The sequence below is a fragment of the Lepus europaeus genome, chromosome 12, assembly GCF_033115175.1.
Source record: "Lepus europaeus isolate LE1 chromosome 12, mLepTim1.pri, whole genome shotgun sequence".
NCBI classification, from domain to species: domain Eukaryota; kingdom Metazoa; phylum Chordata; class Mammalia; order Lagomorpha; family Leporidae; genus Lepus; species Lepus europaeus.
Genome location: NC_084838.1, coordinates 78,881,792 through 79,025,970, shown reverse-complemented (window position 1 = coordinate 79,025,970; position 144,179 = coordinate 78,881,792). Strand labels below are relative to the sequence as shown.

Sequence of the window (144,179 nt, the reverse complement as noted above, 5' to 3'; positions counted from 1 at the left end):
ACTTGGGCCATTTCTTACTGCTTTCCCAGGCCATAGCAGAGAGCTGGGTCAGAAGTGGAGCAGCCAGGACTGGAACCAGCGCCCATACGGGATGGCGGCACTTCAGGAGCTGGCTTTACCTGCTACACCACAGTGCCGGCCCCAGACACCTTTGTTATTACATTTAACAAAAACAGATGAAAACTTGAAGCCATGTGCATATTTTGGTGACATGAGCCATGTTTGCATGAGGCTTAGTGCGGGGAAGGGCTCTGCAGTTGGTCCAGGTTGGTAGGATCATATGAGCCTGCAAAACCACAGGTGCTAAAGATGTCTGGGAATGTGGGGGAGGAATTTTTTGCATTGAGAAGCCCTAGTAGGAGAATAGCAACGATTCAGGGATTTGGGAGCAAGGCCATGTGCCCTGCAGCAGAGAATCACATGGTTTTGAACAGTACTCCTGCCATGCTGCAGGGCCCTAAGAGAGACAAAGCCTGATAGTGGTCTGCAGGGGACAGTGCAATGAAGCTCTCATGACCTGGGCTGATCAACCAAATCATAAGGTAAGGAGGAAAGGTGGGGGCAGAAGCACGCCATAATAAAGCAAACGATTGAGTATAGGCAGGACCGGTGAGCCTAAGTAAGCTCCCTGGCCAGTAGCCCAGATGCCCACGATGCCTACCAGTGTCACTCCAGTGCCCACCCCTGTGCACACTTCTGGCTGGGTGGGGGAGGGAATTCTGTATGACCTATAAGGTTGCAGGAAAAGCCTGAGCTTGTTGCAGATGGGTTTACCTTGGCCTAGCTAATTGGCCAGGGGTCTGGAAGGAAATCTGGGGTAGAAACATAGATGTAGACCTAGAGGGCTGGGCACGAAGCAATCAAATGTTAACATCCTTCAGAAAGGACTCACAGAAGACTCACCACAAAGCAAGTGGATAGAAATGATCTGGCCAGTTGACTGACAGCCAGTGCCTGTCATCAGCCACCTCAGTGCTGACCTGACGGACACATGAATCAAGTGGCCGTGGCAGCAGGGATGGAAGTCATGCAGGGAAGAACACTGTGGATTCCTACTTGCTAAGACTGCCGCTGCAGTGCATGCAACTGCCTGCGCAAGAGACTGGGGAAGAAGTGGACCGCCTTGGGTCCCTTTCACTCTGGGAGTGCCAGAGGTTCAGCCACAGGAGCGGACACTTATTCGGGTATGGGTTTGCTTTTTCTGAATTCTGGGCCTCAGAACCACACTCTGAGGACTTACAAAGTATTGGTTTCTGGTTGGGCATTTAACCTAGCAGTTAGAACGTGTTCCACACAGGGGCACCTGGGTTCGATACCTGGTTCCAGCTCCTGACTACCTTTCTACTAAGGCAGACCCAGAGGGCAGGCAGTGCTTGGTCCCTTACCACCCGTGTGGCAGACCTGGATTGAGTTCCTAGCTCCCAGCTTCAGCACCTACAGCTCTTGTTGCATCTGGGGAAAAGGGAGTGAAGCTGGAAATGGGAGCACGTTTGCTTGCTCGCCTCTCTCAAATAAATTCAAACAAACAAAAAAGCAGGGGCAGGCGCTGTGGCTCACTTGGTTAATCCTCTGCCTGAGGCGCCGGCATCCCATGTGGGCACCGGGTTCTAGTCCCGGTTGCTCCTCTTCCAGTCCAGCTCTCTGCTGTGGCCCGGGAAGGCAGTGGAGGATGGCCCAAGTGCTTGGGCCCCTGCACCCGCATGGGGGACCAGGACAGGGCACGTGGCTCCTGGCTTCAGATGGGGGTAGCTCCAGCCATAGTGGCCATTGGAGGGGTGAACCAATGGAAGGAAGACCTTTTTCTCTGTCTCTCTCTCACTGTCTAACTCTGTCAAATTTTTAAAAAAAAAAAGCAAACATAAAATTTCCTGGCAAGGGATCCCATGTAACGTTGTGTCAGACCAGGGCCTACTTTGCAGCCAGAGATATGAGATACAGTCTGTGACCCCAGGCCACCAGAAGCCACCACCCTGTAGAAGCCACAGCTCTAGGGCCAGCTCCCAGGCAGCACTCTGAGGATGAGATTTCCACTGGGGCATCCTTGCCATGCACCTCTGCAGCGTAGGGTCTGCCTGATCACATGGTGGCAGGGCTGCTTGGACCGTGGCTCAGACTTGCTGCACAGCCCTTTCGTGCTCTGGGCCTCACTCCCCACTCAAAGCCGGCAGTCTCTGTGATACCCAGTATATGGGCCAAAATCATGCTTCCAGGGTGGAGTGTATTGCCTTCAGAACCCAGTGAGGCCCAGCAGGCATTGTGCTGGTATGGGGAAAACTAGGCAGGGACTTAGGTAGAAACAGATGAGCTGGAAATGCCAGCCCCACATTATAACTTTATCCCTTCACCTGTCAATCTAATAGACAAACCTTCCCCAGGACCAGAAAGGAGGACACACCATTATGGCCATATGGAAATTAAAATCCATGTGAAGATGCTATAAAAAATCCCAGAAAACTTTACACAGGCTAAGACCCCATCTTTTTAGTTTATTCAACCAAGGCACCATCCCTAACTCATAAAGGAAGCTGATAATGGTGTATAGGGGGGTGTCTTTTTTTGCCCTTGACCATGCTTGGGGATCTCTCTCTGGCCTTTTCTCTCTCTCTCTCTCTCCTCATAGGCAACTCACTGGTCCACTCGTGATGGGTATCTGTGTAGGCTGGCCCACACTCATGAATGCATGAATGTATGTTCGCTCTCTCTTTTAAATAAATCTAGCTCCCACTCATGCACAGCAAGGGTGCCTCTACTTTGAATTCTTATCTCAGTGTTGTCAAGAACCTGGAATAAAATTAAGATATCTTGGCCCATATGAGTGCCTTCCTCATGGTGGAAATGTAATAATTAATCACTTACTTTGGGTGGATACCCTAGCAGACCTCTTACTATTGGGCTGTTTGCAATTTTATGGATACCGTGAGTTCTAAACTTCTATATGGTTTCTCTCTTGCCTCTGGAATGTATGTATCTTAGCAAGGCCTGCAGTGTGCTAGCCGCTTCCTGCTCTTCCAGTCTAGCCCATACCATGTCCCCAGTGTGTTGGATTGATGTGATCTTCTGTGGGGGATCCAGATGGCCCTGATCCGTTTTTGGACTCTATTATGACAGAGAAATGAAAGTTAATATACCCTGGGGAACACTGGAAGTGTATATGACTATTACATGTGATTTCCAACTGTTTCAGGTCCTTCTTTCCTGAATAGGGGAGAAAAGAGCACATTTACAAAATCAGTGGCTGCATACTGTGTGCCTGAGGCCATATTAATCTTTTCAGTAAAGGTGTCAGATCTGGCCCTGCGGTTATGGCTAGTCTACTACTTAAGCTTGCTTAACTACTCCCTGTCATGCAGCCTTCCCTTTGCTCTCTTTCTCTAACTTGCTGTATTTTTCTGACTTGCTGTATTTTCCTTTGGGGCACTTATCACAATGTGAGATTATGTCATAAAAGTATTTGTTTGTTTATTGTCTCCCTCCCCCATGTCAATAAGAAAGTGAATGCCACATGACAGGCAATCTGTCTATTTTGTTCTTTGTTAGGTCTCCTGGAACAAGGCCTGGTATATACGGAAAATTCAGTATAGACTTACTGAATAAGTGAATACATCTTTAGTTTCTCAATTTTTCTTTGTAAGGAATCATGGACGCTTGTCCTCAATTTATCAATAGGGACTGTGGTGAATTATTTCTTCTGAAAGGCGTTGTTTTGACTGTAAGTGCTGTAGACAAGGAGGCAGCAAGGAGACACCGAGACTGCCAGCACTGCAGCTGCTCCACCCCCTTCCATCCCAAATCATCATGACTGCAGGCTCTACACACCCACTCCCCACCTGGCCCCTGAGCTTCCCTTCCCATCATGCACCAGACATCATGACACTCTAGATTCCAACATGCACGGTGCAGCCACACAGGCACCAGATGCCATGCTGGTCTAGAGATCACCACGTGCACTGCAGCCCTGCATTCCTACTCTCCTTCATCTATGTCTCCTTGAATTATTTCACACGTGGAGGCAAGAACGTGGGACAAGTCTGGTGGGAGGAGGGAGGGACACTCCCACAGCACAAGCATTAATCCCAGTGGTATAACTCCATGGTCAAATCCGCTGCTGAAACAGCTTCCTTCCCTGTTATCTTTAATGCCGTTTTGATCTAAGACACTAAAAAGAATTGCCTCCAGTTACATTTCAAATTCTGCCCAATGCAATTTTTCTGAAAAAAAATGAGAGGGAGGGAGGGAGGGTGGGAGGGAAGGAGAGAGAGAGGGAGAGAGAGAAAAGCCGGGAGTCAGGGGGTCAGGAACTCAATTCAGGTCTTCCAAGTGGTTGGCAGGGGCCCAGTGGCTTGAGCTATCACTGCGGTCTCCCAGGGTCTGCATTATCAGGAAGCTGGAGTCAGGAGTGGGACTGGGTATCAAATCTGGGCACTCTGACATGTGATGCGCACATCCTGAGCATTTCCCAAAGGCATCTTAACAGAGGGGCCAACTCCCTATTCCTGTCCAACACATTGTTCACATTGTTCTTGATGGCTAATATTCATTAATGAAAGTAAAAATGAAAATTATTTTTTTACTTCTTCCTGAAATGAAAATGACTATTTTTTTTGTTTGTTTCATGAATCAGTAATTAATAATAAACATTCACACTTACATTAAAAAAATCTCAGTAGGCCAACGCCATGGCTTAACAGGCTAATCCTCCGCCTTGAGATGCCGGCACACCGGGTTCTAGACCCGGTCGGGGCGCTGGATTCTATCCCAGTTGCCCCTCTTCCAGGCCAGCTCTCTGCTGTGGCCCGGGAAGGCAGTGGAGGATGGCCCAAGTGCTTGGGCCCTGCACCCGCATGGGAGACCAGGAGAAGCACCTGGCTCCTGGCTTCGGATCGGCACGTGCGCTGGCCGCAGCGGCCATTAGAGGGTGAACCAACGGCAAAAAGGAAGACCTTTCTCTCTGTTTCTCTCTCACTATCCACTCTGCCTGTCAAAAACAAACAAACAAACAAAAAACAGTAAAAGTCAATTCTAATTTTGTCTAGAAGCCATCACTAGTGATATTTATTGTATTTATCTCAGACTTTTTTTCCACCCCCATACACCTATACATACGTACTTTTAAGAAATGAGATTACTGGCTGGTGCCATGGCTCAATAGGCTAATCCTCCACCTGTGGCGCCGGCACACCGGGTTCTAGTCCCGGTCAGGGTGCCGGATTCTGTCCCGGTTGCCCCTCTTCCAGGCTAGCTCTCTGCTGTGGCCTGGGAGTGCAGTGGAGGATGGCCCAAGTGCTTGGGCCCTGCACCCACATGGGAGACCAGGAGAAGCACCTGGCTCCTGGCTTCAGATCATCGCGATGCACTGGCCGCGGCTGCAGCGCACTGGCCGCGGCGGCCATTGGAGGGTGAACCAATGGCAAAAGGAAGACCTTTCTCTTTGTCTCTCTCTCTCACTGTCCACTCTGCCTATCAAAAAAGAAAGAAAAGAAATGGAATTATTTTACATGCTATTTTAAAATTTGCTTTCCCATTTCACGTATGATTGGTATACTTCACAAAATGTTCATTTGTATCATTATTTAATGACTAGAAAAGCAATTGTATTAACTAAGTAATTTTTTAAAATGATTTATTTATTTATTTGAAAGGCAGAGTTACAGAGAGGCAGAGAGAGAGAGAGAGAGAGAGAGAGAGAGAAAGAAAGAAAGAAAGAAAGAAAAGAAAGGTTTTCCATCTGCTGGTTCACTCCCCAGATGGCTGCAACAGCCGGAGCTGGATCAATCCAAAGCCAGGAGCCAGGAGCTTCCTCCAGGTCTCCCATGCAGGTGCAGGGGCCCAAGGACTTGGGCCATCCTCTACTGCCTTCCCAGGCCATAGCATAGAGCTGGATCGAAAGTGGAGCAGCTGGGACTCAAACTGGTGCCCAATATGGGATACAGGTATTGCAGGCAGCAGCTTTACCCACTATGCCACAGTGCCATTCCCAACAAAGTAATTTTTAAAAGCAACCTCCCACTGAGGAATATTGAGATCAGTTCCTTTCCTGCATAATTGTAAACAACATTAGGTGAACATTTTTATGCACACAGCCACATGCACTTGTCTGAGTATTTCTGTAGGGTACAGCCCAGCCTTGGTGTCTCTTTTAAAAAAAACAAAAACAAAAACAAAAAATGTTGAATTAGTTGCTCCTTCTATTGAAAAATCAAATCTAGAAGATAATAATTTGTGTTTCCTTTTTGTATAAAAGATAAAGAAATATCTATGATATTTTTAAAATTTAAATTAAGCTAAATTAAACTTAAAAAAGAAACTCAAACTTTTAGAGATCACTAGAGATTTCTTTGGTAGTATGTCTCAAAACTAAATTATCATAGTTACTTTTGGCCTAGCTTATACTTGATATTGTTATGTAAATTTGTTTAATTCCACTCTTTGGCAGGGCCTGTCTGAATCTTCTAGAGAATTATGTTCCTTATGTAAACTTTAAAGATTAGCAGTTCAATTTAAGCAGATCAGACTTCAGAAATAATTCTGGTTATTCTTGGAGAGAAAAAAAAGGTTGAGTTGACCAAAACCCTTGGAATTATTGTTATTAATTTACCTGCCTAAATTATGGGGCCTTATCCAAAACAACTGGCCTGTGCTTCTCAAAGTCCACGTCATGATGATGGAGACAGGCTCAGGAACTGTTGCAGAGAAGGGGGAATCAGAGACGTGACAGCTAAATGGATTCTGAGTTCTACACTGGGAGAGAATTCTGTAAAGGATATTGTTCAGCCCATTGACAAAGCTTCATTATGCACTGTGTACTGACTTTCTAAGTTTGATAATTCTGTTGTAATTATGTAAAAAAAAAAAAAAGCCCCTGTTGCAGCAGATAAACACTGAAGCATTTAGGCATTAAAGAGGCTGATATCTGCCATTGCCATGTATTTCACATGGACCAGAAAAAAAGATGCAACTGAGCCCAGAAAGAGTTAGGGAAAGATAAGCAAATGTGGCCAAGCATTAACAACTGTTGAAAGGGTGAGGGGTATGCAGGAGTTCTCATACTATTCTTGCCATTCCTATGAATTTGAAGGGATTATTAAATGACAAGCAAAATAAATAAATAGAGAAAGAAAAAGGTCCCTTTAAGAGCATATTTTTTTAAATGGGATGGGGAGGGGTAAAGCTAAAGATGATTACAGCTGTAAAATATGAGTCAAAAGTGAGATCAGGACTTTCTTTCAATTTATGTTTCACATACACCAAATTTTGTATACACAGAAACAGATTTAAAGATAAAAATCCAATAAATAAAATATATGGAGGCATTCAATTGAGAAAGAATGAGTGACTTTTATTATGAAAATTTAACTTTCTTTCAGAGAGAGAGCAGTAAAATGTATACCCATACAGTCATAACCTACAGTTAACAGTGATCCACGTGGTGCCATATTTGCTTTCCTTGTTTTTATTATTAAGTCATTTTTATTTGAAAGGCAGAGAGACAGAGACAGACAGAGATTTTCTACCTGCTAGTTCACTCTCCAAATGTCCTCAACAGCCAGGACTGGGCTAGGCCAAAACTGGGAACCTGGAACTCAGGCTAGGTCACCCACATAGGTAGCAGTGACCCAAGTACTTGAGCCATCACCTGCTGCTTCATAGGGCGCACATTATCAGGAAGCTAGAATTGGAAGCAGAGCCCAGACTTGGATGTAGGAACTTTGATAAGGGGTGCGGATGTCCCAAGTGGCATCCTAACCATTGCAGCACACATCTGCCCCGCTGTAACTTTTTGCTACCATATTTTAAAAATTGTATTTATTTAGTTGAATGCAGAGCAACAAAAAGAGATCTTCTATCTGCTGGTTCACTGCCCAAATGATGGCAACAGCTAGGGTTGGGCCAGGCCTAAGCCAGGAGCCAGAAACTCTAATCAGGTTGCTCATGTGAATGGCAGGGTCCCAAGCACTTGAGCTACCATCTGCTGTCTCCCAGGATGTGCAGTAACAAGAAGCTGGATTACAAGCAGAAGCGAGACTGTATCCCAGGCACCCTGATGTGAGATGTGGGCACAGTGACTTAACTCCTGCTCCACAATGCCACCCTGCCACTCTATTTTTTTAAAATGTATGTATTTATTTGAAAGGCAGAGTTAGAGAGGCAGAGTTACAGAGAGGCAAAGAGAGAGAGAGCGAGCGAGAGCGAGAGAGAGAGGGAGAAGGAGAGAGGGAGAGAGAAAGAGAGAGGTCTTACATCCACTGGTTTACTCCTCAAATGACTGCAACAGGCAGAGCTGGGTCAATCCAAAGCCAGGAGCCAGGAGCTTCTTCCGGGTCTTCCATGCAGGTGCAGGGGCCCAAGGACTTGGGCCATCTTCTTTTGCTTTCCCAGGCCATAGCAGAGAGCCGAATTGGAAGTGAAGCACTCAGGACTCAAACTGGCGCCCATATAGGATGCCGTCACTGCGGGCAGTGGCTGTACCCACAATGCCATGGTACTGGCTCCCAGTGCCACTGTATTTTAAAGTACAGATGTCATGGCATTCCATTCCTAATACTTCAGTGGGAAACTCTAAAAATAAGAAAATGTTTCCTTTATAACTACATCACTGTTTATGTCAGATTTTTGTAACTACAGTGAAACACCTGAGAAAACTAACTTTATTAGAGAAAAATTTTGTTTAGCACATAGTTTGGGAGGTTCAAGTTCAGGGTCAGGAAGCCCCCTTGGTTTGTCCTCTGAGGAGAGTGGCGCATGGCGGTGGTGTAGAAGGATCATGCAGGGATCCAGGAAGCAGAGGGAGTGCCTGGGCCCAAGCCAGCCATTTACAGTCATCCCTCTCATGGAAATTATCTTCCAAGGGCACCCTCAGTGGACTAAGAACTTCCCAGGAGGCCCCCACCTAAATACCATAGTTAGATTGTTTCTACCCTCTTGGAGCCATTAACTTAGGACTTTGGGGTGTAAAGGCCTTCTTGAGTTTGGGAGCCATATCATATTGAAATCATAGGAACTACCATGACCATACCTACCAAGATGAACATTCATTCCCTAATGTCACCTAATTCCTAGCCCAAATATTCCCATCTGATTCCCTCCAAAATGTCATTTATTGATTTATTTACAACAAGATCTGGTCAAAGACCCTGTCTTACATTTGATTATTGCGTATCTTAAGTATCTTGTAATCTAGGACAGTTCCTTCTTGGCTCTGGACTTTACCTGTTTTCCTCTTGTGACAGGAGTAGGGGGCATTGACAGGGAGTTCAATAAGGCTGAGTCTTTATATAGAAAACAGGATTAATTATACAAAAAACATTTAATTTAAAAACTGAGGATGGGATCTGGCATTGTGGTGCAGTGGGCTGAGCCACCACTTGTGATGTCAGCATTGCATGTAGGAGTTTAGTTTGAATTCCTGCTGCTCCTCTCCCAACCCAGCTCCTTGATAATGGGCCTGGGAAGCCATCAGATGATGGCCTCAGGACCTGGATCCCTGCCGCCCAGATGGGAGAGCCAGATGGAATTCCTGGCTCCTGGCTTCAGCCTTGCCCACAGCTAGCTGTTGTAGCCATTTGGGGAATGAATCAAAGGCTGGGAGATCTCTGTGTTTCCTTCTCTTTCTCTGTGTCACCCTGCGTTTTGAATAAATAAATCAATTTCTTAAAAGATGATGTTTTTCTCTCTTAAAGACAAACTGAATTTTGGGGTGGGTGTTTTGGTGCAGCATGTTATGCTGCTGCCTGGAATGTCTGTATCCCATATGGAAGTGTCTGGTTAGAATCCCAGCTAATTTGCACTTCCAATCCATCTTCCTGATAGTGCACCTGGGAAGCAGCAGATAATGGCCCAGGAACGTGCTTCCCTGCCACCCATGTGGGAGCCTTGGTGGAGTTTGTGGTTTCCGTCTTTGGCCTGGCCTACCCTTAATTGTTGCAGGCATTTGGAAAGTGAACCAGCCAATGGAAGATCTCTCTCTCTCTCTCTCTCTCTGTGTCACTCCGCCTTCCAAATAAATAAATAAAATAAATATTTTAAAAAAGGAAGACAGTCCTGCTAGGACCTATTAATCCTCATGTTCCCCTTCTTCTCTCAAAATCAAAATCTCAGACCAAATCCATGGTACTGGCTTTTAAAATCAAAGCTGGAAATAGGTAGTGTGGCTGTCCCCCTCCCCCCTTGTCAATCTGAGACCCGTGTAGGCAGCTGCCAGAAGTAGCCCTGACAGGAAGTGTGCGGCAGCAGGCAGAGGATTGTGACGTCACGATGGTGTGTAACACCTTGGCACAAACAACCTGCTGTCCCACCTCCGCCCTTTCTCTGCTCTGTGCGTCAGTGCCCCTGGAGTACACGCCCAGAGAAACCGAGCTTCTGACACCGTGACTTCCTGTATAACACAAAATACAAAAAAAGGATGGAGGCATGGCCGTGCACCCTGTCATACTGGTGACATCTGGGGTCTGGCTTTAGGAAACTGCCCTGGTTGGCTGTCCTGCCTCGGAAAAGTGATGCTGCACTCTGCCTGAGCAACACCGTCTCTGAGTGATGTGCAGTCTCCCAGCCTGGAAGATTCTCGTACTTCGGCAGTACTGGGTGTGGGTATTTCCTGCTTCCTCTTCTAAACTGGTTTCTCCGTCTGGTTCACACCTTACAGAGATTCTGGGCCCAAGGGATCTTTGTGCTAGGAGGGCTGTTAAAGTCACTGAATCACCACCCACCTAACAGTAGAATGTGCTTCACAACATTGCTTCTACGCAGTTGGTGAAATGGTTAACAGCCAAGACTCTCAGGGTTGGAATGTATGGCACCAACTGGCTTTATAATCTTGTACAAGTTATTTAGCTGCTGCCTTAGTTATCTTTGTTGTAAAATGTGGTTAATAATACCTCGTTTCCACTGCTGTGTGGATAAGCAGAATTAATGTCTAACTCTAAAACACACACAACAGTGCTCGGCCCATCACAGGAAGCGTCATAAGAGTTTATGCATTGCTCATGGTACGTAGCTGTCAGGCTGTTCATTAACACCTCCAGGGATGGAGAACTGCCTAGCTCACAAGCAAGCCATTTAATCTTTGGTCAATACCATCTGCCAAAGGCAGCTGCTTATATTGTGTGGTTGAGGGGAAGAAAGAGAGTCCAGTGCCAAGAATATACTAGGTAATGTTTTGCTGTCCTATTATAACCTTGTGGAATTATTATCCTGATTTTATTGCTTAACATGTTGCCAAACCAGAGCATGGAGGATTTGGGAAACTTGTCCAAAATCAAACAAGGAGTAAATGGCTGGCTCAAGACTTGGACTTTGGCTTCTTGGGCTCCAATATCTTCAAGTCTTGGAAGACAGCTGCTATTTTCCTATGGAGGCTTTAGTTTCTCCCAGTGGTTGGCACATGGTAAGCCCCTAAGTAACAAGAATTGTCAGTTTCTACATTGTATGCTGTCCATGCCCATTTGTTTTAAAAATTTCTATGTATTTATCTTGTGTACTTGTAAGAGAGGGGCTGGGAGAGAGAGAGAGAGAGAGAGAGAGAGAGAGAGAGAGAGCGAGCGCCCATCTGCTGGTTCACCCCCCCAAATGTCCACCACAGCTAGGTCTGAGCGAGGAGCCAGGCCCCACATGTGGGTGGCAGGGACCCAAATACTGCTGCCCAGAGTGTGCAGCAGCAGGAGGCTGGCATTAGAAGCAGATGCAGGACTTGAACTCAGGTACTCTGACATGGGATGCAGGTGTCCCAAGCAGTGTCCTCACCACTGTGCCGAATGCCTGCCATCCATATCCTTTTGAATGATCCTGTGTGTGTGTGTGTGTGTGTGCTGAAGCTGGGTGCCTGCAGCATTCTCTCTACACTTGTATAAAATATCAGTTGGCTGTGTCCCTGAAAACTTGGATTCCACAGAGATGACAACTCAGCAAGTGGAGAAGCCTGTGACAATAGTCCCTTCTGAAGTACCTGTCTCCTGTAGTACAAGATATTTTATTGTCAGAATTTAGTCCTTTCCCAACTCAGGAAGAGATTTCTCTACTGCATTTCACTAAAATCATTTTTCTTATGGAGACTCAGACAAAATCATTAAATGCCAAGAGGAGGAATTTATTCGAAGCTTCCACCAGAGGCTCGGCTGCAGCTTCTTTTTTGCACATGGCAAAGACAAAGCACCCCTGAGACAGCCTGTTTCATTTTGGGTGGCTTTTATAATTTATTCATTCAGTCATTCATTTATTTGGCAAATATTGAATGAGAATTGAGATGTGTGTGTCATGTGTGGAGCTACGCCCTGAGATACAATGGGAAGTGACACCAGGATGTTATTGTGAGACTGAGCCTAATCTTCCACCTGTGGCTTGTACTGCTGCCCTCTGAAGCAACAGGGGAAAGGGTTCATCTCTGTCCTCACAGTCACTCTTTTTTTTTTTTTTTTTTTTTGACAGGCAGAGTGGACAGTGAGAGATACAGAGAGAAAGGTCTTCCTTTTGCTGTTGGTTCACCCCCCAATGGCCGCTGCTGCCGGCGCGCTGCTGCCAGCGCACCACGCTGATCTGAAGCCAGGAGCCAGGTGCTTCTCCTGGTCTCCCATGCGGGTGCAGGGCCCAAGCACTTGGGCCATCCTCCACTGCACTCCCGGGCCACAGCAGAGAGCTGGACAGGAAGAAGGGTAACCGGAACAGAATCCGGCGCCCCAACTGGGACCAGAACCCGGGGTGCCAGCGCTGCAGGCAGAGGATTAGCCTAGTGAGCCATGGCACCGGCCCACAGTCACTCTTCCAGTCATGTCTGTGACTAAGATTTTTTTTCCCCCAGGCTACCACTTTCTTCTTTTTCCTTTTAAATGAAGATTTATTTTATTTATTTAAAAGGCAGAGTGCCAGAGGGAGAGGTGGAGAGACAGAGAAAAAGAGATCTCCCATCTCTTAGTTCATTCCTCAAATACCTGCAACTGTGGGGTCTGGGCCAGGCCAAGGTAGGAGCCTAGAAATCCAGCCAGGTGTCTCCACGGATGGCAGGGGCCCAAGTACCTGGCCATCTTCTGTTGCTTTCTCAAGGAGCTGGGTCAGAAGTGGAGCAGCCAGGGCTCAACCTGGCACTCCAATATGGGAATATGGGTAATTGCCAAAGGTAGTTTAACCCACGGTGCCACAGTGTGGGCCCCAAGATAGTACTTTCTTTTCTTTTTTAAAAATGACTTATTTATTTTATTTGAAACACAGAATTGCATACAGGAGAGGGAGAGAGAGAGAGAGAGAGAGAGAGAGAATCTTCCATATGCTGGTTTACTCCCCAAATGGCTGCAATGGCCGTTGCTGGGCCAGACGAAAGCCAGGAGCCAGGAGCTTCTTCTGGGTCTCCCACAAGGGTCAGGGGCTCAAGCACTTGGGCCGTCTTCTGCTGCTCTCCCAAGCAAAGAACTGGATTAGAAGTGGAACAGCCGGAATTTGAGTAGGAGCCCATATGGGCTGCCGGCATCACAGTCAGGGTTTTACCTGCTACGCCACAATGCTGGCCACAGTGCTTGCTTTATTTTATTTTTTTTAAAGATTTATTTTATTTTTAATAAATCTTTTTCATTATTTTATTATTTTTTAAAGATTTATTTATTTATTTGAAGGGCAGAGTCACAGAAAGGCAGAGGCAGGAGAGAGAGAGAGAGAGAGAGAGAGAGAGAGAGTTAGTTCTTCCATCCCATTGGTTCAGTCCCCAGATGGCTAATGGCCAGAGCTTGCACTAATCTGAAGCTGGGAGCCAGGAGTTTCTTCCAGGTCTCCTACATGGGTGACTTGGGCCGTCTTCTACTGCTTTCCCAGGCCATAGCAGAGAGCTGGATCAGTAGTGGAGCAGCTGGGACTCAAACCGGCACCCCTATGGGATGCTAACACTGCAGATGGTGGATTTACCCACTATGCCACAGCGCCAGCCCCCAGTGCTTTCTTTAATACTGTAAATGACCTAAAGATGATGAGAGAAAGTGTGTTCTATTTACTTTCTCTGAAACTCAGTTTCCTCAGCTGTGAAATTGTCTGAGGATAATTATACTCAACAAGTGACTGAGAACTTCAGATATTATACTATGTGAAACTGTAAACAAAACTATGTAGTAGGGTTCCTAATAACACCAGATAACCATAGCTATATGTATACATGTGCTAGACACTCTTCTAAATGTGTAGCTAATTTGTAACAATTATCTGAGGTGTTATGTTGGTATTTCTTTTTTACATAATTGCTTATTTATTTTTCATCTACTTGAAAGGCAGAGAGAGAGAGAGAGAGAGAGAGAGAGAGAGAGCAAGCGCAATCTTCCTCTGCTGGTTCACTCCCCCAGGTACCCTAAACCAGCCAGGGCTGGGCCAGGCTAAAGACAGGGTCCATCCATGTCTCCCTAGTGAGTGGCAGGGGCCCAAGAACTTGAGCCATCATCTGTGGCTTCCCAGAATGCATTAACTAGGAGCCGGTTGGGAAGGAGGGCAGCTGGGACTTGAACTGGCACTCTGACATGGGTTGCCAGCGTCCCAAGCAGTAGCTTAACCCTCTGCACTGTTATGCCTGCCTGTTTGTCAGCTCTGTTATTGTAACAAAATACCTGAGATAGGTTTATATGCAGATGGTTTTGGAGCCTGGAGGGTAAGAGGCTTGCATTCATTCAGGTCGGTGAGGGCCCCCTCTTGGCTATGTTGCACTATGGTAGGTGGCAACGGTTGGGAGTGTGTGCGGGTGGTGGGCAAGGGATCACAACTGACACAGCAGCTAGAGACAGCTCGAGGGGGCCCAGCCTGGTCAGAACTGCCTTCGTCCCTTTTGAGGCGGTCGCCCTCCGTGACTGAAGGGCTTCCCAGTAATCCCCACCTCTTGAAGATCCCACCACCTCCCAACCCACCATCCTGGGGACCAAGTTTCAACCCCTGAACTTGAGTGAGGCCCTCAAACCACAGCCAAGCTGCAGCAGGTGGGCACTGTGATCATCCTCATGTTACAAACGAGCAAGGCAAGGCACAGGAAGGTTAAGTGACTTGTCCAAAGCCAGGCGGCTAGTAAGTGGCGGAGCTGAGGCTGAGTCCCAGACAGTGCAGCTCCAGCACATGGTGAGCGGTTGATTTTTTAACAGGAGGTACTGAAAGAGGGAGAAAAAATCAAATAGTGCAGAAGAGGGGTCCGGCGCTGTGGTGCAGTGGGTTAACACCCTGGCCTGAGGCACCGGCATCCCATATGGGCGCTGGTTCTAGTCCCAGCTGCTCCTCTTCCAATCCAGCTCTCTGCTATGGCCTGGGAAAGCAGTGGTGGATGGCCCAAGTCCTTGGGCCTCTGCACCCATGTGGGAGACCCAGAAGAAGTTCCTGGCTCCTGGCTTTGGATTGGTGCAGCTCTGGCCATTGCAGCCATTTGGGGAGTGAACCGGCAGATGGAAGACCTCTCTCTTTGTCTCTACCTCTTTCTGTAACTCTGTCTTTCAAATGAATAAAATAAATCTTTAAAAAAATTAGTGCAGAAGGTAAAGGGTAACTTGGACATTGAACTTGGAGTCTGATCTTCGACCTGGTATTATCTACTATTTTAAATATTGCCTTCCATTTGAAACTCAATGTCTCAAATTCAGTCTGTACATCTAACCTCAACAGGGGTGCCTTCTGCCCTGTTTGCAGCATCCAGTCTATTCAGCATCTTCCTCACAGGCTTTGGCTTTCTTTGTGCCTCACTGGGTAGTTCTTGGCAATAATTATCAGTATTGCTTTCTCAATTCATTATTCGTTTCTGTCGCTGGCTCAAGTTGCAGCTTACAAACATCTTTTTTCACTTAAGTGCTATTTTCTTGATATGTTTTGGTTTCTGGCTAGTTACTACTCTAAATCAGTCTGCTAAACAGGGAAAATATAGTTTCAATGGAAATCATGAGCAAAGGGACAATTTTCTTAATACATACACAGCTCTTACAAATCAATGAGTAAAAGAACAATAGACACATAGAAAAATGAGAGACTGATGTCAACAGTGAAGTTGTATTTTTGTATTTCTAGAAAATGCCCTTGATTATTTGTAGAGAAATATATGTTGAAGTTATGATATCACTATTTTCCTAAGGCAAAGATAGACATACGTCTATACCTGTGTTCATATTTATTTTTATATATCTGGTAATATATACTTATGATGAGGTGATAAAAAATGGTGTTTTATATATTATTATTTTAAAATTTTTTGTTGATTTACTTTGATCTATGTGATTTACTTTGACCTATGTGAAAGGTAGAAAGAGAGAGAGAGAGAGAAAGAGACAGAGATTGACTGATCTTCCATTTACTGATTTGCTCCCCAAAATGTATGCAACAGTCAAGGGTGGGTCAGGCCAAAGACAGGAGCTAGGAATTCAGCCCAAGTTTCCCACAGGGGTGGCAGGTGTCCAGGTGCCTGAGCCATCACTTGCTGCCTCCTAAATCAAAACTGGAGCTGGGACTCAAACACAGGCAGTCCACTGGGGGATGTGGGCATCACAAACAGCATCTTAACTGCTGCATCAAATGCTTGCCTCCTCACATTTGTTTGGAAAAACACATTGGCATAGCCTCTATGTGTGGTGGAATGAGAAGGTGGGAAGGTCATGAGAAAGTGAGAAGGTCATGCCAAGATGGCTGCTAACAACAGAAACTGGCAACAGGCCGTGACTGGATGGCTTTGGAAACCACATGACAACAGAGCCTGACTGACAACAGGTCGTGATTGGATGGCTTCAGAAACCACATGACAATAGAGCCTGACTGGCAACAGGTTGTGATTGGATGGCTTTGGAAACTGCCTGGCAACAGGCTGTGATTGGTTAGGGCACAGATTGTCCCTTGACCGGATTGGCTGCCTTGGTTATATAAGCAGCTATAGCAACTGAAATAAACGAGTCTGCAGGCTGCTTGCCTCGGGCCTGCTTTTCACCCAATTCCCGGGGTCTGTGTGGTGACTCTGCACCTCTTGCCCCCACCACGCTCCTCCTCTCAGAACAAATCCACCTCAACATCTATGGAAGACTGACAGTTATCTATCAAACCGTAAGTGTAGGCTGGTGCCGCAGCTCACTTGGCTAATCCTCTGCCTGTGGCACCAGCACCAGGGGTTCTAGTCCAGGATGGGGCGTCAGATTCTGTCCCTGTTGCTCCTCTTCCAGTCCAGCTCTTTGCTGTGGCCTGGGAAGGCAGTGGAGGATGGCCCAAGTGCCTGGGCCCTGCACCCGCATGGGAGACCAGGAGGAAGCACCTGAACTCCTGGCTTCAGATCGGCGCAGCCATTTGGAGGGTGAACCAATGGAAAAGGAAGACCTTTCTCTCTGTCTCTTTTTCTCTCACTGTCTAACTCTGCCTGTCAAAACAAAACAAAACAAAAAACTGTAAATGTAAATATCCTCTGTTTTGGTCAGATTTTCTCAACCTTAGTGCTAATTGACCTTCTGGGCCATAGTTCTTATTGCTGTGCACTGTAGGATATTTAGTTGCGTGAGTGGCCTCTAACCACTGGATACCAGTAGACTCCCTCCAGACAATCCAAATTGTCTCCAGATATGTCCAAATGTCCTATGGAGCATAAAAATCATCTCCATTTAAATATCTACTGGTTGAGATTTTTTGTTGCTGAAAACAACACCCCAAGTTTAGTGGCTTAAAATTAATTTATTCATGATTCTGAAATCTGGATTGGGCTCAGCTGGACATGTCCTCGCTGTTCCTGCCAGTGGTCCTCAAATGGCTATGTTTATTTGGTGGGTCAGATGTGGCTAAACTCGGCTGGGACATGGCGATGATGCCTGGGTTGCCTTCCCCTCTGCGGTGTCTCTGGTCCTGTTTCCGCACACTTGCCTCTCAGTAAGGGAGAGGTCGAAATACGAAGGCAGCACACACTCCATGTGACCTCCTCAGCAGAACAGGTGAGTTTTTCATGGCAATTCTTGGTTTCAAAAGACACAAGAATGAAAACAGATGAGTCTTAAAATGTTTGCTGATTTTCAACTCGTTGATTTGTCTAATTTCTGTATGAAGTACAGAACATGATTGGGCCTTTCTGACTTTTTTTTTGACTTGTGGTATCTGGACAAGAGCAGTTCAAGCAGAAATTGTGCAGGAATTTTTCAATTGGCCTCTCCTGGGTCCACAGTGTTTCCAGTTGGATTCCTTTAGCCTCAGGCCTTAACCTCCCCTGAGCCTGCCTTTTTCACCATCATAACTTAACTACCTTTTCACATTTCTGTTCCCGCATTGCCATCCTTCATATGTTGGCTTAGCTCCCAGTTCCTTGGAGCTGTACTTCTTATTATCTTAAATACTCCATTGCCTACCCAGCTCCAGCCCCTCATACAAGCACTACTGAGTCTTCGCTTTCATCAGTGTCTCACAGGTACATTGGGCCAAACAAGACCATGGCCAAATCCAGAGTCAACGTGGGAGGGGGCCTCACAAGAATGCAAACACTAGGAAATGTGCTTTGTTGAAGGCCATCAGTGTAGCCTATACCATACATTATTCATAATTTATTTCCTTTAGAGAATTTATGGAGTTTATCTGCATTATCATTTGCTTATTGGTTATCAGTTTCCTTTTATTAGGGACAAGAACCTGTACTATAGTGTAGGGGTTTTGCTGTTTTCTTCACCCTCCATGATCTATCAGTGTTTGGCACACAGGCCAATAATAAATATTTGAGCTCTGAATTTTATAAGCTGCATTTCATTCATCTCCTCTCTCAGGAAGGAATAAAATTCAGAAAATAATGCATGATTTTAGGATATTAATATTGTTTTAAACTAAAATCTATGTACAAAACCAGCTTTCTTGATTCTTATATAAATTCATTATTTAAAATCTTTCTATACACATCTGTATGTGCTCCATTTTTTAAAGATTTATTTATTTGAAAAACAGAGAGAGAGATCTTCCATGTGCTGTTTCAGTCCTCAAATGACTACAACATCTGGGGCTAGACCAGGCCAACATCAGAGGTCCGAAACTCCAGCCAGGTCTCCCACATGGGTGGTTTTGGCCCAAGGACTTATACCATCATCTGCTGTCACCTGGGATATGCATTAGCAAGAAGCTGGCTTTGAAGCAGGGCAGCTGGGGCTAAAGCTGGCACTCCAATGTGGGATGCCAGCAGGGGAGGCAGCAGCTTAACTTGCTGCACCACACTGTTGGCCCCAAGATACTCTATTTCTTTTGTATGCATGCAGCAAACATATATGATGGTGGTGGCAATGCTGCCTATATCTTAGATATGTTATAAGAAAAATCTTTATCCAAAATAAGTTACTAGGGCAACGTCATTCTTTTTTCTTTCCTTTTTAAAAAATTTTATTGAACTTATACACATTTCATGTATTTCATATATACAGATTTAGGAACATAGTGATACTTCATACCCACCCCTCCTTCCTGCCCATGCTCCAACCCTTCTTCCTCCTCCCTCTCCCACTCCCACTTTTAATTTTCACAAAGATCTACTTTCAGTTTATTTAATGATCATAAAATTAACCTTACACTAAGTAAAAGAGTTCAACAAATAGCATGAAGAAAAAAACAACTCTTCCTCAATGGAAGAGACAAGGGCTGTAAACAATCATTGAATATCAAAATGTCTGTTTCAATCTAATACATTACATTTTAGGTACTCTATTTTAGGTACTCAGATCAGGGAAAACATATAGTATCTGTCTTTTTGGGACTGGCTTATATCACTAAATATAATGGTTTCTAGTTCTATCCATTTTGTTGCACAAAATAGGATTTCATACTTTTAAAAATAATTATTGTATTTATTTGAAAGTCGAAGTTTTGTAGAGAGAGAAGAAGAAGCAGAGAGTGAGAGAGAGAGAGAGAGGTCTTCCATTCTGCTGGTTCACTCCCCAAATGACTGCAATGGCCAGAGCTCAGCTGATCCAAAGCCAGGAGCCAGGAACTTCTTCCAGGTCTCCCACATGGGTGCAGGGGCCCAAGGACTTGGGCCATCCTCTTCTGCTTTCTTAGACCATAGCAGAGAGCTGTATCAGAAGAGGAGCAGCCAGGACTTGAACTGGTGCCCATGTAGAATGCCAGCACTGCAGGCTGGGGCTTTAACCCGCTGCGCTTTAGCGCCAGCCCTGGATTTCACACTTTTTTAACAGTGAGTAGTACTTCATAGTGTATATATACACCATAATTTCTTTAGTCAACAGCTGATGGACATCTGGGTAGATTCCATATCTTATCTATTGTGAATTGTGCTGCAATGAACATGGGGCTACTGATAACTCTTTCATAGGCTGACTTCTTTTGGTTTGGGTAAATTCCCAGGAGTAGGATGCTTGGATCATATGCTAGATCTATTTTCAGATTTCTGAGGTATCTCCATACTGTTTTCCACAACAGTGGATTAGGGTACCTTTTCCCCCTCATCCTCCCCAGCATTTGTTGTTTGTTGATTTCTGTATGAGAGCCATTCTAACTGGAGTGAGGTGAAATCTCATTGCAGTTTTGATTTGTATTTCCCTGATGTCTACTGATCCTGAGCATTTTTTCACATTTATGTTGGCCATCTGAATTTCCTCTCTTGGAACATGCTGTTCAAGTCCTTTGTCTATTGCATAACTGGATTGCTTGTTTTGTTGTTGATGAGTTTTATGAGCTCTTTATAGATTCTGGATGCTAATCATTATCAGTTGTATCATTAGCAAAAATTTTTCCCATTCTGTTGGTTGCCTCTTCACTTAGCTGAGTGTTTCTTTTGCAGTACAGAAGCTTCTTATTTTGATGTAATCCCATTTGTCAATTTTGGCTTTGATTGTGCCTCTGGGGTCTTTTCCAAGAAGTCTTTGCCTATGCCAATGTCTGACCAATGTCATTCTAACAGAGTGACCATAGGTAGCTCATTTCCTTTCTCAGGGGCAGTGTCCTCAACTGTGAAGTGAGAATTGGGCAAAGTGCCCTTTTTAATGAAAATAATTCTTTGTTTTTTAAGTATTTGAGGGGAAAGAGAGAGAGATGCCATTTGCTGGTTTACTCCTCACATTCCTGCAACAGTCTGGGCTAAGTCTAGCCTTATGGCAAAATTTGGAACCAGGAACTCAATCCAGGTCTTCCACGTGAGTGGCAGGAACCCACATACTTGAACCATCACCTGCTTCCTTCCAGGATGTGTATCAGTCAGAACCTGGAGTCAGGAGCATGGGGCGGGTATGAATCTCAGGCTGTCTGACATGGCACATGGATATGTTATCAAGTAAGACAAATGCTCACGCAAGAAATATTCTTTCTAATTCTTGGGTTTAGATGCCAACAGCAAAGCAGAACCACTTGTATAAAGATTGCTGAATAGGCTTTAAAAGAAGGAAAATGCTAAAAATGTATACCTTAAAAAGGTTTTGTGAAAATTTTGCAGATGTCAGATGGGAATCAGAACAGGATATCACTTTTTTTTTTAGAGTAGAAAGTCATGTTTTTGCATGAGAAAAAAAAAGAAGTTTAAGGCCTACAGATCTCACAAAATTTAGAGATTTTAAAATAAAATAAATGTTTTCCTTTCTCTGAAAAGACTGAGTCAGAGTTTTAGCTAGATCGGAATTGCTTACATCATAATTTAAAGCAAGTGTCCAGAGAGTTGAACAGGAAACATGCAGCCTTCATAATGAGCCGATGAAGTACGAGAATGAAGTTTGTAGGATGGAAGGAAGCAAAGAAAGAAAAGACGGTTTTGTAGACCCGGAGCTGTACCCCAGTGGAGAAAGGTCACACTAACATTCTGTAATGTTATTATACCGGGCCAGCAGGGAGAAATTCCTCTAAGACGTTACAGTATGGTGAAGATGGCAAAGAGTCTATCAACACCCTCCAAACATTAGTCACCTCGAGGAGCCTTTCCACACCCACAGACCCACCAGGTGCAATAGGAACAGGTATGATGTAAAGAGGATCTGTTCAGACCCTCTAGAAAGAAACACTGAAGGAGTTAAATTCTGACAGCCTGGGGGAAAACAGAGGGAAGAGTGGGTAATAGGCAAGCAAGGGTTGAAAATGCAAAGCAGGAAGACGCACTGGCAGTGCTGGGCAGAGGTGCACAGCTGTGAGGGTACCTGGTCTCATCCTCTCTCTTAGTCATTCACTGAGCACATACACTCAGTAAACACTGTGCTAAGCCCTACGGATTTAGGAATGAATAAAGTTCTGTCTCGAATCTCTGAATCTTCAGGCACCCATTCTACCAGCCTTGGAAAAGTGGGCATGATGGGAACCATCCAGGGATGGGGGTGGAGGGTATGACCCATGAAATAATCACATCACATTGTGGTAGGAGTGTTAGCAGGTGTGTGAATGGGGCCGTCAGAGCTGAGTCCAGGTCAGGACCGACTGTGGCATGTGTCACAGGTGGGTGGCATTTGATAGAGTCCTCAGCAGATGGAATAGCAGGTGTGAGGAAGTGTGGGGCCACAGGGATGCAGGATCTGGAGAACTGGCATTTCAGAGAGACAGGAGCAAGGAAGCACGTGCAGCACTTTGAAAGGACCAGGCATGTTTGGGGGCGTGGCTGCTGTTTCTAACCATGAAAAAGAACGTGCCATCTTCTAGCTTGTGCTTACCGTACATGGAACCTGACATTCAGCCAGTCATGGAGGGATAAAGAAGAGATGACCAGAGGCACCACTAACGTAATTTGCTAAGCACATTTGAGATGTGCATCTGAGCCCTTACAGCACTGCTATAGTTAATTCTCACAATGACTCTGTGGCCTAAGTACTCTTATCACTCCCATGAAAAAAGGAAAACTCCAAGGCACAGAGAGGCTGGGCACCTCATATGAGGTTGCATAAGCTAGTGGGTTGTGACCCCTGCTTCTACCCCAGGCAAGCTGATGGAACGGCCTCCACTCTTAGCCAATATGCTATCCTTGGTGGAGGCTCAGTCACCACCAGGAAATTAAAATGAATCATGTGAGCACTGCACTGGCCCTGAGAGTTTCTCTCCTCATTTGGAAAGAGTAGCAGTTCCAGCGAGGTGACACATACTGTGTAAGTGACATGGCGATGAAGTGCCCAGATCTGCCTGCAAGGAGGGACTTGCTGAGCAGCTCCGAGCACTGCTGGCAGCTGGTCTTTCTGAGGACAGCCTCAGTGGCACAGTCACCTTGCCCAAGGGCAGGCCACCTGAAGGGTGGACCAGAACCAGTGAGTGATCTGGGGGTGTATGGAAAGGCTCAGACACTTAGGCCCAACAAGTCTGAAGTCCCTTACTGGCTCCAGAAGCTCCCGTGCGGTCAGTGGAGGTTGCCGGGTACACATCATAGCTCAGCTTCTCCCTGTTTCTCATCCTGCTTCCGGCCTCTCCTTCCACGCTGACCCCATGGGCATTCCCCAGTGCACATCCTGCTGTCTGTCTCACAGCCTGTTCCCCTGGGAACCCAGTCTATGACATCAATTCCAATAACCAGAGAAGTCTGTGTCCCTCTCACCTTGTCTGCCTCCTTCCTAATTCCCTTTCACATCAGTTTCCTTTTATTTCTCATCTTCCAGACAAATATCTAAAAACTCAAGTTTATAAAATTCACAAAGGTAGGCTCTACAAAGAATTTCCTGTTTGTGTTATTATTGTTAATAGGCTTTTTCGAAGAGCAGCTTTGGGTTCACAACAAAATGAGCCGAAGTTTCGGAAACATAGACTGCTCCACTGTCAACATCCATTTCCCTTGGTAATAGGTACAGTGTGGGAGTTAGGCCTCTGCAAGCAAACTCATTAACATAGTCCATATGAATGTAATTGCTGCTTTTCTCTAAATTTATTTATTTATTGGAAAGAGGGAGGCAGGCATGGGAGGAGGAGACAGAGATATATCTGTTCTCTCTAGGGCTGGCCAGATTGCAGCCAGGAGCCTGGAACTCAATCTAGGTCTCCCAAGAAGGGGCAGGTGCCTGGTCACTTCAGCCATCATCGTCTGCTGCCTCCTAAGTTTCGAGCCATCAGGAAGCTGGGTTGGCAGCAGGGCCCTGACTTGAGCCCAGGTGCTCGGATATAGCATCCAGACACTCCAAGGGATGACCTGGCCATTGCCCCAAACACCTGCCCCATAATAACTATTTGTATCATTTGAGTAGTTTGTAGACTTGATTCCATTAGGCTTTTGTGTGGCCTGGGAGCCATGTCGAAAATTGGAATAATTATTAGATAGATTTAATAGATAACATATCCTAACTTCAGGCAAAATGCCTGGAACTTAGTGAGGATCCAGAAATGGGCATCTATTTTATAGCAAATTGGCAAATGACTCAGAGTACACCACTTTCCTATGGTTGCTACAACACATTACCACAAACTTAGTAGTTTAATACAGTAAAAATTTATTCTCATACTTCTGGAGGCCAGAAGTCCAAACTAAGCTTTTTCTGCACCAAAGTCCAAGTTCCAGGGACTGAGGTTGTGGCACAGTGAGCTGAGCTGCCTCCTGCAGTGCTAACATTCCATATCAAAGTGCTGGTTTGAGGGCCGGCGCCATGGCTTAACAGGCTAATCCTCCGCCTTGCGGCGCCAGCACACCGGGTTCTAGTCCAGGTTGGGGCGCCAGATTCTATCCCGGTTGCCCCTTTTCCAGGCCAGCTCTCTGCTATGGCCTGGGAAGGCAGTGGAGGATGGCCCAAGTGCTTGGGCCCTGCACCCCATGGGAGACCAGGAGAAGCACCTGGCTCCTGGCTTCGGATCAGCGTGATGCGCCGTCCACAGCGGCCATTGGAGGGTGAACCAAGGGCAAAAAGGAAGACCCTTCTCTCTGTCTCTCTCTCTCACTATCCACTCTGCCTGTCAAAAAAAAAAAAAAAAAAGTGCTGGTTTGAGTTCTGGCGGTTCTCCTCCTTTCCTTTCTTTTTTTTTAATCGAGCTTCTGGGTAGAATCTTTTTTTGTTTCTTCCATCTTCCGATTACTGGTGTTTGCTTCTGATCTGATTCCTTGACTTGTAGCCACAGCACTCCAGTCCCTGCCTCCTTGGTAACACTGGCTTCTCCTAAAGTGTATGTGTTAAATCTCCCTCTGCCGTGTTCTCATCAGGCTACATGGAACTGCAGTTGGGGCCCGCCTTGATAGTCCAGAGCCATCTCCCCAACTCAAGATCCTTAATTTAATCACAACTGCAAAGCCCCTGTTGCTATATAAGGTGACAGTTACTGGTTCCAGGGATTAGAATTTGTTATCTTGGAGGAGACCTCACTGTACAGACAGCTCCTGTGCTGTCTGCATAAGGCATGGTCCTAAAAATTTCACCTCTGGACCACTAAAGTGGTTCTCAGTCACTTCTAGCTTGTTTGAAACCATATGCCTTAAAAATATATTTTATTTGAAGGGTGGAGAGAAGGTGATCCGGATCTTCCATCTGCTGGTTCCCTTCTCATATGCCCACAACAGCCTGTGTTGGGTGAAGCCAATCAGGTCTCCCATGTGGGTGGCAGGGACCCAGGTTGTCGGACCCTCGCCAGTGAGGGTCCAACGTAGTCACGACACGGTCACTGTTCATCGGTTCTCAAGGAACTTTTACTTGTGGGGGTAAAAGGAAAGTGGGGAGAGGAGAAAAGAAGAGGGGCCGCGGCCGCACCGGCTTGCCCAAATCCCAATGTTCCTTTATGCTGATATCGTCCAATCAGATGAAAGGGCGCGTATAGTCTCAGGTCGAAAGTTCATCTGTTTCACCTGGTTCTTCCTAGTTGTTTATGCAGAGTCCATTCTGTTTCATCTGTTTCACCTGGCTGTTTTCGTAGGCCTTGTGGTCCACCGATTGCTGCAAACTATGTAGATAAGGAGGTTCTCACAGGTGGCCAGCCTGCGGTTCCCCACACAGGTAATGGAGCCATCACCTGCTGCCTCCCAGGGTATATGGGCACAAAGCTGGATTAGAAGTGGGGGAGCCAGGACTCAATCAGGTGCAGAGAAATGGGTCGCCTGCATCACAAACATCGAATTAACCTGGCAACATGTTAATTACTATAATTACTCCCTTTCCTTTTCCCCTCTCCCAGAAGTTACAGTGGCACCCAAGGGCAGTTGGGTAAGGGTGCGGCAAGACCTCAGCGCGGGACCGCGTTGCTGTTCTGGAGGCCTCTTTCCATGGTTTTAATTAATGGGCGGATGCATCCTAGCACTGATCCCCAAAGGAACATGTCCCAGTCACCCCTGATTCAGGAGATGAGGCGACATCTGGAAATGCAATTTTTTTCCCAAGTGCCCTCAGAGGACTCTTAGCATAAGCCAAGAATTGGAAACACTGATCCCTTCGACAAAATCCTGAACCCAAAACCCTCCACACAGGGAATTCCCCTTCCCGCCAGCTCAGTGTGTCGTAGTATCACGAAACTTTTTACTCAAAGGGTGGAGAAAATAAGCAAAATAGAGCAACCCTTCAAACCGAGAAGTTCTATCAGTACAGTATTCACTGGACGAGTTTCCAACGGGAAAACGTCCAACTCCGAATTGAGCTGAGGATGTCGACGGCCTGGCTTGGGCAGCCCCGCAGCTGTCACTAGCTGGGGACTTCGTGGGTCTGACAGATCACACCTGCACCGTGTCCTCCGCGGGAGTCGAGGGGGCGGGGCGCCGGCGGGGCTCCTCCGGAGCGGGTGCGGGCATCGGCGGCGAGGTACCTCCGCGTTGGGGTGGGCTGGGGTGTGGCTTTCGGGACCGCCCCTGCAAGCGGCAGCCACTCAGAGCGGCGCGGTGAGGCGCGGGGGGTGGGGAGGGGGAGACGTAGGCATATTTATTCCGGCCTGAGCTCGGGGTGCTGGGGTCGCTTCAAGCCATCAGAGGAGCTGTCCTGAGTTTGAGAGCTGCTGGCTCTTCCTAGAGGGCTAGGAACTCAGCGCCTGCGGCTGGCCAGGTGGGGGCGACCGTGGTGCGGCGATCCGACGCTTAGACAATTGGTGGGAGTGTGGCAGTTCCTTTGGGGGCGATGGGGCGCGGAGTCAGGCTGAGCCCGCAACCCTGAGCCCGCAGGGTTCCGCTCAGCGGCGGGGTCCGACTCATCTATAGGGTGATGGGGACGCAGGATCTAGGTGCAGTCAGACCGAGGACGCGCGCCCTGAACCGGTCGGAGCCTGCAGCCGCAGCCCGGGGCGCTGCTTGGGGCCCCTGCGCGCCGGCCGTGCGCCCCGGCGCTGTCCCTGCGCGCGGCAGCGAGTGGCGCTGAGCGCCCCAGTCGGCCGCTCGCCCGCAGCCGGGGGACGGCGGGAGGAGCCCCGCGCGGCCACCGCCTCCTTGCCGCGGCAGGCTCCTCCTCTCTCCCCGCCTTCCCCGCCGTGGCCCGCGCTCCAGCCCAATCCGCAGCCCCGGGCCCCGCAGAGCCGGGCCGCTTGTCTGGCCGGCGGAGGCTGAGCGCGACCTTCGCGAGCCGCGGCGCCCGCCGACCGGGGACCAGCGCGACTCCCGCGACTCCGCTCGGCCGCGCGCCGCCGCCTCCCCGCTTTTGGCGAGGACGCTCGGGTCCGCGCCACCCCGAAGGGGAGGGAGCGGAGAAAGCCGAGCGGCTGCTCCCGGAGAGAGCGAGCCGAGGCCCCGGCTCGGGAGGCTCGGGGCTGGAGGAGGCGGAGGCGGAGGCGGAGGGAAGTGCGCGTCATCCCGGGAGAAGAGTTTCACCTCCAGGCGGAGGCTGCGGCTGCCAGTTGCTGAAAAGAGCAGCGGCGGCGCGCGCCGGGGCTCGCTGGGCTTCCTGGCCATGGAGAGGAGATCCGGACCCGGGGACGCCCGGAGCCCTGCTCTGTCCCGTCGCATCGCTGCGTAGGCACCTGAGTCCACCGACGCCGAGCGGGGGAGGGGAAGGTAAGGCGCGAGCGGGCCGCCCGCCCCCCGCCCCGCCTCCCCTGCCGCCCCGGGGGCGCTGCGCGGGGCTCGCGCACCTTCCCGGCTCCTGCAGGCCGGGCGCTGGGCGGCCGTCGGGCGTTTGGGCTGGAGGGGAAGAAATGCTCCCGGCCTCCCCCTTTGCCGGTCCCTTCTTTGGGTTGGAAGTAACCAGATCCCACCCCCACCCCACCCCCCCCCGGAGTCAGACCTTTCCCAAAGAAAGGATCCGTGCCACCCGAGTCTGGGTTTCTCTGCCCCTCTCGCTTTTTTATTTACCGTCATGGGGGAAGGGAACAATGGAGAGCTTTCAAAGTCGGTGCGAACAGCCTTCAACTTTCTGCGGAGGGTTGGGGTGGGGGAGCAAGCCCCACAGGAAGCGGCCGTCGGGGCAAGGTTGCTGGAATGTGCATTGTGGAGTCCGCGCTGCAGTGCGCGCGCGCGCGCGGCTTTGGGGGTGATCTTTGTCTCCTTCCGACTCCCCTGGCTGGGCAGCTTCCCCGCCCCCCACCTCCCTCGCTGTGAAAGGTAAGGCGAGGCTTCCAATTCGTCTGCAGCTTGCTTTCTAGCTAGGGAAGAGCGGCAGCGCCGGACCCGGCTGGCTCCCAGCTTTGCCCTGCAGAGTTCAGGGGTCCCAGCAAGTAAGGGGGGGCCTCTCTGGGTAGACCCAAAGCGCCGCAGTGAATGCGAGTTAACTCTACCCTTCGCAGTGAAACTAAGGTCCTGACTTCCCCGGGTGCGCTCTGCCGATGGTTGATGTGTGTCGCCAGACCTCGCCGTGGAGCGGAAACAGCTCACTTAAATTCTCGGTGTAAGGTTAGGAAAACACACTTTGACATATGTCTCCTTTCATCTGCCGTCGGGTTAACGATGGAGTGCCTGATGGTGTCGAGAGAGATGCGCTCCAGAGCCGCTCGCTCACCGCCTGCACTGGCTCTACTGTGACAGCGTGATGCGACGCTGCACGCTTGCACAGGTTCACGGTGTGCGGATGTAGTTTTGTGAGCTCTTTCCAGTGAAAAGTGAGAATTGAGAGACAGGGGGAGGGGCAGAGCACGCACCTGAGCTGAGGGAGACCTGGATTCTCGGGCAGCCAGCTCCGCGAACCTGTAACAAGAGACTGTCTTAAACACATACACACATAAGTAGTTGGCCTTGTGATTCTTTGCTTGATTGGATGTGACCCTGGAAGGGAGCCTGCTCTTTGCAGAATTGGTCTGGCTGTTGTACTCTGGCTGTGTGCCTTTCCTTTTAAGCTTGCATTTCTGGGCAGAGCGATGTGCAGTAGGTGCTTTTGCTGTTTACTAAACTTTGGGGAGCACCTTATGGGGCTTTCTGCTTTATCAGCCTGTGGGTGAGAGGTAAGCCCAGACAGATCCGTGTGTGTGTGTGTTTATGTTTGTGTACACACAGGGAGGCAGAAGTCTTACAACATGCTTGCTTGGATTGCCTGTGTCAAGGTTAATTGTTTGAGTAAAGTCTGCTTCCTAGATATAGCCTGCAACTTACAGCTTTTCAAAAGTGTCAGACTTTCAACAAGAAATCAGACTAGGGCAACACGGCAGATTCTAGTAGACCTAATCAAGCCTGCTCTCAAACTGCTTCATAGAAAATGAAAAGACAAACAAGGGGGCAGTGTAGTCTTGTTGGCCATTTCTTCCTTACATTATTCCTTTTCTTTCTTCTGCCTTCCTTTCTCTCTCTCTTTCTCTTAAATATTTATTTATTTATTTACTGGGAAGGCAGAATTAGAGAGAGAGAGGGAGAGACAGAAAGAGGTCTTCCGTTTGCTGGTTCACTCCCCAAATGGCCATAACTACTGGGACTGGCCAGGCCCAATTACTCCATCTGGGTTTCCCATGTGAGTGGCAGGGGCCAACTTCCTTGGGCCATCTTTCGCTGCTTTCCCAGATATATTAGCAGGGAGCCGGATCATATGTGGAGGAACCAGGACTCAAACCAGCGTCACAGGCAGCAGCTTAACCTGCTGTGTCACAATGCTGGCCCTGTGGACCATTTCTGTAGTTGAGACTGAACTACTTACCAGTTTTGTGCCTCTGTGCAAGTTTCTGGAGTTGAGAAAGATGAATTGCATTTCAAAAAGAGAAAACGGAATAACCACTATCAGTTTTACTGTTTGAAATTTGAAATACCCCCTGGTGTGTGAATATGTGCATTGTAAAGTGTGCTGCACTTTACAATGAGTATCACCATGCACCCACCCATCATCCGTCCAGTGAACACTTTTTAAAGATTTTATTTATTTATTTCTGAAATAGAGTTACAGAGAGAGGTAGAGACAGAGAGAGATCTTCCATCTGCTGGTTCACTCCCCAGATGGCCACAATGGCTAGAGCTGAGCTGATCAGAAGCCAGGAGTCAAGAGCTTCTTCTGGATCTCCCATGAGGGTGCAGGGGGCCAAGCACTTGGGCCATCTTCTACTGCTTTCCTAGGCCATAGCAGAAAGCTGGATCGGAAGTGGAACAGCCAGGTCTGGTACTGCAGGCAGTGGCTTAGCCTACTGTGCCACAGCACACAGACCCCGGTGAGCACTTATTAATCACCCATTGTGTGCCAGACCCAGCTGGAAGCAGTCCTGACAGCTGCGGTGTGGAGTATTCCTGATGGTTGGGAGAAGGAGTTGGATGGGGTAGTTGTGTGGTGGTTTCCAGCTGTAACAGCAAGATACAATCTCTGCTTCTGAAGAGATAAGCCTGGCGGAGGAGATGAGGAAATGAACAATTAGGCCCAGGAGGCATGTTTGGAAGGATTATTGTGTATAAGATGCTTGAAGAACATCATGGTGGTGGGCTTAAGGTAAGGGAACAGTTTTGTGAAAAATAAAATTTATTAAATCAGACACAATGGTGGGGATTGAAAGCTGGATTTTGAAATGTAAAGGTTGGAAGGCTTGAAGTCAGGCTTGGGTTTATAACAAAGGCCCTTACGATTGCTAACCATTTGCTGTAGAGAAAATCCTCTAGTCTTGCTCACGTCGTTATTTCATCCGTAAAATGAGTTTCAAACTGCTTTGTGGAATATTTTGAGGATGTGTATGTTAAATACTACGTAAGCTAGCTGTTTGGTATCAAAAGGAACTTTCAAAAATATGTGGGTTTTTTTTTTGAAAACTCTAGAGATAAATCACAGCTTGATCCAACTGGTCTCAACCACAGATTTCCATTTGATTGGCTCTTTTCCAGAATGTTCAGAATCCCAGCTTCAGAATGCAGTTAGCTATTGTCATGTGATATGCTTCCTTGGTCCAGGCTTGTCCCATCCCAGCCACTGGGAACCTCTATTTCATTTGCATTGTGAGCATTAGTTAGAGGGATGGGATGTCTGGCAACAGAGCATCAGTTAAGAGGGGCTTGTCTGGGTTTGTATTGTGATAACCGTACTCTCCCACCCTCCACGCCCAGCTGGCCTCTCTACTTTCCTCTGCCCTAAAAGATGACTGTGGAAAAGAAAAAAAGCCACACATCTGCATTTTTGAGACCATGAAAATCACTCTTACTAGGTTTCTACATTTGTAAAAGGGTGTAATTTTCGACTAGACTGCTATTAAAGGCTGTGCTCACAATAGCAGCAGCTGCTAGGTGAAACTTGAATCTGTAAGCAATACTTGATTGAGTTCTCTACTTGAAATGGACTTAAGCTCCTCTGACATTTTAATAAATTGCCTTTGATAGAAATCCAAACTCAGATATTTAAAACCATCCAGTTAAAAGTGACTTTTTTTTTTTTAGGAGAAGGGTTGATATGAACATCAATCAGTTTTCTGGACCATACTGCATGTGAAGATATTTCAGAAAGTTTATGGAAAAATAGAATTAAAAGATAAATTTACTTTGGTGCAACAATTTTTTTGAAATCTTTACATAGTTTCTTTTTTAAATAATATGCATTTTCGTGAGCCCCCTGGTATGCTGAATCTTAGCATGTGGTTCTGAGGGATTTTAAGGATTTTGCTTCCTTGCCTGCTTTTATTTTCATTTACTTGAAAGGCAGAGCAACACACACACACAGACCTTCCATTAGCTGGTTCACTCTTCAAATGTCTATGAGAACCAGGGCTGGGCCAGGCTGAAGTCAGGAACCCAGGACTCCATTTTGGTCTCCCACTTGGGGCAGGGGCTCACACACTTGAGCCGTCATCTCCTGCCTCCCAGGATGTATCAGCAGGAAGCTAGATCAGAGGTGGAATAGTTGGGACTGGAACCTTCTCTCTGATATGGGACATCTCAAGCAGCGACTTACCCCTGTGCCTTGATGCCCACCCCGAAAGGTTCTTAAAATTATTCAAATAAGGCAGTTGAGACCCAAAGATGGTAACAAATAGGCAAGGTCACATAGGAAATTGATGGCCCAGCAGGGACAAGGGTGATTTTGTTTCTAGACACTATCTCTCTCCCCCATAATTGTCATTTATTCCTGTTTGGCTCTGTTAGCAATTTAATTATCTTAATGTTTTTGTGGTCAAGAAATTTGCATTTGGGCTTAGAAATCCATTGCACTGAACTATCTTCTTTTAATTTCTTAGTACTTTCACATGATACGGTACATGTAGTGGAGTGATGTTACTTGTAATAAATTTTTGTCAAATAGGGAAGTGTAAAGCTTATGTTAGTTTTACTTGCATTTTCTATAAACAGGATGCAAATTTAAAATACTATAGATGTGTGCACTTTTTTTTTTTTCCAGAAAAGCAAGTTCCTGGAAATATTATTCAAATTTGTGTGGGAATCCTAAGAACATACTAGAAATCTGTTTGCATGTTCTTTCATTTTCCTGGTATGTGCTTTGAGAAGACTGTAATATTGGTTGACCTGAATTATATTTGGCAAGTACTTTATTACATTTCAAGGCACTGTGCTGATGTCTGTGAGCAGTACAAAGAAAAGCAAGGCTTATGGGCTGTATTATGATGTCTCTTTAAAAAAAGTGAAACAGACTGGGAAGCTGCGTATATATACCTTAAAACACAAAATTGCTACCTCTCAATAAGTCAGTCTTTGAGACAAATCAACTTTGACATTGTTATCATTGGACTGACTTTATAACCAGATTTATAAAGTGACAATTCTGTTACTTAGTGATGAGTGCTAAACCTCCCACATTGTTGTATCAGGGCTGCTCCCTAGGACTCTGAGCTTGCCTTTGGCAGTTTACACAATGCAAAGTTTGCCTAGGAGAGATTGTGCCCTTCTTTCTCTATTGTGTTTCTAAAATATGGCTTTCACACTGCACGGAGGGACCAGGAAGACGTTGCCTAGCCGAGTTGCAATTTAAGACCATCTGTGTGTTGTGTCCCCAGAAGAGGATTGTCCTGGTTGATAAAAATGTCTTACAACATAGGGAAAGCCACCATGAACCAGATGTCCTGGGCAGATCTCATTACTTAGTTGCCCTTAAAAGCAAAATCGTGACTGATTGGGGGTTTTTATTTAGTTATTGGTGTGCACTTTGGAGACTGTATGCCTTATGTAGTCATAATGGCCCTGCAAATTGTGACTCACTTTTCTGAAGAATGAGTAGTTTGCACATACAATGAAATTGGACAGTTAATGATTAACATTTTAGAGATTGGAAAGATTGAGTTTAGCACAAGGACAGATGTCTGATTCCTGTTTCAGGGGAATGACAAAAATGAGTCATTTTTTTTTTTTTTTAAGTTATGGTTAAAAAAAACCCATACCACCCAACATAACATTGTTTTTAGTACTGGTGTAACATCAACTTTATTTGATGTTTTAAGAAATACCATACTTCATCTATAAGAAAGATGTGTCTTTAGTTGCTCAAAAAGTACCTACGGTTTAAACATCTCATCTTCTGGCATATTTAAATATAAACACAGTGCTACTAATGTTGATTCGCTAACAGTTTGGAAGAAAATAAGATGTGTGTGAAGGTACAGCTCCGAAGACCAAGAGGCATTAATAATCGTTTCATCACGGTTATGACATCTTTTGATTAATGATAATTGCTGCCTTCCCTGGTGCCTTTGCTGATCTAAATGCTGTCTGCTTGCACCCTACGGCCACCCTTCCCATTGTAGCTGGCGGATACCTTTCCCCAGCTCTCTGGTTACTGTGCACTGTCGAAGCTTGGCTTTAACCATCAAGTATCCTATCACTTCTTGTTTCCTTTTTGTGTTTGTGGCCCTTGACCTCATCACATGGGCCCTGCTTGTCTGTCCTGCTGGCTGTGTTCTATCCCAGCGAAGTCTTGGAGAGTCCAGCAGCCACTGCTCCGGGGCGGCTGGGGAATTGCTTGTTCATTGGAGGCCCTGCCTCCGAACTCTTGATGAGCATTAAGGAAGTTTCTGAGGTGTCATAGGGCCCCTTTGAGCTAGGTTTCACATGCCTTAGGCAGAGGGGAAGTGGGGACTATGACTGTTTCATGTTTTGACCTGAACCTCACTCTCAGGTGACTGCCTGCTAACCTCCCAAAGAACACAAAAGACTTCCTGTGTCTGTTGTTCTCTCCACTGTGCTGATCATCGCTATCTGTCCTGTTGTGGCAGAGTTCAGTGCTGGGTTTTTGTTCACACACACGCATACACACAAAATGAGGAAACTTAGTAATGATCTGATGGAACACAGTCGGGTGAGTAAATGTGCCAACTCTCCTCCATTCACAGGGATTTAGTAAGCTCAAGTGACCACCTCAGATCCACCAGCTCAGTTTCTTGGTCTCTATATGCATTGTAATTAGTTGTTTATTCAGGTCACCTCCCTATCTCCCAGGTTCTGTACTTGGGGCTCTCTGGAGGTAGGGACTGCGTGTGTGTGTGTGTGTGTGTGTTATTTTGAATCACTGGATCCCCACTATCTAGCAAAATCCTTGTCTCATCAGAGATGCTCGAAACAGAACTGGTAACTGGTTCCTTGTTTGGCAGGACTATTCTCTCTGGTTAATTTTGCATTAAAAATAGGCTGTGAGTTATAGTTAAGAGAAATAGTACACTTGGGCTCTGATTCTGGCTCGGCTATTTACAGAAGCTTTACTTTGTCTTTTTTGTTTTTTGGACAGGCAGAGTGGATAGTGAGAGAGAGAGACAGAGAGAAAGGTCTTCCTTTTTGCCATTGGTTCACCCTCCAATGGCCGCCGCGGCCGGTGCATCGCGCTGATCCGAAGCCAGGAGCCAGGTGCTTCTCCTGGTCTCCCATGGGGTGCAGGGCCCAAGCACTTGGGCCATCCTCCACTGCCTTCCCGGGCCATAGCAGAGAGCTGGCCTGGAAGAGGGGCAACCGGGATAGAATCCGGCACCCCAACCGGGACTAGAACCCTGTGTGCCGGCGCGGCAAGGCGGAGGATTAGCCTGTTAAGCCACGGCACCGGCCAGAAGCTTTACTTTGATGCTGGACTGAGTATCCCAGGACCTTTCCAGCCTGATCATTTCTTATATATTACCCAGAATCTTTCTTGGTTTGAAAGGCAATTCAAAAAAGACTCTTTTCCATGTTGTCATTGCATCTTGATAATCAGTATATCCCTGGATCTTGAGCTGTTGGCAATTCTGTGCTTGTTTACCAAACATAGTGCTGCTGTCTTTTCTTTTTCCCACCTTCTGGCACTCTACAGCATAACTTCCTGAGCCCTTTCATGTATATTCAAGCTTTGTCCCTGGGGCTGTGGAGAAAATGCAGCCCAGAGGCAGCCCTGCATCTTCGCTGTAACCGTAATTAAGTCAGCCCCTCTCAGGTCAGGCTTCCCCTTTGGTTCTTTTCTCTGTAAGGTCAGCTGCACGGCTGATGACAGGCCTGCGCCCTGCATTGTGTGCTCTGCACAGCCATCCATCACTCCCAGGTTGGAGGCCCCTCTTGTGTCTTCCCAGCTGCTGGGAAACAAGGCTGTAGGGGAGTGGGGTAGACGAAGGAGCATTGTGAAGGAGGGGAGAAACGAGAACAGCTTTTCAACAGCAAGAATTCAGAGAGAAGGGCACGAGAGGAATCATAATAGCGAGAAAGGAAACAGTCAAGAGCAGAGAAGGACCCACGAGTAAAATGACCTCCTTGTCCCTAGATTGGACAACAGCCTTCCCGCGTTTACCTTCTAGTTCTGTCAGAGATAAAATTACAGTGGATTTACAGACGGAATTCATGAGTCAGGAATGGAGGCAGCCTGCATTCTACAAAACAGAGTGACAGCTCCCAGCGGGCAGTAGCGTAACAATGAGCAGTCTTGGGCAGGAACCAGAACTGGACCAAAGGGGGAAAAGGCTGACTGTTTAACATGGGGATAATTAACATGAGGTTAGTTCAGGGTTAGAAGCAGAGGGGACTTCCTTATTTCACTGACTCAAGTGGACTGGAATCATTTGTTTTCAGGAAAAAAAATGGGTGTGTTTGGGGATCTAGCTGCTTCCTTAAAGTTTTGCTTTGATTATGTGGCAGATAGCATGAGTGGCTCCATTTTGGCTTGGTCTGGTCCATGGCAGCTCCGTAGAAGAGACTCAGACCACAGCAATGGCCGTCTGTGATTGTGTTGAACTGCTCTGTACTTCTGTGTACCCAGAGGCCTATGCACCTTGCTCTTATTTATTTCTAATTTTAAAAATTTATATAAAGGGAACAAATTGCATATATTTGATACATATAGTTTTGAGAACATAATGATATTTCCCACCCTTTCCTCCATCCCTCCTCCCTAGTTTCTTAATTTTCTGTTAATTTTTGCAATGCCATTCTTTTTTTTTTAGTTTTTACTTTTGGTTGGGCAAGGGGTGTCAGATATTCTTCATTGCTACTACCCCTTTTCTCCCCTTGGTCTGTACATTTGTGTTTTTCCTCATTATGCTTCTTTTGTTAGTCTTAATGTTCTTTAGCCTTTTGGTCATTTCAGCCATCTTTTTTTTTTTTTTTTTAAGATTTATTTATTTACTTAAAAGGCAGAATGACAGAGAGAGGGACACAAATAACAATATCTTGCACTCACTGGTTTACTCTCAAAATACCCACAATACCCATAGCAGGGCTAGGCTGAAGTTAGGAGTTACTAACACCAGCCTTGTCTTTCACATGAGTGAGAAGGACCCACATACTTGGGCCCTCATCTGCTGCCTTCCCAGGTACATTAGCAGGAAGCTGGATTGGAAGTGGAATAGCTGGGACCAGAATTCGCCCTCTGATATGGGATGTGGGCATCACAGGCAGTGGCTTGTCTCACTGTTCCACCACACCTCCCCCTATCTTGACTTTAGGGTCAGACATTGCTTATAATGGACATGTTTACCAGAGTTGAAAAAAGATGGGGTTAGTTAGTGTATTTGATATCAGAAAAGTTATCCATGTGCCTTGTGTTCCTAGTACAAGTGACAATATAAGATTGAATTAAAATGTTTCTTGAAAGTGCTTATTTAAGTTTAAAATTGAAATGTACTTACTTGGTTTATTTGTTTTCAAGTAAATTTTATCTTTTTAGGACTATATATTTGAAATGTTCTTTATAATTTCTCTTTTTGTGGAAGGAAATAATGTGAAGAGTACATGGTCTTATGCTAGAAGTCTAGGGTATGTTGAAGTTTTTATGGAACAATGGTCTAACTTTTAGGAATACCATTCTTAAAATGCCTAAACTGGTTAAGTGGAGAAAGCAAGTAGGGGAATGTAATGAAAGCTTCCCAGTCTTCTTTCATATCATAGGGGGGGTGCTGTGGTTTGGGTATTTTATTTTGGGTGTCCCCAAAAGCTCCATGTGGTAAGATGTGGTCGCTGGGTTTGCGCTGTTTTGAGGTGGCGAAACCATTAGGAAGTTGAACCTAACGGGAGGGTCTTAGGTCAGTGAGTGCGTGTGTTTGGAAGATAGTTCTCGTCTGACCTTTTGGGTTCTTGCAAGAGAGTTGACGTAAAAGCTGTCTGTGCCTCCGGAGTTCCCCATGTGGTCTTTTGGTTGCATGCACTCTGCCACCCTCATCAGAGGCCAAATCAGTGGGGCTGCCTGAGCTTTAACTTGGACCCCGAAACTGTAAGCTAAGAAAACCTTTTCACTCTATTAATTCTCTAAAGGTTGGTTTTTCTCTTTGTTTGGTAGTACCAAAAAGCTGACTAACGCAGGGGAGTTTTATAATGACGGGTTAGGGCATTCTTGTTCTACCTCTAAATGTTGGCCTAGGTTCATTCAACTTCATAAAAGTGAACCAGGATCAATGTAATACATTAACCGCAAAGGTTCTTACTCCTTGGTGGCATGCAAGAGACTGTTAGAGGTGATTGTGACTCATACTGATTGTGAGAGTTGAGGGAGAAAGACCTACCGAGAAGTGCTAGGTAGCCGAGCCTGTGCCTTATGCAAACAGTGTGAAGTGAAGACATCACCCTGTGTGAGGTGTGAGGGTGTTCAGTTCTCTGAGGGTATGTTTACACCAGGTCAGGCTGATCTCTGCATGACAGTGGACTTAGCTCTTCCAAAGATCTGCTCTCTTCTAAATAACTATATGTGGAAACTTAGTATGTATGCAGAATTCTTTGCAATGGTTGTTTTAGAAAAACGTATTTATCCTGTGTACTCTGGGAATAGAATATAATACATTCCTCTAAACTACATATAAAAAGATCCCCTTCCATGAAACTCTTTGCTTCTACCTTTGTTTTTGAAATCTTTATAATATGTGTTTAAGTATATAGTCTTTGTAAGAATATTGATCACACAAATATTTATTTGACCATTTGGGAAACAAAAGGCCAAAAAATCAACTTTACTAAATTGATTTCTTATTGAATGATGTTGTGTGGTCAGGGCTTTTTAGCTCAACTTTTTATTATAAAACATAGTCTGAATCTAAAGTAGAACTAAATAAAACACCCTACCTCCTGCTTCCACCCAACAAAACACTCCTCACCCCCACCAAAACTAAAACCCCCAATCCTGAAAATCACCTTGATCTTGTTCTTTGTAGTGTCTCCTAAAAAATAGGATGTTGGCAATATGGAGCCATTAGTTGAAAATTCAAGGGAAGCAGGTGTTTTGGCCTTATAGTTATAATGCCAATTGGGATGTCCTCATTCCATATCAGGGTGCCTGGGTTTCAGTACTGGCTCTGTTCCCGATTCCAGCTTATTTTTGGTGCACACTCTGGCAGGCAGCATGTGATAGCTCAGGTGGCTGTGTCCCTGCTGCCCATATGGGAGACCAGGCATGAGTTCCTAGCTCCCAGGTTTGGCCTGGCTCTACCTAGCCTTTGCAGCCTTTTGGGCTGTGAACCGTCTTTGTGGCTCTCCAGTAAATTGGTGGTGGTAGTGGGAATGTGGAAAAACATTTCAAGGCAGTTGGGAACTGGTTAAAGATTTATTAGGCTGAGATACTAATAATTACAGTAAAACCTATTATTTGTTTTCATGATAATTCATACACACTCTTTTTTCTGTATATTTTGTTTTATGTTGTGCTGCATGTTTTTACTTGTTGGACATACTAGTCAATATGTTACATGATTCTTCCAAGATCTTAATGAGAGGAAAAGTTTTCTTAACCAGATTTTTGCCAGTTGAACCAAAACTGCTGGAAAACAAAGACTATCATCTGTACAGTTGACCCTTAGATTGGATATTGTTTCAAAAGTTAGGTTCTTGATCCAGTAGATAAATAAATAAATAGACTTGATTAGCTGATACCAGCTTTTTTGACTATCCTGTGAGTCTGGATTTTCCATTCAGAAAATAAGTTCTCGTAACAACTATAGTCTGGGTTTGAAAGAGCTTCAGTGAGTCAAAGGATTGCATTTTTATTGGATGTTCAGTGCATGTGTGTGACTTGAGGAAATGATGCTGTGGCCCTGGGGTAGTATCCTCAGCCACTGTATAAGTGGTAGGCATTTGAGATAGTGAGCTTACCTTGCGTATTAGTATCTCAACAGTAGAAAGAAGTTCAGAACCCAGTCCCTTGCCCCTTTATTCGTAAAGAGCCCTTGCTAGTATTGAGCTACTGCTGCTCTCTGAATAAAGACTTTGCATAAGATCACATCATTTCTTGTCTGTCAGCATTTAGGATGGAGTGGAATGTTTTTGTTTTTCCTGTATGTCCGCTACATTTTATAGTATGTGGTGAAAACTGCGTAGTTTGCTGCTCTTTCTTTAACTTTTAGAATTCCTACCTGCAGTTATTAATAATTCCTATTAGTTCCAATTAGATTTCATATACAGATTAAACTTTGTAAAAATTAATGCATTGACTGTTTTTGCTTGAAATAGTATTCTTAGTCTCCCAAATCAGAGAAAATGATATAGAGGAATTAGTCAATTTCCCAGAGCCATAAGCATGTTGGAGAAGGAATACATCAGAAATCTCAATGTGTGTGTGAGAGAGAGAAAGAGAAAAAAAATCTGTGCTTCAACAGATTCATTGGGGATATACTTACACAAAACGAAGCATGGCTAAATGAAAGAGGACCTAATTTTTAAAAATATTTATTTATTTATTTTGAAAGTCAGAGTTACACAGAGAGAGGAGAGGCAGAGAGAGAGAGGTCTTCCATCTGCTGGTTCATTCCCCAGTTGGCCATGACGGCCGGAGCTGCACCGATCCGAATCCAGGAGCCAGGAGCTTCCTCCGGGTCTTCCTCTGTGGGTGTAGGGGCCCAAGCACTTGGGCCATCTTCCACTGCTTTCCCAGGCCATAGCAGAGAGCTGGATTGGAAGTGGAGCAGCTGGGACTTGAACTGGTGCCCATATGGGATGCCAACACTGCAGACGGTGGCTTTACCCACTATGCCACAGCGCTGGCCCCAGGGGGACCTAATTTTTTCAGTCATTTGTTTTCTCCCCAATAGCTATACACACACTCACACTCCTAGCATTTATGCTGAATTTCTTTATAAGAATTTGTGGCTAAGTTCAGAAGTCAGTTATTGAGTACTTACTGTGTGTAAGGTTCTCTGAGATCAAGATAAATAATAGATCACCCCTGGTCTCGGGGCCAATCCGCCTATCCCAGAAGTCTTTGATGTTCCTGAGTCATCTTCCTTAGTTTTCAGGTTCTCTGTGAAGATTAACTCACTAAGTTAGAGGAGTGACTGACACAGGGTAAGGGACTCCATTGCCCCTATAGTTAACATAGTTCAGGTCTGAGTGCTAGCCTCTATCCTGAGAGCTTTGCAGGAATTCATAGGCCCAGAGGAAACAAAGAAATATCCCATCTAACCTTAGATCCCAGCAGATTGGAGCCCACCGTTATCATTCCAAAGGGCACACACCGGCCCCTGTTACTGACCAAAGGAAGGGCACTCCAACCAGAGGCCCACACACGAGCTAATAACACATTGCTCATCACCAACTTTTTTTTTTAAGATTTTTTTTTTTTTTTTTTTTTTGAAAGGCAGAGTTAGAGAAAGGGAGAGAGAGAGATACCTTCTATCCACTAGTTCACTCTGCAAATGGTCTCAACAGCCCGGGGCTGGGCTAGGCTGAAGCTAAGAGTCAGGAGTTTCTTCCAGGTCTCCCACATGAGTGCAGAGCCCCAAGCACTTGGGCAGTATTCCACTGCCTTCCCAGGTGCATTAGCAGGGAGCTGTATCAGAAGTGGAGCAGCTAAACTGGGGCCCATGTGGGATGCTGGCACTGCAGGCAGCAGCTTTACCCACTGTGCCATAGCACCAGCCCTTCATCACCAACTTCGAACTTTAAAGTTCACTGCCTTTAGTCTCTAAGGGAGTCCAGGAATTGAGTGTCAGCTGCCTGGCTCCTTGCTCTGTGCTCCTTTTCCTCCACCCCAGTGTCAGTGATTGGCTTGCTGTGTGTTGGGCATGTGGACCCAGTCAGGGGGGAAGTTCGATAACAGTCTGAAGAGGCTGATAGTCTATTGCAAGAGATGGACAAATACATGAATTAATTGACGCATGAGACAAAAAGGTGATCCTCTGTGAGTTTTAAACAGTATGAGGAAGAACAAACAGAACGGGACCTTCCCGGAATTCCGAGAAGATATTGCAGATGATGAGATAGTGCAGTGGCTGAAAATTTTAAATGAAAAATTTTCACATTTTAAGAAATCCTGCCCCCTTTTATAGGTTAAAAAAGGATCGCCTTTAATATATAAATGAAATTTCAGAATAATTGCTTTCTGTAATTACTTACTATGGTTTATTACCAGATAAATTAATTGAATGCTGTGTAGATCCCTTCCACCTTGAGCTACTGTTTGAGGTAATATACTTATTTTTCTTTCAAGAGAATAATTTAATTTAAAGTACAGTGATTTCTTTTTTTTAGACAAAAGTACTAGGTACTTTTTTTAAAGTTTTTTCCCTAGAATTTTTAATTTGTCTTTTAAATTAATACAGTGTTCTCATAGTCTTAGTAATTTCTTTAATTATCTACTTTAAACATTCACCTAAATTATCTGTGCAAATTTATAATTGCTTGCTTGATTATAACCAAGCCTTTTGGCCTACAACTTGCTGTGATCCACGAAATAGATACTTACAAAATAATTATCTTGAGGAACATCTGAATATGAAAAAAGAATGCTTCAAAAACTATGGCGTGCATTTCCAATTTCAGTATGAGTGAGTTGTATTATTTACCCAACCTGTATTATCTGTTTTGCTTGAGGAGCTATCTCAGGCTGTACTAGCCCTGAAAATGTATCATGAAATACTGATGTGCTCCTTCTTTATAATGTGCCTCCCCTCAGAAATACAATCCTTTAAGGATGCCATGTAATGCAAACAGTGTATTTAAAGTGAAATATTGGTCTGTAGTGAAATTATTGAAATGATGGCTAATGCTTGCCTTGAAGCACTGAAAGCAAGAGGAAATTCTCCCAGTCTTCCCTCTATTAGGTCCCTCCTTTATTTACAGGACTCTGAAATCCAACCGATGCTGCAAGTATCAACAGCCTTGTGGACTGAATAACCGTTGTGGAGATAGCCTGGGAATCTGACCATATTTCCTTTGCTAATTGCACTCTGCCTTCTATTTCAAACAAGTGCTTTAGAATTGAATTTAGGAATAACATTTCTTGAGGACACTGGAAATCTTTTGTCCCCTGTAGTTCTGAACATAAGCCTTTAAAGACAGCAAGATCTCAGAATTGGTTATTGAATGAGTGGAATACCACTTTCCTGTATGAAAAATTTAGATCTGTAAGTAGCAATCAATGCATTTTAAAGTAATTTATTCAAAATACTACACCTAAAATAAATCTATAAATATGATGAAATTCTAGAGCAATGTATTTGTATCTCTCATTGTTAAAAATCTTAGTTGAGAGAAATCTACTTAAAATATGATTAGTGTTTTATTCTAAGATGTGTTTCAGTAACATGTCATTTCTAAGGAAAAGAATGATTATAGTTCTGCTTATGCATTTGCATGTTTTCCATAAAGTAGGTCTAGAGGATTCTCTCTCTCTTTCTCCCTAAATTGCTTTACAGAGGGTTATATAGATAAAAAAGACCCATGATGATTTTTCATGTATTGTTTATTTTAGTTCGTGTGGCAGGTGCAATCTGTATTTTCATGTAAAGTTACCATTTTGTGAACGAGAAGACAATTATTCCCAGTGGGCCGGTTTCTTCGTTTAGCCAGTCTCACCACTTTTCATTTCTTTGTGGATACATCTGGTGACCCATTATCTCCTGCAAAGTGGCCCTCCAGCCGGTTAAGAAATAACAGCCTTTCTGGCCCTGAAACAAGGAAGTGTCAGCTGATTGCAGCCTGAGAAATGGAAGACTCCCCCTCTAGAGACTCCCCTCCTGATGAGCCTGGCTCTCAAGATTACCCACTTTCCTCCTTTCTTTGTTATTAGGAGTCCGGCCTGGTGTCTCTGTTTTACTCTGTCATTGGTTGCAGCAGCATGTATCTAGCCATTATTATGATTGGAAGCTTAGCACATGCAGCAATGTCCTCCATAGCATCTTTTCTCTTTGTCTTGGAGTTGAAGCTCCATCTGAATAATTTATTCAAAAGTCAAACCCCACAAACCAAATGTTTTTGACTGAAACATGGACTTGGAAAACATTTTTTCTTCCTTAAAAAAAGTTTTATTATTTGAAAGGCAGAGTTAGAGGGGGGAGGAAGGAGGGAGGGAGGGGGGGAGAGAGAGAGAGAGGGGGAGAGAGAGAGAGAGAGAGAGAGAGAGAGAGAGAATCTTTCATTTGCTTCCATCTTAACTCCCCACATGGCTTCCATTGCGGGAGCTTCTTCCAGGTGGTGGCTTAAGCTACTACACCACAACACTGGCCCTTCTGAGAAGGTTCTTTACCCCATGTAGAATCAGCATCAGTTCCTGAGCCCTTTCTATTTACTTTAATTTCCAGGTTGTTGGGGTCCTGGGGAGGCTTGTTTGTGGCTTCTCTGATGACCGTTTTGTGCTGAGTTTGTTGATAGTGGGAATAATTTGGAGGTGCTGTCAGGAATGACTTGAGTTGATTTTTCTGGCGGAAGGTGAGGGTGTATTGAATAAAGTCAGGTGACTCTGGTCTAAGTTGGTAAGGAAGGGAGGGGGTGGGAGAGGTTGACTGTCACGTTTCCAAAGCCATGGAGCACAATTGTTTTTGTCCACAGTCATTGTTGCTATGAGAACATGATTTGGTAGCTCTTGGTGGCTCCTTCCTCTTCCTTTGAAAATCAACATAGGAAGGTTCCATTCAAAACTTACTCTTTCATTGAAAAACTTATAAGGATCTACCATAAAGAAGATAAAAGATGAAAAAGGACTTCCCTGTGTGTGTGTGTGTGTGTGAGCGAGCTTCTTTTGGATAAGAAAGACTCGTGTATAGGCTGGTGGACTCCTGTGTGAAGGATTCCTGAGAAGATTAACCTGCCTTTGAGGCTCAGCACACTGGTAATTGCACACTTGCAAAATGCACCCTTTGAAGTTGTTGCCCTGCAGTTGTTTGGAAAGGCGCTGGCTGGTAAGAGCTTTAACTTGACTTTATATAGTCCAAAGCACCTGGGTTTTGAGCCCTGGTTCTTCACACTAGTTTTGTGACCCCTTGGGGGAGTTAACTTCCTGCTCCTCAGTTTTTCTCATGTATAAAATGGGGATGATGGTCCCTACTCATAGATTTGTTGTATTAAATAGATTAAATGAGTTAGTGGCATGTAGTGCTTATAGCTGATTTTTGAAATAGTTTTTATTGTGTTATTGGAATGTCAGATGAACTTTGAGGATTTAAAGAGATAGAGACTTTAAGCCGGCGCCGCGGCTCACTAGGCTAATCCTCCGCCTTGCGGCGCCGGCACACCGGGTTCTAGTCCCGGTCGGGGCACCGATCCTGTCCCGGTTGCCCCTCTTCCAGGCCAGCTCTCTGCTGTGGCCAGGGAGTGCAGTGGAGGATGGCCCAAGTCCTTGGGCCCTGCACCCCATGGGAGACCAGGAGAAGCACCTGGCTCCTGCCATCGGAACAGCGCGGTGCGCCGGCCACAGCGCGCCTACCGCGGCGGCCATTGGAGGGTGAACCAACGGCAAAAAGGAAGACCTTTCTCTCTGTCTCTCTCTCTCTACTGTCCACTCTGCCTGTCAAAAATTGAAGAAAAAAAAAAAAAGAGAGATAGAGACTTTAGACTTTCTCATTGAATGACTATATTGGGTCTATAGTTAAGTGGTAGTGCCAGTGGGAATACTGAACATTTCTTAGCCTGGGGATAAATCTAGTGGAGAAATTGAACATGCAAACAGGAATGCCCATCTGTTTGAACTTTTTAAGACTGCACTTTTATCCTCCTCTACACAGACTTTTAATTTGAGATTGAAGAACTTAGAATTATGATACCAGGATACTTCAAAAAGTTCACAGAAAATTAGAATTAAAATAAAAGTATTTTGGGTACAAAAAATTTTTGAAACCCACACATAGTTTTTTCATAGTATACATTTTTCATGAACATTTTGAAGATCTTTTTACTCAAAATGTGACCACCTGCTTCGGTGTCCTTAAAGTATGTTTTTAAAAAATGTAAAATCTGGGTTCTTTTGGCATTCTCTGAGCCAGAATCCCAGGGGCAAAGAGCCCAGGAATTTACATTTTTAACAAGCTTCCCTGGTGATTGTAACACACAGATTGCAAAAAGTTGGCTTAGAACAGTGGCTCTCAACCCAGATGCTCATTAGAATCCTTTTGGGGGGGAATTTAAAAGATGCTGATGTTTGGATTCTAAGCTTAGTGCTCCCGATTTAATTGTTTTGCAGTGTGGCACTGGGCATTAATGTATTAGAGGTGATTATAGTGTGCAGCCATGGTGAGAGGCAGTGGCATCAGAAGACAATTAGTGATGGGGATTGTTGACATTGTTTATGTCAGAAATGGAAGGCTGAGTTGATATTCATTCTTTCAAAAACTCATTGCAGTAGTTGCCAGGGGCTAGAGCAAACAGATGGGGAATTGTTGGGTATAGGGTTTTTGTCTGGGATGATGAAAAATTTCTGGAAATGGTTACTGGTGATGGTGGTGCAACTTTGTGCATATACGTTCTGTGCCATTGAACTTCAATGCAAATGGTGAGTTTTGCATTATGGATATTTTAACCATAATTTAAAAATACTGAAAAAAGCCATTACAGTGCATACATTCTGAAGCTTAATGTCTTTTTCTTTTCAGAGTGACAGGGTATCATGAATGCCGCTGGTTCCAGGGGCCACTCCCCTGCATTCCTACAGCCTCAGAATGGAAACAGCCATCGCTCACCTGGTTATGTTCCAGGGAAGGTTGTCCCCCTGCGTCCCCCGCCTCCTCCAAAGAGCCAAGCTTCAGCCAAATTTACCTCCGTCAGACAAGAAGCCCAGGCTACCTTTGCATTCTCACCGGAAGAACAGCAAAACCAGAGAGAAAGCCGAAAGCACAAGAGACACAAAAATACTTTCATTTGCTTTGCCGTTACTAGTTTCTCATTTTTTGTTGCACTTGCAGTCATTTTAGGAATATCCTCAAGATATGCTCCAGATGGTAAGTGTGTGTGCTTATGTGGATGTGTGCATACATAGAATAGATTCTTGGAGAAGAGAGAAAGGGAGGGAATAGGGCAATTTTTTAGAAAATTTGCTGTATTAAGTTGGCTCTAGCTAACTGTTAGATAATTAGTATGAGGTGTAACTTCTTGTGAATAAAAGCAATTGTTCATGGAATTCATGGGAAACCATAAAATTTAAGGATTGTTCTTCTTTTCCATTTACCATTCTGTTCCTACACTCTTGGATTATATCTTTTACAAATGCTTTTTAAAAACAATTTTTATTTATTTTCATTTATTTGAAAGGCAGACAGATGGACTTAGACAGGGAGAGTTCTTCCATTTGCTGGCTCCTTCCTCCAAATGCTTGCAACAGCCAGGGCTGGGCCAGGCCAAAGCCAAGAGTCCAGCGCTGAATCCCAGGGCTCCCAGGTGGGTGACCAGGACCCAAAAACTCGAGCTGACCTGCCCCTCTCAAGGTGTGTGTTAGCAGGAAACTGGATCGGAAGTAGAGCATGTGGGGGTCCCAAGTGCTGACATAACCACAGCACCACACTTCTGCAGATGCTTTTAAATATTTACTGAAGTCCTGAGGCAGCACAGTTTCATCCTTTGTAAGAGTAGGTATGATTTTTGGGTTACCAAAAGTTTGTTTTCTTTTGTTATAAGTGCTAGATTTGATTTTTTAAAAATTGACTGAAAAATGAGATTTGTGGTTTAAAATGGACTTGAAAGACAGTTTCAAATGAGAAACTTCAAATATTTTTGAGTAACTGTGTGTATCCCTGAAGGCAAACATCCATTAGGATGTATAAGTTCTTAAACATCAGTGCAAAAATTACTCATTATTTCATAATTAATTGTCATGTAGGGAGATTTGTATTTCTGAAATGGTCTTTGCTTCTCAGGTTGATAGCAATACTTTGAATGGTTTCAAAGAAGTTTGTTGCCAGTTAGCCTCAGTCTGATATCAACAAACATTCTCGGCCAGTGCCGCAGCTTACTTGGCTAATCCTCTGCCTGCGGCGCCGGCACCCCAGGTTCTAGTCCCGGTCGGGGTGCCGGATTCTGTCCCGGTTGCTCCTCTTCCAGGCCAGCTCTCTGCTATGGCCCGGGAAGGCAGTGGAGGATGGCCCAAGTGCTTGGGCCCTGCACCCGCATGGGAGACCAGGAGAAGCACCTGGCTACTGGCTTCTGATCAGCGCGGTGCGCCAGCCACAGCATGCTGGCCGCAGTGGCCATTGGGGGATGAACCAATGGAAAGGAAGACCTTTCTCTCTGTCTGTCTCTCTCACAGTCCACTCTGCCTGTCCAAAAAAAAAAAAAAAAAAACTCAAAAAACATTTTCCTCATAAAGGAACACCATCAGTCTAAAAATTAGAGGGCTCAGGGAAGTAGAATCAGACCCTAGCAATCTGTATTGGGCATCTTATTTGAGTTTTTAAAGATTTATTTATTTGTTTGAAAGAGTTACTTGGCTAGGCTGAAGCCAGGTGCCAGGAACTTATTCCAGGTCTCCCACATGTGTGGCAGGGGCCCAAACTTTTGGACCATCTTCTGCTACTGTTCCCAGGCCATCAGCAGGGAGCTGGGTTGGAAGTGGAGCAATCAGGATTTGAACTGGCTGGTGCCTGTATGGAATGCCGGCATTCCATATGGAATGGTGGCTTTACCTGCTATGCCACAGCATTCACCTCATCTGAATTTCTTACAAAGTATACAACAGATTTTTGTTAGAACAGATGCTACCTTAAATGAAATATGGTAGTTGAAAAGCATTTTACCACTTATTAGACTTACAAATATTGTTAAATTTTCATGGGTGCTTTAGATAATTCTTTTTAAAGATTTATTTATTTTCTTGAAAGGCAGAGTTACAGAGACGTAGAGGCAGAGAAAGAGAGGTCTTCCATCTGTTGGTTCACTCCCCAAATGGCTGCGACAGCCAGAGCTGCGGTGATCTGAAGCCAGGAGCCTGGAGCTTCTTCTGGGTCTCCCACGTGGGTGCAGAGGCTCAAGGACTTGGGCCATCTTCTGCTGCTTTCCCAGGCCATAGCAGAAAGCTGGATCGGAAATGGAGCAGCCAGGACTCGAACCCGTGCCCACGTGGGACACTGGCACTGCAGGTGGTAGTTTTACTCACTAGAGCACAGTGCAGCCCCACAGTAGGCATTTTGTAGATTTTTTTAAGATCCTGGAAGAGGTTGTGTAAGCACTTCCAGGAGAATAGACAGGAAGTACAAGATGTGTTTCTATCAACATCTTTGTTGTTCTAGCTGGTAGACCACATTATGAATTTGCGACATTGATTTGTATTGCAAGTAGTGTTGACTCTGTGGGCCCCTTTCCCAGCAGAATAACCAATTTCTCTGCTTCTGTTCTTATTTCCCATGTAATTTAGCAAGGGCATGGTAGTACTAAGGAGCAATCAGACTCAAAATCTGTGGCTTTCGTTGTTGTTTTCCTAGTCCATGAAAGGCATTGAGTTGCTGATGTGGTTCCTTGAATCAGCAGTTTTTAGTTTTACATTTTGGCAATGTAAGTGTAAATTATCAGTGGAAAGATCTGCTATGTTGAAATATTTCAGGGTCAGCCTCACTGTGGTTACTGCCATTACAGATGCACTTACTGGTCTACAGATGCATAGCCAAGAAGGTGAGGCTGGCTGAGCTGTTTTCTAGCACTTTCTGCAGACCATGCATTTTCTCATTAACTCTGCCTTCCTGGAAGGAAACAGAATTTTTGGTGGTGGTTCTAATGAGGCATATTCTCCTGAGGGATAATTAGAAACAATTAAGAGGAATTATGTAACTATGGTAATAGGCTCTGCATCTCAGAAGACTGGATCTCCTTTTCTGTAGCTGGATACAGTGCTTGTTACATGGGACATTGATTTGCTTCTTGTATAACATCATGGAGAATTCTTGCTAGATGTTTTATAGGAAGAAGGCGGTAGAAGAAAAGTTCAGGAAATCCTTAGTGTTGGGGGTGGCATCCTGTCGCAGGGTGTTAAATTACTGCTTGGGTTGCCCATTCCTGGGATCAAATTCCAACTCTACCTTCTGATCCACTTCCTGGGAGGAAGCAGATGATGGGCTAAGTACTTGAGTCCTTGCCACCCACATAGGAAACTTGGATGGAGCCTGACATTGTGGGCATGTGGGCATTTAGAGAGTGAACCAGTGAATGGAAGATCTAACTCTCTCTTTCTCTCTCTGCCTTTAAATAAAAAATGAATAAATAAACCTTTAAAAAATGAGAATAAACTTTAGTGTAATAAAAAAAATTTCAACGCATATAATAAATTTAGAAGATTCTTATTTCTTTGGAAGAAAAGTTTATGAATTATTTTCAGTATAATGGCAATAGGCATTGCTTTAACAAAAGAATTAAATATCAATGATTATGAAATTTGTGAAAAAAATTAGCCGCTTGAAACAGAAATGGCTAGACTGACTTTATTCGCAGTCACTAACACCTTAGAGAGAAAGTACAGGCCTAGGGCAACATAAGTGCTTGGAAATAGGAAGATGTTAGCATCTGTGTTAGGCGGTTACAAAATGAGGAGTCAGAATATTTTTTTTCTGTATAAAATAAGATCTTTGTGCCACAACCCATCTCCCTACTCTTTTCTTGTGTCATTCCACAGTATCCACTTCCTACCTTCACAAACGGTAATTAGTTAGTTCTTAAGATTATCTGGAAGTCTTGCTTATTTCTCCCTTTGCTTAGTTTGAATTACAGGCAATGCTTCGCTGTTCTAACTGAGCAGCCCAGTAGACTTGGATAGCGAGGGATTCTTGCATGACTCCTGTTCGTATCTTCCCTGCATGTCCCTCTGTTATTTACATATGAAGATCATTCAGAAAGCTTGTGGGAAAATGGAATGAAAAGATACTTGTTTCGGTGGAAAGAAATTTTGAAATCCATGCATACTTTTTTTGTCATATGCATTTTTCCATGGGCTTTTTGAATATTCCTTGTATTATTCATCCTTTGGATCTAAGTTAGTGTCACTGATTCCAGGAAGCTGCCTCACTTACTGCAGCTCCATTCTTCTTTTTTCTGATTCTTTTTACACGGTGGCTAGATTATAACCTCTGAGGGAATGTGAGTTCGTTTTATTCTTTGTAAATGTTATAATACCAAATACAGAGTGGACAACTTGATCTTCGAGAACTGCTTGGTCATTAGTGGGTCAAAACTGAAGGTATTATTTTTTCCCCCCTCCTCTTCTAAATTATGGCAGAAACTGTAAGTTTCATGTGTTGAATAGTTGTAGGAATGCAGACTACTTTCATGTTTCATTTTTATCTGTTCGAGTAGCAAATTCTCATTCTAGTAAAAGACTGTAGTAAGGATCCTCATGTAATAAATGGGGAACTTCCAGTCACCCAACTTGCTGAGTAGTCTTGGGTCTGGCTTCTCTGTCATTTCCTCATCTTTGAAAATGAGAAGTCATGGCTCAGGCTGCTCGGCTCCTGCAGTTTTGTTGGGAAGTCTCCATGGCTGGGATCGTGATGTGTCTCAGCTACTGCCTTGGAAAGCATTGCTGTTATCACCTACTTTGATTTGCTGTGCATACGAAGGAACTTGTGAAGACCAAATACACTTTTTAGCAATTTCCATTTTTTTGCCAATATGTTGTAAACATGTTTTCTTCCCTGAAACAGCTTTCCGGTGAGTGTCCAAGGACACTTCATCATTTTGCTTCTTACTATTGATTTCTTTCCAGAGCAGACGATTCCAGGGAACTCCATTTTCACTCGTGAAGTTTGACCTAAGCTACATGCTAGCAATTCAATTTTGTGGGGACACTTTTTTTTAAGTGTTGTGAAAGTAAAGGATTTGATTTTTCCCATGGGAGCAGAGGGAAGGTGAGAAGGGTAGGGATTTCCATCCTCATGGCAAGAGCTCAAAACATGTAAGTGCAGTGTTTGGATTTGGCTAACAGTATTCTGACATTTTGTTGGGTTGGAGGGGATATAAATGTTGCATTATTTTATAGAGAATTGTCCAGATCAAAACCCTCGTCTCAGGAACTGGGATCCAGGACAAGATTCTACAAAACACATTGTTGTTAAAGAGGGAGATATGTTCCGTCTGATCTCAGATGTCACGGTGAATTCTATAGTCATTCAGGATGGAGGTAGGTAATGGTCTCTGTTTATGGGAACTTCAAGGTTACTCTTCAGTGTGGAGGATAGTCAATGTTCCTTATACAGAAACTGTTCTTAGGTTGAATAGTCTTTAGTGTGTGGTATATTTTCTAACCATGGATATGAAAAATTCCCCCAAATCCAAGAAATGAAAAAAACCTTAGAAATTATTCAAGTTGAGACCCTTGATTTATGGAGAAGGAAACAACAGCTCCAGAGAGATGTTCTCTCATTCCTAAATTTCTATAACAACTTACGGAGAGTGAGGAGAGAGTTAACTTAGGTTAATATACAAGGGAATTTTGAAAAGTTCCTGGAAAATGGAATTAAATTTATTTTGGTATGAACAATTTTGGAATCGGGGCAGGGGGTGTCTTCAAAAAGTTCATGAAAAACATGTATTATGGAAAAATTATGCATAGATTTCAACATTTGTTCAACAATTAACTTTTTATATATAAAGTATTTTTTGAGAAATAGACATACACACAGAGACAGAGATAGCAAGCTCTTATCTACTAGTTAGCTCCTGAAATGCCCACGATAGTTGGGCCAGACCAAAGCTAGGATCTGTCTCTCCTGTGGGAGTCAAGGACATAACTACCTAAGTTATTACTTACTGCCCTTCTGGAGTGTGCCAAGCAGGCAACTAGAATTAGGAGCTGGGGCTGGGACTTGAAACGCTCCAATGCAGTTAGTCTGATATGGAATGTGGGCTCCTAACCAGCATCCTGATTTCTAGGTCACATGGCACCTCTGAAGTTTCTTTTAATTCTATTTTCTGAGAAGATTTTTGAAGTACTCTCATGTGTAAACACATGATTCAGAGGTGTAGACTGTCAGACATTTTTCTAGAAATGATTTACCTCTAAAGTGAATGAATTGAGATTCACACTCACAGGCATTTTTAGTATGTTGGAGATAGGAGCTCCTCATGTTTTTCCTTTACTATGTTTTGGAAGCCGGTTTAATTTTGGAGGCAGATAGTAAATTCTGTTTCCCAATTTAATTTTGTGGAAGTGTACTTTTGCCCCTCTACTTGTTTGTATCTCAGGAAGTTATTTCAGAAGTTGGCTTACGATCGTGTTGTTCCCTGCAGGACTTCTTGTCTTTGGGGATGATAAAGATGGATCCAGAAACATTACTTTGAGGACTCGTTACATCCTGATTCAGGATGGTGGGGCGCTTCATATTGGAGCAGAAAAATGCCGCTATAAATCCAAAGCGACAATTGCCTTGTATGGCAAGTCAGATGAAGGTGAAAATCTGCCAACATTTGGCAAAAAGTTCATCGGTGTGGAGGCTGGCGGGACACTGGAGCTCCATGGGGCACAGAAGACAACATGGACGTTGTTGGCGAGGACGCTGCATTCCTCGGGCTTGCCGTTTGGGTCCTACACCTTTGAGAAGGACTTTTCCCGGGGCCTCAATGTGAGGGTCATTGACCAAGACACAGCCAAAATTTTGGACAATGTGAAGTTTGATACCCATGAATACCACAATGAGAGTCGGCGACTTCAAGAATTCTTGAGATTGCAAGATCCAGGGCGGATTGTTGCCATAGCTGTTGGAGATTCAGCAGCCAAAAGCCTCTTACCAGGAACAATCCAGGTGATTCAGGACCGGTTGGGAAGTAAGCTGATCCAAGGACTGGGTTACAGGTAGGAGCCTTGTCTCTCCCTCCCAGCTCTGTCTCGTCTCGGAGTCTTTGTGAGAGGGGAGAATGAGGGAAGGAAAGCATTAAGACTCAAAGCTGATGGAGCTATCGGTGTTAGGTCTAGTTGCCTTTCGTGGGACTGGAGGACAGGATTTGGAGCATAAGAGCTCTTGGCTTCTGTTTGTGAAGTCCTTTGTGCACTGGAGTGTTGGGCTTGTGAAAATGTGGTGCTGTGATGTAGCAGGTAAAGCCACTGCCTGCAGTGCCAGCGTTTTATATGGGCGGAAGTTCAAGTCCCGGCTTTTCCACTTCTGATCCAGCTCACTGTTAATGCCCCTGAGAAAGCAGTGGACGATGGCCCAAGTCCTTGGGCCCCTGCACTCATGGGAGAAACACAGAAGATATTCCTGGCTCCTTGCTTCAACCTGGCTCAGTCCTGGCTGTTGTGGCCATTTGGGGAGTGAACCAGCAGATGGAAGATCTCTCTCTGCCTCTCTGTAACTCTGCCTTTCAAATAAATAAATAAATGTTAAAAAAAAAAAAAAAAAACCACGAAACACAATCAGGCAGTTGAAGGGCAATTTGCCTGTGCAGATAAGGAAACTCAGGCTACTTGAGGCAACCTGTGATTTTAACTGTTAGTGCAAGATTCCATGCCAAGGTGAAACACCTGTCTTAAAAATCCAAAAAGAGTGGCCGGCAGGTACCCTGTGGTGTAGCTGGTAAAGCCACTTGCCTGCAGTGCTGGCATCCCGTATGGGCAGCAGTTCGAGTCTCAGCTGTTCTGCCTCCTATCTAGCTCTCTGCTATGGCCTGGGAAAGCAGTAGAAGATGGCCCAAGTCCTTGGACCCCTGCACCTGTATGGGAGACCTGGAAGAAGCTCCTGGCTTTGGATTGGCTTGGCTTTGGCCATTGTGTCCATTTGGGGAGTAAACCAGTGGATGGAAGATTCTCTCTCTCTCTCTCTCTCTCTCTCTCTCTCTCTCTGCCTCTGCTTCTCTCTAACTCTGCCTTTCAAATAAATAGATAAATCTTTAAAAAAAAAGAAGTCCAAGAAGGTAGAACATGCGGTTTTTTCTTTTTTGAAACTCTAGAATGCTAATTTGAATCTACTTGTTTGGTTGGTGCAGGTCTATGGAGTCTTGGCAGAATTAAGGAAAGAAAAAGCTGGACAGCTTGGCAATTCATTCAGATAGTATAGAATTTATTTCTGTTATTTATGATTTTTGTGTCATATTGTAATTAACCATGATTTCCCAATGCAGTCATGTATCTAGGGAAAGTAGCTGGTTCAACATTTAATTCAAAGACCAGAAGTTTTATTTCTACTAAATGTTCTTAATGAAACTGAGATTATCTGCTGTGAGAAAGTAAGAGGACTTCAAAACCCACATGTTGAAATAGTCTAGTTACTTTTTCCTGTTGATGGTAGATTGTTGGAATGAAATACTATCTACACAAATTCAAAAGTAGGGTAAGAACACAAAAATTAGTGATGAAAAAAGGCCTGTAACATTTTAGAAATGTGTTTTATTCACCTAGGGAATAATTAGGAGATGCTAAGTATTGGATACCTATAAATGCTTTGATGAAATGACACTGTCTGAGTCATTTTGTTTATTTTTATTTATAATTTTTTTATTTATTTGAGACAGGAAGTTCCCATCTGCTGATTCACTCCCAAAGTGCCCATAAAGCCAAGAGCCAGCAATTCAAGTCAGTGGGCGGCATGGACCCCATTACTTGAGCAATCTTTACTGCCTTCTAGGGTTCTTGTTGGCATAAAGTGGGAGTTGGGAGCTGGCCATCGAATCCAGGTGCTCCGATATGAGATGTGAGCATCATATCCAGTGCCTGAACCACTAGGCTAAATGCTAGCTCATTTAATCTAGTGGCTAAAAAGAGTTAAGCAGGTGATGATCACACAGTGAGACTGCAGTTACAGGAGCCTAAGAAGAAAGAGCCATAACTTGTCCTAAGGAATCAGATCAAGTTTCCAAAGGCAGGAGACCTGCAGGAAGTTTAGGAGCGTGCTTTGTAGGACATGGAGAAGAGAGGCTTTCTAGAACAAGAGACTACCATGTGCAAAACCTCAGGGTGCATTTTTGTTTTTTCAAATCTGATACATACAGAGAATAGTGTATGTTGAGCTTAATGATTTGTCACAGCATGATCCCTGTGTGGCCACCACTCAGGTCAAGAAACAGAACATGGTCAGCAGTCCAGAAGCCCCCTGGATGCCCTTACTCAACACTAAGCACTCTGCTCCCCCACAGGTAACCACTTTGCCGAGTCTGGGGGATAACACCGAAGTTTCAAGTTGCCTGTTCTTGAGCTTCATGTGACTGGAAGCAGACAGTTTATGTCTGGCTTCTCTGCCAGAGTGATGTTACTGAGTGCCCTTTGTGCTGTGGAATGCTGAATCATTTTCATTGCTGTTCATTTTCTGTTGTATGACTGTACCCCGGCTTAGTAGTGGACATCTGAGTAGCTTTCCAGTCCAGACCTATTATAAGAAATGCTTGTCTCAATATTCCTTTATCCATCCCTTGATGCACAAAGGCAGATGTTTTTATTAATTTATAAACCTAGGAATGGAAATAGTTTTTTTTTTTTTCAAAGGGAAAGACATACTTAGTTTTATCATCCATTAATGCCGGGAATTACAGCTTCCATTATTTCATGCCGTTATTGTTTCTAGATATGCACGATCATTAGCTGTGAATACTTTGACCTTTTTTGGTTCCTTTCCCTGCTGGTTGCTAAATTCCTTTTCAGATATTGTCACTGATGTGACAGGAGTTGAGAGTGTGGTCTTTTGCCAACGTTCCATTGCATTGACATTATCTCCAGTGTACATAAACACATACCCCTTTGAAGATAATGTTCCAGTACATTGAAATTGCCCCTAAGTGGAGGAGGGGAGTAGGAGTGTTTTGGAGATAATGTCGATAGAACGGAGCATTGTTTTACAGTTGCTGAGGCAGTTCTGGTAAATAAAGGAAGCCTCTGATATTTCCCCTCTCCCTCCCTCTCACATAGGAGGTAATAAATTGAGATGGTGTTTATTTGATCCTTTCTCCTGTATTAAGGGATATGAATAGAGCCAGAAAGCATTGTTAGCCAAAAAGTAGCTAATCCACACAGGGGCGGCTCTGGAATTTATGAGGGTGTAAGCATGCCTTGGTTCACTTTTGTCTGTGAATATCCAGCCATCTGTCTGGCATAGATTACATTTAATTTTGGTGGTTTTTTTTTTTCCCCCGTAAAGTAGGATGTTGACATTTTTCTTTTCATGTTTTGAACCAGGAGCCTACAGGCAAATTCTTTGGCTTTTTTGTTATATTTCTTTTTCCTTGATTTAGGCTGCAAGCTTGGGCAAATCCTTTGGGACTTTTAGTATTACAAAAGCATAATGGTGTTTTTAAACATACTGCTTTCAGCGAATAGACGTGTAGTATGTAAAACCAAAAGCCTGCTGGACAGCAACTCTATAGCTTTAAGCATAAGAAATCTGTAACTGAGTGGTTCTCAATCTTCCCCCAACACCTGCAGAGTTCAATACCTCCTGTTTGGTCTGCTCCCAAAGCTTGGAACCCCCAGACCATCGCAGTGCTATCGAGGTTGATCATTTTCCTTCTAACTGCTGATCTCTAAGTACTGGTTCTCAAAAGTGTGGTCCCCTGGCCAGCAGCAGTAGCATCCTTTGGGAACTAGTTAGAAATGCAGATTCCCTGGTCCCACCACTGACATTCAGAGAGTGGGGCCGGCAGCCTGCTTTAACCCATCCTTTCCTCCCGGTCATTCTGATGCTTACACGTGATTTTCAGGTCTGACTACATATTCGTATTATCTGGGGGAAGTTGTTTATTTTTAATCTGTAGAAATATGTTTAAAAATTTATTTGAGGGGCCGGCGCTGTGGCTCACTTGGTTAATCTTCCACCTGTGACACCGGCATCCCATATGGGTGCTGGGTTCTAGTCCCGGTTGCTCCTCTTCCAGTCCAGCTCTCTGCTGTGGCCCGGGAAGGCAGTGGAGGATGGCCCAAGTGCCTGGGCCCTGCACCCACATGGGAGACCAGGAGGAAGCACCTGGCTCCTGGCTTCGGATTGGTGCAGCACGCCAGCCATAACGGCCATTTGGGGGGTGAACCAAAGGAAGGAAGACCTTTCTCTCTGTCTCTCTCTCTCTCTCACTGTCTATAACTCTGCCTGTCAAATAAATTAAAAAAAAAAAGTATTTGAAAAAGCAGAGAAATGAGACAGAGAGAGAGACAGAGAATGAACCATCAGCTGGTCCATGCCCCAAATGCCTGCAACAGCCAGGAATGGACCAGGCCAAAGCCAGGATCTGGAAACTCAATCTGAGTCTCCTCCATGGGTTTCAGGGACCCCAGTACTCGAGCCATCACCTGCAGCCTTCCAGGGTTCTCATTAGCAGTGAGCCAGAATTGGAAGTATGGCCACACACTCACGGGATGTATAGGTGTCACAGGCAATCTCTTCAATGCTGTGCCAAATGTCAGGCCATCAGCTGAGAACTTTAAAACCATAGTAATGCTGGGTCTAGCCTTTAGGGATTCTCATTGCTATCCTGTGGGTCTAGAGGGAGTACTTTGAAAAGGTCATGGAAAGTGGAATTAAAGGAATTTACTTTGATTCAAATTATTTATTTATTTGAAAGGTAGAGTTAGAAAGAAGGGGATATAGAGAAAAAAATCTTCTAGCCACTGCTTCACTCCTCAAATGATGACAACAGCTAGGACTAAGTCAGCCCAAAGCCAGGAGTGTGGAACTCCACCTGGGTCTTGCACAGGGGTGTGGGGGCCATCTTGCACTGCTTTCCAAAGCACATTAACGGAGAGCTGGATAAGAAGTGGAGCAGCCAGAACTTGAACTGGTGCTCATATGGGATGCTGGAAGTGGCTTAACCAGTGGTATCATAATGCTAGTCCCTTTTACAAAAATTTTTTTATTTTAAAGATTTTATTTATTCAAAAGGCAGAGGTACAGAGAGAGAGAGAGAGAGGAAGAGACAGAGAGAGAAATCTTCCATCCACTGGCTCACTCCCCAGATGGCAACAATGACAAGGGCTGGGCCAGACTGGAGCCAGAAGCCAGGAGCTTCTTCTGGGTCTTGCATGTGGGTGCAGGGGCCTAAGCACTTGGGCCGTCCTCTGCTGCTTTCCCAGGCACATTAGCAGGGAGCTGGACTGAAGTGGAATAGCCAGGACTTGAACTGGCATCCATATGAGTTGCCAGCATTGCAGGCAGTAGCTTTACCTGCTGTGCCACAGTGCTGGCCCCCAAACAATGTAAATTAATACATACAAGGGGTCTTCAGAAAGTCTGTGGAGAATGAGTATTATGAAACAGCTATGCATGGATTTCCAAAATAAACCTTTTAATTCCATTTTCCCACAAATTTTGATAGATTTTTGTAACAGAGAGGCTATAGTTTAAAGGAGAGCAGGTGATGGCCACTTTAAGTGGTTTTGTCAGAATGATATGTGAGTGAGATGGGTACATACTAAGGAAGGAAGTTGTGGAATACCTGAAGACACAGTCACTGGTGCTTCACCCGGTACAGCGCAGTACAGACCGTGTATTTCCTTCGATGACCTCAGTTATTTGAGGATTTGGAATTGCCACCATGTTTGGAAAAAGAGGCCTAGGATCAGCAGAAATGGAATATTTAAGCAGCACCCTGCTGTCACACTCGTGAGAGGGGTTTGGGTCAGAGCCTTGACCAGTAATCCAGTGCACATGCTGTTTTTCCTTCCAGGCAAGCTTGGGCTTTAGTTGGTGTCATTGATGGTGGAAGCACTTCTTGTAATGAATCTGTGCGAAACTATGAAAATCATAGCAGTGGTGGGAAGGCTCTTGCCCAGCGAGAGTTTTATACTGTGGATGGGCAGAAGTTCTCCGTGATGGCGTATAGCGAATGGATTGAAGGTAGGCAAGTATGGTTTATAATCTTGTAAGACACTGGTAAGTGTTGTGATTTTTCTTTTTTTTTTTTTAAAAAAGTCTCAATTCAAACAGTTGTCAGTCTGATCAGATTTCTCTGCCAGTGAGTTGAAACTTCTGTGTCTTATAGACTCAAGGGTCCTTTCTGGACTAGAGAGCCATTTCTTCTAGTTTAAACACCCCCACCTGGGCTTTGTTCTTGAGTCATAAGTGTGATTAGCTAATAGAAATGGATTTGTCTCCTTGATTTGATATCAAGTGACCTAACCAGTTGGGCTGCTATGCACTTCAGATGTGAAGAATATGAAGTTTTTAGCACACTACATATAGTAAGTACTCAATAAATATTAGCTGATTTTTAAAAAAATAATTTATTTATTTGAGAGGTAGAGTTACAGAGAGAAGGAGAGACAGAGAGAAAGGTCTTCCATCCACTGGTTCACTCCCCAAGTGGCTGCAATGGCCTGAACTGAGCCAATCTGAAGCCAGGAGCCAGATGCTTCTTCCTGGTCTCCCACGTGGGTGCAAGGACCCAAGTACTTGGGCCATCTTCTACTGCTTTCCCAGGCCTAAGCAGAGAGTTGGACCAGAAGAGGAGCAGCTGAGACATGAACTGGGGCTGATTTGGAATGCTGGCACAGCAGGCAGAAGCTTAGCCTAGTACCCCACAGTGCTGGCCCCAATATTAGTTTTATTTGAAAGTCAGAGAGAGACAGAGCTCTTCCATCCCCTAGTTCATTCCCCAAATGCCTATAACAGCCAGGGCTGGATCAGACTGAAGCCAGGAGCTGGGAACTCAATCCAAGTCTCCCACGTGGGTAGCAGAGACCCATACTTGAGCCATACTTTTCCGCCTTCCCAGGTGTGCATTAATGGGAAGCTGGATCACAATCAGAGGAGCCAGGACTCCAACCAAGCACCTTAATATGGGATATCGGTGTCCCAAGTTATATCTTAAACGCTATACCAAACACCTGTCCTAGTGTTAGCTATTTTAATGGTAATGTAAACATATCTTGGATTAAAAAAGATATTTTATATCCTTGTGACTAAACAGAGAAAGTCGTTTGTATAAAAACAAACCAACCAGTGGAGTTCCTGGTTTGCAAATGTTGCTTCCACGTGACCTTTTGGGTTTGGGAGTGAGCAAATGGTATTGTTTCTGGATGGAGAGTCTGGACCCCAGCTCCTGCTTTGTGCCTGGAGCATAACTGGCATTCCTAGCGCACCATGGTTGCCTCTGGCACATAGCCTTAGTGTAGAGAAGCAATCGTTGCCAGGAGTTTGGGCCTTCCAATAGAGTCGGTGGTCCTGCCTCCAGAGAGGTTCCAGGCAGAGAATTATTGACAGACGGGCAGTTCACGTTTCCTTTATGGGAAATGTTGTCTTCATTTCAGCGCTGCTGATGACTGCTCATTTCTGGGAGGGAGTCTGCTCCAGCTGTCTGTCATAGGCTGTTGCCTTGTGCCCAGTGTTCTCTATGACTCTTACTTTCTGGAAGGGGTGGACGTTCTCCAGGAAGCAGGGAGAATGAACTTACTTCCTTTCATCCTGCCAGTTTAGTAGTGCTAATGGGAAGTCATCTTAGGCAAGATTTTCTTATAAAGCCAAAAAAACAAACAAAAAAAGATGAGAGATTAGGGAATAGTACAAATCTTTCCCATCTAATCTTCAGACTTTTTAACAGAAAGAGACAAAATCAGTGATCTTTGAAACTTGTTTATCTAGTAGACATTTTTATTTTTAGAGCACTGTTGACTTTTTACATGAAAAAAGAAAACAGTGTGCTTTAGTTGTCTCCTTTAGGAGGATTATGCTTTTTTTGGTACAAACCTGAAGTTGGGGTAGTGCTTGTTGTTACTCAAGTGAGGTTTTTCATTGTCTTTGTTCTTTTTTTTTTTTTTAATCTATTTGAAAGAGTTAGAAAGAGAGGGAGAGACAGAGAGAGAGGAGTCTTCCATCTGCTGGCTTACTCCCCAAGTGGCCGCAATGCCAGGAAGCAGGAGCTTCCTCTGGATCTCCCACATATGTGCAGGGAGGGGCCCAAGCACTTGGGCCATCTTCCACTGCTTTTCCAGGCTGTTAGCAGCGAGCTGAGTCAGAAGTGGAGCAGCTGGGACTTGAACTGGCACCGGCTCAAATGGGATGCTGTTGCAGGCAGCGGTTTTTCCCGCTACGTCACATTGCTGGCTCCTATCTTGGTTCCTAACCTGCCTGTTTTAGTTCTTGGGAAGGCATTAAAAATAGAGATTAAAAAAATGGGCTCTGAAAATTGATATCATTCAGTTGTAGGCTCTACTATTTATTATTTTTAAAGTCTTATTTATTTGTAAGGCACAGACTACCTTTTTATCTTTTTTTTTTTTTTAGCTATTTTTCAAACTCTCTGAACTTTTGCCTTCTTCTAATAAATAATGAACTTTTCTCACAGTTGTTTTGATTAAAGGTTGTTATGCATATGAACTCCCAACCACTGTTAACCATTGTTACAATGGCTAGAGTTATTAATATTACTATTTGAATACAATTCTGTTATCAGCTTTAGGAACTTGTTGCCAAAAACATTAGAAAAAGTAAAGCCACGTATCTTTTGGTGTGTACTTTGCAGAAGTAGAGAAGCGGGATAGAGTCTAAAGAACAGAATCCAAGATTTGCTCAGGTCAGGTTTTATCAAGACCGAACAGATCTCTGTTATTCCTTGTTTCTTGCATGAATTCCCCTGCTTTTGAGTCCTCTAACGTAAGGAAATGTGTTTCTTCACTCATGTCTTTTTCCCTTAGAGTAAGCATCTTAAAAAGTAGTCCTAGGGTAGTATGCTGTTAATTAGCTAATTAAGGATTATGGAAAAGTGTAGATATTTATTAAACAAGTATCTTTGAAATGTGGCGTTTTCTTCAATAATGTTAAGAAGCAGCTTCTCTAATTCATATGTGTTTTCATAAAATCTGCTTTTAGCTCATGATATCTTCTACACATGTCATGAATATCATAGAGATGGGAAATGCTTCTATACTGGGCTGTGTCAAAAACCATGTGAATTATAGAGAAGTTGAGTCAGCTTTTCAGTTCCTGTCTGCCTAATTGAGAGCCCATTTTGAGCTTCAGAGCATATTAGGAGCAATCAGTCGTTAGCAGTCACTACATCCCATAATTTACATAGTCCCAGAAAAAGAACTTAGTTGGACTGAGGCCCCATCAGGTGACCTCAGGTCATAGTGCAGATCACACAGGTCCTGCTCATCCATTCAGCAGATATCTGTGTATCTGTGCACAGTAGTGAACACTGCTGGCTTCACTGATGTGACTCCTAGGGAAAGATAGGAATCATACCAGAAACAATAGCATGAAGAACAGAAGACAGGTTGCTTCCAGTAAGGATGTTTGGGAAGTCTTTAATGATTCCTCTGACAGTTGTAAACTAAGGTAGACAGTATCTTAGTTGGTAAATACGTGCATGACATTCTAGGTGAAGAAGAAAGCATGACTTTGCCTTCCCACCATGTAAGAACCAAGAGTGCAGGTGCCATTTATAAGAAAACAGGTCTTCACTGCACATGGACTTTGTTGGTGCCTGGATTTTTAGACTTCCCAGTCTTTGGAATTATGACAACTTTCTGTTGTTTTTGAGGAAAGAAAAAAGGAAAGAAGAAAGCATGAGCAAAGGCACAAAAGTAAGGGATTTCCTGAGACAGACTTTTGTTCTTAATGTTGAGGTTGCCTATGTCCTAGTTCTTGTCCTGTGTTTGGATCAAATTGCAGCACTCTGTATTTGTTACAGACTATTCTGAGCTTGGCCACAGAATGCTTGACTGTGATCTGTTCTTATAGAGTAAGATGGTTTGGGGACAGTAATAGTTTTAGCACTGAGTTGAAATGCACAAGAGATTTTGAAATGAGAATCTTTACTTAAAGTGATGTCTTGTTTCATCTTGAGTGGGGGTTCATGGGACTTTCTTCCCCTGAAAACAGGGATGTACATGTCAGTGATTTTATCATTCATATCTTCAGAGGGACTGGCACATGGTTAACATTTGTAAACATTTGCTGAATTGTATTGATCTTAAATTTTGATTTTTGAATCCATGAGAGGATTTTTTTTTAAAAAAGAAAAGTCCTGTTAATGCATCTTTTTTTCTGTTCTTTTTTGCTGCAGGTGTTTCTCTTTCAGGTTTCCGGGTAGAGGTTGTGGATGGAGTGAAGCTTCATCTGTTGGATGATGTTAGTAGCTGGAAACCTGGAGACCAGATTGTGGTAGCAAGCACAGACTATTCTATGTACCAGGCTGAAGAGTTCACCCTTCTCCCCTGTCCCGAGTGCAGTCGCTTTCAAGTCAAAGTGAAAGGTATCCGGTTGTTCCGAGTACTTTTTGGGGAGACATGGTGTTTTCAAGGGATAGGATTCTTGTCTTTTTTCCTCCCGTTCTTCACCACCATCATCATCTTAATCACTGTCGTTACCACCACTGCCATCACCATCGTGATCAACATTACTATCCCTCCCACCACCTCCACTAAGATCACCATCGTCTCCACCACCACTAACACCATCATCCATGCTGAAGATCTTAGAGGAGTTCATTGAACACTAGATTCCAGAGAAAAGTAGCTATTTAGCAGTATTATTGCCGTTAATGATAGGTAGCAGGCAAAGCAGTGTTTCTGTTCCTGAGTTTTCTTTAAAAAAAAAAAAAAAAAGATACAGTCTAGATGAATTGATTTCCCAAGGTCCTTTCCTGTTTCTTCCTTATTAATTTTCTATTGTTAGGAAATAATAAACTTAACTGTCAACTACATCTATTTTTAAAACAGAAGTCTTCTTTAACTAGGATTAAAAAATTCAATGATTTTTAAGTGTCTACTTGGTGGGCAAAAAGTAGATTTCACTAATTAAAATGAAACCAAATAGGTGTTTTCATAAGACTATATAAGGGTACTTCCATAAAGCTCCTGGAAAATGTGTATTATGAAGAAAGCTGTGCATGGAGTCTTAGCCTCCTGTTACATACTGTAATCTTGAATGATAATTTTTTGAAGGAGGGCAATACAAAAGAGATTCTTACTGTTGCTGTGTGTGGAAAGAGTTGCTGGCATTTACCAGATACTTACCCAGAGCCTGATGTAAGCAGATGCTTGGACATTGCTTCAGTTACGGGATTCCTTGTGTATTCCACTCATTATATTGCTGTCCTTGCTTCTGTACTTTCGTGGCATAAAATGATAGCACTTACAGTAACTGTTCACTAAGTGCCCACTTGTTTTTTTTTTTTTTTTAGTAATTTAGAGATTTGAAGTGTAAGGGAACATTTTCTGCTTTGGAAAACCTAGGATGCTTGGCTTACTTGACACTTTTTCTCTGATTATTCAGGGTTGTTCAGCATTGATTTTTCCTCCTTGCTGATACAGAGCATGAACAAAACAACAAAAACCTCAGCAAGAACAAAACCCCCCAGACGGACACCATCTGGCATTAATCCTTTTTTTTTTTTTTAATTCTCACTTTTGCTAACAATTCTGTATGATAATGAATTCCATGAACTTACAGCCCATGGTTTATTTGTCCTTTTTCTTCCTGACTTTATCTAACATGATCATCAGAGAAAAAGCTCATGCTTAAAGTGCTTCTAAATTTCCAGGAAAGATGGGAGTTTCAAGGAATGCTAAATAACATAAAATAAGAAGTGGGAAAGAAATGATGGTAATTTTTGTACTGTTAATGTCCAAATGCAGATGATTTTAGTGGAAGTACAAGCAATCTGACTGCATGTTAGAAACATTATCAAAACCATTTGATTTTTTTGGACTTGCAATTCATTTAGTTCTTCAAAGGCTGTGGGGAGAATAGAACAAGAATAAACGGACAGGAACTAGAGAGAAAGATTTTGGATTTTTAGACAGATTCCAGATCATTAGTGCTGGTTGAAGGAGGATTGAGCTACTTCAGGAAGAAGCAAATTCTCTGTCAGTCCTGGGTTCGAGAGTTGGCAGCACAGTTGGTGGTGAAGCTGTAGGCATGGGGTGGGTGGATGGACAAGATAATCAAGATAATCCCTTCAATTCCTGTTTTCTGGGATTCTAAGATATCAAAGAACAGATGATAAATTGTCACCAATGTCTTGGGGTTATAGAAAGAAAAGTATCTTTTTCAAGTAAGTTTCATGTTTCCTTTGTTCTAATAATCTTTTCCTGTTGCTCCTATCAATCAGAAATCCCTCAGTTCCTGCACATGGGTGAGATCATAGATGGTGTAGACATGAGAGCTGAGGTTGGAATTCTCACCCGAAATATTGTGATCCAAGGAGAGATGGAGGATTCATGTTACGCAGAAAACCAGTGCCAGTTCTTTGACTATGATACCTTTGGGGGACATGTCATGGTAGGTGAAAGGATTTGATGATTGCTTTGAAATCCTGGTTGCTAAATACAGGTTTTACTTCTTTAACATTTTATTTTATTTATTTGAAAGGCAGAGAGAGAGAGAGAGAGAGGAGAGAATGAATTCTTGCATCCTCTGGTTCACTCCCCAAAATGCCCACATCACCTGGGACTTGACCAGACTGAAGCTGGGAGCTAGAAATTATATGGGTCTCCTATGTTGGTGGTTGTGACCCAAGCACTTGAGCCATCAGCTGATGACTGCCAGAGTGAACATTAGCAGGAAGCAGGAATTGACAGTAGAGCTGGGATTCCAACCCATGTACTCTGATAGGGGATATGGAATACCCAAGCAGTGTCTTTAACTATTTACACCAAATGACCGTTCCTTAATACGTGATTGAGAAAAACTAAAGTTTTGGCATGAGATGTATATGGATATTAAAAATAAATCATATTTTATGTCTCTTTCAAATGATAAGGAGGTCTTATAAACTGAAAGAGAAAGTCATTTATTTACTTAGTTCAACAATTTAAGAGTTTTTCTGAGGCCAGTGCTGTGGCATAGCAGGTTAAGTGCTATGGCATCCCATATGGGCACCAGTTTGAGTCCCGGCTGTTCCACTTTTGATCTAGCTCTCTGCTTATGTGCCTGGGAAAGCAGCAGAAAATGGCCAAACTACTTGGGCCTCTTCCACCCATGTGGGAGACCTGGATGCAGTTCCTGGGTTCTGCTTGACCCCCCTGCAGCCTTTGCAGACATTAAGGGAGTGAACCAACGAATGGAAGATCTCTCCCTCTCTCTTTCTGTAACTGCCTTTCAAATAAAAAATAAAACTTTTTTTTAAAAAAATGAACTGTTTTATGAAGAATTATATCAATATATTGGGAAGAACCAGTTCTAGAAAACCAAAAAGACAAAACAAAACAACAGTCTAAGTGATCTTCATATCTATGCATGCAATTTCTGAATCAACTGATTCTTTTAAAAACATGATATTACTAAAGGGTAAGCAGTAGAAGTATGCTCATATAAAGTATGTTTCTGTGAAAATATATTTTTGTGTGCAGAATTTATGTGTAAAAATATGGAGCAGTTATGGAAGTCAGGATTCTGTATATAAATAGGTTGGGCTTCTGGTCTTGCATTTTGGGTACATGTGTTTTAAAATGATTTTTTTTTGTGCATTAGGTAGACTTTCATGCCTTTGTTTTTAGTAAAACGACTGAAAATCCATTTTTTAAAAATATTGAGTGTTCAAACTTCGAATTTTAGAAAAGAACTTAAAAATATCATGTGGTGAAGCATTGTGAGAAGATTTGGAAGAAAGTTCTATCACACTGTGATGGGAGTTATAGAAACGAAAGAGCAAGATGAAATTGAGCATGACTCGGGCCAGCGCTGTGGCGCAGAGGGTTAAAGTCCCAGACTGCAGCGCCAGCATCCCATATGGGCACCAGTTCAAGTTCTGGCTGCTCCACTTCTGATCCAGCTCCCTGCTAATGCACCTGAGAAAGCAGTGGAGGATGGCATAAGTCCTTGGGCCCTTGTACCCATGTGAGAGAGCTGGAAGAAACTCCTGGCTCCTGGCCTCCGATCAGCTCAGCTCTGGCCATTGTGGCCATTTGGGAAGTGAACCAGTGGATGGAAGGCCTCTTTCTCCCTCTGTTTCTACTTCTCTCTGTAACTCTTCCAAATCAATAAAATAAATCTTAAAAAAAAGAAATTTAGAATGACCAAAATATTTCAACAAATCAAGACAGGTGTGCAGAAGTCATTTTTTGCAGGTTTCCTGATAATGTTTACTTTTATTCCTAATTGGAGGCTATTTTTAGGACTCTGTAAAGCATTTGCTGTGTACAGAAGCATTTGCTAAATTATTAACTTGGGAATCCAGAAAAACAGGATGCAAAAAAAAGGGGGCATGTTTTAATCTGCACTTTCCTTCAGATATCTTCCCGTTAAAATATAAATTTTTGCTACTTTTTTTGTTCTGAAAAGTGTCAGCTTGAGTTTGATTACTCTGTCTTATAGATAAGGAAGAATTTTACTTCGGTCCACCTTTCCTACGTGGAATTGAAGCACATGGGTCAGCAGCAGCTGGGGCGGTATCCTCTCCACTTCCACCTGTGTGGAGATGTGGATTACAAAGGGGGCTACAGACCTGTGACGTTCGTGGACGGTCTGTCTATCCATCACAGCTTCTCCAGGTGCATCACTGTGCATGGGACCAATGGCTTGCTAGTAAGTAGCCTCCCCGTGCAATGATGCTCCTTACATCTCTTGACTTCTCAGTTTTGTAGGAGGAAACCCTTTGCCCACATGCCTTACTCTATCCTCCTGTGCCTGAGAATTCTGCTTTTCTTCAGAAGGAAGCTGCTTTTATATTCACTCAGATTAACCTTTTAGAGTAAATACAACTTGCTGTTCCACTTTGCTTGTTCTGCTAAAATTAAAAACTTCACTTTGCATATCTACTGAGCATGCTATACTAAATAGCACTTGTCCTGTAATTCACAGTTAATCTTGTTACCAGTGACATTGTCCACTTGTATTTCTGCAGATAAAAGACACCATTGGATTTGACACACTGGGTCATTGTTTCTTTCTGGAAGATGGTGTTGAACAGAGAAATACTCTGTTTCACAATCTGGGACTCCTCACCAAGCCGGGAACTCTCCTCCCCACTGATAGGAACAACTCCATGTGCACCAGCATGCGGGATAAAGTGTTTGGGAATTATGTCCCTGTACCTGCTACTGACTGTATGTGAGTAACTGGGCAGAGGGAAACACTCAGGTGCGATGATCAAGGCCGTTGACTTTCGGGGTAGGTGTTTTAGGGGAGGATTTTAGTGGGCAGGATTTCTCATGAAGAATGTTTAAATCACCTTGCAGGGCTGTGTCAACTTTCTGGATTGCTCATCCCAACAATAATCTGATTAATAATGCAGCTGCAGGCTCACAGGTAAATAGTATTCAAATGTTTGTAGATTGTGTGTGTGTGTGTGTGTATGTTATTCATGTTTATAAATGCTCTGATGTATGTGGATGTGATGTCGTGTGTGCCAAGGGATCCACGTATGACATTCCTCCTAGTACTGCTTGTTTAGTTCAGAGCAGGATGTGCTTGAGATGTCCATGAGTCTAGTAAGACAGATGCTAAATGGAGGAGAGAGGTGAGCTGATTTCAAGGTTATGTCTTCTCCAGGGTGCACTTTTAGTGTGTTATGTACAGTCTTTCTGGCTTCTTATAGTTACGTGTTGTCAAGTGATCATTTCAGTTTCTAGTGTTTGAGAACAAAGCCTTAGCTTTTCTTTATGGAAATGGATTATTGCATAGAATACTATGATAACCGTCACGCTGATTAAGGGGCACATCCTTTGGTTAAACACAGGATCATTTGCACTTGGGGATTTCATCTTTTACTTAAGCAGCCAACCCCAACTACATACCATGTAGTTGTGCTTGGATTGTTTAAGACAAGGGTCCGTGGGCCTAAAAAGGCCTGAGAAGTCATTTGGTGTGGCTCTGCCAAGGCAGTCATAGGTGGGCCTCAAAACTCAGTAAATCTACAGCAGGCTAGTTTTTAAGTTGATAAATTTTTTTTTTTTTTTTTTTGACAGGCAGAGTTAGACAGTGAGAGAGAGAGAGACAGAGAGAAAGGTCTTCCTTTCCATTGGTTCACCCCCCAAATGGCCACTACAGCTGGCGCGCTGCTCCAATCCGAAGCCAGGAGCCACTTCCTCTTGGTCTCCCATGCAGGTGCAGGGCCCAAGCACTTGGGCCATCCTCCACTGCCTTCCCAGGCCACAGCAGAGAGCTGGACTGGAAGAGGAGCAACCGGGACAGAATCCAGCGCCCTGACCGGGACTTGAACCTGGAGTGCCGGCGCCGCAGGCGGAGGATTAGCCTAGTGAGCCGCAGCGCCGGCCCCAGTTGATAATTTTGTATGGCCTGCAAATTATGTTGTAAATATCCAAATGGGTCTTGGAAGAAAAACAACAGGTTCCTCAGCCCTGTTAGTACACACACACACATGCATGTGCACGCACACACACAGACACGAAAATAATTTTTAAGATAACACATGATTTAATTTTGGATAGTAGACATGTTCCCCAGATAAATCTGAAGAAATTTACATTCATACTTGAGTGTAATTTAAAATTGCTAATTTATAATATAATTGAATCTTTTAAGACCTTACACTATTAAGGTAATAACTGTTAAAAACTAGAGTACAAAAATAAGGACATTGTAAGAGTAACTAAATATTAATATCTATATATCTAAGCTATTTCAAAATTTAAAAAGGAAAAATATGCCTAGCATTATTTCCTAGGACAAAGTGAAAGATTGGCTGAAGATGTATTTCTTTAAGATACCAGAATACAGACACTATTGGGTGTGAGTTGACCTCACAGTTGTGATATTTCTTAAACATATTCTTTTTATTTGAAGATTCTTACTTGACAGAGCAGAAACCTGGACACCTGATTATTTCAGGTTTTCATTCATTCATGTTCCATCAAATATTTGTTGAGTGGCGTTTGTGCTGAGTTTCTAGTTGGAAAGTGAGATTTTGGATAAACGTAGACAGGCTGCTGTGCAGTCTTCCTGGTCCCATCTTCTGATCTGTGTTACAAGTCAACAAAGATTCCTTGCTTGTTTAGAAGTCAGGTGCTGATGATTAAATTAAGCTGCGAAAAGTCCATGAGAAATGTCAGGTGAGGGTGCCAGAGAGCCTTAACAGGGTCATGTGGAGAAAAGAAAGCGTCTATGCTTCTCCCTCGTTTCATTCCCGCTTGCCCTGCTAGGACTGTGTCTCCTCGAGGCTGCTGATTCTGGCATTCTTCTTCCTTTCTTCTTATTTCCCTTGATCCTTTTCTGTTTAAAATCTCTTCCTCCTTGAGAGTCACTTGGCCTCTGCTAGTGGCCCCGGGGCAGCGTGCGGTGGGGTTTGTGCTGCTGCCTGTACAGTGTGCGGTAAGGGGGATACCAAGCAGCTCTTCACCAGGGCCGGGGTATTGGATGCAGTTAGACAATGTGGGTGATCCTTGTTCTGCATGTTTTCTCAGAGCTCCAGGAGTTCTCCGTGGGCAACCTCGGACAGACTTCTTGTCCCCTCCATGCGCATGGACCATGTTTATGTGAGGGGCCAATCCTAGGGGTGGCAGCTGGGCTTCCCAGCTTGTACTTCCACGTTTTGTGGAAGGGCTTTCTGTTCCCTCTGGTTTTGTGGCACTTGAGCCACTTGTCCCCAGGGATGCCCATCGCTTGTTGCTGGCTGCAGAGAGACTCCTTTCTTTGTTTTCTCTCTAGAAGAACGGTTCCAGTAAAGCTAATGTTTGGCGGGGGTTTTCCTTCCAAAGTAAATCAAATGATTTCTTCATTGTACCTTTCCACTGCCTTGGACAAAGCTCCCTTTGCTTGTGTTGACACCACTGTGTTTAGCAGGGAACAGCAGCTACCCTCCTACGCCCTCCCCAACTCCACTGCATCCTGGAAGGGTCTGCCCTGTGCCCTCAGTGTACAGGGAGAGGGTGTGGAACCTTCTTGCTGACCCTTTGATTCTGTGCTGAGTAGTCTGTTTCGTGTCCAAAAGAGTGAAGGTGGCCAACGTTTTAAAGAGTACTTCATTTTATTAAGATTCATTTGTAAACTTTTATCAAGGAAAAATGTTAAGCATTGCATTCATTTTGGGGTGTAGGTATATATGCTTTTCACAGTTCATCTCTCCTCTCTGCTCTGGAAGGGACTATTGGTTACAACCAGTAGAGCACTTATCTTTGTATTTTCCAGTGGACTGTGAGAGTAGTCTGACTGTATACCTGGCCCATAGTGGGCAGTAAATGAATGTGTGCTGTATATGGATGAGTGTTCTCCTTTTTTCCACACTGTGTTGAAGAGTCAACAACCTGTTTAATCAAAGTCTTGTACAGTGGTTTTTCGTACTGGGCTGATTTTAATTTAATGGTAAAGTAAAAAATTGTCACAGGAATTAAGGGCTGTTATATCCATTTTTATGTCTCCTTTTGAGTGTCAGAGAAATTTAAACTGTTCTGTTCCTTCCTGTTAATGGTCAGTAATAGTGACATTGAACAGACAGGGGCCAGACTAAGACAGCATCCTGATTCATGCATGTGGTGGTTTTTTTTTTTTTTTCCCTTTGGCAAAAATTTGCCTCGGGACAGGAAGGGCATTGGAGTTGTTTGAAAGAAGTCAGTGAGCTCTGCGTGTTGGCAGATGGCTGTTTAATAGGCATGACTCATCTATTGATCAGGTTTGGAGGTAAACAGAAGAAACCGTATTGCTTAAACGCAGTACTGTGCTGGTCACATGAAAGGCTGACTTGGTTTGAATTCGGCGCCACATTTTAAAGTAGATAGGGATAGGAAAGTTGTTTTGAAAGTATATTTTGCTACTAGCCAGTTATTTCTATCTTTTGTCCAATCCTGCATGCAAAATTAGATTTAGATTTTTTTCTTTTTGAAAAAAATGCATGAAATAATCACTTTGAGGGTGCTAGGTGTGTGGGCAACTTTTATAGTCAGTTCTGAAGCTGACACAACTCATGTTCAAAAGACTAGATGAACTCACACAGCAGCTAGATTTCTAAGGATGATTCATAGAGTGGCTTCATGAAACAGTGCTTTTAATGATTCTACTCTTTCAATTATAGGATGCTGGAATATGGTATTTATTTCACAAGGAACCTACTGGGGAATCGAGTGGATTACAGCTCTTCGCAAAACCAGAGCTCACTCCATTGGGTATATTTTATAACAACAGGGTCCATTCGAGCTTTAAGGTAGGTTCCTGAGCCTTAACAATCGGTGCATCTCACTTACAGTGGTCACGATGAGTATTGTGATTACGTCTTAGTCCAGTTTGTGCTGTTACACCACACACTGGGTAATTCATAGTGGACAGAGGTTCCTTTGGCTCATGGTTTTGGAGGCCGGGGAGTCTAAGATCCAGGGTTTGGCATGTAGCAAGGGCCTTCTTGTTGCATCATCCTGTATGCTGTGTCATCCCATGTCAGAAGGGTGAAGAGCGGGCTGCAGAGAGCAAGAGATCACACTTGCAGCCTGAAGCCTTTTATAATCTGCATGAACTCATTCATCAGGGTAGACTCCTCACAACCTAAACATCTTCCAATGGGGTCACTGTCGACTTGGGGATTAAGTTTCCAACACATCCTTTTTGGAGGACTCTTCACACAATAGTAGACTACAACTGAGCAATGTCAGGTTTTGGTAGAACTTGTCAGAGAAAGTAGTTTGTGATGAGAAATAGCAGACATCGGGGCCGGTGCTAAGGCTTAGCGGGTAAAGCCACCATCTGCAGTGCCTGCATCCCCCATCTCATATGGGTGCCAGTTTAAGTCCCGGCTGTTCCACTTCCAATCTGGCTCTCTGTGGTGGCCTGGGAAAGCAGTGGAAGATGGCCCAAGTGCTTGGGCCCCTGCACCCACGTGGGAGACCAGAAGAAGCTCCTGGCTCCTGGCTTCGGATCTGCCTGGCTCTGGCCATTGTGGCCATCTGGGGGGTGAACCAGCAGATGGAAGACCTCTCTCTCTCTCTGTCTGCCTCTGCTTCTCTGTGACTCTGCCTTTCAAATAAATAAATAAATCTTAAAAAAAAAAAAAGAGAGAGATAGCAGACACCTCCACTGTTCTGTTTCTGATGCCTATGCAGCTTTCCGCTTATATACAGGCACGCCCAGCATGTGTGCACACGTGTCTGAGCAGTTATACAGTGGACTCGATGCGCATGTCCTCATCTTGTCCCTGCTGCTTCCCTCTGCCCTCTCACCTTGCCAGTCTGCAGCATCTGGACATGTTTCTAGGGGTGTACACGTTCGCTGTTATGCTCTTGGGGGGTAGGAAACCCATTCTTTCTTCTCTGCAGTCACAGTGCTGGTAGAATGCCCTTTGAGACACTTAATACTAATAATGTTAATAGTGAAATATCGTTTAGGAATATTTTAACTAATTTTAAATGAGAGATCAAGTAACCTAAAGGCCATTTTAGAGGCTCCAGTTTCTATATTTGACACTAACTCCCCAGTTCCCTGGGGTTAAATACATTTGATTTGCTTTGTATACCCAGGGACTTTGATATTTTCATTATATATAATGCCTGGATTCTTCCTTTCTTTTTTAAAAATTTATTTATTTGAAATTTGTTTTTGACAGAGAGAGGGAGAGACAGATATCATCTATCTGCTGGTTTATTCCCCAAATGGCTACAGTAGTTGGGGCTGGGCCAGGCCAATGGCAGGAGCCAGGAATCCCACTGGGGTCTCCCAAGTGGGTGTGAGTGGTCGGAGTACTTGGGCCGGCTTCTGTTGCCTTCCCAGAGGCATTAGCAGGGAGCTGGATCAGAAGAGAACAAGCACTCTGATATGGGAGGCCACTGTCGCAAAGGGTGGCCTAACCTGCTGTTCACAGCAGCAGCTCGGTGCCTGGATTCTTTGCCCTGATGCGACTGGCATCAAGGTTCTCTTAATGCTTTCCATCTTTGGTACTCAGGGGAACCTTTAACACTTACGTGTGCTATGATTTAAAGAGCTTTGAAAGACTTGATGAAGACTTGAGAATGGAAAAACTTAACACAGCACGTGATTTTTGTGAGCAGAACAGTTGAAGAGGCTAGTTAACCACATAAAGAGGCATTTCACAGCAGAAATCCTCACTTTTTTTAGGATTGTCAGTGGCGTAAAATGCATTTTGTTCTAATTAATTTTTTAATGTCTTGTACCATGAAGACATGTAATAATCTACTCTGAATTGTAAGATTATTAAATCTAAATAATAGGCGTAGATAACTAGGTTTTAATTTGGAAATGACTGTGCAGGATAATACGTTAGAGCTAAAGAAAATTGAACTCTTGGAGCCTTTAAAAAGAAAGGCTCCCTCCTGGGATCACTCATAATCTGTGCATGCCTGTGTTGATGCACACACACACACACACGATCCCTTCAGTTGCTGATGCTTCTCAAACCTGTTCTAGTCCAGGTCCATCATGTTTATCTGACTGCCTTCTGAGTACCATTTGAATGTCTCATGGGCACATAAATAAAATGTACTCAAAACTATTTTTATAACTTATTTTTAGGCCCAGACCTATTCATGTATTCCTGTTTCAGTGAATGAAAACTGCTAGTTAGCTGGTTACCCAAGCCAAAAATATATGAACTTTCCTTGCTCCCTCTTCCCTCATGCCATGCCAGACATTTTATTATTAAATGATAATCCACTGTAGCTCATAAGGAATTCTCACTTTGTTTAATTTCCTGTTGCAACTGCCATAAGTCCAGGTAACCTTTATTTTCTTCTGGTTACTGAAACCACCTCCTGCCTCCTTCTTACCCCTCCACCCCTTGGCTCCTTTTCAATCCATGATCTGTCTCGTAGCTACTGTGTTTTCTCATTTCTTCCTAAAATCCAGTTTGTTATGATGCCTCTGTTACATTCCCGTCACCTTTACTCCGGTACTATGTCAGCCCTGTGTCTTTTGTTCCTCTTTATCCTTCTCCCTTACTTTTCCTCCCTCCGTACATCTAGTGTTTCATGCTTGGGGTCTGTGCTCCCTCTCAGTGCCGGACTATTCCCTGGAGTACTTTTCTCTGGTTTCTTCAGCTGCTTCCCACCCTTCTGCCTGCCCTGTGCCTCTAACCATCCTTTTGCTGGTGAATCCCTCCCCATCATTCAAGTGTAGGCTTTGGTCACTTCTTGTTAGGACATTCCTTGACTCCTCTCGCTCTCTCCCGGGAACAGAGCATCATGCTGCCAAAGCATCAGGTTTCCTTTCTCATAGGCTTCCAGTGCTGGGTTGTGATTGCCTACTTAATTGGGTGTCTTCCCATTAGTTGTTGTATTGGTAATGGCAAGGATCATGTTTCTCTGTTAATTGATGTAGAGCACTGGATGCCTACTACATAGTAGGCACTAAATAAGTATGTGTTGAATGACTGAGTGGGATTATAAAAACATCCAGGAAAATAGCTGTTTGTCTCAGTCCCTTTGCTTACTGTTTGTCTTCCTCCTACCCCCTTTTTGGGTAGATATGATAAACTAACAATTTTATGAATCATTATATCTGCATATACTCCTGGGTACTCCCATTCATTTCAGTGTATTATTGTATCTCCCAGGCTGGCTTATTTATTGACAAAGGTGTCAAAACAACCAACTCGAGTGCTGCTGACCCACGGGAATACCTGTGTTTGGATAACAGTGCAAGGTAAAACTGGCCCTTTACAGTCACACTCCAGCCATGTCTTGCCAAAGCAAAACTTTGTGAGTCAAAAACATTGTGCTGTTTTCTTGTTTTAGGTTGTTAGTTTAATTGTATATACTTACAGGCATAGTGTGATCATTGGGTACATGTTTTCAGCGCACACCGATTAAATTAGAGTAACCAATGTTTCCCTCTCCTTGTCACTATTTAACATTTGGAGCCTTCAAGCTCCTCTTTGCTGTTTGTTTGTAAAGTATACAGTAGCTTATTGTGAACAAGAGTCACCCCACCACAGTGCTGTGGACCACTAGGGATTGCCCTTCTTCCTATGTGTTGGGTATTGTGATCTTTCCCCTGATAACACATTTAAAAGAAGTTAGTTTTTTTGTGGTTTGTTTTTTGGTTCAACAAGCAGATATACACACACACACAGACACACTTCCATCATTGATTCACTCCCCAAATGCCTGCACACATCCAGTCCAGGTTGGGCTAAACACTGGAGCCCCGTACTCAATCCAGGTCTCCCACTTGGGTGGCAGAAACCCAAATACTTGTGCCATCACTACTACTTCCTGTGGTCTGCATTAGCAGGAAACTTGAGTCAGTAGCTGGAGCCAGGACTTGTACCCAGGCACTCTGATAAAAGATGTGACATCTTAAACGCAAAGCCAAATGCCCACCCCAGAAGAGCTTTAAAAAGTTTGTGGCAGGGTTTTTGAAAAACACTTAATCCACTGTTGCAGGTCCTGTGGCTGGGCTATCAGGTTTCTGAAAAGCTGAAGGAGTTAATGCTTTTCTCCTTTTTCACAGTTGTAAACTGATTTTAGAGAGTTCAGAAAGAGAAAGAGAGAGAAAGACATATAGGTTGAAAAGAGTTCCACATTTGGTGTGGACTATGATTCACTGAAAAAGAAGTCAAACCAAAATGTTTTCGTCTAATCTCTTGGAAACCAGAGCATATGGAATTTATTCTTAGTGGGCAAATGGAACATTGCTTTGAATCTCTTTCAGACGGGAAGATCCCAGATTTCTTGGTCAAGCTGTTTCTGGTTCAGTTGTTTGTAGCATCAGAGTCTCATCCCAGTTAGGCTCTGTGTTACTGTCCTTTACAACCACGTAATATAGTTGGGAAGTGTATCAGCTCGTCAGCTTAGTTTTCTTATATGTTATATGTGAGCCAAAATAAATAAATGTCTCGGATGGAGATAAAATTTTATAGAAAAGATGGCAATTTAAAGTCATATTCAGTAGTATGTGCATTCATGTTGTTTTCCTATATAAGTTGTTTGATCAGTTCATGGAGTTGAAAGGGTGCTTTGTAGACATTTAAGAAGCCAAGTCCTTTTGTTCATAAGAGAATAAAGAAGAAAACACACTGTAGGTTTGTTAGTCTGACCTAACTATGAGGCAGAATCCTTTGAACACTAAGGCATGAGGTCAATGGAAAACTAGGCACATATATTTGGTAAATTAATTATCAGTGTTCCTCAAAGCTTAAGGTGAGCCTGAAATATTTTAAAGCAACAGTCAGCATTTGAGAAACCCAGAAACTGGGTATTATTTAAATAAAGCGCAAGATACTGACTGCTTTACACCTGATGATCATATGAAAGGGGAAAATAAAGAAGGCAAACTTGACAATAAAAATGTAGATGGTAGCAAATTATGAACTAAGAAGTGAACATCAGCTGACAAATTATACTAGAAGGTTGTTATTGCCTTTTGAGTTTTAAAGAGTTTGTTATAATTGGTAAAACTAGTAATATGTATGTTGCTAAGTTAATATTGCCAGAAAAATCTTTAAACACAACAAAATTGGCTCTCTTCCCTGCCTTAAAAGATTACTGGTGCTGTGACTTAGCAGGTAAAAGCTGCCACCTGCAGTGCCAGCATCTCATATGGGCTCTGGCTTGAGTCCTGGCTGCTCCACTTCTGATCAAACTGCCTGCTGATGCACCTGTGAAAACAGTGGCAGATGGCCTAAGTGCTTGGGCACCTACACCCATGTGGGAGGCCAGGATGAAGATCCTGGCTCCTGGCTTTGGCTTGGCCCAGCCCTTGCCATTATGCCCATTTAGGAAGTAAACCAGGTGATGGAAGACCTCTCTCTCTCTGCCTCTCTTTCTTTGTAACTCTGGCTTTCAAATAAATAAATAAGTAAATCTTTTTAAAAAAGATTAGTTATGTGTGTATAAGATAATTTGTGTGTGTACATGTGTATATATATATATATATTTATAGAAGGGGTCTTTTAACAAGTTCATGGAAAATGCATATTTTGAAAAAGCTATTAATGGATTTCAAAAATTTTTCATATCACAATCAACTTAAAAATTCATTTTTCCATAAGCTTTTGAAGTACCCTTGTTTTTATATGTATGAATGGGAATGGATAAGTGAATATATTTAAGAATCCATTGGTGTTTTATTCAGGCTTGACATTACAACAGTTTACTTATCACAGCTTAAGCAGTTCCTCACTAGATTGTGTGTGTATGATATCATGATAATGGGAATCTTTCCCCCTTTCTTACCAGCTTATAAATGCATACTTATAAATGCATACTTGTCGGTAAGCAGTTGGACTCCATTTGGAAGTTATTGATCAAAAACTTGTTAAAGAAGAGTCACATGACCTTTGGTCCCTTGTATGTACATTAATTTTGTATGAACTAGTTATGGAATATACCCATATGTATTCATGCAGTTCAACCTGAGTAAAAATGATAAAACTTGTGTAAATGAGTCATAAAGCAGCCATGAATTAAACACCAGGCCCACGGGAGCAGAAGCTAGTTAGTCTTTCTTCAGAGAGGAAGTTGACTCAACAGTTAATCAGATGAGCCTTTCCTTGTGGCTGTAATGGGGAATTACAGGGATTCAAAGATGGGAAATTTTATCTCAAGAAACTCTAGATTGGACATTGGGAAATTTCATCTAAAAGAGGGCTGGAGCATTAACATTAACACTGAAAGCAGAGGATAATTAAGGGGGGTTTGGGAAGTATGCTGAAAGCTCATAGATGATGGTAAATTGGGAAAATTAAATTAGCTTTATTTTCCCAGGTGGGAAAGAAGACGGAAATGAATGGTATCAAAGCTAGCAGATGGCTACAGCAGAGTATGAGATGTTCCTTTATGGTATTTTTTGGCATCAGGGGTGGTGCTTCAATGGGGCAGAGAGACTTTGTTTTAGAACATCGTGCAGTTTCCTTTCCAGAATTCTTCCATCTGCTTGATATTATGTGATGACTGCAAAGCTGTTTGGCAGTAACTGCAATGCCAGAAGAGTGAAGTTGGCTTAGAGTCAGACTTTTTTACCCCTTAGGTCAGAACTAGTTAGGGCATAGGTCCTGGGTGATGCTTGTGTAATCCAAGGGTGGGTGTAACATCCTTTATCTCCGCTGCTCCCACCCTGGTCTACAGCACCACCATGTGCCTGAAACACATAAAGAGCCTCCATGCTGGTCTCCTCATGCTCATTCTCTACAGTGAGTCCTCCAAGTAGCATCTAGGGATCTGTTTAAAAGAGAAAAAACAAAAAATCCAATTGTATCACTTGCCTGATTGTATCACTGACCTGGTACTTGCCTGCCCCACTATCCTCTCTCCCCCCTCTCTCTTGCTTCTTACTCTTCAGCTACCTTGCTTCTTGCTCCTTAATGTGCATATTAGCAATGTGCATATTAGCAGGAAGCTGGAACCAGGAGGTTACTATGGAACCCAGGTACCCTAATATGGGATGCTCGACCAGGTGCCCACCCTCAGCTGTAGTCATTTTAAGGGCATATTTTCTGACTGTATGATTGAAGATCTCAACCAGCTGAATTTTTAAAAAGCTGTATAGGGGCCGGTGCTGTGGCGTACCGAGTTATGCCGCCACCTGCAGTGCCGGCATCCCATATGGGCGCCACTTCAAGACCCGGCTGCTCCACTTCCAATCTGGCTCTCCGCTATGGCCTGGGAAAGCAGCAGAAGATGGCCCCTGCACCCACATGGGAGATCCACAGGAGGCTCCCGGCTCCCGGCTTCAGATCGACACAGCTCCAGCTGTTGCGGCCAGTAGGGGAATGAACCAGCGGATGGAAGACCTCTCTCTCTCTCTCTCTCTCTCTGCCTTTCCTTCTTTCTCTGTGTAACTCTGACTTTCAAATAAATAAATAAATCTTTTTTAAAAAAAGAAGCTGTATGGTTTTTTCTCTTCCTCTAGCTTTCTAAGATCAAGATAGAAATGATCTTCATTGTTTTGTAAGCATTTATGTATTTATTTATGTAAAAGGCAGAGAGACTGAGATCTTAAATCTCCTGGTTCACTTGGCAAATGCCAACAGCAGCCAAGGCTGGGCTAGGCTAAAGCCAGGATCTAGGAACTCCATCCAGGTCTCCCATACTGAATGTCAAGGTTCTTGGGTCATCATCTTCTGCCTTCTTGGGATCAGCATTAGCAGGAAGCCATGGGGGAACTGAAGCTGGTACTTGATCCTAGGCACTCCAATAAGGGATGTTGGTGTCCCAAGTGATGGCTTAAACTGCTGCATTGGAATGCCAACCCTTTTATTATGCTTTTAAACGAGAAGCCTTAGGGAATTATTTATCTGAGTGCTTATAGTAGATAGTTTTGACACCAGTTTTTTTTTTTTTAACCTTTAAGGTCCTTGTAAGGGTTCTAAAGGGAAGAATAAGAAAAGGTAAAATTCTTTATGTTAAATAAGTGAATTACATGTAGCCTGTTTTAGGGGTGGACATCTGGCAGGGGTTAAGTTGCTGCGTGGGATGCCCACGTCCCATATCGGAGTGCCCCGTACCAGTCCTGGCCACTCTGCTTCCCTTCCAGCTTTCTGCAGATATGCACCCTGGGAGGAGCAGATGACGGTGCAGAGCACGGGTCCATCCCGTGCCATCCATGTTGGGAGGCCCCAGACGGAGTTCTAGGTCCCTGGCTTCATTCTGGCCCAGCACAGGCTGGTGCAGGCATTTGCAGATGTCTTTTCATATCTGCCTTTCAAATAAAATGAAGATAATTAAATAGAAGTAGAAAAAAAAATAGTAAGTCACTGTTAAAAATATATCCCAAATAATGACTTTCAGGGAAAAAATATCTTTAAATATAGTCTATTTTAAATATAGGTATTTTCAAGATCCTGAGCCCTATTTTTTTTATTTTTATTTTTTATTTATTTATTTTTTTTGACAGGCAGAGTGGACAGTGAGAGAGAGACAGAGAGAAAGGTCTTCCTTTTTGCCGTTGGTTCACCCTCCAATGGCCGCCACGGTAGCGCGCTGCGGCCGGCGCACCGTGCTGATCCGATGGCAGGAGCCAGGTGCTTCTCCTGGTCTCCCATGGGGTGCAGGGCCCAAGGACTTGGGCCATCCTCCACTGCACTCCCTGGCCATAGCAGAGAGCTGGCCTGGAAGAGGGGCAACTGGGACAGGATCGGTGCCCCGACCGGGACTAGAACCCGGTGTGCCGGCGCCGCAAGGCGGAGGATTAGCCTAGTGAGCCGCAGCGCCAGCCCCTATTTTGTCCATATTTATGACAATTAACTAAGACACAGCTCAGTACTTCAGTTCACACAGATGCATATTGAATATATGATTCATTTATTCAGTAAGTATATATTTGTATCCTATAGGTTAAGAATTTCTAAAGACATGCCATATTTTCTGGTCTGAAATTTTTTTGGAGATGGTTTTCATACTTATAAAGTTCTGCAGGTTCTTTTCCATAAACTGATTAAAAATAAACAAAAACAAAAACGAAGGCGCTGTGGCACAGTAGGTTAATCCCTATGGATGCCGGTTCTAGTCCTGGCTGCTCCTCTTCCAGTCCTGCTCTCTGCTATGGCCTGGGAAAGCAGTAGAAGATGGCCCAAGTCCTTGGACCCCTGCACCCGTGTGGGAGACCCAGAGGAAGCTCCTGGCTTCTGGCTTCAAATCGGCGCAGCTCCTGCCATTACGGCCATTTGGGGAGTGAATCAGTGGACAGAAGACTTTTCTCTCTTGGCCGGCGCCACAGCTTACTAGGTTGATCCTCCACCTGCGGCGCCAGTACCCTGGGTTCTAGTCCCAGTTGGGGCGCCGGATTCTGTCCTGGTTGCCCCTCTTCCAGTTCAGCTCTCTGCTGTGGCCCGGGAAAGCAGTGGAGGATGGCCCAAGTCCTTGGGCCCTGCACCCGCATGGGAGACCAGGAGGAAGCACCTGGCTCCTGGCTTCAGATCTGCGCAGTGCACCGGCTGTAGAGGCCATTTGGGGGGTGAACCAATGGAAAAGGAAGACCTTTCTCTCTGTCTCTCTCTCACACTGTCTAACTCTGCCTGTCAAAAACAAACAAAAACAAAAAACTTTTCTCTTTGTCTCTGCCTCTCACTGTCTATAACTCTACCTCTCAAATAAATAAAATAAAAAAGCTAATATGAAAACAGCTTTCTGGAAACTTGTGTATAAACAAATGTAATTTTTTCTTTGAATGTGACACGTAAATAAGTTATGTCTTAAGATTTCCTCATTTGTTTTGCTCAAATTTAAATCCTGCTTTCTGATGCTTAAACTTACAAATGGATAATTTCTGTTGCCTTCTTATCACTTTTTAAAAGAAAGAGCTCTGTGTTGTTTTAAACCATAGGTTTCGGCCTCATCAGGATGCAGACCCTGAGAAGCCACGTGTTGCGGCTGTGATTGACAGGCTTATTGCTTTTAAAAATAACGACAATGGAGCTTGGGTGCGAGGAGGAGACATTGTTGTTCAGAATTCGGCGTGAGTATTCTCCATGAAGTGACTATCTGATGACACTGATGTATTTGTTTTTAAGGATTAAAAAAAAAAAAAAAAAAAAGCGCAGCAGAATGAAAGCACAGTGGTGGTTTCTGGAATCCTGTTATTATGAGTAGACAGGACAAGCTCTGAGGAAGTGCACTGCAGTTAGCTGCCTGCAAATGTTTAGAATTGTCTCATTCTGGTGCTTTTACTGGAACTGAATTTGTCTGGTGACATGGAGTATTTTTTTGATTGAGATTGAACAGAGACATGGAATTTAGCGTTATTTAACAAACACGGTCTGTGTCGGAGAGCTAAGTAAAGAGTTTGAAACTACCTAGATTTTTTTTTTCCCCTTGCTCTTGGAAACACCTTAAAGTGTTTCTGATGCCCTGCCCTAGCCATTCCAAACAAAAGCTGTACCATTCCACTGAAATAAATCTGTTGCCTTGTGTCTCAACATGACTTCAAAGGGGAAGCATCTCACTTTTTCCACCTGTCTAATTTGGGAAGAGGCCTGATGCATGTCAAGCTAAGATTTAGGGTTCAACAAGTCTAGAAAAAAATATTTTTCTGGCTCTGACCTTTAGCTTCCTGGCATTTTTGCCATCATGTATGACTTGCATCATTCAAGCAATGGATATGAAGTTGAATCTGTAGAAATGGCTTGAGTGTCGTGTTGAAAAGTTTTGAGAACACCATGATATAATTTTTAAAATAGCTATAAAACACGACTATAGCATATGCTTGTATGATGCTTGCTGTGTGCCCGTCACTTTGAAATACTTGAAATTATTCAATATGTTTGATGTTCTCAGGAATTCTCTGAGGAAACTTATGTGATTATTGCAACTTCCCATTGAGAAAGCTGAGGGAGAGAAAGGGCAGTTAGCCCGAGGCCACAGTGAGTAATTGGCAAACCCGGGACTAGAACCTGTACCCACACTGTGAAGCTCCTGCTGCTAGTTGTTTCTTTGATAGTGAAACCTGTGTGTGGCCTTGGAGGGAGTAGGCACTGGGAGCTCCCAGATTTCTTGCTAGTTAAATATTGAGAGACTTACCTCTTGTTACAAGGTGTGGTGAATTGAAATATCCCCTTATTCTCTTTTCTTGTACAGATTTGCAGATAATGGAATAGGACTGACCTTTGCCAGGTTTGTAATTGCTTAAAAGTGTTTATTTGATTTGAAGCTGTAAGGCAAAATAATCTTGACTCTTTTGGAGTGGGGGAAATAACAGGAATTTTCTTTATTAACGTTAAAAAAATGAGCATCCTCTTCACGATACCACTAGAGGGCCAAGAATACATGTTTATTGATTACTTGACTAGATCACAAGGTAGTAGGGAGTTGGCTGGAATTCCACAGAGGGGTAGACCTGTCATAAGTTTTGTGAAGAAGAAACCACTGGAGATGTAGACTAAAGTTCTTAAAATAAGAGGAAGAGTATGGAAGAAGGGAGAAAATTTAAAAACAGTGTTACTTTTCTTAGAACCTGCTTCAATTTAGCAATGGTCTTATGCTAAAGTTGTAGGTTACATTCACTTGGGGACAAGTTAAACTTCCCTGGTGCTAATGGTTGTTCTCATTTTAACAGTGATGGAAGTTTCCCAAGTGATGAGGGCTCCAGCCAGGAGGTGTCTGAATCGCTCTTTGTTGGGGAGAGCAGGAATTACGGCTTTCAGGGCGGTCAGAACAAGTATATGGGCATTGGAGGAATAGACCAGAAGCCTCGGACATTACCTAGGAACAGGTAAGTGTGGCTTGTGCAGGACAGGGTTAAATGTATGCCATGAAGGAAAACTAACCCTCTGGGATGTTTCAGTAATAGTTTTCGATGGATTGGCTTCCACTGTGACTCTACCTATCTTAATGTTATTCTGACCCCTGTTATTATTCTTTTCTGTGTGTTACACTCTTGGAGTTTTGGAATACTAATTAGTAAACATTTCATAGATTTCAATGTCAATGCTGTGTACACAGTTTATAACATAGAAACTTCTCTTATAACATAGAAACCTCTCTTTTTTTTTTCTCACTCCTTATATAAGACCTTATATAAGTCAGTGATTTTTTTTTCTTCCCCTTTCTTTCTTGAGCTGTACAAAGTTGCCAAACCATAAACTATGACATTAGGTCAGTTTTCCCTCGAGTTGTGATGTTGGTTTTCAGAAATAGCCACTGGAAAAGGAAATGACTTACTGAAAAGAGTCCTAGAAAATGAGGGTTGATTGATTCCAAAGCAGACTCCAAACTGAAGCTTGCAGTGTTGCAGGCTCAAGGCGGCCGGCCTCCGTTCCGTCATCTTCATCACAGACTCATTAAGGGGTACTGAGCCTGAGGCAGGAAATAGGAACTAACGAACCTGTACCTCCGTTCTCAGGACGGTTTGCTGTAGTCCTCATTTGACTTGCGAGAAGACGAGGTAGTGAACCGCTAACTAGTGTTCTAAAGGCATGGGAGTGAGCCTTTGCTGTGATGCACAAGCATCATCAAGTCCAGGAAAGGATGCTGTCTCTGACGTTCAGCAGAACAAGGCGGGGCAGGCAGGCTGTTAGCCGTAGGTGGGGTTGGAGGGAAGCCCCGAAGGGCTGTATGAAGTTCTGCCAGGGAGTTCCCGTGCTTGTCTTCTCTTCTCTGTGCTTGTCAGTGTGGAATATCAAGCATCGTTTTATGCTGCACTCTGTAGAACTCCTGTCTGTCAGGCCATGCAAGGCACTGGGAAAGAACTTGATGGATCTGTAATAGCTAGCATTTATTAAGTGTTTATTTGTGTATCAGCTTCTGTTCTAAAAGCACAGAGAGGCAGGTACTGTCAACTCTCTGTTTTACAAGTAAGTAACCTACTAAGGGGAACAGAGGTGGAATTCAGACTCAATTTGGCTTCAGTGCTGTGTCCTTCACAATTAGGTTGTTGCTGTCTCTTCTGACGTGTAGGATTTTTTTTTTGGCTTTATCAAGCTGTGTTGGTTAGGGTTTGTGCTAAAGTATGATGTTGGTCAAGTCAATTCTATTCTTTTTATTTACAGAGACCTCCAGTTTTTTTTTCCTTAAAGATTTATTTATTTATTTGAAAGTCAGAGTTACATAGAGTGAGAAGGAGAGGCAGAGAGAGATAGAGGTCTTGCATCCGCTGGTTCACTCCCCAGTTGACCGCAATGGCCAGAGCTGTGCCGATCCGAAACCAGGAGCCAGGAGCTTCCTCCAGGTCTCCAAGGTTGCAGGGTCCCAAGGACTTGGGCCATCTTGCACTGCTTTCTCAGGCCATAGCAGAGAGCTGGATCGGAAGTGGAGCAGCTGGGACTCGAACCAGCGCCCATATGGGATGCCAGCACTGCAGGCGGCAGCTTTACCCGCTATGCCACAGCACTGGCCCCAGAGACCTCCAGTTTTATTTGGAAATACTGCTTCTTTGCTAAAGAGGATTTTCCAATACAAAAATTTCTCATTGATTGATGGTTCTAACTTTTACTTATATGTATCTTTACAACCTTTTCCATGAGAGAAAACAAATTTGAGCTGTATGCTTAGAAATACAACATGATACATCAGAATTTAGACAGGCTGCTTGGTTAACTTGCTAGTTTAAGATTACAGCAAAAAGTTTGTGGATAAATGGAATTAAAAAATAAGTTTATTTTTGTGCAAAAAATGTTTAGAATGCACACAGCTTTTTTATAATTGCATTTTCTGTCAAGTTTTTGAAGACCCTCGTATGCGTGGATTTTAATTTTTTGGCACCAAAAACCCTTTAATTCCATTTTCCTTGAAGTTTTAGAAGTAACCTTATATATGTACTTTTTTTCTTAATAAAAAACACTGCCATGATGTATACTAATTTGTCTGCCATTCAAGAATTTAATAGAAAAATCTGAAGAATTCAAAATATTATAGCTTTTGTACATTAATTATGGTTTATTATTTATGATTATTATGCTTGGGAGTTTGTGTTTGAACAGAAAAGAGGAAAATGAGTAAAGAAAAATTGTCAGTCTTGCCAACTCTTTTAATAGAGCAAGCCATGAGGACTAGACTTTTAAGCACATCATTTTACCTTTTCTGTCATTTAGTGGTTGGAGGGGAGGTTCTCTATGTTTAAGTACAGATTTGTCCTTTGTTCTCATAGCAAGAGATTTTGGAACTCAAACTAAAGTATATGAATGACCAAATAAAAAATCTTAGGTGATTTGATTCAAGGAAGCCAAAGTCACATCTTTAGAGAGACCTCTATTGAGGTATTCAAAACAGTTTCTCCTCCTAGCCTATTTTTTAAAATTTGCTTTCATTGTATTTGGAAGGCAGAGAGACACAAAGAGAGGTCTTCAATCTGTTGGTTCATTTCCCTAGTTGCCCACACAGCCAGGACTGGGTCAGGTTGAAGCCAGGAACCTGAAACTCAATCCCAGGCTCCTATGTGGTTGAGGGACCCAAGAGTACTTGCATCACCTCCTGCTGCCTCCCAGCGTGCATTAGCAGGAAACTGGCTCAGAAATGGCAGAGCCAGGACTTGAACCAGGAACTCTGATAGGGGACGTGGACATCCCAAGTGGCAACTTAACGGCTTTAGCAAATGCCTGTCGCCTCCATAACATTCATTATCTGAAATGATCCTTTGTGGGTTTTTTTGTTTTTTTTTTTTCCACTACACTCTATGTTTCCTCCCAGCAGGAGTCTTTACTGATTACTACTGTATCCTAGAAGTTTGCTTAGCGAATAGGACATATTCAGTAGTGTTTATAAAACAAGGGAGGTGAAGTGCTGTTAAGGGGAGAGGCCTATGTGTATTAAATAAATTCTTGCATTTCAACAGGACATTTCCAATTAGAGGCTTCCAGATTTATGATGGGCCGATTCATCTCACCAGGAGCACTTTCAAAAAATACATGCCGACTCTGGATAGGTACAGCAGTGCGATTGGGTTCCTCATGAAGAATTCCTGGCAGATAACCCCCAGGAATAACATCTCCCTCGTGAAGTTTGGTCCACATGTGAGTATGTTCTTCTGTGACTCTGGTGGGAGAGGGAGGGGTAGCACATTCCCAAAGACAAAAACGCAAAGGCTTTGCACTGTGTCTTTATGACTGGGAGGCAAGGTACATAGAAAAGTAGGTATGAATTCCTTGCACTCTGTCTCATTGAGTTCAATCTCATGTGATTTTGGAATATTCTTGACATTCTAGGGATACCTTGAAAGGGAAGATGACTCTGGGGGTTTCACAGGAACAGGGAGACATAACTTGGGGAAATGGATGGAGGTGGGATAGCCCATCTCCACTGAGAGACTTGGCTCCTACCTGGTATTTTACTTGTGTGAGGATTGTTTGGGGACCTGGAGAATCAAAGGTTGGGAAGGAAAGACAAATACTAAGTAGTGTGTTACACATTGGGTTATTTCTGATTTAAACTGTTGGCCAGTTTTTATGAAGACTGCAAAAATTTCGAAATTGTTTGCAGTGCAGTAGCCCATGGAGGTAGTGTTGTTAGCAGTTTCACTGATCCTGCCTTCACCTGTGATAAACAGGGCCCTCTGATTCCCTACCCCATGCTGTCACCATCTTGGCAGTGGCAGAGAGCGATTGAATCTCATGCCATCTAGCTCCCTGCTCCCACAGCAGCCAGAGCAGCAAGGAGCTTTTGTTCTCTCCTTCACACCCACACATGAGCTTTGTGGTTGCCCAGGTTAAAACAGAGCTGCGGTAGGTTTACCAAAGTCTGTGTTTGGCTTCCTGGAGAAGTGCAGGCGTGGAACAGAGGGTCAAGTACGATTTGAGAGGTCAACTCAGTTGGTTCTGCTCCTTCGGGTCGCATGACTTCAGGGGAGGGATGGCTTACCATGCAAGTAAATAGGCAGGGCAGGTCTCTGATCAGCTTGCCAGGTAGAAGTTGGTTCCTTTACTGCCCACGTGGACCTCCCTGTAGTGTTCCATAGAGTGCAGTGACCACTGACATGATCATTCTGAAAAAGTGTGTTAGATGCTAATTTGTTGTAGGAGCCCTGATGCTGCGACGGTACAAGAGAATCCATGACTGTTTAAATCTTACCTTGTATCCAGCCTGGAGTTTTCTGTGGTTGTGATGCTCTAACAACAGTTTGTAAGGGAAACACTGCAAAATTTATTCTGCCTAAAAGGTAGAAACTCTAAACTTTGATCCGAAAGGAGGCTCAAGAGAAAAGAGAAAAAGAACCTGATGCATTTTCCATCAGGTTGCTTGCCGTTTGGATATTCTATGGTTTCAAACCATCCCTGGGTGATGAGCACATAGCAGCATTGAGGGGCATATCTCCGTGACCTGAACATTAGTAATTCACTGCTAGCAAAAAGCAGCTAATGAATACAAAACAGGTCACCTGCAGCCTGCTTTGCACGTATATGTCATGTGTTCGGTGAAGAATTTTGATGAACACTACCTGACATGAAAATGATTGAGTTGGGCTCAATCTGCTGAACAGAGAGGTAGTAGCACACTTATTTTTAGTAGATGCTAGTGAGTTCAACAGTAACTCGCCATATTAACCCAACACTTAAGTTATGTTTCAGTTTTAAATTGTGTTTATTTTTTGGCCTAGGGATCCAAGTAACTAAAGCATTTGAGGCGAAATAAAATGATTAACTTGGAAGATATACTTGGTTTTTATTTAGTTGAATTAAAATTTGCATGCAAGGAGACACACATATCTGGGTGATGCATTTTAATAAATACAAATGGTTCTACAGTCTCCATTCCCACAACTGTTCTGGTTTCTCTTACCACAGATTAGTTTTGTTTGGAGATCTGATAACAGTTTTATATGCGGAAATACAAGAAGGAAAACAGAGATGAAGTATAACCTTTGCTGTTTGAACTCCCTAAGGCCGTAGGATTTTCCCCCCCTCCTTGAATGTGGTTGACTGAGTACTGTAGGAGATAGCCCTAGCTAGACCTGCTCGAATCTCAGAGCAGTTGTCACGATGTGCAGTGGCATCCCTGTAGACGATGCTGAGCAGGAAGGCAGGAGCCCTCGTTTTCTGATGTCCTTGGCTTTCACCGCTCTCAGGTCTCTCTGAATGTCTTCTTCGGAAAGCCTGGCCCCTGGTTTGAAGATTGTGAGCTGGATGGTGATAAGAACTCCATCTTCCACGACATTGATGGCTCTGTGACAGGATACAAGGATGTGTATGTGGGAAGAATGGACAACTACCTGATTCGCCATCCCAACTGTGTGAACGTTACCAGGTGGAATGCTGTGGTCTGCAGTGGGACCTACGCCCAGGTAGGCCCAGAAAGCACTTTGATGCCCGAGCACCTCCAGCTCCTGACAGCACTGCTTCTGTGAGGACAGCTCTTAGCTTTTCAGTTTCACTGATGTTTTCCAAACATGAGGGTTCTTAAAAAAAAAAAAAAAAAAAAGAAAAGAAAAGAAAAGAAAGACAAAGACAACTCATTAAGCATCATGGGCTTGTAGGATTCTACTTAAAGATTCCCTACCTCAAATCAATTTAACAAGTGGACTTGGGATGATTTACCCCTGGTTAAACATGGTTGGGATGTAACTGGGGTGAGAACCCACACCTCCTAACTGCTTGTAAGCTTTCCTGTCATTCTACAGCTGTGAGCCCTACAAAAGATTTTTGTCCTTAGCTTTCAGGGTCATTTTCTCTGCTTAGGGAATCTGACATTGGAGGCGGAGTATGAATAAGTCATGGGGAAAGTGGGATGTTCTCAGAGACAGAGGTGGAAACTGGAAAATGAGTGGACAGGCAGAGAATCCCAGGACGTTCTTCTAATTATGATGGGTAGCCTCTAAAACTATGAAGGGGATAACGCAGGTTGCAATTGAAGACTCCTCTTTGAGGACAGTGAGTGAGTCTGTGTTGGTTAACTTCATGCAGATGGTAAGAGGCTGGACTAATTTGCAAGGGAGCTTGTATGGTTAAGAGCAGGTGCTAGGGTCCAGACTGCCTGAGTTTGAATCCTGGCTTTGTTACGTCTTCAGATACACATTAGGTAGGTTTAAACAGTACTCCCTGATATGTACAGTGAGGGTAATGAGAGTTCCTCTCCTGTGAGGTTGTTGTGATGATAGTATACAGGCTTTTTGTAAGGCAGCATATGGCCTGCTTACTGCTATTAGTTTCTCTGAGGAGCAGGGATATGATTTGCAAAGGCAATTTTTTTTAAAAAAAAAAAAGTCTATTTTTGTGTATTTGAAAGGCAAAAGGACAGAGAGAGAGGGAGGGAGAGAGATCTTCTATCTGCTGGTTCGTTCCCCAGATGCCCACAATAGCCAAGACTGGGCCAAGCCTAGGCCAGGAGCCCAAAACTCCATCCAGGTCTCCCATGTGGGTGGCAGGGACCCACATCCATGAGCCCTCACCTGCTACCCTCCCACCCCCACCCCAGGGCATGCATTCTCAAAGTTAGATCAGAAGCCAAGTAGCCAAGAATCGAACCAGGTACTTTGATATGACTGTGGCATCCCAAGCATTGGCTTAACCTGCAGTGCCATCATGCCTGTCCTGTGAAGGAGATTTTAATAGTCATACTTGGGTGGATAGAAGAGGTTGCAGAACAGGGGTGCCAGCTGCCAGGATTTTTAAAGGGAGCAGTATTTTTTTTTCTGTGGTTTAGACAATTAAAAGGTAGGATTTAATAATAGACTGGCACAGGAATGCAAAGAATAAAGGGAGGGGGTGATGAGAGCCTGCAGAGAAGACTTCAAGGAAGACAAGGGATCTTCTGCGTGGAGTTGTCTGTGACAGTCTCGAAGGCAAGAAAGAAGGCTCACTGATCTGCTAGACACTGTTCCTTGCAGCGTGGGTTTTCCCTGGAAAGGACCAGTGCCGTATTTGCCTTCTGCTGCTGACGTTGCTGCCAAGGGGCTCTTGTTGCCTCTCTGAGTCCCCCGTGTTTATGTGGTTTCTATCACCTTCTGTAGTTAGAGTTTTTTGGAGCAGAATTCACTACACTTCTGATTTTGAATCGTGACTGCTAACGATGTTATTCTTGAGTTTAAAAACTTGAGGCAAGCACTGAGGTGCAGCAGGTTAAGCTGCAGCTTGGGATAACCTTTTCCCATCTCAGAATGCCATTTTGAGTCCTGGCTACTCCACTTCCAATCCAATTTCCTGCTAATGCATCCTGGGAGGCAGTGGATGATGCCTCAAATGCTCAGGTCCCTGCCACCTACATGGGAGATCTGGGTGGATTCCTGGCTCTTGGCTTGTGCCTGGCCCAGCTCTGTCTGTTGTCCATTTGGGGAGTGAACCAGATAACTGATGGTTTTTTTTCTCTCTATCCTTCTCTCTCTCTCTCACACTCACTCACTCACTCACTCTCATTGTAGCTCTGCCTTTCAAGTAGATGAATATCAATGAACATGTTTTTAAGAAAATAAAACTTATGTTTAGGTTTTATCATAGATAAGACAAAAAGATTAAGAGAGACAGTTTCTGGTTTATTTGATGGGGGTGTTATTTTCTTTGTTCTCAGATATCTTATTTCCATGGGCATACACAAAAAGACAACAAATATATTTGACTAAGTCCTGGAGGGACAAGGAAAGGATAGAGAATTAGCTACAGTGTAACAAAAAAGAAAAGAATGTGGTTTAAAATGAGGTTTTCTTTTTCCATTTGTTTTATTCTTACTTAGAATTTCCCTTTCGCTGCTGTCAACACTTAGGAACCTACAGACATTCTACATTTCAAATAAAAACAAAAATAAACATTTTTTGGTCTTTTTGTAACAACAGTTTTAAATTTCTTGCCAGCCATGTGTATTCATATACAGGGATGTGTGTGTTTTAAAATGTGATATGTCTACTAATGAAAACTTATGTTATAGTTTTAAAATAATTATATATAGCTAAATTAAATAATTATGATAGCTCTTAATTTTTATAAATTAAAGTTATTAATTGCTATACATGTTATATGAGGAAACTTCAAGTTTGTTGGGAAATAGAATTAAAAGATAAATTATTAAGTGCAAAAAGTTTGACTTCGTGCATGTGTAGAATTGTCAAAAATTCATGGAAGCCGGTGCCGCGGCTCACTAGGTTAGTCCTCCACCTGCGGTGCTAGTACCCTGGGTTCTAGTCCCGGTTGGGGCACCAGTCCTGTCCCAGTTGCTCATCTTCCATTCCAGCTCTCTGCTGTGGCCCAGGAAGGCAGTGGAGGGTGGGAGACCAGGAGGAGGCGCCGGGCTCCTGGCTTCGGATTGGCGCAGTGCCAAATGGTAGCCATTTGAGGGTTGAACCAATGGAAGGAAGACTTTTCTTTCTGTCTCTCACTGTCTAACTCTGCTTGTAAAAAAAAATCGTGGAAAATGTCTATTAGGAAACAACAATGCCTGTATTTCAAAACTTTCCACCAAATGAACATCTTTTAATTCCATTTTCCATGAACTTTCTGAAGTACCATATATATATATATATATATCTTATCCAACTCTTTGAATTTCTGATGTATTTGAAAATATGAACCTGATCCTTTTGCCTTACCAAGAAGAGTAGCATATTCTATTTTTATTAGTAGATGAAGAAAGAAATAAGTTGTCTAATATTTCCCAGGAGGCTCTGGGAATGTAAGACCATGGGTCAAGAATTTTCTTCCATGAATTTGGGCCAGAAGCTCAGATCTGCTGCAGTTTATTGTTACTAATAATGTAGGGAACATTCGTAAGCAAGAGATGGGTGCAGCACTAGCTCAAGATATTTTTGCTATTTATAAATATTCCTTAGTGGAATGGCTTTCCTGTGCTGACTTGAAGGATAAAGATGCTCAGTAAGAAAGGTGATAACATAAGGAGGAACATGATTTCCTGTGCTACCTCCAGCCATCCTTGTGAAGAAGGCAGGCGATATGAGATACATGTGTATGCATCTATCAGTGTATATTGCTAAATACATGTAAAGAAATATTACATGAATTATTTCAGAAAGTTTATTGGAAAGTGGAATTAAAAAATAATTTTATTTTCATTCAAATGTATTTTGAAATCATAATACACACTTTCCACAAACTCTTTAAAGATCCCCGGGATGTATAGATTTCAAAAATTTTTGCACCAAAATTTATCTCTTAATTTAATAAACTTGTTATAGTACTCCAGTATAGTATGTATTAAATATCTATTCAAATGAAAATAGTCAGTAGTGTTTTTTTTATTATTATTGTTTCTGTCTTTCAGAGTAGTTACAGACAGAGAGAGGGAGAGACAGAGATAAAGGTCTTCCATCCTCTGGTTCACTCCTCAGATGGCTGTAATGGCTGGAGCTAGGCCTATCCGAAATCCAAAGCCAGGAGCCAGGAGCTTCTCCCAGGTCTCCCGTGCAGGTGCACGGGCCCAAGCACTTGGGCCATCTGCTGCTGCTTTCCCAGGCCATAGCAGAGAGTTGGATTGGAAGAGAAGCAGCCAGGACTTAAACTGGTGCCCATGTGGGATGCTGGTACTGCAGGTGGATACTTAGCCCATTACGCCACAGCACCGGCCCGCCTATAGCCAGTAGTCTTGAAGATATGTTTCTAGTCTTGTTATTTAAAATCTTTAAGTGGTGTTGGGAAAAACATTAAATCAAAGTAGTGAAATACGGATAAGAGTTAAGACTTTCTGGTCCAAGGAACATACAGTTGAGGAGTCAAAACAGATAAGATAGCAGAAAAGACAGGAAGATACGGAAGTGTTGTAGACGGACTGTCAGCATTCTGCCAAGTGTTGCAATGCTTCTGGAGAATTTGGATACCCAGGACACACTGACTTGTTTTAGGATATTTTGCCAAGTTTTGTGCTCTGGAGGAAGCAGATAGGAGAGGTTTGTTGGGCATGGCAAGCGACTCCAGCGCCACTGGAACACATTCAGAACTTTCAAATTTGCCTCAGCTTAATGTAATTTTCCAGTTGCTACAGAGGACTTTATAACTTTTTTTTTCCTGAATGGTGAAAAATGACTTCTTGGGCTGACATAGGTCATGGAAAATTGAAAGCCAAAGCTCTCCAGTGTATAAATTTTCCATCTCTTGGTTTAGAGGAAAGTTTCTTAGATCTGTTTTCCCGTCGGTTTACTAATTTATTGGTATGTGTTCTTCAGATTGGGGGATGTCTTTGAGAATCTGTAGAAGCCACAGGAGTTTTATATTCTGATGAATAAGCTGGCCCGTGGTGGTGGCACTGATGATGCAGAGCCTGGCTACCAGGGCTCAGGGTCTGTTTTGGCCATGATGAGTTTAAACAGGCTGCCCTGCAAGTGTGGCTTTGGACGTAGTTTGACACTGCTCGGTTTACCTGGCACAGCAGAGTCTCCCTTTTCAGAATGGAGAACCTTAGCTTTGTGCAGATTGAGTTCTTTAAAAACTTGATTCTCTTCCCGTTAATGCTGTGATTTTTTTTTTTTTTTTTAAGGTCTATGTCCAGACATGGAGCACCCAGAACCTTACGATGACCATTGCACGTGATGAGTACCCATCCCATCCCATGGTGCTCCGGGGCATTAACCAGAAGGCAGCCTTCCAGCAGTACCAGCCCGTGATCATGCTGGACAAGGGCTACACCATCCACTGGAATGGGCCGGCACCAAGGACTACTTTTCTGTACCTCATAAACTTCAACAAGTAGGTTGCCATTGCTGTGATACCACAATTGAATGACTAGTACTTTAGTGGACAACAAGGATAATGTGTTTTTTCTTTGTAGTAAATAAAGAAGGCCAATTTCATGTGCCTTGTTCCTCTTGAAGGGAGGCTGCTGTTTTTCATTTGTATGGAATTAAAAGTCTTTAGAATGTTCATGGAAAATGGGTATGGTGAAAAAAATATGGATGGATGTAAAACAAATTTTGCATCAAAATGAACCTCTTTTCATTCTGTTTCTCATAAACTTTTAAAAGCATCATATAAATTGAACATTAATTTATTTTTGGTTTTATTTTATCATCATATAAATTGAAAATTAATTTATTTTCACTTGTTTGAAAGGCTGAGAGGAAGACAGAGATCTTCCATCTGCTGGTTTACTCTCCAAATACCTGCAGCAGCCAGGGCTCAACTAGAACAACGGCAGGAGCCCAGACTCAGTCTGGGTCTCCCATGAGGGTGACAGGGACCAAAGGACTTGGGTCATCACCTGCTGCCTCCCGGGGTGCACATTAGCAGGAAACTGGAGTCCGAAGCAGAGCCGGGGCCTAAACCAGGCACTCCGACATGGGATGTGGGCATTACAAGCAGCATCAGAACTGCTGCGTCAAATATCTAGCCCTTGCTCCTCCGTTTTAGCAGTATTTGTTTTTCTTTGTGGTCAAGGTTTTGTGTACAGAAAGTCATTCAGCTAAAGATTTTAATATCATCTGCTGAATGCCTTAGTTTCCTGTACCTGGGATGGGAAGATGTTTTATGTGATAGCCCTAGTGAGCACCTGGTTACTTAGAAAATTAAAAGATCTGTGAGGCCAAGTTTAGGCTTGAGGCAAGAAAGTGTTGTGATTGATCAGTAATATCTGCTCTCAGTGGAAGAGTTGGGCATGGATGCCAGGTATTCGCCTTCCCTGCCTTAAAGCAGTGTGCTGTTCCTTTGTGATTTTTCAGCTGTCTGTACCAGTAACATCATGGTCAGCCCTAGGCTCTGTTTTTTTTATGTTTGTGTAAGTGTTTATTGTGTGCCAGTTGATGCAAATATTTGCATATAACCTGTGCATATTTTCCCGTATACTTTAGCCATCTCTATATTACATCTAATACCTAGTAGAATGTCAATGCCTTATTTATGGCATTATATATATATATTATACTGCATTGTTTAGAAGATAATCATAGTGCATGCTCAGTGGTGTCTCCACACTTCTAATCCCTAGTCTATATTGTACCCAGGGTGGTGTTGCTAAAAATGCAGTGTGATACCATCAGTGAGTTGCAGAGAAATCAGTGAAAGAAACAGGTGGCTGTCGGGAAGAAGGGAGAAGAAATGTCAGAGTGATCAGTACTCTGGGTAGTATTATGAATTTGAAGATAGATAGTTAAAATCAAATGCTGTGCTGCGTTCTGTGAAAGGAAGTGAAGTGAAAATATTTGAAGTGAAAAAAAGGCTGACCGCAGAAGTTTCAAAGAACCTCATGGGCTTGAAATTAAGTCATGATTTCCTTATGTAATTCAGTGAAGTCCTTAAAAAGTATAAGATGGGCAGAGGCAAGAGGAAGAGATGGGCAGTTTTTCCCTTAAACTTCATATAATTGTAGGGAGGCCACAGATTTCGTCATAGTGCACTTCTGAAACTTAACACTCCACAAGTTATAAGAGCTGTACTTAACCCATTATGCAAAGTATCGAAAATACGGGAAACATCATGAAAATTGAAATAATCCATAATCTTCTGAATTAAAGTAAGGCACTGTCAACATTTATGTCTTCCCCCCTTCTGCACTCAGGTTTTTCCAAGCGTATGAATTTACCATAATTTTTAACGCCCTTTTTCCCTGTGAACATTTAGGCTGTTATTTTCCTGTCCCAACCACCCCCCCCCCCGCCCTTTTCTGTTATAAACAATGTGTTGTAGAAGGTTTTCTACATCTTTTGTGTGTATTTATAATTTATTCTTTGGTGGGATTACTGGATAAAACCTGTGTGAAGAGTTTTAAGGCCTGGTTACATAGCTTCAAAATTCTTTAGAGTGATGAAAAAGTTCCAGAGATGGATGATGGTAATGGTTGCACAACCTTGTGATTACATTTAATGCCACTGAGCTGGACAGCTAAAAATGACTGGAATGGTACATTTCGTTGTACATATATTTCACTACAATAGAAAAGGGTCAGAAATGATAAGAAGGGAAAACATTTGTAATGCTTTAGAAAGATTGACTATATGTAAGGACATTAAGCAAAACACTTTGGTGATTTGGTGGTAGGCATCAAAAGCCTTAAGAAGGCATAAACTTTTATATCAGCAGTCTTCTTTTTCAAAGATTTGTGTATTTATTTGAAAGTCAAAGTTAGAAGGAGAGTGGAAGAGACAGAGAGATCTCCCATCCACTGGTTTACTCCCCACATGGCGCAATAGCTGGGGCTGGGCCAGGCCGAAGCCAGGAGCTTCTTCTGGGTCTCTCACATGGGTTTAAGGACCCAGGCATTTGAGCCATCTTCCACTGCTCTCCTAGGTGCATTAGCAGGGAACTGGATTGGAAGTGGAGCAACCAGGACTTGAACTGGTGTCTATATGGGATGCTGGCAGGTGGTGGCTCCACCCATTACATCACAATGCTGGCCCCGTATCTGCAGCCTTGCCCCTAGGAATGTATCCTAATAAATAAAAATAGGAAAGGTAGAAATAATTTTGTGGGGTGGTTGTTTGGAACAGCAGTTAAGATGCTGCAAAGGATGCCCACGTCTCATATTGGAGTGCCTGAGTATGTGTACCAGCTCCACTTCTAATTCCAGCTTCCTGCTGATGTGCACTCTGGGAGGCAGCAGGTGATGACTCAAGTAGCTGGGTCCCTGCCACTCTTGTGGGAGACCCAGACTGAGTTCCTGCCTGCTGGCTTTGGCCTGATCCACTTTCAACTGTTTTGAGCATTTGGAGGGTGAGCCAGTAAATGGAAGATGTCTGTCTATCTTTTTTTCTCTTTCACATAAATAATAAATTTTAAAGGTTATTTTATTTAGAAAAAAGTGAATTTGTGAATAAAAAAATTCTTTCTGTTGATTTTACCAGTATATTTCAATAATCAGGTTGTTAGTGTTTCTTAGTATATCTGTACTCAACCATCTCATTTAACTTCACTATCCGTGGGGAATGTCTACACATTGTCTCTGAGTTCAGTCCACAAAGTCTCCAAAATTCTATTGAACCCAAGGTTGTTTTGTGGAGCATATAACTATTGTAAATATATTGATCAGAGAAATTTGGCCAATAGATAGATGATTCATTTGCATGACAGTTTTGGGACTTCTGTTGTTAGTGGTTCAACACACAACAGAAATTTTAAGGGCAAAACATCATGGTTAAAGTTTAAATATGTTCTGTTATTCAGAAGATCTTTGCTCAAATGTGAATTCATTTTTGACTGTCTCCCTTTGAAGGAATGACTGGATTCGAGTTGGCCTCTGTTATCCGTCAAACACAAGCTTCCAGGTCTCCTTCGGCTTTTTACAGCGGCAGAATGGCTCACTATCCAAAATGGAAGAATACGAGGCCGTGCACTCCCTGGAGGAGCTGCAGAGGAAGCAGTCCGAGAGGAAGTTCTATTTCGACTCCAGCGTCGGGTAATTCAGTAGGACCAAGAATGAGAATTATTGTTATTTTTCTTTAATGGTGAAATTACTAGCTCTTCAGCATAGCTAAGAATAGGCTGTGATGTGACAGCTGTTCAGAAAAGCAGCTGATGTGGATAATTGTCTGCACATCACTATTAGAGGTCTAGGAGAGAATCAGAGTGGCTCGTAATTATGGGTTTGGCAGTAGGAATTGTGGGAAGATGTTTGCCGTATACCTATTAAGTCAATTTAGAGAGAGAAATTATCCTTGTCAGTGAACAACCAGTAAACTCAATTGAACATTAAAATAATTTTCCATAACAACCCTCAAGATGGTTATTTACATAGAATATAGTTTATATTTCCGTGAAAGCTCATTTTTCTCTTCTGGTTGATCTCTCCCAAGTTGACCTGGAATCTCTAAAAATCACTATGTAACTGTGGCGTGTTTGCTTCCAACTCTCTCTAGGCTACATCTTTCTACTTTCTAATTCTAATCCTGTTCTCCTGGGGTCCTGTTGGCTTTGTCTGCTTTTATCCAGTTACAGTCTCTCAGCCTTTGGGTCATGGTAGGCTCAATCTCCTGTATTCTACCAGCAAGCAGCATGTTCCATCAGTCCCCATCATTAAGCTGACATTCCTACTCAATGCCATTGGTATGCACTGTCAAGGTACTACTGTAAACAAGACCCATTTCTTCTGCAAATTCACAGTCCATTGGAGGATGTGAGCATGCAAAGCAAGTAACCATAGAGCAAAAGGCTGAAGTAGTGTAAGTTTTTTAGTAGAATATTCAGCATGCCTTTTGGTATCCCAAGAAGGTGACAATGGAACTAATTCTTGAGGAACAATGATGAGGAGATAGTGAAATAGGAGTATCTGGCAGAAGGAACAGTGTGCACAAATGCATGGAGGCATGAAGGAACATGGCATGGCATGTTTGGGAAAATACGAGCAATTCAAGATGGAGAGGAAAGTGGCAAGACGGATCGGGCGAAGGTGAAAGTTAGGGCTTAGTCATTAGGTTTTGTCCTTAAAGAACCCCAGCAGCCAGTGTGCTCAGCTTAAAGGTCTTTTGTTTGTATAAATGTCTCTGATTTTCAATTTCTGATTCAACAACCTACATGAACTTCATATGCTGTAGTTGACAGAACTTGTAGGTTCCCAGTTGATGTGCCATGAAAAGAATTGGAACACCAAAATATGTAAGGGCAATCTAGTGATCACAAATTAATGATTTAAGTGTATAAGACATGGAAATGTCTTCTGGTCTGGATATTTTAAGGATCCCTTAACCTCTGGGTTTCTGATTCTTTTCTATTCATTTGATGATTTTAATTATCTATCAGAGGGCCCATGTCTCATCACGTCCCTGATGCTCCTCATGAAGATATGTTAAAATTGATGAGTGTGGGGAGAATGGCAGATATTTTACCTCTTAATTGCAATCTTACATTGTTCTTTGACCTCATATTAAAATGAATTCCTGATCTCCAATAATCAGTCACATTTTATCAAGTGCTCTAGAATATTGACTTCCTCCGTTTTAGAGGGACTGGGATTGCTGATGGATATTGGACTGTGGCCTGCAAGTCAGAGTTTTCCCTTCATCTTGGCAGTAGGAGGATAATTCAGAATGGGTGGGACTGTTCATTTTGTCTGATTTTTGGCTCCAATTCAGTCGGAAGAACCTCAGGCCCATCTGTTCCTGGTAAACATCACAGGAATTGATCGGAGGCTGATCTGATTTATTGCCAAATAAATCAGAGTTGCTGTTTTTATATTCCAGTTTTGTGCCTTAAACTAAAGTGATTTATGACCCCTCCCCCAAAAAAGAATAAAAAGAATAATCCGCAGCAATTTACTGAGTCATGAAGTCAACAGAAGTATAAAGTTTTCCAAGGAATTTTTTTAGTTAAGCCAAATTCTGTCCTCCCAAATTACCTATTGAACTAATTCATACCAGAAATCAACTTTGATATCTTCCAGAATGACTGAATCAGGATATAAAAATATTTTCTAAAGTGATATTTATACATTCAACTCAGAACCCTGCTAGGATAGAAAGGAAAGAGAAGCAGTTTTATTAGTTTTATAATTTATTTTTCTGTTAAGGAAGAATTACCATATTGGAGGAACATCCCTTTTCTGGCCAGGAGTCTATTTGAGGAATTTTGTTAAGTTTTTGAGAGTGGAAAATCAAATGGGTTGGTTTCTGTTTTGTGCAGGTTACTGTTTTTGTATCTCAAAGCCAAAAGCCACAGGGATGGCCACAGTTACTGCTCATCTCAGGGATGCGAAAGAGTCAAGATCCAGGCAGCAACAGACTCAAAAGACATCAGTACCTGTATGGCCAGAGCGTATCCAAAGTATTACAGAAAGCCTTCTGCAGCCAAGCGAATGCCGGCCGTGCTCCCGGGGCTCTGTCAAGGCTGCGGCACCCGCCAGGTAAATGGAGGAAGAGTGGGCTGTGGCCTGGGCGAAAAAGTCAAAACGGGTGTGTGTGTGTGTGTGTGTGTGTTGCCAGAGGAGCACTTTTTAAAAAAATGTCTGTGTTGCTGATTGACAAATACTTAGCAGTGTCTCCTACATTTTAGCCCATGCCACAGTATGTTGCCTGTGATAAGCAAACTAGTCTGAACTGGTAACAGAAATACTTTCCCACATGAGGCAGCCACTTACCCTGCATGGCTGCAAGTTTGATGCAATTTGAATTGGAGGTTGCTGTGTTGATTGTTGTTTTTCCTTCCTCAGGTGTCTGGTTGTAGTATGAGCATTGGTGTTGGGTTTACGTGTCAAAAAGCAATGTGAGAAAAGTGCTTTGTATCACCGGCAGTGCAAAAGTTCTTAGCAAACAATGCAGCTAATACGAACATTGCTTCCCTTGTTTAAGATGGCAACCACTCCTGATTGTGAAGGATGGGCTTTTATATTCATCTGTAATTAAAAATACAGGCTGACCTTGATTAAAAGTGGAATGCCTCTCCCAGTATATTCTTTATTAGATGATCTCTTCCTGGATCTTGGAAAGCATGGCAATGGAGTTAAACCCAAAGGAAGAGCTGACATCACACATACAAATAGAGTTCCAAAGGGCACCAGACCAGTTCTAAGTGAAACAGAAGTGTAAAGTTAAGACTGCCCTGATTCATCTTTAAACTTTTTAAAAAGATATTTATTTATTTATTTGAAAGGCAGAGTGACAGAGAGTGGGAGAGACAGAGAGATCGTCTATCTGCTGGTTCATACTCCCCAAATGACTGCAACAGCTGGGCCAGGTGGAAGCCAGGAGCCAGGAGCTCCATCTTGGTCTCGCATGTGGGTGTCAGGGGTCCAAGTACTTTGGCCATCATCCACATATTTTCTCGGTGCATTAGCAGGGAGCTGGAACCAGCACTCAGATGGCATAGCCAGCAAGCAACAGTTGAACCTGCTGCACCGCAGTGCTGGCCCCCAGCAGTCTCTGCTGTAACCGACTCTCAGGTGATCCTGATACACATTCACATCTGAGTTCCACTGATGGTATTTCTGAAGAGAAAGAATTGTCACAAAATATATATTTATTGTTGTGAAAAAATCCCAAGTTTTTCTATCTATTTTTTAACATCCTAAATAATTTGCAGAAACAAAATTTCTTTGGCCTAAGTTCTTTATTTCCCTGGTCTTTTTTTCTTTTGTTTTGCTTTTCACTTGTTTCTGACAAGTAGTAACAATAAGAATAGGGAGATAAAGATGGATTTGTTGGGGCCAGGGCTGTGGCTTAGCCGGTAAAGCCGCTGCCTGGTCCCTGGTTCAAGTTCTGGCTGCTCCATTTCTGATCTAGCTCTCTGGTATGGCCTGGGAAAGCACTGAAAGATGGCCCAAGTCCTTAGGCCCCTGTACCCACTTGGGAAACCCAGAAGAAGCTCCAGGCTCCTGGCTTCAGGTTAGCCTACCTCCAGCCATGGTGGCCATTTGAGGAGTGAACCAGCGGATGGAAGACCTTTCTCCCTGTCTCTCCCTCTAACTGTCTGTAACTCTGCCTTTCAAATAAATAAATAAATAAATCTTTAAAAAAGAAGATGATTTTGTTCTTCCTATTAGGATATCTGAGAGTATAATATTTACTTTTTAAAAATTTTAATTATTTGAGAAGCAGAGAGAGGAAGCTAGATAGAGGGAACACCTAATCACTTGTTCATTCCCCAGATTCCCACAATGGCTGGCACTTGCCTGGCCTGGGTTGGGCTGAAACTCAATCCAGTTCTCCCATGTGGGAGGCAGGAACCCAGTGACTTGAGCCATCACTACTGCTTTCTATGGTCTGCAGTAAAAGGAGGATGGAGTCGGGAGCTGGAGCCAGGTATCAAATCCACAACATCCATACCGCTAGGCTGTCCCTTCATGGTGATTGAAGATCACCATCTCACTCTCGGCTTCTTGTGCCACCTCGATTCTCCCACACGAGTAAAATCCAAAAGCAAACCAACAAAATCAACCCCATGGACACAAAGAGGTCCTTGCCTGGCACATGTAGTATTTTGAAATAACCCTTGTGGGGAAATAAATCCAGGCTAATGCTCACTGGATTTGTTTACAAAGACCTTCACTACTGAAAAGCTATATATTTGTAGCAAATATTATAATTTAAAAAATAAGTATTGAAAACAATCTAGGTCTGTCTAATTTAATGGTTCCATGCAGTAACATTTAGTATTATTCCCTTCTGTGTGAAACATTGATTGGAATTCCTTTGGTAAAATGTGTTAATTATTGCCTTTGCACAGTTGCAAAATATGTGAAGCATCCAGGAGCATCACTTTTACTTGGAAATTTGGTGGGAATTTTTGTTTTGCATGCTGGAATCAAACCCATGTAAGAGCAACTAGGAAAATTCAATGAATTTTTAACTCCAAAACCTGAGACTTCAAGAAAACGTTCAGCTTCTGAATGCTGCTTAGTGTCATGATGACTACTTGTTCTTGGAATGAAGTTCTTGACGTCTACTTTTTTTTTTGACAGGCAGAGTGGATAGTGAGAGAGAGAGGCAGAGAGAAAGGTCTTCCTTTTTGCCGTTGGTTCACCCTCCAATGGCCGCTGTGGCCAGCGCATCTCGCTGATCCGAAGCCAGGAGCCAGGTGCTTCTCCTGGTCTCCCAAGCGGGTGCAGGGCCCAAGCACTTGGGCCATCCTCCACTGCCTTCCCAGGCCATAGCAGAGAGCTGGCCTGGAAGAGGGGCAACTGGGATAGAATCTGGCGCCCCGACCGGGACTAGAACCCGGCGTGCTGGTGCCACAAGGTGGAGGATTAGCCTGCTAAGCCACGGCACCGGCCTTGACATCTACTTTTAAGGACAGGGTCTTCTAAGTGCTAAACTGTGTGAGAGTTAAGGGTGCTTCTGAACTAAAGGAGAACATTGAGGGCAGAAGGAGTGGGACGAAAGATGTAGCCTTGGGACCCTGGAAGTAATTCAGAGAAGTAGAAGAGCAAAGGGGAAGGTGTTCTTAAGGAGGGAACAGCATCAGCAAAGGGGAAATGACAGGAAAGGTGACTTGCTGGTGCCAAAGTGAGGCTCTGGTCCTGCCTGCTGACTGTGAAAGAACAGAGCAAGCAGGTCCCGCAGGTAAGGCCTGGCTTCATTTATGGAGCACTTTGTAGGCCACAGAGAGGAGGTGAGACCTGGTCATGTCCAAGGCCACTAACAGTTTTTAAACAGGGTGATCCCGTTTATCTACAATTGTTTCCTCAGTCCTGGAGTGACTAATCCCCAACTTAAGGTAATTGGCAGAGAAAGATCTTTTAAAAATATTTGTGCATGTTTTTGCATAAAGTATTCACAAAGATTTAAATACAAAGCACATTTATATAGTCATTTGTCGAATTGATTTTATAAATAAGGTTACACTTATTTGATACTAGGATTGTTCTAGAAAATGAGGAACAATGCATTTCCTGTATTAAGTTTATTCAAAGATGGAACTCCAGGTCATGAAGTGTGTACCAGAACATTCACAAAAACACCCACTGGCTTTGATACCAGTGAATTCATTTGGGAGGAACCTTTGGGGAGGAAGCTGCAGGTGCCATAAATCTGGAACTCTTCCCCCGTCTAGGTGGTGTTTACTAGTGACCCTCATAAGACCTACCTCCCTGTGCAATTCCAGTCACCTGGTAAAGCAGAAACGCAGCGTGGAGACCCTTCTGTTATCTCTGTAAGTACCATCCCGTGTTGCCTTATTCTGCCTGTGCTGCTATAACCAAATACCATGGAGTAGGGAGCTCACAGACAACAGAACTTGATTTCCTATAGTTCTGCAGGCTGAGAAGTCCAAGATCAAGGCGCTAGCAGGTTGGTGTTGGTGAGGGCTCACTTGTTCTCCCGTGTGCCTTTGACTGTGGTCTCACGCTTGGAAAGTTCAAAAGGACTCTCTTGGGCCTGCTTTATTAGGTCCTTAATCTTTGGACCTAATCAGTTTCCTAAGGCCTCACCGCCTAATACCAACACCTCAGGGATTAGGATTTCAACATGTTAAGTTTTGGGGGGAACACACATTTCGACTGCTGCAGGTCGCCTCATTTTCTTATATTTTTCACCCTGGAGACATGAATTACCTCTGCTGGTAGTCACTGGTTTGTAATCATATTTTGATTATTTGTGGCAGGAAATACAATAGAGACATAAATACCTCCTCGACAATCATACTTTTAACCAAGTTATTGGTAACTTTTTCTTTCTGAGCAGATTGTGTTTACTGATTACTTTTAGGCTGGTGTTAGAATTTGTTCAAATTATGTTTCATTGCCTAGGACTGTTTCAGGTGACTCTGATTTCATTTCTAAAAGAGGAAAGTTATTTTTGGTTGAGAAATAATTTGCCATACACATTCAGTATATAGAAAATTGTGTATCACCTTGGGTTTTGGAACTTATAATAAGCTCCTAAGTTGTTTCAGATATGGGCAAAGAAGATTTTTAAATCTCTTTGGTCTTGTATTTGAAGATTGCCTAACTCTTATCTATTTCAGATGAGGAAGATGGGGGCTTGAAGTGTTAGTTGTCTTTTCTAAGTGGGTTAATGGAAGTGTAGCCACGAATCACAGTGTCAGCTCTGGAATATGGGCTTCAACCCAAGTTAGCCGCTGGGAACCAGGTCTTGGCATGTGGCCTGTAGGTCAGGTTGACCAGGGTGCCACAAGCTGAAGATCTCCTTTGGGTGACTGATGTCCACCTGTCCAGCTATTGTAGGTCCATTTATATGTTGACAAAATTAAATTTTACCTTTTTTACCCTTTCAAATTTCTTTTAAAGATGGATTTATTTAATTATTTGAAAGGCAAAGTGACAGAGAGAGGGGGGGAGGTCTTCTATCCATTGGTATACTCTCCATGAGATCACAACAGCCTGGAGCTCCATCCAAATCTCCCATGTGGGTGGCAGGGGCCCAAGTGCTTGGGCCATTATCTGCTGCCTTCCCAGGTGTGTTAGCAGGACACTGGATTGGGAGTAGAGTAGCCAGGACTGGAACCAGCATTCTGTTACTGGATGCTGGCATTGCAAGTGGCAGCTTAGCCTCTGCTGGGCCCCTCAATTTTTTTTATTGTTAGTAAAATAGACATAAAGTATACTATTTTAATAATTTGTAAGTGTGCTGTTCAGGGCTATGAAGGACATTCATGTTGTGCAGCCATCTCCACCATCTAGCTCCAGAACTTAAAGAACATCTCTGCTTACATGTAGCATAAAGTGCCCTAAAGCCTATTGGTGCGTATATCTGTTATACTCTGTTTGCAGTGGTCTCGTGGGAGAATTTTATGGGCTGATGCTGTCAGCTGTGAAGAACCTGATGTCCACCCCTCTGCCTGTTAGTGTGAGGTCGGGCTGGGGGAGCCAACAAGGGACCAAGTGCTGAGTCCCCCCACTCTTCTAGCTCACTGGATAATTTTTAAGCATTGTTTATTTATTTTTACTTTCTTTGGAAGGCAGAGAGCCAGAGACAGGTATTTCATCAACTGGCTCACTCTCCACATGCCCACAACAGTCAGGGTTGGGTGAAGCCGAAGCAGGGATCTGGGAGCCTAATCTGGTATCCCTCATGAGGAGCTGGGACTCACGTTCATGAGCCATCACCTTCTGCCTCCAAGGTGCACATCGCCTTCTGCCTCCAAGGTGCAATTGGACGCTAAGCCAGGATCTGATCCCCAGCACTCAAATATGGGATGCTGGTGTCCCGAATGCATTTTAACTGCTGTACCAAATGCCAGCCCCTTTCTAGATGATTAAATAAGATATTGTGGCCGGCGCCATGGCTTAACAGGCTAATCCTCCGCCTTGTGGCGCCGGCACACCGGGTTCTAGTCCCAGTTGGGGCGCCGGATTCTGTCCTGGTTGCCCCTCTTCCAGGCCAGCTCTCTGCTATGGCCCGGGAAGGCAGTGGAGGATGGCCCAAGTCCTTGGGCCCTGCACCCACATGGGAGACCAGGAGAAGTACCTGGCTCCTAGCTTTGGATCAGTGCGATGCACCGGCCGCAGCGGCCATTGGAGGGTGAACCAACGGCAAAAAGGAAGACCTTTGTCTCTGTCTCTCTCTCTCTCACTATCCACTCTGCCTGTCAAAAAATAAATAAATAAATAAATAAATAAGATATTGTTTTAAAAAAAAGGCCTCTAGCAGGCTACACCCTAGGGACTGAGACATTGTTGGACTCCCTTGCTGCATATGGAGTGCCTGGGCCAGAGGAAAGTCTGGGGCTTGGTGTTTGTCATATTTATCTCCAGTGCTTTCCTATGCATTGCCTGAAACTTCTTTCCTAGGACATGGCAATCCTTTAATGGTTATTGGGAAGTTTCTTTGAAACAACAGGTTTGGCAGTACTTTGATGAGTACCTTTGAGTGTGTTAGCCATCATTTTTAAAAAAATTATTTATTTATTTGAAAGGCAGGGTTACAGAGTAAAAGAGATCTTCTATCTGCTGGTTCACTCCCCAGATGGCCACAACAGCCAGGGCTGGACCAGGTGCAAGGCAGAAGCCTGGAATTTCATCCAAAACCCCCATGTGGTTGGCAGGGGCTCAAGTACTTGGGTCATCTTCCTCTGCTTTCCTAGGCACGTTAGCAGGGAGCTGGATTCGAAGCATAGCAGCTGGGGACTGGAACCCATGTTCCTGTAGCATTGTGAGTGGCAGTTTAACCTGCTGTGCCACAACACAAGTCCCATTTTTTAGTATCTAGCCCTTTAAAAATAGAGGAATTGTTTCTAGTCTTTCTCCATATAAAATTTATCTCAAGCGTTTCCAGGAATATTCCCTGGATTAGAGCAATGCAAATGTAGGTCAAAAGCTATTTTGAGTTCTGCTGAAATCAATAGTGATTAGAAAACAATATTAAAGAACAGGTGTAGTGATGAAAATACTTCTTTGGTAGCCTTTAGTGTAGTTTAGAATTTTACACCTTAGAAACAGTGCCTATGGGTTAAGTTAATGTGTACCCAATTGATTTGTCCTTTTTGGCTGAGGAATTAATGATATTTGGAAGTGTCTTTCTTGAAGAGGTCACAAACCATGAATTCAAAGGTGGTGCATTGGTGCTGTGGCATAGTAGGTTAAGCCTCTGCCTGCAGTGCTGGCATCCCACGAGGGTGTCGGTTCATGTCCTTGTTGCTCCTCTTCTGATCCAGCTCTCTAGTAATGGCTGGGAAAGCAGTGCAAGATGGCCCAAGTCCTTGGGCCCCTGCATACATATGGGAGATCTGGAAGAAGCTCCTTGACTCCTGGCTTTGAATCAGCCCAGGTCCAGCTGATGAGGCCATTTGGGGAGTGAACCACCAGATGGAAGACCTCTCTCTGTGTCTCTACTTTTCTCTTCCTGTAACTCTCCCTTTCTCTTTCTGTAACTCTGCCTCTTAAATAAATAAATACATCTTTTTTTTTTTTTTAAGAGTACAACTATGGGAATTCAGGATACAATGATTCTGAAACCAAATGTGCTTACCTCTTGTAACTTAAATCCCGGTGAAGTTATCACTTTGCCATTTTGATGTCACAGGAGAGCTATATTTGGAGCAAAGAAGATGCAGCAATTAACTATCTATGATATTCCAAACCTGAACTCTAGTTGGAGGGCAGGGGATTCTATAGGTCACATCATGGTACGCGAGGATACTTCAAAAAGTTCATGTAGGGAGGCTGGCACTGTGGCATAGTAGGCTAAGCCTCCACGTCGGCACCAGCATACTTTTGGGCACTGGTTCATGTCCCAGTTGTTCGTCTTCAATCCAGCTTTTTAATTATGGCCTGGGAAAGCAGTGGAGGATAGCCCAAGTGCTTGGGTCCTTTCACCCATGTAGGAGACCCTGGGGAAGTTCCTGGATCCTGGCTTTGGATCAACTCAGCTCTGGCCATTTTGGCCATGTGGGGAATGAACCGGCAGAAGGAAGACCTTTCTCGTTGTGTCTCCTCTCTCTGTAACTCTTACCTCTCTTCACAAAAAAAAAAAAAGTTCATGTAAAAATTGAATTAAAAGATAAATTTATAGTGGTACAAAAACAAAATTTGCAGTTATTTCATTATACTCTTTTCCATGAACTTTAATGACTCCTCACGTACAGTCACATAGCAGATGATGAATTTTTTGACCAGTGAGAGGCTATATATATGACAGTTATCCCATAAGATGATATTGTCCAGTGGCGACATAGCCACCTTTGTGTGTGTTAGTACAGTCAGTGGTGTTCATGCAACAGCAAAACTGCATAGCAACATGTTTGTCAGAACTTCTCCCTGTTGAATGACACATGCCTGTAATTTGAATCATAGGTTTAGAAGACAGAGGGAAGGGATTGGAAACAGAAATTGTCCTGGAGATGTTACTGAAATGGTGATGACGTCAGAAGACATTTTTGTATTCTCAGGTCAATGGCACCGACTTTCCCTTCCGAAGCGCAGGTGTCTTCCTTCTTGTCGTGGATGCGTGCAGCGTTCCCTTCCGGCTGATGGAGAAGAAGCTGTTCCTGCTTGCTGAAATCAGCCGCGTGGAAGAGTACTTGAAAACAGGCATCCCTCCGAGGTAGGTGAAGCCTGCTCTGTCGTAGGAACAAGCCACCTTACAGATGCGATTTCCTCCAAGAAGACAACACCTGATTAACTCTGAGCTTGGGTTTGCGGCCATGGTTGTTCACTCCATAAGCATTCAGGGCTCTGTGGAAAGTCTCCAGCTCTTCCCAGCTCACATGGATGCTGATGTGGTCCAGGTTGCTTATTAACGGGCCATTGTGTCTCAGTGGCAAAACTTGGAGGTTAGAAATTTTGCATTTAGTGAGAAGGCTCCTAGACAGAGAAAAGCTTACTTGGAACATTACTAGCCCAGCTTTTTGTACTAAGTTGATCTACTTTGTACCCAAGCTGCTCAAGACACTAAGTACCATTTTGAAGTAAATTTCTGGGCAGTTTTTTCTTGGCAGTTTTATCTATACCACAGATGGACCCTCAAAAAGCTTTGTACTATGACAGTGATCTCGGAAGTCATCACTCATGCACTTGGAAGTGACTGGAAAAGAGTAACTGATTTTTAAGTGCTTGAGTGGTTGGTCTCTCTTTTGAAATCACTAGTCTGATTGGTTTTTCTTTGTTGATCTCTGAAGAAAGATGCACAAGAAAGAATCTTTTTCTGAGTTAGATCCCACCTGGAGGTAAGAAGATGAATTTCTGGAGTTCTTTCTTCTCCTTGACTTTGATGTAGCCGTTAAGTAAAACCATTCAAGGAAGAATTGGCTTAAGACAATTATAGCAGACATCTTTCTGAGAACTCGATATTCCTGAAGGATCTACAAGTTTTTTCTAATGTTGAAAACACATGTACTCTCACCTTCCCTGAAGCAATCATGATAGAAATCTCACTACAAGTGTGTAGGACTTCATGGGAGTCCTGCAGGGCACCTTATAGATTTAAGAGTTTAAACCAACTCATTGGAAAGTCACTGGATAGTTTATAGAAAAGAGATATAGGAGAGGCTTTTGAGATACTGGAAAGTCATTTCTTGATCTGAGTGCTGGTTTGTTACACCAGAGTGTTTAGTTTGTGGAAATCCAAATGTTTCAGACGTTTAGGGATGCTTTTCTGTATGTCTGTTGTACTGTAAGTTGTTAAGCAGCTTGAAGAATGTTGGGTCTCCAGGGCAGCTGTGGTTAGTCCTCTGCAATGATTCTGAAGGGAATCACCTCTGTAAAAAAAAAAAAAATTTATACCCAAGAGCCAAAGCTGATAAAAATATGTAGAAATCTTAATGTTAGTCTTAAGACATGTCAAGACCCACATTGAGAAAATACATGCATTACCAATGGTTATATAACAAGAATTGAATATAAGAAGAGATTCTCAGTGTCTGGATGTAAAAATTACCTAATTAAAATATAAATTTAACACACTTCAGTTAGTAAGGGTAAATAGGTAACTTTTCTATCATACTTGATGATACTGAAGTTCATATGAAAGAATAAATGTAAGACAATAGTAAAATATCTCAAAACAAATTACAGTATTACAAGGGGCTGGTTTTATCATAAATTAAAATAAACCATGAAGCTATAGTAATTAAGCCAGCATAGTGTTGATAGAGGGGGGAGAGAAAGAGATGAAGAGGAGAGACTAGAGAATTGTCTTCCACAAAGAGACCTCAGGATGTTTATTGATTTACTGATGAAGAAGATAGCTGTTTAGACTATGGAGAACAAACTTTTGAATTGGCATTTACCCATCGACTTAAAAGATAATAGAACTTAAAGAGATAAAGAATTGGCATTTACCCATCGCCTTAAAGAGATAATAGAACAAACATAGGTGAATAGAGCACCCGAAACCAAAAAATCATCTTCCTTTGTTGCACTAGGTTGTTCCCTAAATGATGTCCCAGATCACTTTTACCTAAATGGCGTTTGCTTTCCCCATATATTATCCTTTGTATTAGCAGCAGGCAAGTTCCAGGTCCAGCAGGAGAGTGGGACCTTGTAACAGCAGAGGTGGAAAAGCATCCTTTTGCTGCTAATGCAGTTCTTTTACCTTCGTACCAGTCAGTTCAGAAATGTTCTCGATAATTCCATGCGAGTTGAACTAACTCTGATTCCCTTTTGTGTATAGGTCAATTGTTCTGTTGAGCACAAGAGGAGAAATAAAGCAGTTGAATATTTCAGATTTATTAGTACCTCTCGGATTAGCCAAACCAGCTCATCTTTACAACAAAGGTTTGTATTATTCTATGAGGTTCCTGTGAGACCAGCAACACATGCATTCTTATGGTGGAATTTAGCTACCGACTGTGTTCATGAGCTTGTTTTCCTGGAGTGGGCATCAGTAAGCTTATTTCTAAATAAGGAACATTGTTGGAGGAAATGTGTCAGGATGTGTTTTGTTATTTGGGACAAGAGGTGGGTGGGAAGAGTTCATTTGCTGACATAAGAAGCGTAGGTTTGTTTTTTGCTTTTGGTGTCTGTGTGTTTTTAATAGCTATCTTTGATTTACTCACCTCCTGTGTTATCTTATTGGAACTAGGCTATTCAAATTGATTTTTTTTTTTTTCCTTTTTCAGGGAGTACCATATTTTTGGGATTCAGTGGAAACTTTAAACCATCGTGGACTAAGCTATTTACCAGTCCTGCTGGGCAGGGTCTTGGGGTGCTTGAACAATTTGTACCATTGCAGCTGAGTGACTATGGCTGTTCCAGAACCGGCCCAGTCCGCAGAAAAGACCTGGAACTGTTAAAACAAGCTTCAAAAGCACATTAGAGACTAACTATAACTTAAGTGCTGGGAAAAAGAAAATGTGAACTAACTTATTTAATTTATGGCATTTTAAAATGACACTGTTAACCGAACAGAACCATTTTTCTTGTTTGATAGAGAAAGGGGAGAAAAGAGTTTAAATGGATTGCTTGAAAACCGGCTCACGCACCTTCTAGTTGTAGGAAATGTTAAAGAATCTATTTGTGTTTGTCAGGCTGGTGTATTTGGAGTGCACGTCTCTTATTCCTCACCTTCTTCCCTAGTGTTTGGTAATGACCGTAGCAGTGCTGTGCTTTTTGTGTAATGTGTGGTGTGGTGGGGTCTGGTGGGGGCTTCTGAGAGGCAGCCTGAGCTCTTTAGAGGACCAGCTATTGTAGCACCTTGGATACTTGAAGTCTAACTGATGCTCAGTTACGTCGTGTGGCAGTTGACCTGGGTGCCAGGCGTGTTCCTAGTGCCTGGGGCCCTGCTTTTGGGCAACCTTTGAGGATTTTCTATGACACCGAATAACAGAGGTTTGAGTGGCAACCCAGGCCAAGCTTGTGCCCTTTTTTTGCCCAGACATATGTGCTATTTTTAACTCATTTGTATATTGTATATCAACTCTTTCTAAGGGTTCAACTTTCTCACAGGAAGTATTAGGGGATGAAAGGGCTTTTAGGGATTAGAAATCCCTCGAATCGGTGACCGTGGGGCAAAAACTGGACCTGCATCGAGGTCTGAGGTTGTTAGGACCGTTTTTGCAGCTTTAATCCTTAGCCTGTTTTGACTGTATATTTGTGTTTAAATTACAGAACTGAGCTGAGTATTTACTTTTTTTTTTTTTTTTAAAGAAGCAGGCCGTTTTTCTCGACTGTAAACTTGGATTGTTTCAACTTGCACAAAAGAAGTCTGTTCTTGGTGTTGCTCCTGCACCTGGGTCTGTTGCTGTGTTTGTGTTAAGGCTTTTCTGCTCACCATCCTACCAGGGAAAACTCAGAAAACTTAAGGATACCCAAGAATGATTGTACCCAGGGGTGGGAGAGGGAGAGGAGAACCCTTCAAGGACCAGAATCGTGGAGGGAGTATTCAGAAACGAACTTCATTGTAGCCTTATAGGAGTGAGTCACTCTTAATTAATTACTGAAGTGAATTAGAAGGGGCACCGTGAGCCCCGATTTCCCTTTCCACTGGGTGTGAGTGTCTTCTGTCAGTAGGCAGTGCATGTGACAGAGGGAGACTGGCTGCACAGCCTGGAATGTTGGCCACACCAAGAGGAAAGAAGCACACAGATGCCTTCCCGTTTTTATAAACTCCCAGTGCAGCAAGTGCAATGGAGGAATGACCAAGGAGTACGGATAGGAAGTGTGTTTTGGCTAACATTGACAATGAGTACAGATTCACTTTCCTCTGCCAAGGGCACAGGCCGATGCTCTGTGCCTTTGTGTCCAGGACAAACTACAGAGCAGCTCTGTGACTTCTGTTCCTTTACACAATATGCTACCTCAAAGTGCTACCAATAAACCTTTCTAACTGTAAGTGCTCTTGCTAAGGGCACATGTCTTAATCAAACTTTGGTGGGGTTTTTTGTTTGTTTTGGGTTTTCTTTTTTTGTATATTGATGAATGAAATCTTGCCTATTAAATATATTATTGGATCATGGTTCTTGAAGGTGATTAAAGTTTGTGTGTGTGTGTGTGTGTTGTGACTTAAATATCTTTGATGTGTGGGTTTTTTTTTTTTTTAGAGATTTGGAGAGGATATGTACTTTTTTCTGATTTATATACTAACAATCAGGGTCTAAGTCAAATAAAAATGTGTGTGCATGTATTTTATATATGTGTGTGTGTGTGAATTTCTGTAATTTAAAAAATTCTAGATTGCAGCTTTTGTGGGGAACTGCAGGCTGGCCACCTGTGTGAACCTCCTCATCTACATGGTTTGCAGCAATCAGTCGACCACAAGGCATACGAAAACAGCCAGGTGAAACAGATGAAACAGAATGGACTCTGCACAAACAACTAGGAAGAACCAGGTGAAACAGATGAACTTTCGACCTGAGGTTATACTCGCCCTTTCATCTGATTGGATGATATCAGCATAAAGGCACACTGGGATCTGGGTGGGCTGGCGCAGCCGACGCGGCCCCTCCTTTTCTCCTCTCCCCACTTTCCTTCTGCCCCCACAGGTAAAAGTTCCTTGAGAACCGATGAACAGAGACCGTGTTGTGACTACGTTGGCCCCTCGCTGGCGAGGGTCCGACAAATGGTGCCGTGACTCAGATAGTCAGACTGGTCACTGGAAACAGGAAAGAAAAAATTAGAACGTGTGGAAAACATGGGAATGTAGGCGGTAAAGTCTAGGATTGGTGCCGGGAAAAAATTAGAACGTGTGGAAAACACGGGAATGTAGGCGGTAAAGTCTAGGATTGGTACCGGGAAAAAAAATTAGAACGTGTGGAAAACATGGGAATCTAGGCGGTAAAGTCTAGGATTGGTACCGCAGAGAAAAGGAATTCCTCGACAACCAAGTTGTCTTTTAAAGTAGCAGGCACGCCCGTGAAAGCAGCCGCTGTAAAGCAGTGAGTTAGAACAGGAACAATGGCGTAGGGTCGGAAGACAATTGAGGGCAGCAGAGAAATCGCCTGAAGTCCTTAGGTTGTGGCAACTGATCGACCAAGCTCTCCGTAATGACTTGGAGGAGATAGCAACCCTCTTAGATGAAGGGGCTGACTTACTAGAGGAAACGCAGAGAGAATCTCAATCTGGGAGCCTAGATGGAGACAAAGAAGATGGAGACAGGACCAACATGGGTCGGGACAGAGAGATAGGATGAGCCCCCTTTCTGCACCCCCCTATTCGAACCAAGACTCTCCCCCCTCCGGAGGACGACTCCTCCACGAGAGAGACAAAAGGCGGGGGCTTCTCCCTGGAACCTCCTCAAGAAAAACGGGCAGGAGGACGAGGCACTCCCCCTAAGTGGGAAGAATATCACCGCATAAATCAGGCTTTCCCTGTGAATGCTAAATGGGGAGGGAGCTTTTAATGACGAACATGCCCAGGCTAGTTGCCCTAATGAGGTTTTGATACAAGTGAGAAAAACTAGCTCGAAGGGCATGGAAGGTCATCCCAAGGAAGGGGGAAATCGGATACAGCTTATCCAAGATTACACAAGGCCTGACAGAGCCCTATGTTGATTTTGTGAACAGATTGATGGAGGCTACTGGCAATATCTTTGAGACCATGGATGAGGCTGTGCCCTTACTGAAGGTTAGCCTATGAACAAGCAAACAAAACCTGCCGTGAGGCTCTAAGACCCTGGCAGCACAAGGACATTCCCACCTTTTTAAAAAAAACCTGTAGGGATGTCATGGATGAAGTAGCCTCAGGAGAGCACGAAGCAGTTGCCAGGGCCAAAATTACACGCAATAACGGGCTAGGACGAAAATGTTTTAAGTGTGGAAAAGATCACATGAAAAGGGAACGTACAGAACAGACAATTGGGACGCCAACTAGGACTGTGTCCTCGATGCGGTAAAGGCAACCATTGGGCAAATGAGTGCTATTCCAAGCAAGATAAGGCAGGCAATCCGCTCCTATCGCCCACCAGATTAAGTGGCCAGAATAGTACATTCTAAAAGAGTGGCGGGCCCCCACACCCAGAAGCCCGAAAACTCAATGGGTGAGAGGACAAACCATGGGAGGAGTAGGACCATCTCAAAAGGACCAGCAAGCGTTTACTGCACAGAGCTGCGAGCCACCAACTATTTAGTATTAATACCTCCAATGGGAATCCAGGCAATAGAAGTGGAACCTTGGGAGCCCATGGATGATATCCACGGTTTAGGCGTTACTATAGGAAGGGCTACAAATTCATTAACGGGGCTTATTCAGTTGCCTTGTTCACAGCTCAAAGTAATGTTCCAATCTACGAAGGCAGCCCGTTGCTCAGCTGCTAATAATAAGCCCTGTAAAGGATACTAGAGGTAATTGAGGAAAGCATTTTGCAGCCCTCACTATGACTCTTGGCGAGCGCCCACTATGGACTCTTATCAAAAGAAAGGCAATCAAGGGGCTGTTAGATACTGGCGCAGATGTTAGTATTATCTCCAAACAAGACTGGCCTCCTTCATGGCCCCTCCAGGAAGGAGATAACACCTTGGTAGGATTAGGCACTGATGTTGCCCAATCCTGAAGCGCGCAAGTGCTAGGTTGGAAAGATCAAGAAGGCACCACAGGCAAAGTACAACCTTACGTGTGTGCTATCCCTGTAACTTTATGGGAGAAGGATGTCTTAGAGCAACTTCATTTGCAGACCTGTTGGCAGCTGTGAGAGAAGACACCCTAGAAAGAGCGTTTACCATGCTAACCTCATGCTTGCAGATGGCGGGGTTACAAATTGCACCAGAAAAGATTCAAAAGGGCACCGTGGTCCAGTACCTAGGACTAAGGTTAACACCAACTACTGTGGCCCCTTTAGATTTTGTTATATTTACCGCAGGACTTAAGACCTTAAATGACTTCCAAAAATTATGTGGTAACTTAAACTGGATACGGCCTTATTGTAAAACATTTTGGAAGGCGATTCACAGCTCACCTCACCTCACCTCGTACAGCTGCAATCTTACAGAAGGTTGAAGAACGCCTTAAAATCACGCAGATGCAAAGATGCCAGAGCTGTTTGCACGTGTCAGTGGACACGTTCTCTGGAATTGTCAGCCACGGCTCTAAACAAAGAAGGAACTCAACAGGTTATTCAACACTGTCTACAGTCCTTTGCCGCTTGGGGGGTGCCCAAAATTATTAAAACAGATAACGAGCCGGCGTACACTTTGGCCGGTTTTGCTACATTCTTAAAAGAATTCGGCATAAAGCACGTTACAGGTGTGCCCTACAATCCCCAAGGGCAGGCAATAATTGAACGGACTCACCTGTACTTAAAAACTTTAATAAACAAAAAGGGGGAATAGGAGAATATGTGGTAGCTAATTGCGATGCATTGGCTATAGCTCTATATACTAAAGTTTTTTGAATAGGAAAAAGTGTGGCAAAACTCCTGAGTTCATGGTGTTTAGTGATGTACTTGCAGTATTGTTTGAAGAATTGTTTTAAGGAAGAAAAGACGTTGCACGTGATTTGTACTGCAGCAAATCAGCAAAGTGACCTGAGTTAGATATATTTGAAGGTATTTTGAAAGTTACGTTCAAGGCTAACACCTAAGCTTTGTAACGTAAATAAGAATGTTTTTGTATCAGTTTTTTCCTTTGTAAATGACATTAACATTGTTGCTTGAGGTCTTGCTTAATCACTTTTGTTGTCCTGAGGACTTGAATTTCAAATTTCCTTAAATATCTGTAGTGGTTCGACAGGCTATGCTTGCTATGTGTCGCTCTGACCCTCAGCAACAGATATGGCTTAGCATGATGAAGTGGTAGCCAAAGACGGGTAATCACTGGCCAGTGCCCCTAGCAACCTAAGAAGCAGGTGGCGCGTCGCTGGGAACCTAAGAAGGCACAACTCCGCGCCATAAATAACAAAGAAAGGGGGAGCTGTGGGGAACCGCAGGCTGGCCACCTGTGAGAACCTCCTCATCTACATAGTTTGCAACAATCGGTCAACCACAAGAACTACGAAAACCAGGTGAAACAGATGGACTCTGCATAAACAACTAGGAAGAACCAGGTGAAACAGATGAACTTTCGACCTGAGGTTATACGCGCCCTTTCATCTGATTGGACGATATCAGCATAAAGGGACATTGGGATCTGGGCAGGTGGGCGAGGTCGCTGCTGCCGTCGCGGCCCCTCCTCTTCTTTTCTCCTCTCCCCGTTTTCCTTCTGCCCCCACAAGTAAAAGTTCCTTGAGAACCGATGAACAGTGACTGTGTCGTGACTACGTTGGACCCTCGCTGGCGAGGGTCCGACAGCTTTAAAGATGTTATTGGCAGGGATAGGCATTCTGGTGTAGTGGGTTAAGCCGCCACTTGGGACTCGCAGATCAAAGTGTCGGTTTGAATCCTGGCTCCTCTGCTTCCGATCCGGTTTCCTGTTAATGCATCCTGAAAGGCAGCAGATGATGGCCCAAGTGCTTGGACTACTACTGCCACCCATGTGGGAGACCCAGGTGGAGTTCCTGGCTTAGGCTTTGGTACGGCCCAGACCTGGCTGTTGTGGAGTGAACCGCTGGATAGAAGATCCCCCACACGCCCCCACCTCCCCCTCGCTCCCATCCTGCTGCCTTCAGATCACTCCATCTTAAAAAGCAGAATTTCCTGGAGGGGCAGGCCTTGTATCACAGTGGTTAAGCCACCACTTGGGAAGCCTGCATCCCATGTCTGAGTGCCAATTTGAGTCCTGGCTCTGCCTCCAATCTGGTTTCCTCTTAACACACCAAGGCAGCAGATGATGGCCCCAGAACTTGGGTCTCTGCCACCCACATGTGTGACCCAGATGGAGTTCTGGCTCCTGGCTACCACCTGTCCTAGCCTCAACTAAAGCAGGCACTTAGGGAGAGAACCAGTAGGTGGAAGATTACTCCCTCTCTGTCACTCTGCCTTTTAAGCAAACAAATCTTTTTTTAAAAAAAAGGGAAAAAAGCTATTGGCAAGATTGAAGAAAGGAAACTGTCCAGGAAGTGGATTTTGTAAGAGTTTCCGAAGGCCAGGGTCCATGCTCTTCAATACAGAGGTTCTTAGCTTTGGCAGCACATTAAAGAATTCCCTGGGGAGCTTTACAACTATAAAAGCCTGGACCCCACCTCTTTTCCCCCAGATTCAGATTTAATTGATGAGGGGTAGGGGGTGCAGCCTGGGGATTGGATTTTTTTTTTTTTTTAAGCTCTCTGGGTGCTAAATGCAGCCAGGTTTTGGAAACACTGCACTAGTAAGCCTGCTGTTTGACTTTATTCTATAATGTTTTGTGACTAAAACACAACTGCATGTGTATTATTTTTGAGGTTCCTATGTTGTTTGCAGAACTTCCCACCCTAAACTAAGCATTTCACTATTCAAATTTTAAAATTTATTTGAAAGAGCTCCCATCTGCAGATTCACTCCTCCAAATGCTTGCAACAGCTGAGACTGGGCCAGGCTGATACTCAGAGCTGGAAATCAGTCAAGATCTCCTACGTGGGTGTCAGGAACTCAATTACTTGAAATACTGTTTCCTCCTAAGGTCTACATTTGCAGAAAACTGGAACCATAGCTGAATATTGCATACATGTAGTTTAATGTGTGTCACTGATGTCAACCCATGTCTGAACTTCTAGGCAAATTGCCTGTCTTTATTGTCTCTTTTTAAAAAGATTCATTTATTTGAAAGGCAGAGTGACAGGAGAGACAGATCTTTCATCTGCTGGTTTACTCCCTAAATGCCCATAGTGGCTGGGGCTGGGCTAGGCCAAAGCCAAGAACCTGGAAATCCACTGGGCTTGAACCATCCTCTGCTGTTTTTCCAGGGGCAATAGCAAGGAGCTGGATCCAATGCCAGCAAGTGGAGAAGCTGGGACTCAAAACACACATTCTAATATGGGTTGCCGGTGGGCGGCATGCTAAGCGGTGGCTTAACCCATTGGGCTACACTGCCAGCCTCCCTATTTTTTCTCCTGTGTGTGCACAATTTATTATGCTTCTGTGGTTCACGTTTTGAAAAGAATCATACATTTACTTTCTATGTTAATCTTTTGCTTTTTGGTCTAAAATTTTTTTTTTGAGATTGTCTCTTTAAGAGAACTTTTCAGTATATACCTTTCAGTCTTTAATGTCCTCCAAAGGTTAAATTGGTCCTCCAAGCTGATTATACATTTCTAGCAGCTGGAGTTAGCAACCTCTTTCTGTTGAGAAAGGATATTCAACCATGATCTATAAGACCGAGAGCATTTGCCATCAGGTGAGGCAGAAATGTGGCTGTCCACAAATCAGCCAGCTGATGAGAAACCCGGGGGCCCTCATAGGGCAACAGGGTGAGGTCTGCCACTCTACCTGAGCCAGCGCCAGCAAGCCATATTTTATCTTGAGATGAAAGGGAGGCACAGAGGCTCACGGAACCTGACTCCAAAGCCGCCGCTAAGCCGATGTTTAGAGGAGGGAGAGGGGTTTATGACTCCTCTGTTCTCCAACTGCAGCAGGAGAGAACACGTCCTCCTGCCCATTAGGCTGGTTTCTTTATCTTCAGGGTCAGGTGACGGATGGAGGCTTGAATGCTTCAGATTGACTCTGTTTCCTCCCCTGAAGAGATGAAGTCATGTTTGGATGAGCCCAGCTGGAAGGCATTTCACTAGGCAGGAATGCACCTCTTTGATTCAAGTGTGTTTGCTGGTTTTTCCTAATGGATAAGTACATGCATACCATTGGGAGAGTACCTGTTGATTTCTTGAGGCAGAGTTGGAGCTGACCCTCTAAAAGTCTCTTCTTTAAAAAAAATAATGGATTATTTGAAAGGCAGGGTGACAGAAGGGGGGAGAGAGAATCTTCCATCCCTGACTCATTCCTCAAATGGCTGCAATGATGGGCTGGTCCAGGTCAAAGCTGGGAGCCCAGAATGCCATCTGGGTCTTTCAAAAGGGTTTCAGGAGCCCTTGTGCTTGGATCATCTTCCACTGCTTTCCCAGGTGCATTAGCAGAGAGCTGGATTGGAAGCAGAGCAGACTCAAACCAGCACTCTGATAGGGGATGTTGGCATCACAGGTGGCTGCTTAACCCGCTGTGCCACATCACTAGGCCCCCTCCAGAAGTCTTACTTAGCTTTCAGGCCATGTTTAATTACTAAAGAAGCTCCCTGGAGGTGAAGACCTGTAATAGGGTATGGATTTGTACCATGATGGGTTGCCTGCCAGAAGTGTGAGCCCATGCACTGGGCTGAAGATGATTTGCAATGAAAGGGAAAAATCCAAAAAAATTCTCAGTTTTTGCTCACAAATGGCAAAATGCTTATCATGTCTTGCTGAGCTGTTTGAATCATTTTGAAGGTAGACACTTTTTTAAAAAACTCATTTTTAATCAGAAGCTGATAAAAGGAGGCTTAATTAGGCCCTGGTGTTGTGGATGAGGGCACATGCGGTTTTGATTTTTAGGTGGTAAAAATGTGGAATGACTGAATTGTGATTTCAAATGGGGAACTGTGCCCCACTGGTTGTGCGGACCTAGCAGCCATGACAAGCTATGAAAATACGCTGTCTGAAATACGGCCAAGGGCGGCCCAGAAAGCACCTTCATGGATGCACTTTTGTAATTCTTGTAAGATGAGCAAAATGATTAGCTCAGTATGAAAAGTGAAATTACTTTTGAGAGATTTATTTATTTGAAAGGCAGAGTGACAGATGGAGAGAAATCTTCCACCCACTGATTCGCTCCCCAAATGGCCACAATATTGGGCTGCCCAAGGCCAAAGCAGGAGAGAAGAATTCCATCCAGGTCTCCCATATGGGTGGCAGGGACCCAAATACTTTAGCCATCTTCTGTTGCCTTCTCAGACACATTAGCAGGGAGCTAGATAGGAAGCAGAGCAGCCAGGAATTTTTTTTTTTTTTTCTTGAATGGGACTTTTATTTATAAATGTGATATTTCACATTTATCTTCTAAAGCATAAGATCTTATACTTAATCAGCTTGACTTTTAATTCTAATTTTAATTATTTTTTTTTAAACTTTTATTTAATGAATATAAATTTCCAGTGTACAGCTTATGGATTACAATGGCTTCCCCCCCCCCCATAACTTCCCTCCCACCCGCAACCCTCCCCTCTCCCGCTCCCTCTCCCCTTCCATTTGCATCAAGATTCATTTTCAATTCTCTTTATATACAGAAGATCAATTTAGTATAAAGATTTCAACAGTTTGCACCCACATAGAAACACAAAGTGAAACATACTGTTTGAGTACTAGTTATAGCATTAAATCACAATGTACAGCACATTAAGGACAGAGATCCCACATGAGGAGCAAGTGCACAGTGGCTCCTGTTGTTGACCCAACAAATTGACACTCTAGTTTATGGCGCCAGTAACCATCCTAGGCTGTCGTCATGAGTTGCCAAGGCTATGGAAGCCTTCCAAGTTTGCCGACTCTGATCATATTTAGACAAGGTCATAAAAGACAGAGTGAGGATAGTAACCAATGATCCTAAGAGTGACATTTACCAGGTTTGAACAATTATACAGCATTAAGTGGGGAAGAGGACCATCAGTACACACAGGTTGGGAGTAGAGCCATTGGTGGTAGAGTAGAGGTTATGATTACAAAGGAATGAGGCCCAAGTGCACTAGACAGGGCCTAGAACAAAGGACAGAGTCATTATTAGAGGAGCTAAGAAAGGTGCTGTCTAAGCTACAATTAAGTTTTCTGATTGAGAGGCAAATAGAACCTGATAGAAGGGGCTTGACAATAATCTGGTGGGCTTTAGGCCTTGTAAATTCAGAGGCCCAGACCTATCAATCTCTTCACATGGGGTATATCCTAAGGGAGGTGTGAACCTCCTAGGGGAAGGCACTCTGTTGACTTTCATTACTTGGCTGGCCTGGGAGGAGAGCTGGCCAGGTAAAGGCAGGGGGCATCTCTAACAAGAAATGTACAGTTCTGCCTGCAATGTTGCTGACCCTACTTGACCATCCCCTCAGCTGCAGTGGTCCCTTTGGAAGTTGGGCTGAGTGAAGGGCTTTTCAGCTTAGAGCCAATAAGATCTGTGGCTCTGACCGGGGCATCCTTCGACTCCAGGGCAGGTCCATTTCCAGTGATCCAACTCTTGGCAGAGCTGCCAGGGCTCTTCACAAGCTGACTTCTGCTGAAGCCCAGGCTTACCACATTGAAAGCCACTGCAGTGGACTGGCCTGTTGGGTCTCCTTGAGGGCAGACCACTGTACAGATCAGCCATTAATAGGCCTGCCACCCATTGCTTCTGATGCCTAGCTTTCTTTTCCTCCTGGTTTGTGTTAAAGCAGACCAGAGGATGCAAGTCAAGGGAGTGCCCGTTTCCCATCTCTAATCTTCGGTGGCCTGAACTACAAGTCTATAGTCACAGGCATGTTCTGTAGTAGTTTTTCTAAGGTAGACAATGCCCATGAGGAAAATTATATTCTCACTTTAAAACTTTCTTTCCCTTTGGTCTGAAAGGGAGGTTTTTTCTACTTACTGTATACTTCGCTGATGGCGAAGTGAATCTAGCTATGAGATTATTATTTAAGTTCTTATTTTGGCTATGCTATTGCAGAAAAATGTTAGCCATCTCTTTTATAAGGTCTAAAGATTAAATTGTGCGTCCTACAGATTCCTTCATAATAGATTTAGTTTCCTACCCTGAAGAGAATAGAGAAATGAAAGAACAAGTTGGGCTTAGAATAGAGAAATGAGGGAGCAAGTCCTAGATCGCTTGCTGACAATAGCAATATCACATGAATACTTAGCAAACCGTTTCAACCATTAGATAACAACTTAAGAAAACATTTACCAGAAGGTCCAATGCCTTCTATAAATTTTAAGAATCATGTATTTGAAAATACCTCTTAAATATCTAACATGGTGTAGTTTGTTTAGCCAATAAACTTAAGCACAACCATCTAAAATGTTTTTAGTTTCTTTCTACCAACAAGTCTAAAACATATGATACACAGATTCAGGTCCCACAAATTAAAATGTATCTTTGATTGATTTTAGCAGCTTAAATTTATGGACAATCTTATCTATAAGCCATTTAAAATAAAACTCTTAATAAAATTTCCCCATGTGGACATACAATATGTACACACATATAATATAGCATGATAGACTAATATAGCAATTTTCATAATAGCTTTTAAAATCTTTAACTCTTTTTGTAGATTGCCAATTGATTTGAATTGCTTTTTCTTTTTAGTAACCTCAGTTAACCATACTTTCTCTCAGTTGGTACTGTTAATACATTATTGGCTTCATCTGTTTACAGAGCCATCCCAAAGTACTGAATACAATAAAAGTGGCTGGAAAAAGTCCATAGGAACCTATAGGAGGACAGCTAAACACAGAACCAACAATGCTTTAGTTTTATGAGCAGCAGATCATATATAACTGTGGATGACAAAAGACTTTAAGTCGCCATGTTTAAAATTATAAACTCATCAACCAACAAGAGGCACTTGCTTACTTCACAGTATTTTTGAAAGCACCTGCAGGGTTTTACAAGTATTTAACCCTTTAAGCCTCTGGGGCTTTCTCATTAAGATAACTATCATGTCTAGTAACACAAGATCATTAGACTTTTTAATTCTCAAACATTTGTATTAATAGCATTTTCCATTATAGAAACTTAAAGTCTGGTACCACATCACATCTTGACAGTACTTCTAATATAATCCAAATAGACTGATTAGTTGGTGTCTCTATAAGATGAGAGACATAGGTCCTTCGATTTTTTCAGTTGGGCCCAAACTGGAAAAACCAAAGTCCAGGATTTACTGGAAATTTTAGAGACCAGATTGTTTGAAACTTTGATTTTTTGAATGCCTGTCAAGAATGCCAAGAAGGCTCAAAATCCAAAATATCTGGTTGAAATAAGATTCCTTAAAATCATGACATAACATAGACCAAATTTGATCATTGTTACAAGGTGATGATTCAAATTTTTGAAAAAAGCACATATTTAAATAACCCATAGCTCTTAATAAAAATTCAGCTGTTTTTGAACAATTAGAATTTAACAGACATCAAGAGAACATAATAGATTACTTTAACACATTGCTTTAACAGAGCATCAGAGTTTAATTCTATGTCAAAGAGAAATTGAGCTTCCTGTGATCTTTTGCTGTGAGGTTTCCTTCCTTTACCTTCTTTCATATTGGTGACCATGTGTCTGTGTTTCTGTGTGTAACACATCTTTAAGCATCTTTTGCAGGGCAGGATGAGTGGCAACAAATTCTTTCAGTTTCTGTTTGCTATGAAAAGTCTTAATTTCACCTTCATTCACAAATGAGAGCTTTGCAGGATATAGTATTCTGGGCTGGCAGTTTTTCTCTCTTAGTACCTGGGCTATGTCTCGCCATTCCCTTCTAGCTTGTAGGGTTTCTGATGAGAAGTCTGCTGTGAGTCTAATTGGAGATCCTCTAAGAGTGATCTGACGTTTCTCTCTTGCACCTTTTAGGATCTTTTCTTTATGTTTCACTGTGGTGAGTTTGATTACAATGTGTCGTGGTGAGGATCTCTTTTGGTCATGTTTATTAGGGGTTCTATAAGCTTCCTGTACTAAGATGCCTCTGTCCTTCTCCAAACCTGGGAAATTTTCTGTTAGAATCTCACTGAAAATGCCTTCTAATCCTTTCTCCCTCTCCATGCCTTCAGGAACTCCTAGAACCCGAATGTTGGGTTTTTTAATAGTATCCTGTAGATTCCCAACAATATTTTTTAGATTTCTAATTTCTTCTTCTTTTCTTTGGTTTGCCTGTTTCCTTTCCTGTTCTCTGTCTTCTAAGTTTGATATTCTCTCTTCTGCTTCGCCCATTCTGTTTTTAAGGCTCTCTAATGTGTTTGTCATTTGATCTATTGAACTCTTCATTTCATTATGATTTCTAGTCACTATCAGAATTTCTTGTTCCACTAGTTGTTTCATTTCATTTTGATTCCTCCTTAATATTTCACTTTCACGAGAGAGATTTTCTATCTTGTCCATGAAGGATTTCTGTAGTTCAAGAATTTGTTTTTGAGAACTTCTTAATGTTCTTATCAATTTTTTGAGATCTGCTTCTTGCATTTCTTCGATCTCATCATCTTCATAATCTTGAATTGGGGTGTCTTTTTCATTTGGGGGTGTCATAGTGTCTTCCTTGTTCTTGTTAGCTTGGTTTTTGCGTTTGTTGTTTGGCATGTTGGAGATATTTGGTTTCTTCACTGTGGTGTTTTTTCTTGTTACACTATGGCTCTATATTAAGTGGACTGTCTGCTTTCAGTGGAGCCTTAGAGGCTTGAGATGAGTGTGGACTGAGAGCTGTGTTTGGTTCCTCAGGGTTGAGGGTGTGTCAAAGATGACACTCCCAGGTTAGGTGTGGTAAATATCTCTTTTTTTTTTTTTTTTTGATTTAAAAGGGAAGTAATTCCGCACAGCTGAACGTAATTGGAGGTAGTTAGCAGGCAAATGATATACCCACAGGAGCCAGAGATCGGAAGCTCTTTCCCAAGGACCACACAGGGAATCTCTGCTGCCCTCAGTGTGGGCTCCAATTCTCCTGCAGTCTCCCACTGGGTTGCCAAGTTAGATGCTAATCTCCTGTTATTTCACCCCTCCCCGCAGAGTCAGGTTTTTCTGCTAGGCTCAGGGCTGGTGCAGACCTGAGGTCGCCCTGCTTATGACGTATGTCCAAAATGGCGCCTGCTCTGTCTTGCTCGCCTTTGAGAGGTGAGCGGAGAGAGAGAAACTTGTGTCCGTATCAGTCACTTTTTTTATTTTTTTTCTCTCTCTTCTAGTTAGCCTGGTGAACTTTTCCCCACGGAGTTTCAAGCCTCGTTCCCTCTAGTCTCCTCTTTCCGCTTGCCTGCTGGTATCTCGGGCTATGGAGGTTCGGCTCACCTCGCGTTCCAGCGCTGGCGCGTTGAGTCTGCCGCTGGTGTCCCGAACTTGGGCTCCCACGCTCTCCACGCAGGTCCACTGTGAATCACTAGTTCCGGAAGAGTTTCCTCTGCTGTTTCATCCCCTACTCTTCCTTGATCCTGCAGTATCTCCACTTATATTAAACTTTCTGTCCCCCCGGACTAAGTGTGCTCCCTGCCTATTCCGCCATCTTGCCGCCGGAACAGCAGCCAGGAATTTAACCAGTGCTCTGTATGAGATGCAGGCAGCGTAATTTGCTATGCTACAATGCTGGCCCCAAGCAATACATTTAAAGTTCACCTTCAGGATCATGATTGATTTATCAGAGTTGGCCAGCTACGACCTGTGGGCTCCCTGCCTAGGAGTTTGAGCTAAGAATGATTCTTATGTTTTTAACTATAACACATTGGAAAACAGTCTAAAGAATCGTATTTTATGATGTGGAAATTCTATGGAATTTAAATTTTAATGTCCAGAAATAAAATCGTACTGGAAGGAACATAGCCATGTTCACTCATGTATGTGGCTAACGGTGGGTGCTTTTGTGCACAGTGGCAAAGTAAGTTGCCACAGGCCCTCCATGGTCCACAAGCTGAAAATTTATGGAAAAAATTGGCTTCCTCTTGATCTTGGTGAAGGGCACACTGATGGTCATGTCCTGTTCTTGGAACTTCCCAGTACCTCAAAAATTTTCTAAATAGTGAGTTGAAGAAAAGGCCTGTGGGGTGGGCATTTGACCTAGTGGTTAGGATGCATACAGGCATACTGGCTACCTGGGTTTGAGTCCCATCTCCACTCCCAATTCCAGCGTTCTGCTAACAAGGATCTGGGAGGCTGCATGTGTGCTTAATGCTTAATGAAAATGCAGAGTCAATCCCAAGTTCCACCCCAAGCCAGGGTACTGGGATCTTCTGGACTTGGAACTAGAAATTTAATTTTATAAAAAGCATTTGAGCTGTTTCTCATGAACACTAAAGTTTGAAAACCCCATAAAATGTTGTGAACATGTTATTTCTGCTCTCCCTTTTCCCTTCAATAGAGAACATATCTGGACAGATTGGAAGTATTGTATTTTTTCAGTCCAATAATTTAATTTACCCTGTCTTCTTCAGACCTTTCCTTGACTAATTACAAGACAGCTCTTACGCCCATCAGAGTACAAGGCTGTACTAGGCCAAAGGTTTAGAGCCCACGTCACAATATGTGAAATTCTCATTGTTAGAATCATTACTTTGGTCGTAGATGGTTACATTTCTACTCTAAATCTCAATTATCACTTGTTTCATGCCAAATCACTTTTTAAAATTCTATTTGAAAGGCAGAGAGACGTAGGTCTCTCTGGATTATGTTCCCAGTGCCCACAACAACTGCGGCTCAGCCAGGCTAAAGCCAGGAGCCAGGAACTCAAACCAGGTCTCCCACAAGAGTGGCAGGCAACTAAGCACTTGAACCATCACCTGCTGCTCCCGGGGTGCACATCAGCAGGAAGGCATCGGAAGCAAGGCCCAGGCACTGTGAGGAAGTGGAGCGCGGGATTTCCAAGCAGCGTCAACTGCTCTGCCGACCAACTGCCTCAGTTTTCATTTTAATTTTAAAGATTTATTTATGTGAAAGACAGAGTGACAGGAAGCTCTTGCGTCTGCTAGTACATCCACCCCAAAATGACCACAACAGGAGCTGGGCCAGGCTAAGACAGAAGCCAGGAACTATATCCGGGTCTCTCACTTGGGTGGCAGGGACACAAATACTTAGATTGTCTTCTTGCTACCTTCCCAGACACCTCAGCAGGGAGCTGGATCGGCAAGTGGATCGATCAGCTGTGAGCAGAGCTGGCACTCCAATATGGGATGCCAGCATAAGTGGTGACTTAACCAGCTACACCAAAACACTACCTTTCTCCTCCTCCTCACATTCTTGTTCTTCTAGTTTAAAGAATTTAAAGGAAAATGCACATTTAGCTGCAACTAGACTGCACCAACTATCGAAAACATAGGGTTCTTTGCTTTTACATGAAACTGTAACCCTGGTTATTTTGCATTTACTGAAACTGATAATTGCTAAGGTGTTTTTTTAAAAGTAGAATTACTTCATAGCAACACTTCGCTGCTTAAGCAGAGACCTTTGCATACATGAACTTTACGGAGGGTTGCGGAAGTACTTGGGTGGGCTTGATTTCTTGGTCAGGAAGAGGGTGGGACTCTGGGGGGTGGAGCGAGGCAGACTCACCTCCTGCTCACTGGTATTGATCATCATCCACACCTGGTACCCATGAGAAGACAGCCTTGGCCAGGTAGGTTTGTGTTGTGGGAGAATGTAGGATTTGTAAGTCCTATGAAGCAAGGAGCATCTTTAGAGGCCAGAGGGGTGGGGAGAGGAGGACCTTCCAATGACAAAGAAAGACTATGATAAAACTCATCACCTCCTTCTGTAGTATGCATGTGGTTAGTAGTTTTCTAAGGAAAATGACTTGGTGAGCAGGTAGTGGGTGGGAGTCAGTGAAGTACCTGATAGTAGCTGTAGGTATGTGGCAGGTTTTGGTGACCAGCCTAGATCTGATGTCGGTCAATGCTCTTTGCTAATTGTGTTGTTTGGAGTAACTTTTTTTTTTTTTTTTTTTTTACAGGCAGTTAGTGAGAGAGACAGAGAGAAAGGTCTTCCTTTTTCCGTTGGTTCACCCTCCAAGTGGCCACTACAGCTGACGCGCTGCGCCAATCTGAAGCCAGGAGCCAGGTGCAGGGCCCAAGGACTTGGGCCATACTCCACTGCCTTCCCGGGCCACAGCATAGAGCTGGACTGGAAGAGGAGCAACTGGGACAGAATCTGGCACCCTGACCAGGACTAGAACCTAGGGTGCCGGCACTGCAGGTGGAGGATTAGCCTAGTGAGCCAAGGTGCTGGCTGGAGTAACTTCTTACCCTTTCAGACTTTCAACTTTCTCATCTATAAAATAAGGCTATTAGGGTGGGCATTGTAGTACAGCCAGTTAAAACCTCTGCCTATGATGCCAGCATCCCATGTGGGCACCGGTTTGTGTCCCAGCTGCCCCTTTTCCCATCCAGCTCCCTGCTAATGGTTTGGGAAAAGCAGTGGAAGATGGCCCAAGTGTTTGGGCCCCTGCTTTTCACATGGAAGTCCTGAAAGAAGCACCTGGGCTCTGGCTTCAGCCTGGTCCAGCCATGGCTGTGTGGCCATCTGGAGAGTGAACCAGTGGATAGAAGATGGGTCTCAGATGGATTCACGGCTGAATTCTATCAGACATTTAAAGAAGAACTAACATTTAAAGAACTTGTTCAATTCAGAACAATTGAAAAAGATGGAATCCTCCCAAATTCTTTCTATGAAGCCAGCATCACCTTAATCCCTAAGCCAGAGAAAGATGCAGCATTGAAAGAAAATTACAGACCAATATCCCTGATGAACATAGATGCAAAAATCCTCAATAAAATTCTGGCCAATAGAATACAACAACACATCAGAAAAATCATCCACCCAGACCAAGTGGGATTTATCCATGGTATGCAGGGATGGTTCAATGTTTGCAAATCAATCAATGTGATACACCATATTAATAAACTGCAGAAGAAAAACCATATGATTATCTCAATAGATGCAGAGAAAGCATTCAATAAAATTCAACACCGTTTCATGATGAAAACTCTAAGCAAACTAGGTGTGGAAGGAACATTCCTTAATACAATCAAAGCAATTTATGAAAAACCCCCGGCCAGCCTCCTATTGAATGGGGAAAAGTTGGAAGCATTTCCACTGAGATCTGGTACCAGACAGGGATGCCCACTCTCACCACTGCTATTCAACATAATTCTGGAAGTCTTAGCCAGAGCCATCAGGCAAGAAAAAGAAATTAAAGGGATACAAATTGGGAAGGAAGAAGTCAAACTATCCCTCTTTGCAGATATGATTCTTCATTTAGGGGATCCAAAGAACTCTACTAAGAGACTACTGGAACTCATTGAAGAGTTTGGCAAAGTAGCAGGATATAAAGTCAATGCACAAAAATCAACAGCCTTAGTATACACAGGCAATGCCACGGCTGAGAAAGAACTTCTAAGATCAATCCCATTCACAATAGCTACAAAAACAATCAAATACCTTGGAATAAACTTAACCAAAGACATTAAAGATCTCTACGATGAAAACTACAAAACCTTAAAGAAAGAAATAGAAGAGGATACCAAAAAATGGAGAAATCTTCCATGCTCATGGATTGGAAGAATCAATATCATCAAAATGTCCATTCTCCCAAAAGCAATTTACAGATTCAATGCAATACCAATCAAGATACCAAAGGCATTCTTCTCAGATCTAGAAAAAATAATGCTGAAATTCATATGGAGATGCAGGAGACCTCGAATAGCTAAAGCAATTTTATACAACAAAAAGCCGGAGGCATCACAATACCAGATTTCAGGACATACTACAGGGCAGTTGTTATCAAAACAGCATGGTACTGGTACAGAAACAGATGGATAGACCAATGGAACAGAATAGAAACACCAGAAATCAATCCAAACATCTACAGCCAACTTATATTTGATCAAGGATCTAAAACCAATTCCTGGAGCAAAGACAGTCTATTCAATAAATGGTGCTGGGAAAACTGGATTTCCACTGGATTTCTACCTTACACAAAAACCCACTCAGCATGGATTAAAGACCTGACACCATCAAATTATTAGAGAACATTGGAGAAACCCTGCAAGATATTGGCACCGGCAAAAACTTCTTGGAAAATACCCCAGAAGCACAGGCAGTCAAAGCCAAAATTAACAATTGGGTTGCATCAAATTGAGAAGTTTCTGTACTTCAGTCAGGAAAGTGAAGAGACAACCAACAGAATGGGAAAAAATATTTGCAAACTATCCTACAGATAAAGGATTAATAACCAGAATCTACAATGAGATCAAGAAACTCCACAACATCAAAACAAACAACCCACTTAAGAGACGGGCCAAGGACCTCAATAGACATTGTTCAAAAAAGGAAATCCAAATGGCCAACAGACACATGAAAAAATATTCAAGATCACTAGCCATCAGGGAAATGCAAATCAAAACCGCAATGAGGTTTCACCTCACCCCGGTTAGAATGGCTCACATTCAGAAATCTACCAACAATAGATGCTGGAGAGGATGTGTGGGAAAAGGGACACTAACCTTCTGTTGGTAGGAATGCAAACTGGTAAAGCCACTGTGGAAATCAGTCTGGAGATTCCTCAGAAACCTAAATATAACCCTACCATACAACCCAGCCATCCCACTCCTTGGAATTTACCCAAAGGAAATTAAATTGGCAAACAAAAAAGCAGTCTGCATCTTAATGTTTATTGCAGCTCAATTCACAATAGCTAAGACCTGGAATCAACCTAAATGCCCATCAACAGTAGACTGTATAAAGAAATTATGGGATATTTACTCTATAGAATACTACACAGCAGTCAAAAAAAAAACAATGAAATCCGGTCATTTGCAACAAGATGGAGGAATCTGGAAAACATCATGCTGAGTGAAATAAGCCAGTCCCAAAGGGACAAATATATGTTCTCCCTGATTGGTGACAAGTAACTGAGCACCAAAAAGGAAACCTGTTAAAGTGAAATGGACACTATGAGAAACAGTGACTTGCTCAGCCCTTGCCCGGACTGTTGATGAACAACTTAATGCTTTATCCCTTTTAGTATTTTTTTTTTGGTTGTTCTACTTAATACTATTGGTTGAATTCTATAAGTAATACAGATATTCTTAAGTGTTGAAACTTAACTGAAAAGTGATCCCCATTAAATATGAGTGGGAATAAGAGAGGGAAGAGATGTACAATTTGGGACATGCTCAATCGGACTTGCCCCAAATGGTGGAGTTAGAAACATACCAAGGGATTCCAATTCAATCACATCAAGGTGGCATGTACCAATGCCATCTCACTAGTCTAAGTGATCAATTTCTGTTCATAATTGATCATAATGATAGGACTAAGAGTCAAAGGGATCACATAAACAAGACTAGTGTCTGAAAATACTAACCAATAGAATAAAAAAAAGGGAGAGAATGATCCAACATGGGAAGCGGGATACACAGCAGACTCATAGAATGGCGGATGTCCTAAACAGCACTCTGGCCTCAGAATCGGCCCTTAAGGCATTCAGATCTGACTGAAAAGCCCAAGAGAGTATTTCAGGCATGGAAAGCCAAGACACTCTGGCAAAAAAAAAAAAAAAAAAAAAACCTAAATGAAAGATCTTTGCAAGTGAGATCCCAGTGAAAAGAACAGGTCATTAAAGAAGGAGGTACCTTTTTCTGAAGGAAGGAGAGAACTTCCACTTTGACTATGCCTTGTCTAAATATGATCAGAGTCGGCGAACTCAAAAGGCTTCCATAGCCTTGGCAACTCATGACAAGAGCCTAGGGTGATTACTGATGCCATAAATAAGAGTGTCAATTTGTTAAGTCAACAACAGGAGTCACTGTGCACTTACCCCCCATGTAGGATCTCTGTCCTTAATGTGCTGTACATTGTGATTTAATGCTATAACTAGTACGCAAACAGTATGTTTCACTTTGTGTTTCTATGTGGGTGCAAACTGTTGAAATCTTTACTTAATATATAGTAAATAGATCTTCTGTATATAAAGAGAATTGAAAATGAATCTTGATGTGAATGGAAGGGGAGAGGGAGCGGGAAAGGGGAGGGTTGCAGGTGGAAGAGAAGTTATGGGGGGGTAAGCCATTATAATCCATAAGCTGTACTTTGGAAATTTATATTTATTAAATAAAAGTTAAAAAAAAGGAAGATAGGTCTCTCTCTTATTCTGTTTCTCTCCACACCCCCCATCCCTTCCTCCCTCCTTCTCTCTCTCTCTTCCTCTCTGTCTCAGAAGAACTCTTTCAAATAAATCTTTAAATTAAAAGGCTGTTAACACATTTGTGTGGCTACAGGAGGGGTTAAATTGGAAGAGCTGTGGCTCCCAGTCAAGAGTGGTGGTTGAGTGGTGATCAGGAATATCTGATGGCTTTTTAATCAGATTTCAGACCTGTGGATTCTTTTTTTTTGTTTTTTTTGTTTTTTTATTTTTGACAGGCAGAGTGGACAGTGAGAGAGAGAGAGAGAGAAAGAGAAAGGTCTTCCTTTTGCCGTTGGTTCACCCTCCAATGGCCGCCGCGGTAGCGCGCTGCGGCCGGCGCACCGCGCTGTTCCGATGGCAGGAGCCAGGTGCTTATCCTGGTCTCCCATGGGGTGCAGAGCCCAAGCACTTGGGCCATCCTCCACTGCACTCCCTGGCCACAGCAGAGAGCTGGCCTGGAAGAGGGGCAACCGGGACAGGATCGGTGCCCCGACCGGGACTAGAACCCGGTGTGCCGGCGCCGCAAGGCGGAGGATTAGCCTGTTGAGCCACGGCGCCGGCCAGACACCTGTGGATTCTAACATAGTGTAATAAGGGCTAAGAATTAGGGAACCTGTGTGCATTTTAAACTTCCAAGACCTTGGCAGGTTTGAGAACCACTGAGAAAGCCCTGGGAAAGCCTTTGCTCTGGCTTTAACACATTCTGGCACTCAGTTGCTTGTATCTAGAAAATGGGATCTCAGACCAGCAATACTTGCTGAGTGAATGAGCTTGTGCATCCTCAGGAGGTTTGCATTTATACCCGTGGTTGTGCTAGCACCACAACCCAGGAAACCAGCCGTGCGTTGACTACCGCTGTGAAATGTGAGTGTGTATGTGGAGAGAACCCTCTGAAGTGAAAACCCGTGGCTGTCCCATGCTCTGGTATTTTCTGTTCTCCATTCTTGTGTGAGGGGAAACTTCAGTTCAGCTGGTAGTTTGTCTCTTCCCATTCCTTTCCACCATGAACTAACAAGGATACAAACGCGTTGCTAACGATCAGATTTTTTTTTTTTCTACCTACTCCCCTTTCTACTCTTCTCTCCTGTCCAGTAGGAAAATTGCTAACATGAAATAACATGGTTCGGCTGGCGCCGTGGCTTAACAGGCTAATCCTCCGCCTTGCAGCGCCGGCACACCGGGTTCTAGTCCTGGTCGGGGCGCCAGATTCTATCCCGGTTGCCCCTCTCCCAGGCCAGCTCTCTGCTATGGCCCGGGAAGGCAGTGGAGGATGGCCCTGCTTGGGCCCTGCACCCACATGGGAGACCAGGAGAAGCACCTGGCTCCTGGCTTCGGATCAGCGAGATGCGCCGGCCGCAGCGGCCATTGGAGGGTGAACCAACGGCAAAAAGGAAGACCTTTCTCTCTGTCTCTCTCTCTCACTATCCACTCTGCCTGCTATAAAAAAAAAATGGTTAAAGAACAAGCTAAACTGGGTTAGAAAGCTTGAAAAGTGAGAGACTTTGGCAACAAATCTTCCCATGTTTCTGTGTCCCAATTCTTCTTGGTCCCACCTTCTCCAGCCTGCTGCCCAGGGTGCACAGCTGGGGCCCTTGTCAAACTGGTGAGACTCACTCCCCCTCACTGCTCACATGTTCGCTGTTCAACACTCAGGATTTTCAGCCCTTATTAAACTAATTTAAAGGCAGGTTTTTATGACCCCTGCCGAAAAAAAACCAATGCTGCCTTGAGCACCTGTATCTGCCCACAGTACCTATGTAACATATTTGGAGTTTTTGATTGTCTAATTTCATTGGAGCTTAAAGCAATTTTGCCCTCTAGCATACCAACCTCCATATAAGGCTGGTGACATCCATGGGGAAAGAAAGCTACAAATCTTGAAAATTCACAAACCCAGGGATCAGTTGCTGGGCAATGGAGTCCGAGCCACGCACAGGAGATAGGTACTTGTATTTGATTAGAGTCCCCTCTGACTGTGGGCAATACTGTGATTTTTCTCCTGCCTAAGCACTCGGATCGCAGGGAAGTGATATACCTGGCTCTGAGACAGAGAATCCACATGGAGACCAGGCCCCAGGTCTTGGCCACAAGAAAACTTATTTATTCTAACACATTCCTGAACACTGAGTTCTGTGAGCGGGCTTTGGAAAAACCCCCTTTGTTTGTAGTGTCGTACATGTCTGCAAATCGCCTTAGTTCAATAGCTGAACGGGAGAGATTTGGCAATTATAGCTTTCTTTTGTTGTAGCTCTTTATTGAAAACATATGGCAGCAAGAATAAGTAAGGCCCCAATGGATGGATGATACACAAACAAAACTGGGACTGATGGGATTAGGGGCTTCCTGTGCAGTGTTATTCACAAGAGGCTGGTCCATTGTACAGAATGGGGGAGGGAATTTTATTACATTGATGACCTATACTTTTTTTGAAATATTTATTAGGAAAGTGGAGTGACAGGGAAAGGGAAGATGATGGAATAAATGGAGAGGGATAGGAGGGATAGGGGAGCCTGGAACTCCATCCTGGTCTCCTATGTCGGTAGCAGGGACTCAAGTACTTCAGCCATTATCTGCTGCCTTTCCAGGCACATTAGCAGGGGTTTGGGTTGGAAGTGGAGTAGCCAGGACTTGAACTGATGCTCTGATATGGGATGCAAGCATCAGAAGTTGCAAGAGGTGGCTTAACAATATTGCCTCTGACCTATCATTTCTGGTTCTTGTTTCAAATTCCTTGAAATAGATTAATTTGTTGATTTCAGTTATATTTTTAAATGTAGCATTACCTAAAACCTCTGGATTCAAAGTGTAATTGTTGAGCATTTTGTGTGGTCAGCTTCTGAATTACCAAGTTAGTACATATGTTGTATCCTACTTGATTAAAATAACTGGAGGCTCTTATTTGATTTTTTTTTTTTTACGTTTTAAGCTTTTATTTAGTGAGAAAGATGCATAGGAGAGAGAGAGCTTTATTTAAGGGAGGTAAATCTGGGTCCACACTGAGCACCAGGAACCAGCCACATGGAAGAGCATCTTGGCCTGTATCTGGGCCAGGAAGCCTAGAGCACATGGCCTGAAGGCCACGCGCCCTGGAGGCGCAGGACTACAGCAAGCCCCCTCCTGGCAAGAGGCCAGGGAAGAAGAGCCGGGGCTCTTATTTGATTCTTTATCTTCTTATAGAAAACAAATGCTTGACACATAAAGGCAGTGAATTACAGATTTAAAATAGTAGAAATCCTCGAAGTGAAGAATGAGGAAGAATGGGTTTGCCCTTTCATTCTTGAACTTATATCATTGTTTTCTACTCTAAAGTTAGAGAATCCAAGCCAGTAGATTCTGTGAAGTCATTGAATTTCTGAGCTTGCTTAGTAAGAGGTACTTTAGAGGTAGAGAGGTCTTCCATCTGCTAGTTTACTCCCCAGATGGCCACAATGGACAGAGCTGTGCCAATCCGAAGCCAGGTGCCGGGAGCCGCTTCTGAGTCTCCAACGTGGGTGCAGGGGCCCAAGAACTTGGGCCATCTTCCACTTCTTTCCCAGGCCATAGCAGAGAGCTGGATCAGAAATGGAGCAGCCAGGACTCCAGCTGGTGCCTGTATGGGATGCTGGCACTATAGGCGGTGGCTTTACCCGCTACACCACAGTGCCGGCCCCTGTAAGAGGTACTTTAAAAAATACTCTCCTCTCCTCATTGCTTGTGTGTATGTTCTCATGTACCTGAGGGCTGATTTATAGTACCAATGTAAGTAGGGCTAGAAATGAAATTTTAAAAACTGATATGTGTGGCCAGCACTGTGGCAGTAAGCTGAGCCTCTGCCTTTTGTGTCACACCTGCTCCTCCTGGCTTTGGATGGGCTTAGCTCTGGCCATTGCAGCCACTTGGGGAGTGAACCAGCAGGTGTAAGATCCTTCTCTCTGTGCTTCTCTCTATATAACTCTACTTCTCAAATAAAATCTTAAAAAAAACCCAAACAAACAACAAAACTGATGCGTGTGGCAGATAGAATCTACCTTAAGGGTAAATTTCAGTCTACCATTAACTGTTATGGCAAAGATAGCTGTTTAGATACACTCACCTGCTTAGTGTTAAGTTTCTAAGTTGAGGGAGAATGAGGAGTGAGCTTCTCTCTGATTAGACTTCTGAGTTAAAGGGCCTTGAAATGAGCTCTTCAGGAAGTAGCTCTAAAGACAATTCATTGTCCCTCTGCCCCTCCTGGAATTTGGGGGCTAATGTAATCCCACACAACTCCTGTTTTATAAAAAACAGGGGGGAATGTTAGTAAAATGGCGCAATCTATGGCACCATCTATACCCTGACACCATCCTAGGCTCTAGCCCCTGCCGCCATTGCTGGAAGCCAGGTGGCCACATGGCCCAACCACAGGTGTCAGCTCCACCCTCATCCAACTGGGATTCACTGCTCCTACTTCTCTGCCTGCCCCCAGCAAAAGTTTAAGAGGACCTTGTGGGGAACCACAGGCTGGCCACCTGTGGGAACCTCATCTACATAGCTTGCAGCAATCGGTCGACCACAAGGCCTATGAAAACAACCAGGTGAAACAGATGAAACAGAATGGACTCTGCATAAACAACTAGGAAGAACCAGGTGAAACAGATGAACTTTTGACCTGAGGTTATACGCGCCCTTTCATCTGATTGGACGATATCAGCATAAAGGGACATTGGGATCTGGGCGGGCTGGCACGGCCGCCACTGCTGGCAGCCGCCACGGCCCCTCCTCTTCTTTTCTCCTCTCCCCGCTTTCCTTTTACCCCCACAAGTAAAAGTTCCTTGAGAACCAATGAACAGTGACCGTGTCGTGACTGCGTTGGACCCTTGCTGGCGAGGGTCCGACAGGACCTGTTCCTGAACACGTGAGTCTCTTGATCTCTTTCCCTGTCTCTCTCTCTCCATCTCTCTCTCACTCTCTGGATCTCTCTCTCTTACACTCTCCTCCTCCCTCTTTTCCTTCTTTGCCCTCTCCCTCCGGTCTGTCGGGTTTCCCCCAATAAACCCTTTCCCTTAAAATAGCTGTTGAATGATGGATGTTGAGGTTTCACTGGTACCCCCTGGAAAGAGAAGAGGTCATTAAGAGAAGAGAACCTTGTTGTTGACCAAAGCACAGGAGTAGGAATGGCCTTGCCATCTCTGTTTTACCAGTGTTCTGCTTGCCATTTGGATCTTCTGTAGGAAGACTCGGGCTTTCTCTATGTCTCCGCTCTTCTGAGCCCTCACCAGAATTACCCCATACAGTCCATTCATGATAACAAAGTTTTCCTAGCATGTGCCTCAAAACAATCCCAGTTCTTTTCCCATTACCCATTCCCAAGCCATGTCCACATTTTTAGGTGTTTGTTGCAGTAACATCCCCTCCTTTTTAGTACAAGCTGGTTTATTTAGTATGTTTGGGTTGAAATTAAAAAAATACGTAGACTGGGCCGGTGCCGTGGCTTAACAGGCTAATCCTCCGCTTTGCAGTGCCGGCACACCGAGTTCTAGTCCCGGTTGGGGCGCTGGATTCTGTCCCGGTTGCCCCTCTTCCAGGCCAGCTCTCTGCTGTGGCCCGGGAGTGCAGTGGAGGATGGCCCAAGTCCTTGGGCCCTGCACCCGCATGGGAGACCAGGAGAAGCACTTGGCTCCTGGCTTCGGATCAGCATGATGCACCAGCCGCAGCGGCCATTGGAGGGTGAACCAACGGCAAAGGAAGACCTTTCTCTCTCTCTCTCTCTCACTGTCCACTCTGCCTGTCAAAAAAAAAAATATATATATATATATATATAGACCGGTAACCTATGAACAGTGATTTATTTCTCATAGTTCAGAGGTCTGGGAAATCCAAGATCAAGGTGCATGCAGATATGGTGTCTGGTGAGGGCCCGTTTCACATTTTGTAGATGGAACCTTGCTGTGTCCTCTCTTCCTGGGGCCATTGTGATTAGATTTCAATGTATGAATTTAAGGGAGATGCAGGCATTTAGACCATAGCACAGTTTAATACTTTCCTATGACCAAAGACACTGTATCCAAAGTCAAGAGACACAGTACAGACCTGGATAAGGTATTTGTAATAATGACAACCAACAAAAGGGTAGTATCAAGAATTTATTTAAAGGTCCAAAAATCATTAAGGGAAATAAAAGCAAACCAAAGCAGAGTGGGAATGGGAAGTGTTAATTGTATCGAACTTATAAATAAATACACCTATGAAAATATCCATTATGTTAGGATTCAGGGGAAATGCAAAATGAGGTTCCAAATGGCTAGTAACTACGTAGAGAAAGTGAAAAGCTTTGTATATGTGTTACTCTAATTGTTTATATGCCTATGACATGATTGCTCATGTGTATGAGCAAACATATACAGGATATTTTTTGCTGTGTTTATGTTGGTGAAAATTTGGAAAGGGCATGAATTTTCATCACTGTGGAACTGCATTAAATACATTATAAGGGGCTCAGATTTGCCTAATATACTCCAGTTACGGTGTGTGCATTCTTATTGTGTGTATTAAAATGGATACATGTAGAAAATGTGCTGGGGAAACAAGTTAAAATGGATAGATATGAAATGATATGGTATTTATGGATACAAACTTCTTGAGGATTCATGATCTGATTTGCTACCTCTGACTAGAGATCTTTTCACTCTTGCTAAACTTGGAAATTCATTCCTTAATATTTAGATCTTAAAATGTTAAAGCTAATACTCTCCTAGGGTCATGTTGTCCAGACTCATTCTAAGTTTTGTAATGAACTTATAATTTTTGAATAGTTTTTGACTTAGAGAAAAATTGTGAAGATAGTACCTAGTATTCCCAAGTACCCCACACTTGAATTTCTCTATTATTTGCATATTAGGATGGCACATTTGTTTTATTGAACTAATCCTCAAATTAGTGGACTAATGAACTAATTAGTGAACGAATCCTCAAATAATAATTGAAGTTTATATCTTATTCAGGTTGTCGTTGCCTAAAACAGTCCTCCAGGTGTTGTGGGATCTCATCCAGAAAATCACATTGAATTTGTCAGCCATATCTGCTCTGCTGCATCGTAATACTTTCTCAGACTTTCCTTTTTCTTTTTTAAAGAATTCATTTGTTTATTTGAAAGGCAGAGAGAGAGAGAGAGAGAGAGAGAGAATTCTTCCGTCTGCTGGTTCACTCCCCAAATGGCCACAACTGCTGGGACTGGGCCAGGATGAAGCTGAGAGCCTGGAACTTCAGGGTTGCAGGGGCCTAAGTACTTGGGCAAATTTCTGCTGCTTTCCCAGGCACTTTAGCAGGGAGCTGGATTGGAAGTGGAGCAGCCGGGATGTGAACTGGCACCTATGTGGGATGCCAGCACTGCAGGTGGTGGCTTAACTTGCTGTTGCTTTACACCAGTCCTAGATCATTACTGTGTTGAAGTTTTGTAGAAAGGTCCTTGTTGGGTGGATCTGATATTTTTCTCATGTTTAGACTGGGTTTTGGCAAGGGAAGATTGTAAAGTACTATTTCCAACATATTGCATCAAGTGTACCTGTTACCACTTTGAACGTTAACCTGCAGATAGATAGCTTTTGTCCATTATCTCACATGTGAAGTTGCTCTACAGCCACAGCCCCTGTCTATGTTGTATTCTTTGGGACAAAGTCACTATGTACAACCCACACTAGTCTCACTTTAGTTAGTTTTAAAGTTTATTTGAAAGGCAGAGTTAGAGAAAGAGAGACAGAGGCAGAGAGAGATCCATCTACCATTGCTGCTTCACTCCCCAAATGGTCACAATAGCCAGGGTTGGGCTATGCGGAAGCCGGAACCCAGGAGCTTCATCTGGGTCTCCTATATGGATGCAGGGACCCAAACACTCGGGTCACCTTCTGATGCTTTCCCAGGTGCTTTAGCAGGAAGCTGGATCAGAAGTGGAGCAGCCAGGACACGAGCCGGCTCCCAGGCACCACAGGCAGTGGCTTAACCCACTGTCCCACAATGTTGACCCCTTGCTGTTTTTATTTTTAAGGTTTTTTTTTAATTAATTTGAGAGACAGGGAGCTCTTCCATCTGCTGGTTCACTTCCAAATGCCTACAACAACCAGGGCTGGGCTACACTGAATCTAGGAACCAGGACTTGATTTGAGTCTCTCATAGGGGTGGCAGAAACCCAACTACTTGAACCTCCCAGGGTGCACATTTGCAGGATTTGGAATCTCAAAAGGAGCCAGAACTCAAACCTGGAGATTCTGACACGGAGTGTGATTGTCTCAAAGTGGCATCTTAGCTGCTATACCAAATGTCTGTTTTCCTAATCACTATTTTAAAAGGAAAAAATTGTAGCACAGAAACATAAAGTGATTTTCCCTAATCATAGAGTTTATCATACGGAGTCCAAGGGATAATTTGTGCTATAATTAGAGGATTTACTTAGTATATAATTAATTGTAACATAGATTTTATTTTAAAATGAGTGCGATTTAATTAATTTAATTTCACTCCAATTTTATGCTTCATTTAAATGTAGAGTTAAGATTAAAGTGGGTGATTTAGTACATGCAAAATTGGCTTTCTGCTCTTCCCCAAAACCCTTCTACTTGAAACATGTAGATACCATATTTTTTTCAATATTAGCACACATAGAGATGAGCTCAGAATGAATACATGTTGGAATTTAAAATGATACTGGTATCAGTGAGGAAGAAATAGTTACCTGGGGAGCAGGAAACACTCCTGAAAATCCTGTCCCTAACACTTGGCCTTTGGAAGGCAGCACAGAAGAGAACAAGAGGTGCATGCCTGGGCAGGGGTGGGGGTGACCTCTAGGGGTCTGGGATTACTCGGCTCCTGGAGATGTGCACTGTGGATAGAGAGGCACAGGGACCCTCTGAAGTGCTGGGTTCCAAGCGAGGGCCCCCAGGGACCCAGATTTGAGGGCGGTATTCTACACAGCCTGGGGGGGGTTAACTTCCCTAAGAAGAAAAATGATTGCTGAGCCAAGTGATGAAGGCCAAAAGACATAATGAACAAAGGAAATGGTAAAATATGGAACAGAATTTTTTTGTCGCTTCTGAAAACTATACATTATGTATGGTTTCATTTTTTGATAATTTACCAAATTCTTTTTTATTTTATTTATTTTTATTTTTTTTTTATTTTTGACAGGCAGAGTGGACAGTGAGAGAGAGAGAGAGAGAGACAGAGAGAAAGGTCTTCCTTTTGCCGTTGGTTCACCCTCCAATGGCCGCCGCGGTAGGCGCGCTACAGCCGGCGCACTGCGCTGATCCGATGGCAGGAGCCAGGTGCTTCTCCTGGTCTCCCATGGGGTGCAGGGCCCAAGGACTTGGGCCATCCTCCACTGCACTTCTTGGCCACAGCAGAGAGCTGGCCTGGAAGAGGGGCAACCGGGACAGGATCGGTGCCCCGACCGGGACTAGAACCCGGTGTGTTTTTATTTATTTTTAAAAATTTTCCCCAAAGAAACCTTTTGTTTAAGGAATATAAGCTTCATGCATTTCATAAGTACAACTTTAGGGATATAGAGCTTCTTCCCACCATACTCACCCTCCCACCCCACCACTTCCTCCCTCTCCCATTCCCAGTCCCATTCTCCACTGATTCATTTTCAAATGACTTCTGGAACATATTTTTTTTTTTTAAGTACTTTCCATAATAGTTAGAATGACCCACAGACAGAAATCGACAAATGACAAATGCTGGCAAGGATGTGGGGGAAAAGATACCCTGTTCCACTGTTGGTAGGAAGGTAAACTGGTGCAGCCACTGTGGAAGACAGTATGGAGATACCTCAGAACTCTGAATATAGATATATCATATGACCTAGCCATCCCACTCCTGAGAATATACCCAAACCAAAAGAAATCAGTATGTGAGGGTTGTCTGTACTCCCCTGTTCATTACAGCATAATTTATAATAGCTAAGATATAGAATCAACCCAGATGTCTATCAACTATTGACTGGATAAGGAAATTATAGCATTTATACACTGTAGTACTACTCAGCTGT

At 43.5% G+C, this 144,179-nt stretch overlaps 1 protein-coding gene across 2 annotated transcripts; it reads left to right on the top strand.

Moving 5' to 3' along the window:
- The first annotated feature begins 26,725 nt into the window (after window positions 1-26,725).
- On the top strand, window positions 26,726-114,623 carry CEMIP2 (cell migration inducing hyaluronidase 2). 2 transcript variants are annotated; one of them, XM_062208403.1, is made up of 24 exons: window positions 26,726-26,825; window positions 46,327-46,671; window positions 51,684-51,824; window positions 52,934-53,495; window positions 59,279-59,448; window positions 63,617-63,805; window positions 65,666-65,835; window positions 67,870-68,079; window positions 68,399-68,604; window positions 68,733-68,802; window positions 72,521-72,649; window positions 76,001-76,089; window positions 82,711-82,842; window positions 83,961-83,996; window positions 84,439-84,594; window positions 87,652-87,829; window positions 89,878-90,093; window positions 95,223-95,431; window positions 98,886-99,068; window positions 101,288-101,507; window positions 105,152-105,250; window positions 109,946-110,100; window positions 112,168-112,271; window positions 112,616-114,623. In XM_062208403.1, the coding sequence occupies exons 2-24, from the start codon at window positions 46,341-46,343 to the stop codon at window positions 112,810-112,812; spliced, it is 4,152 nt and encodes a 1,383-aa protein (XP_062064387.1). In that variant the 5' UTR covers window positions 26,726-26,825; window positions 46,327-46,340; the 3' UTR covers window positions 112,813-114,623. The 2 variants fall into 2 exon arrangements, with proteins under 2 accessions (XP_062064387.1, XP_062064386.1); XM_062208402.1 differs by lacking the exon at window positions 26,726-26,825 and adding an exon at window positions 27,650-27,763.
- Window positions 114,624-144,179: the final 29,556 nt, after the last annotated feature.

Bases quoted from the DNA above. Each gene is read 5' to 3' on its own strand.
- CEMIP2 (XM_062208403.1), top strand. From the start codon at position 46,341: ATGAATGCCGCTGGTTCCAGGGGCCACTCCCCTGCATTCCTACAGCCT. The intron at 68,080-68,398 runs GTAAGTAGCCTC...GTATTTCTGCAG, and splicing joins ATGGGACCAATGGCTTGCTA to ATAAAAGACACCATTGGATT. The intron at 83,997-84,438 runs GTTTGTAATTGC...TCATTTTAACAG, and splicing joins ATAGGACTGACCTTTGCCAG to TGATGGAAGTTTCCCAAGTG.